This window comes from Pseudonaja textilis, chromosome 2 (assembly GCF_049901715.1).
Source record: "Pseudonaja textilis isolate UNSWEBS1 chromosome 2, rPseTex1.2, whole genome shotgun sequence".
Lineage (NCBI taxonomy): Eukaryota > Metazoa > Chordata > Lepidosauria > Squamata > Elapidae > Pseudonaja > Pseudonaja textilis.
The window spans coordinates 234,980,558-235,124,736 of record NC_141991.1 but is presented as its reverse complement, the minus strand read 5'-3'; the positions used below and the strand labels follow the sequence as shown (position 1 = coordinate 235,124,736).

The window sequence follows — 144,179 nt, the reverse complement described above, 5'->3', positions numbered from 1 at the left end:
TTCTATTTTCTCTTTAATCTATGGGGAAAATGCCCCTGGGATTTTGTCATGACACTCTCTAAGTGGACTTGGGTTAATGTATCTATGATAGCATAGGAAACTCCAAAGGGTATTTATGCTTATATGTTTACATGAATTTGCAGCAAAAGATTTACTATATTTAGTTTCAAATAATAAAGGAGAGCAATTAGCTTCCTGTGAGTTCATCTCAGGATGAAGCAAACATGGATGGAGTGGGTGAGGGAAACCGTGGTGGGATGTTATTAAAAGATAACATTGGGCATCAGAATTCCTTGAAATCAGCTTGCTACAACTTTTGTCCTTCAAATATGTGGGATTTAAATATATATAATTCCAGTTGCAAACCAGGCAAGGAAAAACTGCCTTAAACTTTTACAAAGACTACTTGAACACTTTCTTTAAATTTACTCTTTACAAGACACAAAATATTCAAAGAAAATATTATTTATGAAGTTAAAAATGTTAGATTTTTATCCAAGCCCAGTAACTGTAACTAATAAATAATCAATTTGGAATATAGAATAAATACTACAAAAGAAGAGAACTCATATCTTTCCTGCCATAGAATATCTTCTGAACTTCCCAATCCTTGTCCTTCTTCTAAATTACCAAGTGAGCTTCCAGCCAAATATTGCATAACTCTGTCTTAATGTTTATGTTTACTTTGTTATATAATTTATCTCCTGCCTGAAACCTCATGGGCTCCAAGTGGTTTACAAATATTAACATAGCAATAAGCATAACATTTCCTTTTAAAACCTTCAATAAGATATAGGTACATAGAAGTACCTCTGACTCTATCATCTATCCCCAAAGATCTTCTGAAAAGTCAACTTTTCCAAGCTTCTGGAAGATCATCCTCATGCATTGGTCGAATTCATTTCTTTTTACTACTGGTTCTGTGGGTGTGGCTTGGTGGGCATGGTGTGGCTTGTGGGCATGGCAGGGAAAGGATACTGCAAAATCTCCATTCCCACCCCACTCCAGGGGAAGGATACTATAAAATCACCATTCCCTCCGCACTCCTGGAGAAGGTTTCTGCAAAATCTCCAAACCCTCCACCCCACTAACAGCTCTATTCTCCTATGTAGAGCAACAAAAGAAGGCCCAGCCGATCAGCTGGGACTCAGGAGACAGAATAGATGGGGGCCAGGCCAGTCAGAGGTGGTATTTTCCAGTTCTCTGAACTACTGAAAATTTCCGCTACTGGTTCTCCAGAACTGGTCAGAACCTGCTGAATCCTCTGCTCAAGGGTCAAGCTACTCCACAGGAGGAGACCTGCTATTGAAAACATCCAGCTTTGGAACTCCTTCCATCAAACTCCTTAATAGGTGGGAATCCTTGGAAGGTGTTCTTTAGACATCTGGGTTGGATGCATAGAGACTATTTGGCAAATGCAGTCTCTGCTACCCAGGCCGAGAGTCATGCTCAACATTTTGAATTGCCCTCAAAAAAAGACAATCAGCAGCCAGTGTAGATCCTAATTAGGAGATGACAAGGGAAGATAATCCAAACCTAGCTAAATATTTATTTATTATCATAGCAGAACATTCTCCTGTTCTTATCAGCTAGAATATATTTCAATATTTTGAGTCTGATTTCTTTGCTTATTTCCATACTTCAGTAAGAGATGTTCACTTGATTATGGACTAACCTAGCTAAACAAATGTTTAAAAATAGATTTCACAGCCCAGTGCTAAATAAACTTCATAAGCAAAAAGGACTGCATTTTCAGAAGAAGCCTAGATGGGAAATATAGGGCTTTGTGTTATGAGGGTTTCAAAATGTCCTTCTGAAGTTAGACTGTTGCTCAGTGTCCAAGTACTGATAGGGTTAATAGTATTCTTGTCTGTTTAAACATCTGAGTGGTTGGTTGTGGTCACAGCCAAATTGCAGGTTGATTCTGGGTTTAAATCATATTCAATCATTTAATGATACAGATTGAACTAAATTAAAAACTTTAATTTAACTAAATTTAAAAAATGGCTCTTCTGGATTTACAGTTTGCCTGGGGAAAAAAAACTAACATTAAAGCTAGAAAATATTTTTAAGTTTCTGTGAAGCAAATAACTGGTACTTACAAACTTGATTCAGTAAGAAATTATTGCTTAAATGTGAAGACTGAAACACATTTCAAGAATGCTAATTTGACTTTATTCTGCTGTGATGAGCACACCAAAAAATAATTCTAATATCCGATTAAGTATTTTCTTTTATTATTGTGCTTTCCATCTTCTAGAAAACAAACAGCCACTAAAAATGGGAAACCAATCTGAAAAACAGTCAAACTTTATATCTAATTTTGCCCATAGGATTGATGGAAAAATTGTAGATGGTAAGAGAAGGTCACATTTCATCTAGAACCAGGGGAGAGGGGGAAATGCTAGGGAATGCAAAGTTCTTCCTCTAATAACTTCTAAAACTCCAATGAAGTAGTGGTAAGATATCTTGCTTTATGTATTTATTTATTTGCAATACTAGTATGGCCACCCATCTCAAAGCTAGAACACTAGGTCACTCACAATCTCATTACAAAAAAGAACTCTCTTAGAAAAAATATAAACAATAAAATAAAACCTGACAACCAACTCAAATACCTTTCATGCAACTTATTATTCTCCCATGCTATCTTCCCCATATTCCAACGCTTGGGTAAAAAACTAGCGCTTCATAGCTTTTCTGAAGGTTAAAAATGTGGAACTCTGGGGGGAATGATGTTCCATAGAATTGGGAGTACCAAAGAAAAAGAATGTTTCCCAATTCCTGGAAGATGGCAAAATTTAAGAGAAGGCATCTGATGAGTTAACATTAGCGGGAAATGGGGCACTAAACAACCAAATGGTAACCCAAACCAAGGAAAACACATATCTCACAATTTCTGCATTAATTCTGAAAACTTTTCTTTAGTGGGTTTGATCCTGCCCTAAAACTGAGCCAGACATTTATTGGCTCAGTTGCACAAGAGCAGCTAACGAGGTCCAATGTCATAAGAATTCTGGGTCATGGCTCCATTCCCAGACCAGTCCAAATAGAGTATGCAGAAGAGACCTCAGAAATGCTATGCATCATGATAAAATGTGTTCCTTATTTTGAGCTTTTTCTACAACTGTCTATCTGGAGGAATGAATTGTGGCACTTTTGTACAAATGTGTTCTGTGGTTGATGCTTTGAACAGAAGCATTTATCCTGACTATATATTTATTTTCAAAATGTTTTGAGAAGAGGAACCCATTTAGTTGAATGTGTGTGGGTCTATTTTTAAATTATAGGAATACAAGAAAGCAAACAAAAAGTGTGTGTGTTTGTGTGGAAGGAGGAAGTTACTACTTTCAGATGTTCCTCCACACTTCCATAACTCAAACATTGCTTTGTTTGTTCACAGTGAAATTTTGCAGACACTCTTTACTATAACATGGAACTTGTGGACCCGGTATTTTGGGAGATAAAAATACACAATAACTGAGAATATGCTTGTAGAACAGTTGAGCAGTAACCCTCTTTGAACTTGACTGCTTGCCAAGAAACAGTGGATGCTTTTTCGCCCATCATCTGGAAGATGTTTTTTGAGATAGATTGGAGGCTACTCCCAAGAAGAACACATTTTTCTGCCAGATAATGCTGAAGAATAAGTATGTTAAGCATGACATGAATAAGTATGTTACATAAGGATAAATCTGTTTTGCAGATTCAGTGAGCCAAAAATTGGTCATATCTGAGAGATGTATCTGGAAGTGTTGTCCTGTGTCTTGGGTTGAGTTTCATATCACACCAAGAGTGGCTCAGGATCTAACAAGAAACAGGTCAAGTCTTCGTGTTTGTTCATATAGGTCAAACCTTTAACATATCTTTCTACAACTTTCTCACTTCAGTAGAGTATGGGAATAATGCCATGGTCTTTTAAGAAATACATTCAGCATTCAACAGAAATGGTGCTATGGAAACATCAGGCTTTTTGTTAGTTGCTTGGAGAAACAACAGCTCTTCTAATGAGAGAATACTCCAGCTACTGTTTTCTGATTTATACGTTCAGAGAGTTTGGCATCTCGTTGCCACATTATGACCTTCACTTTATCTAGAATATCTGTGTATATTTATCTATAAAGTATAAATATTCAGCATGATGAACTTATCATAGGACCATGCATTATGACCATTTACAAGAAAGAGTTCTGCAGAGGCATTTATCCATGTCTTTTCAATAACACTTCTCAGGTCTTGCATGTACTCCTTATAAACTCAGGTTTAGAACTCTTTGGATAGATGGTTTTTGAAGAAGCAGAACGTGATGTTGGGAAGTTGTTTCTTGACTGCCTCAATTGGCATTATGCTTGTATCTTTCTAGAAAATTGAAGTGGTGGAAGGTCCAAATATTTGTTTAGTACAGGAAATCCAGAATTAAACTATGAACCATAGGTTTATTGTCCATTTTTTTTCTGAAGCCTTTTGGTAGGGTAAGACCATTACTTCTCTTAGATTTTATTTCATATTGCTCTAATCACAAAACTTTTCTGCCAATGTTCTGTTGAAATATATAACTAAACTGTAGGCTAGTTTGATTTTAGATCAAGACGACAGGTTGACTCTATACAAGAGTTGTTTTAATCTTGCAACCTGTGCATTCAGTTCTGAAAATTTCAAAGAAAGACCTTTTAGTCTTGAAAATATGGTTAGAAATTAAAGATACCCTAATTAATTGCCACTTACTAATATCTTCCTAGTTTGTGTGCAGTTTAATGCACATATAAACCTTATTATTCTTTGTTGTTGGCTTTTTAAAATTATCCCTTGTCTATGGTAAATACTAGACCTCAGGATATAATTTTGTTCAGGAAACCACAAGAAGGTCCTGAAATAATTGGAACAAAGCATGAAGATGAAAAGATAGATGGGGGAATGAGAGGGAAAAATTTATTTTGTGTGAGTCTCTCTCTTTCTCTCTCTTCTCCTTCTTCTTTTTCTTCTTCTTTTCCTTTTTCTTTTCTCTCTCTCTCTCTCTTTCTCCCTCCCTCCCTCCCTCTCTCCCCCTCTCTCTTTCTGTGTGTGTGTGTGTGTGTGTGTGTATGTGTGAGGGAGAAAGAGACACACAGAGAGAGTATCTCTTACAAGTAGTCATTGTAATAACTTCTTGATAAAGACAAATTCTAAAAAGCAAAATAGGCATTTATTGTTGCCACACACACACACAACTGTAGACAATTTGATTTAACCATTAATTTTCATCTCAGCAATCAGAAAAAGAAAACATTTTGCTACAGTAGTTTACAATCATTTACATCCACAGTTTGAAAAGAAGATGGAATTTAATTCCCTCTTCCACCTATATTGTTGTCTTTTAAAAAAATTATTAGATTTCCCCCCTTTTTTGAAAACTCAATGCCAACTGATTCTTTACTTTATTCTCTATTCTATTTTAAACTGTTGGTAAAAGATTTGATTTGTGTTTCTGTTCCGATAATAAGGCCAAGAGAAGCTCTCAGAGCTTCTGTTTTGTTTAGTGTTATCTATTTATGACCAGGTTCTGAAAAAGTCATACATAATCTCATACCTTGGGAATATCGATAAAACTCAGTAATAAAGACATGGCTTTATTATGGTGAACACCATTTTTAAAATTATTATTATTTAAATCTTTGGAAAAAAGTCAAATACTTGAAAATGACCAATAGCAAGAAGGCCACAGTTACAATGGCAACAAGTAGAACTACGCCACCTTTGGTCCGATCTAAGTATAGTACATAAAATTATCTATTGAAATGTCCTACCTGTCAATGAATACTTCAGCTTCAACCATAACAACACTAGAGCACACAATAGATACAAACTCAAGGTAAACTGCACCAAACTTGATTGCAGGAAATACGACTTCAGCAACAGAGTGGTCAGTGTCTGGAATATTCTACTTGACTCTGTGGTTTCTTCCCCAAACTCCAAAAACTTTAACCTTAGATTGTCTACTATTGTCCTCATCCCTTTCCTAAGAGGTCTGTAGGGGTGTGCATAAGCGCACCAATGTGCCTACCATCCCTGTCCTATTGTTTCTTTTTTTCTTATTCATATCCATTTATGTATTTATAACCATGTTTATACTTATACCTGTTATCTAATAATCGCTTGACTAAATAAATAAACAAACAAACAAACAAATAAATAAATAAATAGGTAAAGTACACTGTTGGGAGAGCTGAAAGATAGATCATTTTATTTATTTGATTTGTCAATCGCTTACAAGATAATAAATATAAGAATAAACATGAATATGAATAAAGGAAATAGGTGTGAATAATTGGGGACAATAGGACAGGGACAGTGGGCATGATTGTGCACTTATGCTCGCCCCTCATTATGGAGAAAATCTATGTATGTGGTCTATAAGAGATGAAAATGACTTGATAGCACAATCACTGAAAATTACAATAGATAATGTTGATTGTATTAATCTGTGACTCTCAAAAAGATAACTTCTTGGAAGAAATATCAATACTGGACAAAACAATTTTTCTGCCAAAGATCCATGCCTAAAGCAAGGGACACTTCTATAGAACAAGTCAGTTTTTCATATGCACTGGTCAAAACTCTCCTTAATAACTCAGTATGTTTTTCTGAGTAACCTAATGGTATCAGGTAATTTTATACAATGGATTTGATAATTTGAGGTTAATAATATACAAGGTAATTTATATTAATTTTATAAAGCAGTAAACCAAGCCTGTTGCTTTTGAGATTCTATTGCTCAGTTTGATCTTTAGATTTTTGGACTTAGTAGGGGAGAATAATGTGTGCAGTCATTCTGACTTTCAAGAAAGGATATCTTGCATTGCTAATATTCCATGTGACTCACACGTGAATTTTGCTACTGAAGTGGCAAATTTAGACAGCACATTTTTAAAATTTCCCCTTAATCAAAACTTAGAGAAAATTTGAACATTAAGCTGCCATAAGCTTTGAGCATCTGTTGCCCTTATCCTAATATGGGGAGGATTTCTCTTCTGAGCAGAATAGTTCACCTCCCTTCAGGACCATCACTGAATGTTTTCAATGCTCCTTTAGATCTTCAGAGACCATCATTATTTTTAAACCATGGCCAGAGCCAAAAAACCCACCAACAACCATTTATTGCCCATAAAACGAAGTAACATTAAAGGCTTCTTTGTACCTTTCCTCCATAATTCAAGCACATTCCCTTCATTCAAGTTTTGTTTAATCTTTTCTGTTTTCTCAAGTTTCTCAATATAAAAGCAAAATAGTAAGAGCTGTCATTTGAATTTATTCTGCAAAGATTCTTGGGAGTCAAGTTTCATTAAGACAGTAATTAAACTCACCACATGCTTTAATGAAAGGGCCTTTAATCAAAGTTTTATCATTAGCCATGTATTGCATTTGGTTTGGACATTCTGTTGGCTTGGAGCTGAATTCAGAAGGTGGGTCTCACATAGGATTGCCCAATTCATTTTCAAATTCATTTTGAACACAAAATATGTCATCCATCTTCTGATGTATTTGGACTAGCCACATTTTGCATGTATATTATCACTCCATTTTGGAACTGCTTCTCTAAGTTTGTTTTGACACATCTCCTTTAGGGTTCACCTAAGTTGAAAACTCCCAAATGCCATTCTGGACCCCCACCCTCAAGAAACAGAGCTGAGTTCTCAGCAGTAGAAGCTTGGCAGTACAAATATTATGACAGATTATGCAAAATATATCAATTATTGGAAACATAATTGAGTTAATAATAATTCTGTTTGGGAATTAAGCAAGCGAACTGTTTGGAAGCTATCCTTTCCAGTTAAAATTAATATATTTGTGGCAGTTGGTTTTTTGCAAGAAGCTAATTTTACAGGAAAATTCATAAAAGAACCACTATAAAATGTAGCACAAATTGGGGACAACGTTGTTAAAGATGCAGCTGAATTACTGTCATTAGTTACTGTCTCTAATTACAATGTCTACCATTCTTTGTGGTTTCCCCTAATGATTTAGAGATATTGAGTTGAGCATTAACTGGCCGTCGGGGAGGGGGCACAGATTCCTACTTCTGTTGTAGGAAAATCTGTGACTTTTCATACTTAGACGAGCCACAAATGTAGGCTTTATGCCTTCAGATATGTTAGGCCATACCTTCCATAACTCTCTCACAGCAAGGCAGGACTGGAAATTATGAGAATATAAAACTACTTTAGTCTGGTACTGTGTGCTAATATTACAAAAGCATCACATGAAATAAGAAATGAGATGCCAGTAAATGACGCCATATATGTGTGTTCTTTAAGACCATATGTGTTCTGACCCAGCTTCCCAAACACGACAAACCTTCTGACATGAACTCAAAAGTTTCCTTTATTAGGAATGCCGGCAGCCCCAGCAAAAAAAATTATCTCACAGGCTAACAATTCTTCCCGGCCAGAAGATGAATAGTTGTCTGCCAGACTTATTCATCTCCACCCCCTGCCTTTTATCCCCAGGGTTAGGGTGGGGCCTCATTAGCAGCAGTGGCTCTTCCTTCCCCAGGATTGGCCCACGGCTTTCCACTGCTCTCCCCTTTTTTGCCTTCTGAACAGCCGCGTGTCAAGCACTGGACCCAGCCTTTCCTCCTCTTCTTCATCAGCCATCTCCAGACCTGGGGTCTGTTGACTCTCCATCTGATGGCTGGCGGATGGCTCAGGCTCCACCTCTCTCTGTCTCTCTGTCTCTCTGTCTCTGCCAGCTCCATTCCCTTTCCCCCCGGCAGCTGCCAGGATGCTGATCCTGATTCCCATGGCTGCTCCTCCTTCTCTGATTCAGCTGCTGGAGGGGCTGGCAGCCAACAGGCCACAACAACATGTGGGTTTTTAAACATAAGTCTGTATATCAAGTACTTTGAATGATCTCTGAAATTTGTACAGGTAGACCTCAACGCACAACCAGTCACTTAACCAAACAGTTATGATGAATATCCCCAGACACATTCTTATGACCCCTGAAAACATACCTTCCCACAGTCACGTGGTCATATTTTAGAAGCTCGGCAACTGACTCATCTTTACAACCATTTGCAGCATCCGGTGGTCACGCCACCATAATTTGCATTTTTTTTTGCCGGTTTCCAGAATTTAGTTCTATTTCCATTGGGGAAAATGGAATCACTGCCATGTTCACTTAATGACTGCTGTATTTAAAACAAACGATAATCAATTTGAATCCAATCACATGATGACTCAACTTACAATCACAACAATTTACAACCTGAATTCCAGGGTCAAAATTTTCATAAGTTGAGGGTTGCCTGTATAAAATATAGGGAACTTTTTAAAAAAAATCTTGTTACAATATTTAGCCTGCAAAGACACAGTCGATTTAATAGGAACTCCTTGATGTATTAGAATATTTAAGGAAATTTTTAATTTCTTGCTCTGTCCAATGAACCATAACCATGGGATGAGGTATTACTAAAATGCTGATAATACCCAGTTATATGTCTCCATCCTGGGTGAAGTGGACACTTTTTTGTGGTGCCTGGAGGCTGAAGGGCTCTGGATGGGGAACAAATTTCAACTGAATCCTAGTAAGACAGAGTGGCTGTGGGTGGGTCTTCTGTGTCCAGTTGTTTGTTATCTTTGGTTCTGGATAGGGCTGCACTATTATAAGCAGGATGGGGGTGGTGGTGTTTGTAAAATGAAGGTGTTCAATCTCATAAATTCATTATTCCCAAGTATCAAGGAAGGTATCACCCCAAAGCCTCCAATTTGTATAACAATGGATTTTCCCCATAAATTTTCAGTTTTGATCTGCAAATCCCGATATTTCATAATTTTTTCAATTGTTTTTCCTCAGTCCTACATCAGCTGATACAGCAACATCAATGAAGCAGACTTTCTTCTCTTCAATAACTTTTGTCCAGGTCATGTTATGAACATGATACCTTCTGTTTGGATCTTAAGATCCCACAAGATCTTAACCTGCTCATTTTCAAAAACCTTTTCAGTTTGATGGTCCCAGTAGTTGTTTTTCCTCATTTAAATTCATACTTAAAATATTATTCTTATGAGCTGGACTGTATGGGCACTGATTTAAATCAAGTTAACTCTTCTTTGCTTCAGTGAGGGCAAACTATGCTTGAAAAAAGCTGAAAGAGATTTTTTCCAAGAATTCCAATTTTCCAAGAATCCTGAATGTGTGTGCACTGGTTCCGACTCTAGGGAAACAATGGTATAAAAGAGCATCCAAGAAATGATGTCATTGATCTTTCAGCAATCATAATATATTTTAAAAAGGTCAATACATGCCACATGCATCAGTACATAAAGTGAGGGACCCCCATTCGTATTGTTGTGCCAGTTAGAATTAAGCCAGTAGTTTGTAGTGCAATTACAAAGGAGCAGGTCGCATTGAATCTGCTGTGGCCTCTGCCTGAGCAAACGAAGTTTGGATCAGGTTTCAAATGCACAGCTGTCCTAAAGTTTCCCATGCTGCTTTAATTCTGATAAGCAGGGACAGGGGGTTCATTTTGATTTTGCTTGTTTTAATTAAAAAAACCTTAAGCATTGGAAAATGATGGAAATGGAACAAAAGCAGAAGAAGAGACCGTTGCAAATACACCATTTCTTGGTTGTTGTTGTTTTTGAATGATCACTTTTCATAAAAGATATACCAATATGTGTAACCACAAAGGCTTTTGCTCAAAGTGCAGATGTGATCTATCCTGAACAGCCCAGGTGCAGAAAGACACTGGGAACTAAACAGAAGCTCTAAGGGAACTTGATCCCTCGTTCCTGAAGGCAGGGAAGGAAAGTTTGAATATGTATTTCTCATGCAAAAAACACGATGAAGACAGATCTATGGCTTTCTAGAATAACACTCCTTGATGGCTGTTTAAAGTTTGTGACTTAGACATGCTAATATCCCAGCACAGGCAAGCAATGGTGCCATTAAGGATGGAGTTTTTGTCTCAGTCCTAGGGCTGTTGGATTTAGAAGTAAGCCAAAATTCAAGCTCTTCTCCATGTCTGCTCCTCCCTTAGAGGATGATTGGAAAAATACAGGGAATCCCAATTCCTTTCTTAAGAAAAGGAAAGGCCACATTTTTTCCCAAAATAGTAGGTACAACTGGCTACTTGCCAATGGAGATTCTCAGTCATCCAACTCATAGTTGTCCCAAAGGTACCCTTTTTAAGTGGCAACTGAACTTTCTTTGTTTTTCCTTGAACACATTTCATTTCTTATCTAAGAAGCTTCTTCAATTCAGAGAGTTATAGAGATATATGATATAGATAGATATACGATACATAGATAAATAGATGATAGATAAAGATAGACAATAGATGAACGAGATATTTGAAAACACAACCAAAGAAAAGATCAGAAAAAGAAACTTAAAAAATAACAGTAGAAAATAGAGATTTATAAGCTATATCCAATTGAATAAGGATCTTTGGAGTAACATTAAATTAATACTACATATAAAATGATCATATATCAATTTCAGAGGTGGTATTCAGCAGGTTCTGATTAGTTCTGGAGAACCAGTAACAGAAATTTTGAGTAGTTCAGAGAAATCTCTCTGACTGGAGATTTTACAGTATCATTCCCCTGCCATGTCCACCAAGCCACGTCCACAGAACTAGTAGTAATTTTTTTTGAATCTCACTACTGATCAATTTGACATTGCAAACCCATTATTAAAATCAGATTAGTACAGGCAATACAGGCAATAGAATAACTAATCAGAATGAACAGAATGCACAATTAACAAGAGTTTCTATCTAATTTAAAAGGGCAAGGAAAATTTAGTATTTAAAATCCTTATTATACCCCAACTTTAGACATGACAAACCTCGGTACAGATTATAATCTATAAATGATCTCTGCATTAAATTCAATTAAGACTTATTTTTCAAATATGAAGTTATTTTTGTCACTGATGTGTACTATCAGTTTGGTCTGCCATTTTCTAGAGAAGGAATGATATATGATTTCTAATAGGATACATAAAGTATCTTCACAGATGTTATCATATATAAAGCCAATTCCATATCCTGCTGTAGGGATACAGATGTTTTTTCTTAATCACTACACTCAGACATCTGCTGGAGGGGGAGGGGAGTTCAAAAAGCCCAAAAGGCAACTGTGATTATATAATGTCACATGCCACAAATGTCACAAAGAACAGAGCTTTGATCATGTGCTCAAGGTTACCATGTTGACATTTGGCCTATTTACTATGGATACCATGGTTGAGAATGTGTTGTTGTTAGAAGCTTAAGCAGCATATTAATTGCAGTGGCAGTTTGGGGTGGCAGTTTATTAAGAGTCCCATAGACCTCTTCAACGAAATAATTCAGGATGAAGAAAACTGAATGGAGTGTGAAGACCTTCAAAAGATTTATTTTTTTCAAATTAGGTGAATGGTAACAATATAGTATTTAATTCCTTCCTGTACTTAAGAGATGTTTGTAATGGTGAGACCAAAATTAAAGTAGAATGAAAGAAGTGAGGGAGGGGACAAATCCCAAAATAAGTGAAATAAACTTTTTTTTCTCTTACTTTCAGGAAGTCACTTTCGGGCATCCTACAAACATGTGGATTTCAACTCATTAAATGCTCAGCAATGGAGTTAGATATTTTGAGGATATCAATGTTGAGAATTGTGGCCCAATTATGCCCCAACCCTATTTATGGGAGAATTGAATGTCTAACAAAAAATGTTACAGGAGAACCACTTTCCCCAAGAAAAACTTCCTAACAATAAACACAATATTAAAGCTAACTACCTGGAGAGGTGGAAACTTGAATCTGTTCAAGTAGAGGTTCAATTTATTGAAGATATTTTAATTTGGATTCCTCATTTGACCCGCAGTTGGATTCAATAGCCTCTGGTCCTGGACGAAATTCTATGCTGAAGTCTGTTTTGCAATTTCTCAAATATTTTCTTTTCCTGGCAACGAGATTTCTGTTTTTATATCTACTTCTCAAGATCACTGAGAATGTCTTTCTAATTTTTTCTGATGAAGTTTTGAGCTGTCTTTATGGCCCGAGGTCGCAGAGGACATGTTACCTCTGGAGTACTTATTTTCTATTACAACCATTTCCATCCTTCCCAATCTATCCATTTAAAGTATGGACTTTCATTCCCCAAAATTCCAGCAAGGGCCATGCAGATGGTGGAAGTTGGGATGTTGCCCACATATCTGGAAGGCATACAGGTCAAAGACAGCTGGGTTCTGTTCACTTTCTGTAATTATGTTTTGGAGAAGGAAATTTTCTGTCACTGTTAGACCTCAGTGGGGCCTCATGTCAGGTGAATTATGCCCTTTGGTAGCATGAAAGTTGTAGTGTAATCTTTACATACATTCCATGAACTCAATACTTTGCACGTGAGACACATAAAATTTCTTTCCTGGATGTGTGTATATTTGGATAAAGAGAATTCATACTTTTGGTTTTTGTTAACAGTTGTGCTCTCTGTCTCTCTCCTATCTGTCTCTCTCTCCTATCTGTCTCTGTCTACCTGACTATTTCTATCCTGTGTATCTATCTATCTATCTATCTATCTATCTATCTATCTATCTATCTATCTATCTATCTATCTATCTATCTATCTATCTATCTATCTATCTATCTATCTATCTAATGTTATATCTATTTTCCTTCTAAATGGCCCCAGCTGATGTGTTCTCCAAAGTGATATCTTAACTCTCATTCTGATCCCTCCCACAAAAAAATGTTTTGTTTTCTTTCTTTTCCTTTAATCAAGAGCTCTTGAAAAATTAATATCTCCTAATCTTCCTTTTAAATTAATGTGAAGTTGCCTTGTCTGATAGGTTTCCAAAGGATTCAGTATGGGTGCATTCCAGATGTTGGAATATAATTTATAACCCCAACTATGTTGGCTGGGGATTATGTGAAATGTAGTCTGCCATTTCTGGTCTGTGTCGAGTTCTGCAAAGCTGCTTTCTGCTGTTATGAAGACTTGACGGAGGGCGGAGGAAAGTTGTATCTCATTCAATTCTACCTAGGTGGCAAGAAATCTGTTATATATTTTATGCTCAATAAAAAAAAGCAAACCTCACAAGATTTCTATTTATTACACAAGGACTGCCATCTGTCCTCTATTTAATTAGGGCTGCACTAGTTATATGATGGAGTATTAAATGTGATCTGGCTCAGCTTAAAAAATTCTTTGTATTTACACAAAGCAGAGCAATGTTGCTGAAGAAATGTTAACAACATAGAGAAACTGGGAAGGCCTCAAACAAACAAAGACATCAATAATTAAAACCAAATAGTTTGATGCATGTAGTAGAGAGGAGAAGCAGTGTAGATAGCACAGAATTTTGACCCATTCTAAAATTTTGTGAACTTTAACAAGAATAGCAGGGTATATGGAAATATTGGGAATGTTAACCCTTAACTCCCTTCTTGTCTCACAATTCTGAGTTTTAGCCAAGAGGTGAGAAAACTGTGTTCCAATTATGCTTCATACACACTTTAGAGATCCACTGATTTTCTGGTCAAACTCTCTAGTAAACACCACCACAGATTTATCTTTTTTTAAACTTTTGAAGTTGTAACTTCAGAATTCATGCATTGATTTTGTTTTTATCTTACTTTTCAGACCTTTATTTTGTCTCAGAGAAAGGAGGAGATAGTTTTTCAGGGTTGGAAAGCAGTGATGAGCAATATGCAGGCAATTAAATGCAGTTAGGCTGGACTGATATTCTCTTCTTGGCACTTCTGCCCAAATAGAAATTGTGGCTGTTGTTCGTTTGGCTGATGGAAGAAGCCAGAATTAATGATGTGCTGAAAATCTGCTTTACAGTTCCTCAAATATTTCTTTTCCTGTGAAAAGACACTTCTATCTTTCTATCTTAGTCTTGGGATGTTTAAGATTTTTTTTCTTCAAATCTACCTTGGTGGTGTTTTGATCTTTTTTCTTGGAAGGGTTAGAAGCTACAACTGCTGGTGATTTCTGTATTAACCCTTTCCTTCATGTTGTAGGTTTACTCAGGCCAATCGGAAAAGAGAATGAAAAGAAGCCCTTCACAATTTCTGCTTTTATGGAGACTATATGACTTGTGGAGGAGGTCAGAATAGGTTGCTATTCAGCTCTCTAGGTCAGTGATTGCCAACCAGTGGGCCGGGTCCACAAGAAAATTTTGGTGGTCCACAGAGAAATGTCACCCCCAAAGGACCCTCCCAAAGCAGTTAATCCAGGCTGCATGGAAACACAAGGCTGCGCCGCCCACAGGACCCGTGGGAACACAAGGCTTCTATCGCTTGCATTGCAAACAACACGAGGTAGTGAGGGGAGGGGGGAAAGGATGGAGGGGGGAACTTGCCCCACACACCCCAGATGCCTCACCTGGCCACCAGGCTGCTTCTTTCTTTTTATGCATTTGGCTGCACAAAAAGAAAGCAGCAAAAGTCTTTCTTTCTCTCCCCCAAACTCTGCCAGAAATGAGTCTTTGGGACCCTACAAGGCATCCTGCTCCAAGAGGCTGTGCCATTCTGGCAGAGTTTGGGGGAGAGAAAGAAAGACTTCTGGTGCTTCTGCTGCGTCCCTTGCATAAAGCCAAAAATCAGTCAGTCAATCTCTGCCTCTTCCCCCCCTCCCCCCTCCCTTCCCCAGAACGGAGCTGTAGATGTATCCTATGATCCCAAATAAAGAATTATCAATCGGTAGGAAAATGGGGTGGGGAATTTTCCTGCAGACTTTTTGGGGGATTTTCCCAGGGTCTCTGGTCCGCAGGATTTAAAATCATGAGTTTGGTGGTCCCTGAGGTCCAAAAGGTTGGCAACACTGTTCTAGAATCACATTCTGTTTATTATTGTTGATTAAGAAAATGTATATGGCTAACTTAGTCTCAATGATTCTGAGCAGCTTTACAAAAATAAAATCCTACTCCAAAAACCATTAACCCCTCAGCCGCTGGGGATAACAATCAGATGACCCACTTATGGGCTCCATATCATTTTGGGGTCCCCAGGCCCATTGGCAGAACCACATTTACAGGGCCTTGTGAAAAAAATGTCATAGTGGGGGCCAATCTTATCTTAGAGGTATAATATTCCACAGGAAGGGAGTAACTACAGAGAAGGCCCTTCTTCTTGGTCACACTAGATGACCCCTTTAGGAAAAGGGACTTATAGTATTCCCTGTCTCACCACTTTGGTTGTTGGGGAGATATGAATGGGGAAAGATGGTCCAAGCCATGTAGGATTTTGACAACTAACACCTTAAATTGTACCCAGAAGCAAATTGGCAGCCAATGGAGCTTTTGCAAGATAGCTGACACATGTGAAAATATTGGCTCACAAAAAACCAATTGGGCTGCTGCTTTCTGAACCAAAAAAAATCATATTTTTCAAAGGCAGCCCTATGTAGAGTATATTGCAATAGACAAGAAGGGAGGTTACCAGGACATGGGTAACTGTGAGCAGGGATTGTTGGTCAAGGAAAGGGTGTAATTGATCCACAACTCACCATTGTGCAATAACCTTCCTGGCCACAACTGCCACCTGCTCCTTGAGGAGATAACTATGAATGGATGTAAGGGACTTTCTGGGAAGTAAGAGTGAAATAAATTCTTTATAGGCTCCTTCTTTGTCCAACTGAAAGGGCCATGTGATGGAAATTAAAGTATTGTACTCTGTGTATGTATGTGTACATTCATGAGCGAATCTAACCTGAAGAAAGATGAGTGAATCATGCTTTACAAATGCAGGAGAAAAAATATTTTTTTGCAGAAAGGAACATATAATCCTTGTTAGTTTTGTCTTACTGGATGGAGGGTGGAGGGGAATCCAAAATTATGTGGCCTGTGCATATGTTCCAGGGAAGAAAGTCAGCAAGAAGTTATATTAGATAAGCAATTTGTCAGATACAGAGTCGGAAGAGAAATAAACAAAGAAGGGACACAGAATAAATCTTTACCTCTATCCATACCATACTTCTGTGTGGGGAATCTAAAGAGATCAGGTAGACCCAGTTCGTATTTTCAAGTTCATACCCTTTGCCACACTCTTTCAAGAATTCTTGATGTTCGGATCTTTGATTAAAATATTAGTAATAGAAATTACCATTATGATGCTTTTCAGAGTTCAGCTTACTTTATTTCTGAAGATTCTAAGGAGTCGTCAGAAGTAAAGTAATAAATCCCAAGGATAGAAATTGAATCCAATTTCCTGCTTTTGTAGGAGTGCATTCTTGACAGATAACTGTCTAGCCTCTTTAACAATAAAGGAAACCTACTAGGGTAAAGGAAACCCTATTAGGGTAGAATGTGTGAGGCAGTTCCACTCATGAGCTGTGGATTGTAGTTTCCATAGAAAATCTGTATTCACCAAAGGAGAAACTCAGAGTAATGCAACCAATGGAACACTTTTCCTTTTCTTTTAGTAGCATGCATGCTATTTCATAAAGCAGTTTCAAAGAGATGCTTTGTATACTTCTTCAAATAAATTGGCCTTGAAAACCTGCACAGGCAGAACAATTGTTTCCATTATTTATATCCACCATTGGGGTGTTCTTCATAATGTTCAACTGAGATGTATCTTCATTTAATTAAATCCACAGTTTAATGCTTTGGCCTATAAGGGAACAAATGTTGGCCTTTGGGTATGTGAGCAGTGAATAGAGATCGCTCTTCTCTTCTCAAGGTTTATCTGTCTTGGTGCAGAGTATGGGATTGGACTAAAGAGATCTAGATTCCAATCCCCAGTTGGCCATGGTGCTTACTTTGGCCAGTCACTATCATTCTAACTATTTTATCTTAATTTTTTGTGAGGCAGGGAGAGAACTTTTGAATACTGGATGGAAAGATAATAAGGAAATGCTCTTATAATTATGTTGATAGTGTATTTTATTTCAGAAGTGTAGACGGGGTGTAGGATGGGACTGTAGCTTAATAGCAATAGAAGATCTTGAGTTCAATCTCTTGAGGTATTTCTTTCTGAATTCAAGAAGCAACCCGTCCCCAACTTCCTCATCTCCGCATACCCTTGTAAGTCTCCTTGAACTGGTTGTGAGTTGCTTTCATTCCTTTTAAGTTGGTAAAATCATAGCTGCTTAAGTTTCCCAAGCTTTCAGTTCTGTAAGCACTTTTGTACACTTAATTCTGGGAGACTGGAAGGCTCAAGAGATTTGTAATGGGATATAGCACACTTCCTCCCTGAAGTTGCTGCCTTCTATTTGACCTCATGTTGGTAATGATAAAAACTATTATCAATAATGACTGTGTAGCAGTTTTTACACAGGACTACATGCTCGGTGGTCTCAGTCTTATTCCCTATAGACAGGTAGGCTACGTCATATCATATCATAAAATAGACACAACTATTGAAATTGACTAGTAGTCTCAACAGATGTTGAGGGCTACAGAGGCATAGAATCTACATTTTCTTCTTTGTCATCCATCCAGTAGCTTTATTTATCAAGAAGCACAAAAAAGCTGCTGTCCTCCACTGAAAATCATTCTTTGATATGAATGACAACTCTTTTGTTGTGCTGAAATCTACCTATGGTAGAGAGTTTGCAAAAAGACAAAACAAACAAACAAATAAATAAACCAAAGTCTGTGGGAAAAAAACTCGTATTTTTTTGAAGGGGAGACTTTAACTTTAGCTGTTTAAAAGAGTTTCTCTTGAAGTTGTTTTGGTGGTATCTGAGCTTGGTAGCTAGTATGTTACATGCATCTTGATAATACCTCCTAGTTGCTGTACTTCTCAACTGAAGCAGCCAAATGGGAGATTTTGTTATCTTACCTTGACTAACATAATTGAAAAAGATTTGGTAGAACAAAAAGAATAAAACATTTAATGATTTTTACAAATATATAGCAGATCAACTCATTAAAAAACACAGAAGAAATTCTGCAGCCTGTTTGGTGAATATAATATAATATGTGAGTAGCAAGAAGAAAGATCAGAATCCTATTAAAATGTTATCAAATTATCTGGGAAACAGATCTAGAGATTATACTTTCTGAATAATCTATGGAAAGATAATGGCTCATTTTTCTTAAAATGGGAATTGACCTTATTTTTTTAAAAAAAATATGTTTAAAGAGGAGAGACATCTTTTCTAACATTATTTTGTTTTAAAACAAGTCTTGGCTTGGAGTTCCTCAAGTACTCATATTCTATGCCGCTATATACTACGAAAGATAGACAGATAATTGACAAACAAAGAGAAAATTTATTGAAGTTTGACAAGATGGATCAGTAAATGCAATCTCCAAATTGACCCAACTGAATTTGGTAATATTTGTTTAGGGTTTGCTTCTTTTTCTCTCTTTAAATAAGGAATATAGACAGGGAAACTCTCCTACCAAAATGAGCACTAGTAAAAAAAACAAACAAAAAGCAGGAAATGCCACAATTGAAATGGAAGTTAATGAAGAGAACTACAAAAGGACCACTCCCCTGTCTGATAAACTATTGGCAAAACTATCATATCTTCCATTTTTGATCAAACATTTTAATGTCAAGGCAAGAGATGTCAAACAAATCAAAATCAAATCAGTACAAAGAACTGAATAAGTAGACGGCAAAAATCACATTTTCTAACTGGAACAGTTAGAAAATAATAAAGTGGTCTTTGTCTTAGTGATTGTGTTTCACCTTGAGCGTCTTTTCAAGATAACTGTCAGATATGAGTCATACTTAATAAGCGTGCCAAAGATCTTGTCTCAGTGGAGAAATAAAGCACCGTGAAAGATTTAACATCTTACCTTCTACTGCATGAGCTCTTTCTTACAAACATCTGGTTCTTTTATTATTTCATAGCCTCTGAACCCAGTGCATGACATATTAAAATGTAACATTTTGCCCCTTCTCCTACTTGTGGGATTCAGATTTAACAAGAATCCATTTATAATGTAAAACTAAGGACTTAAGTTAAATTCCTTGGAAATAAGTTTGTAGAGAAGACAAATAAAACTAAGAGGCAAATCCACTAAGTAGTTTGTGGGGAAATAAAACTACATTTTTATCATCTGAGAAGCATCAGTTTGTATGTGAATGTAGGGTTTCTAACACTAAATTAGGACAGTACAGTAAGCAATCTGTGTTTAAATCTTTAAAATCATGTGATGAAGCTATATCTTATCATTGGTATCCATTACATTGGGTGGAGAACCAATAGCCATTATCAGGATTTTTATCTACCTCTTGTTTGAAATTAATGAACTCAATAATACAACAAGGTAAGCACTTAACCAGATCATTAAACCTCAACTTTTGGCCAAAGGAGAGCACAGAAAAATACCATCCACAAGAACCAATACCATCTTATCTCATCAAGAATAGATAATGAATGAGATAATACTCTCAAGATTAGGCTGATTTACAAATCAGTCAGGGCAACCCAAAGGCCTGTACTTGATGAATTCAGTTGACTTTTGAAGGAAAGGTCAATCAGTTAATGAAAGGTCACATAGTTTACATGAATGAATTGGTTAAGAAGATGGAGGAACACCTGACTCAATCCGGTTGACTCAGTCCCAATATGGTGTGGATTAGAGCTCATCTATCTGTGGCCCTCTAAGTTTTATGAATGACAGTTTTCAATAGCCTCTTTCAAAATGCTACTAATTGCAGTTCAACAGCAGCTGGAAAGCCATAGATTCTCTGGTGTAGATATTATGAGGCCATTTGATTAGCAAAATTTTTTTGGATTGTATTTATTGAAGTTATTGCAGTGATGTGGGGCTTGTACACTTTGGAACAGCTCCTGTGCTATACTGACATGCACACATGGACACAATTACTTTCTGCTTCATTTCTCACACCCAATTGAGCCACATTTATCCTGTTCTTTTTTACAAGCAGCACTAATGTAATCATCAGTGAGTTGCTTATATAGTATTTGATATCATCTGTATAGGAAGGAAGCAAGGGCAGATGTCCAAGTAGTGTCCTATTGAACATTTTTCAAGATTCTCTCTATCTGTGCAAAGATTTTCTAGGATATTATAGTGTAGCACCTTCGCAGATGGAAGGAAGAGTTCCATTGAAGGGTGGGAATATGTTTTTTGTAATTCCTATGTTTCTTAATGCAAACTGCTATTTGGTTGATTCACAGTGAATCTTGCTTCTAAAGGAACTCAAAAACTTCTTTCTTTTGCAACTTAAGTACATTATTTGTTTCTCATGTGTAGTTGCTGAATGGCTCTATAGTTTAGAATCTCACCGTTTCATAATGTAACTTCATGACTACATTGTGGAAAGATGGTTATTTGAATAGGTCTATACATTTAATTGTATATATTCATAATGGAAATGCTTTCCCAAAGTACTGCATTGAGAAGGAAAATGCTATTGATCATTTCAATTCCCTTTAAAACTAGCAAATATATCTTCATCTGTAGAACTTTATAGAAATATTTTGATATCAAGTTGCTTAATTATGCAGTAGTGTAAATGCATATGAATTTAGAATTCATATGAAAACTGTAGCTTACTCCAAAAGGCTGAAAAATTACCCAGCCTTTTTAAATAAGAGGGACTGGACAAAAAAGGCAGAACAGATATAAATTTTCTACCTCCCCCATGTCATCCTATGTTCCATGTCAAAATTGAAATGGAAAGAACTGCTTTACAACTGATTCTACAGTGATAGGTATAGGACACACAGAGCTCAATCGTGCAGGGGCTGATTATTCTAGCATCTGATGAAGAAATGTAGTATTGGAATTCTTGTTTTCCTTCCAAACAGAATGCTTTGGGGAGGGAAGGCTGCCTGAGTGATTTTAGTTCAGTGGTTTCAAACCTTTTCAGGCCATTTTGTTAAAAAAAAAGGGGTGGTGATGGAAATCTGCAACTTCGGATCAAAAGGCAAAGTTCTAGTCATAGAATAGGTTTGAACTTTTTCCCTCTTGGTTTCTCATAAAACCCTATCAAATTCTCACTCTTGAAAACACTGCTTTCAATTAACAGGGTGTCTATCTTGTGATCATAATACACAACTCTTCAGAAGACAGTCTACATGCCCAGAATCCTAGCTGATTCACATGTGAGAGCCGAATTATATCATGTGTTAAACCAACTTCTTCTAGAGCAGGGATGTCAAACTGGTGGCCCATGGGCCAGATGCATCACTCACAGGCCAGTGGTGGGATTCAATTTTTTTTACTACTGGTTCTGTGGGCATGGCTTGGTGGGTGTAGCAGGGGAAGGATACTGTAAAATCTCATCAGAGGTGGTATTTGCCGGTTCTCCAGAACTGGTCGGAACTTGCTGAATACCATCTCTGGTGCAGGTCACACCCACCACAACTTCGCAAATGGGTTAAATGTTGCAAAATGTCATGTGACAGCAATGTGACACTGTGAGTTTGACATCTGTGTTCTAGAGATTCTTAACCTTCACAACATTAAGATCTGTGGGTTTCAATTCTAAATATTCCATACATGTTTCCAGTATGCTGGCTGGGCAATTCTGAGAGTTGACACATCTTAAAGTTGTTAAAAGTTGAGAACACTGTTCTAAACTACAGGTAGTCATTGACCTACAGCAGTTTGTTTAATGAATATTCAAAGTTAAAACAGCACTTAAGAAAGTGACTAATGACCAGTGGTGGTATTCAAATTTTTTTGCACCCAGTTCTGTAGGCATGGCTTGGTGGGTGTAGCTTGATGGGCATGGCTGGGGAAGGATACTGCAAAATCTCCATTCCCTCTCCACTTCTGGGGGAAGGATACCGTATAATCCCATTCCCTCCCCACCCCACTAACCTGCTTTCCAGCTCCATTCTCCTGTGCAGGACAACAAAAGAAGACCCAGCCGATCAGCTGGGACTCGGGAGGCAGACAATAGATGGTGGCAGGGCCAGTCAGAGGTGGTATTTGAGGGTTCTCTGAACTACTCAAAATTTCCATTACCGGTTGAAAACCACCTTGGCTTATGACCATTTTTCTCATCTATGACCATTGCAGTATCACATGATTTACATTTAGATGCTTGATAATTGGTTCATCTTTGTGACGATTGCAGTGTACAGGATCATGTGATGACCTTTTGTGACCTTCTGACAAGCAAGGTAAACAGGAAAGCCAGATTCACTTAATAATGATGTTGCTGCTGATTCAGTTTTACAGAGGAATTATTGAGTCTGTCATCTGCACCTCTATAACTGGTTTGGTTTGGTTCTGCAACCCAACAAGACAGACACAGACTTCAGAGAGTAATTAGGACTGCAGAAAAAACAGTTACAAACCAACCTGCCTTCCACCAAGGACCTGTATACTGCACGAGTCAAAAAGAGGGCTGTGAAAATATTTAGAGACCCCTCACATCCCAGACACAAACTGTTTCAACTCCTACCCTCAGAACAATGCTATAGAGCACAGCACACCAGAACAACTAGACAGGTTTCTACAAGAACAGTGTTTTCCTGAATGCCATCACTCTGCTAAACAAATAATTCTCTCAACACTGTCCAACTATTTACTAAGTCTGCACTACTATTACTATTACTGTCATGCCCCTGTTAGAATCTGATTCCAAGGGGGAAGCCGAGCAGTGACAGGGAGTGGGAATGTGGCTCTGGTGGCTGTGGAAGAAACGGAGGAAGGGCAAAGTCTGGCTGGGCAGAGCAGGGGAGAGGTAGAGCAAGGCAGACGAAATTCAGGGGAAGATCCAGGCCCACCCCCTCTTTATCCTAGGGCATGCAGGGAGGAATGGAGAAGGGAGCAACATGAGTTGTGTGGCTTATGGGGGAGGAAAGGGCCCTGATTCCCTTCATTAGCTGCAGCTGGGAACACAGTGTTTAAAAAGGGAGTTTGTATACAGCAACTCGTGGGAAGCAAATCATGAGTTATCTTTTATGGTCGAGGCTTATCTGGGTTCCTGGCGTCTTCCCAACTGTGTGTGTTTTGTTGGCCTTTGAAGTCTGCAATTCCTTATCCTGCCGTGTCCAGTTATTTGCTGCAGTGTGGTTTGTGTGGATTTCTATTTACAGTTTATATGTACTTTGTTTTCGGACTGAATTTCCTTCATTTAAAGATTTCTTGGGAGTTTTTTCTCCAGCTGAAGGTAACTGGACATTGGGGGCAAAGTTGGAGGTATTAAAGGAACTTTTCTTACTTATGTGACTGTGTTGCCTTTGTGCCATGCCCAGGGTCATCACAATTAATATTAAACCTCCCATCTTCCCTTTCACCCATCCCCTCGCACTTATGACTGTATGATTGTAACCTTGTTGCTTGTATCCTCACAATTTATTGACTATTTCCTACTATGATGTGATCGCTTATTGTACCCTATGACTATTAAGTGTTGCATCTTATGATTCTTGACTCTTGATGAATGTATCTTTTCTTTTATGTACACTGAGAGCATTTGCATCAAGACAAATTCCTTGTGTGTCCAATGATACTTGGCCAATAAAGAATTATCTATCTATCTATCTATCTATCTATCTATCTATCTATCTATCTATCTATCTATCTATCTATCTATCTATATGCCAATGTAACAACTATAGTGATTCACTTAACAAATGTGGCAAGAAAAATGGGCCAACAAATTTCTCACTTACCAACATAAATTTTGGGCTCAATTGTGGTTGTAAGTCGAGGACTACCTGTATGGTGAAGAAAAGGCAGGCTCATATAGGTCCATTTGCCAGGTGAAGTGTAGAAGGTAGATATAGACAGATACCATTTGTTGGTGGAAATAACACAGCCAGGTTTTGTGATGATTTGGTTTTTTTTAAAGTTCCATGGACGCTATCAATTTTTTCTACACAATTTCAGTTTAATTTTTTTAAAAGAATCATTTATCACTTCATATTCTGAGGATAATTGAACAAAGAAGAAATCATTTTTCATTCTTAGAAGTGTAGTTATTTTTTAACTTTTATTATTTAAATATACTGTACATGTTCAACCTATTTTTTAAAAAAACAACAACAATAACCACAAAACACACATAACGTGCACATACTTTGTTTAAAATTATGATCAGATTGTCTCAGGTTTATGATGGATACAGAAAGACATTTTACATCTACCCATAAACTCTCTAGCACAAGTCCCTTTAAAATGAGTCATATCAGTGCTTGGATTTGTTTCAAACAATATTTCACATTGAGAAGTTCCCTGTACATGCGCTCAATATTGGAAAAAATATTACTCTGGAAAACTGCAGCAAAGAACTGCTATAGTGGGCACTAAAGCACATTAACTTTGCAGGATTAAAGTTTTTTTTTTTAAAAAAAAGCTCAACCACCAGTGAAATAGCTACAAACTTTTACTTAGAGGACTTCAAAAACTATATAAGACAGACTAAGAATACATTTAGTCATTCCTTGTCGTTTTTTTTTTAATCCAGATTACCTTATTTTCAACCTTTTCAATTATTTTACCTGTTCAAAAGAAGGATGATTCTGAATACAAACTCCCAAGCTCTAAAAATCTGCTTTCGTTAATGTACTGTATTTTCAGCACATGCAATTCTCATTTTAGAGGCAAGCGATTTGAAAGAGATGAAAAAAATTATTTTCCTTTCATAAAAATAGATCAATAGTTCAATTTATTAGGGGCTTTGTTACATTCTGCACAGTAAAAGCAAATTTAAACCAGAAAAAATGGATTCTTTTTCCTTCTCTAATAAACATGAAATACATCTGGAAAGAAAAATAGACATTTTTATAAGGAGAGCAACATTGTTAACCTCCCACTTTGTATATCTTTACATCTGTTCACCTTAACTTTTATGTTTATTAATAAATATTTTTATACCCAATCTTTTTTTTTCCACAAGAAGCTTTTCTACAAATTGTTGAAGTCCTGTAATTATGAATGTTTACACATCTTCCCTTCCCCAAGACCCCAAACCAATGCTAATGGTTCTGTGACATAAGAACCTTGTTTGTAGCACATCGACTCTTCTGGAGAATGGTCATCCAATCCTTTCTTTGTCAACCAAACATTTATTTTTTTGTGGGTGGTCTACCATGTCTTGTCAGTTGCAATTATCACTTTGAAAACAAAACAAAACAACAAAGGTAACACAAGGAAAGCTTTTTCCCTCATAGGACAAGGCTTTCATTATGCAGCCACTATAATGACCATCGTGATCTTCAAATCGAACTACTGGTAGTTTGATATAGAGTAAAGCATTTTTGTTCAACCACAAGAAAAAGTTTTTTAGCCCAGCCTTTCCTAGACTGGTGCAACTCTGTTTTCTGAGAGCTGGTTTTCACTATATCAGGCAGCGAAAGGTGACTTGTGCCAAATACTGTTTTGCCCACGTGACTAGAAGCAGAAGTCAGTCGGCAACGTCTAGTGAAAGCAGAGGGAGGGGAGCTGCGCAAGACAATTATTCCACCATCTCATGTTTCTTGTGGGGTTTGCATAAGGGAACACCCAGGCAAAGCATTTTGTATTTAAGGCTAAGCAACTGCAGTCTGAATATTTTGCAAGGCCAAATACATCCTAGGGTAAATCTCAGGTCTAAATAAGGATGATTGGCACAGGGCAGTCTCCCCCTTCCCTCACCCCACACGATGATCTCTAGGTAGATTGACTTCAATTTTGAGATTTCCCAGCCACAAACAGGGTTTCATGGGATTTGAAACCCACCTTTCCAGAATGCCCTTAGATTGAGGGAAGCTGGCAAATGGGCTGCACAGAACCATTTAAATACAATCCTTTGAATAATATTTGTTTTGTTTTGCTATCCTTCTGCCAATTAAAATAGAGCACACATCAACTGGGCTTCATTTATATTGGCAGAGGGCTAAAGACGTGGCTGAGATGAGAATATCATATAGTACAGGCACTGCCATGCGTATCACAGGAAGTGTAGCTGGACTGTGTTTTATCTTTATTACATTATATATTACGTTTATTACTGATGAATTTTGCTTGTTCTCCAGGTAGTAGACTATTTGAAGTCCTGATGGCTCTAACCGGGGGTTCTTATTAGATCTGACAGTTGTCCTTTCACCCTGCTCCCCAAATCATGTGACCTCACTATGGACATTTGCCAACCAGGCTGCATTTATGCCTGTTTCCAGTCACATTAATGCATTTTACAATGGTTTTGCAGACACTAGCATTTACTTCCAGTTTTTTGCAAAACCGCACCATAGCAACTGCAGTGTTCACTTAACATCTGCAGATTTGCTTAATGACATCCATAAGAAAGGGAATAAAATCAGGTTGGTCACATTTTACGACCATCACAAGTTACGCTCCTGATGGGCAGGCTCCATTATGATCCTAACTTAAGGACTACCTGTACAAATTTTACACCAATCTATATTATACTCTGGAATAATTTCCCCACTGGACAGTTTTAGTTGATTTTTCAGAGAATTGGAGAATGGAAAAGAGTACAATAAAAATCATTAACATGATCGACAGTGTAAATTATGCATTATTTTGAAAAGGACGCTATTTGTAAAGCATCTGTACCAAACTACTATTTCCAAACATTTTAAACCCATTGTTTTTGTGAGAAAAAATATTAAAGTAAAATAACCCTGCAGTATCAATATACTTAGCCCCTTAAAGTATTTTGAATATTAATATTCATTAAACAACAAACTACATTTGCTCTTCACTATAGACACTGCAAAGAAGACCTAAGCATTTCTTCATTTATTTAGTGGGATACACTGTGAAGAGAGTGTTACATGCTGGTTGGATGTACAGTTTCTACTTAACTTGCTCTAACAAAATGAATCTTGTTATGGTTATATTGATCCATAGTTCTCTAATGTTAAAGAGAAAAAAAATAAAACAAACAAATAAAACTCATATAATTTTTTTCAGACTGAAAGAAGTTGATATTATGTTTAACTGAAGACTGCATTATTCAGTGTAAGATATGAAAAAAGAACCCTCCATTAAAATTATGCCCAATATTACACTTTAGAGCAGGGCTGTCAAACTTGATTTCATTGAGGGCTGCCTCAAAGTTGTTTGACCTCAGGGGCCTGGTGTGGGCATGGCAGATTGGGCGTGGCCAGCTCAACGCCACTTGTGTCGGGGGCACTAGTAGTGCCCAAGCACTTTGTCAGTGAAAATGGGCTCCTGAGCTCAATTTTCAGCTGTGATGGCCTCCTGCAACCCTCTGCCAGTGAAAATGGAACTTGAGAGGGCTGCACGCGGCCCTCCCAAGCTCTATTTTCACTGGCAGACACACTGCGGGCCAGTCCTTCGCTGTTTCCAGGGCAGCTCCACAGGCCAGATCTAAGCAACCCAGGGCCTTGAGTTTGACACCCCTGCTTTAGAGCCATTTCTTATATTTTGATAGACGAAGAAAGATGTTGCTTGTAGATTGGCTCTTAAGAGTTATATACACATAAGAAAAATAGAGGCTGCAAACCTCAAATAATTTATACCAGATCCATTCTCATGAATATAGTTAGACTATGCTAAAATGGCCAGGAATGGCTGTATGATCATCACAGTCCATTTTGGGCCTTAAATATTCACTCCAAGATGACAAAGCATTTCCTTCCTTCTGGGACTCACACTGACAAGAGATCACATTGCAGAGCCTATTCTAGATCGTGTGCCCACAATTCACAAGAGTTGGAACTAGAATGACTTATTTGAATATATAATGCAAAAAAGCCTAGCCTCTAAACATTAAAGTAGGAGTGATCAATGTCTCAGCTTAGGAAGCGATGTCTAATTTTTTTTCTCCTAGTGGCCAAGAGATGTAGTGGGTGGACCAAGATTGAAATGATGTCACAGAAGAATTGGACCAAAAGTTGGACTTTTCTTTTGTTTTTGAAATCTCTTCTCCCACTTTTATTGGTGTCCCATGGCTGACAGTTAATGTAGCAGGATTGCTACATTGGTGGTGGTGGTAGAGAAAGTACCAAATTGCAATTCTTTGGTACTTTCTCCCCAAGAAGCTCCAGAAATTGTACAAAAGGAGCATGGAACATAGGTGATTTATGAATTATCTACCCCTGCATTAAAAATGAACAGCAAGTAATGACCAAAATGAAAAGAGATCAGCTACTTGTTTTGATCAATATAATCCCAATTATATTCTTTCAGTCTTTTTACATTTTGTGTGGAAACTTTTTCAGCACCATCAGCTGAGATACTACTTCTCAATTACTTCTTTAAATCAAGGTTCCCAGGAATATAGCTGACAATCAGCAGCCCTAAGTAAAGGTGAATGCTCACATCCGATGTTCAACCAATTCTTTATCTTTAATTAAAGTAATATTCTCATGTGTAATGGTAAGATTTTAGTAGAAACAAGTACAGACATCTTTAACTGATATGTTCAAGAATATTGGACAGCTTTCAATGCTACATAGGAGCAGTATGGATAGCATATGGTTCCAGTCATTGCAGGAAAGTGTACATATTCCTGCAAAGTGATAAAACATTCTGAAACAAAGACATCTCTTCAGGGGTTTATGGAATAGGCTTTTGCATTAGGTTTGATAGCGTAAATAAAATGCAATTTCCTTTCTCTTCTGCAACTCCCTATGCAATATTCAAAACTATCCTGAATTGAACTTTATTTAGATTGAGGATGCAATTTTCAACACCATGTATTTCAGGGCTGTTTTCTGAAACAGACTGCAGTCAAAGGAATGGCTTTTTCTATTTACTTTGTCGGGTGTGGTGATGTAAACAAAATGCTGCTCAGATGTTATCAGCTCAATATACTTAATTCAATGTCTTTCTGAAAAGAAATTGCATTAGTATAAACAGCCTTTCTCACCCTCAGCCACATTAAGATTCAAATTCTGGGGATTAAAGTCCACACATTTTAAAGCAGCTGAAATTAAAAAAAAAAAAAAAAAACACTGGTATAACATGGGGCCATATATAGTTATGCCTCACTTTAAAAAACCGAGAATAATTATGATTCAATTTCAATATTTTTGAGGTCAGGCATTAAATGACATTTGAGAGTCCAAATAAATTCCGCCCATTTCAAAACAGCCATTTCAAACAGCCATTTCAAAAATGACACTTGAGTATCCAAATAAATTCCGCCCATTTCAAAACAGCAGCAAAACTCTGTGGATCAGGGGTCTCCAACCTTGGCAACTTTAAGACTTGTGGTCTTCAACTCTCAGAATTCCTCAGCAAGCAAAGTCCACAAGTCTTAAAGTTGCCAAGGTTGGAGACCCCTGCTGTAGATGATACTTTGTAGGAAGTTTTGGATCTGTGAGAGAAGCAGTAATCAAAGATGTTGATAAGATGCACACAGATCCTGTTACAATTTCCATTCATTTCTGATCCTATCGATTTTAAGTGCAAATCTTAGAAAAACAAGTTTCAAGGGGGGAGGGGAAATGGGGGAAACACAACTGAACACAATCTACAATCCTATGTTTTACTTTTGTGTTGTTCTTCCTGTATTTATGCAAATTTGGGCAAGGATTCAAGGCTTGACTTTGTCAATCTTGCAAAGAATATGGACAGCAAGAAAAGATTATGCAAGAAGAAGCAACTAAGAAAATCCTTCAAACAATCCCCCCCAAATAGAGAAGAAAGATATTTAACATCCTATTAAATAAATAACTTAGGGAGAAATACAAAGGCATGGCGTTAGCATACAAAGAGATGGGGAATCATACTATTAATTTTGTTAGAACAACTTTAATATGCTTATATTTCTTAATCCTATTCATCTCTTTCATATGAGACCGTTCCAAAATCTTTTCTTCTTTCTGCAGATGACCCATGTGCTTACAGTAAATGCTTAACTGTTCATTGGATCATTAGGCTTGAATGAAGTTCTTTTGATTTGAGTTAGTATTCCATAAATAACTTTCCCCAACATCGCCCGCATACATTGTCTCATATCCTTTCAGTTCTATTGGCAAGATAAAAAAAATCATCATCACCATCATAATTTGCTTGCACTGGAAAAAGCTCTGATCCCATTTGATTCAGCTTGTGTCTTGATTATAGGATATGACACGTAACTAATTAGAGGTACTTCATAATTCGACAGAATAGAAAACCTTCCTCCGTTATCCGTCAAATAGAGCAGATGCTCTGTTTTTGCCTTTGCCTTTTGAGAGGAGTACAAGGTATTCCTGACAAAATCTTTGGTTCAGCTGCTATCAGTAGAAGAAGTCCTTCATCTGTGGGTCAACTACCATGGGAAGAAAATGAGCAGTAGTGTTTTTCCGTCTGGTTCTCTGTCCTTTCCTCGTCCCGCCTTTTCCATTCAAAGCCACAAACATTTGCTTTCCATTATTTTTCCAGGAGAATGAGGCATACGTATTGTACCCATTTTCTTCTATCCTCTCCTTCAGTTTGCAATCGTTGTTAAACTCTTTCTGTATGAAAAGAAAAAGAAAACACAGAAAGAAAGAAAAACACAGACAATATCAGAAGGTGAAGAGGTGAAGACCACTAAGTACAATAAAAAGAAATAGATAACTTTGGGGTATGCTTAGAACTGATCTTTTTAAATATATATGGTGGCTATCCTTTCTTGTAGGGTTGTGTCCCTCCATGCAGCATTAAGGCTTGAACCACAGGGTAGATGCCAAAAGCACAGACAGCTAGACATGGTCATCAAAGTATCCAAGCAAACATTTATTTTATAGCCCAATCAAAAGATCCATTGTAAAGGTCAAATATCCTGTTTTCCAGAGTGGCCATTGCCCATAAATGGTAAGTTTCTTTTGCCTCCAAAAAGGGATCTTCAGATCCAACTGTCAAAGCTCACAATAAACATTTCTTGGACGTTTCCTCTTCTTGCTTGTTTGTATCATTCTTTCTTGATAAACAGATAGGACAAATAAGCAGGGCACATGTTAGAATAAGATCATTTGCCTATCCACTGAGTTTCAAAAATTAGTGGTACAGCATACAGACTTATTGTGCTGCTGAATCAGCAGCAGTAGCAGCAACAGCAGCATTTGTGTGCCGAAGAAGTTCAAAGTAAAATGTATGCAAACTCATGGCACATCTGCCTGGAATGTATAGGCATTATTTCACAGATCTAGCTGTTCTAAATGACATACTCAGTATTTAGCTTGCATGTTTTGCAACCTTAGATGTCTGTTAATCACAATTAACATACAGTAGATAGGTGGACTAAGACCTGCAGTGGATGAAAAAACAAAATGGATAGCATTCAGAGAAGGAATAAGAGTGAGGGGTGGGGTGGGGTGAGAGAGAGAAAGAGGGAGAGAGAGAGAGAAGGTGACACGCAAGGTGAACCCCTTGAATAACAAATAAGGATATGCTTTTATTCCTGTAATGAAGACATGCCACTAAGCTTTCTCTCTCTCTTCACATATTTTATGCTCGCTTTTTTGCACGCACAATAAACATACTAAGCCCTGGAGATTCTTAAGCCACCTTTAAAAGCAGACAAGTTAAAACGCTTCAAAAACAATAAAAAACACAGGTGTGATTGCTCTTCCCTAATCATTACTCAATCTGAAGCTCACTTTTATCATAGGGTTTGATATCCATTTTTAGACTCTACAGTACATTCATTAAAATTATACTTTATACTTTTTCAAATAAGTGGGAATCTGGAAGTTAGGAGTAGAAATAGTTATTGATTATGTAAGGAATGCTTTGACATTTTCTATTACAAGATGGAAGAACTGAGAAGGAAAAAACAAGGGTTCTAAAGTCATACAGATAATCTCTACTAGCAATTCTCCAAAATAAGAGAAGTAGCATATAAAAGTGATTGACTTGTGAGGTGACCCAGTGAAGGACAAATCAAATACAACTTTAATTCCTCTGAAACATTAAGCAGTTTTTAAATTATACTTATACTCTTATACTTAAGAGTATAATCCTGGAATTATTTGGTTTCCTACATTCCAGAATCCATAATCTGATTCACAACTATATCTTACAGTTATGCATTAATATATGGAGGATGCAGATCTGGTCAATTTCAACTAAAATTCCATTCCTTGTAACCTTAATTAAAATCTCCCCTTTGTACGTTATTAATTTTTTAAAAAAATAATCAAGTGCTTTCTGTTGATTCAATACGGAAGGGAATCAAATAATAGATATGTGAATCTGATTTGTTTGATTATTTTTTTAAACATTTCCCACAATAATAGACATTTGTAAGCTGTATGAATTGTCTTCAAATCCAAATATTGCATCAATGTTTACATTATATGATATACTACTTTTCATGAGGGTAAGCTTGATAAAAGGATTTTAAAAAATAGAGAAAAGCTGAATGTGTACTTGAATTTTCTTTCAAGGGTTTTGACATTGTTTTTGTTATTAACCTAGACAATCTGTGATCTTTTGTGTCATCTTTTCAGAGATATTTCCTTATCACATTCCTCAATGTCTTCAACGATGACAATGTTTCTAATGTGGTGCCTTACCTGGAAAAGTTGGGTTATATTCAGAGATGTGGGTCTATGATGACTCACCATGGCCAGCTTGCAACAGCCAACTCACTGCAGGACAACTCACTGCAGGACAGCAATTACACTAATATAGAAGAAATAGTCAAATAGAATCATAAAGAAAAGATGCCAAAGGAGGGATAAAATAAAATTGAATTGTTGAATTGTCCCAAAGTGAGTTGTTCCATGGTGAGTTGGCCATAGCAAGTTGTCCCACAGTGAGTTGGCAGTGATGACATTGGCCATGGCAAGTTGACTGTGGCAAGTTGGCCGTGGCAAGTTGGCTACAGCAAGTTGTCCCGTTTTCCAGAGATATACCTACCTGAATGTAGCCTGTGTTGAACTGCGTAGCATAAACATTAGCAGAGGAATTGTTTTATGACATTTTGTATTATGTTATGCACTGTATTATGATAATTTTCTTCATAAACTGTTTTATAAAATTTGCTAAAATTCCATTCCATGGGAATCATGACTGCTGGATTTTGGATACATTCTATAAGTTCATCCACTTAAAGAACCTTGGTTCAAAAATTGCTTCCCTGCTTTGCTCAGTTAAAGGTTACAGATTAGTAGTGATAAAAAGTTAGATAATAACATAACTGAATGTGCACATGATTTATAACTTTGAAACATGGCTGTCAGGGCAGATTTTATTTTTACGGACAGAGTAAAGTTTAAATATGGCTGTTTGGGGACTATTTAATCCAAGAAAAAATGGAAAACATTTTTGGAACTACGGACATTAGTTTTATGCTACTCCAGGTATAAGAAACCTATAAAAATGTTCCATGTTTTCAGCTATAGAGTCCAAGAAGGAAAGGGGTAATAACAGCTTGAAATAATGGAATATAATTAATCGAAGTGCATTTTCTTTGGATGTGGAAGATCTAGGTTTCAATCATGAGCATCTTCCAATCAGCATGAAGAGCATTGCCTGACAGTGGAACTATAATAACATCCTCAGAAGCGTTTGCTCCCTGTTTATATATAATAACTTGCCTTTCAAGCCCTTTAGGTACAGAAGCTCACTCGGTGAATTTGAACTCTCACTCTCTGTAGTTCAAGCAACTTTCCAAGGTTAAGATTATTGACGGATAATGGAGGAAGGAATTGCTACACACACACACACACACACACACACACACACACACACACACACACACACACACACAGAGGCATGCACACACAAGAGTATATAAATAATGTGTGTGTGTATGTATGTATGAAGAAACAGAAACAAACAGAAGAAATTACATACAAGAAAGTAAAATGTACTTACAGATCCATAGACTTTGCCATTCTTATTCATGGCAAGATAATAATTGCTGTTAATAGATTTAACAGCCACCACTCCAATTTCCACAGATGTTATTTCCAATATGCCTACAATACAAGAGCAGATAAAAAAATCAGACAAGTACATATCAAGATCTAAAAATTTGGAGCTAACAAATAAAATATTGAGGGAAACCAAGATAAACTTTTTCTTGTACAATAGAATCAAGAACTACTCAAATCCTTTTAACTTCCAAAACAACCAGGCAATCAGCCCCAGAAACTATTATGGCATGGATTTACATGAACATTGTTTTAATTATTATCTTTCCTTTCCTCTCTCTGCCTTTCAAAGTCCTTAACTAGTGAAACAGCTCAACTCTTCTTAGCACAGATTTTCACTGAAATTTATCAAAAGAGACATCTAAACCACAATATTGTATTAAATTTATAGCATATGTCAATAGAATAGCAGATTCATTGTGATAGGCAGAAACAGTGGTAAGCGCTTTATTCCTTATAGGATATTTAGATAAAATTAAACATCTTGGCTGCACTTTATGTTTTTTTCAAGTATATTTTAGAATATGACTGAGCTAAATCTGATAGTTCAATATCATAAAACTTCTTCTGTTTCATTTTCAGTAAAATATATTTACCTCTTTTCTAGAGTTTCCTCTCTGTGGAGCATGGATGTCTTTGGCTCTTTCTCTATCCCCCTGTCTCTCCAAACTAGGTAAGCAATGTTATTTTTATTTTATGATAATATTAACAACAACTTAACTTTAAAGCTTGGCCAGGAGATATATTTCAAGTGGCTTTTATACCCCCCACTTCTTCTAACATGATAGCATGCTGTATATTTAATGTGTCATGTAATTTACACAATTTTGTTTTGTTGTATTAGCCAGTCATTGACTGCAATAAATGTTATTGCTTCCCCATCTACTGAATGCATCATTATAAGCAGATATCCTGGAAAATTATTGTCCCAGGAGTACATAATACATTTGTGGTTGAGGTTTATATTCACCATTTCGCTGGCACCTGCCAGTCATATTTCATAAAGTAGGTAGAGAGAAATCAAAGAAATGGACTTTTAAGTAATTTTAATTGAATGTAAATCACATTAATTATATTCAATTAAGTGGATTATTCTCCATTCATACTGAAAACTGCAATTCAGTGCCAACTTTTGGAGAGATTCTTCAGGCCCCACCCAAATTTTCTGGAGGCCAAATATAGCTTTGAAGCATCAGATTAACCTGTCCAATCTAAGCACCTATTTACAGGTACATCATTTATTTGGCTCATAAAGGCTGCATCTGTCAAGTGTGGGGAAAATCAGGAGATTCAGGCAGTTCCAATGAGTATAAGGATTTATTGAAAGCTTAAGGTCGTTACGAGAATCTGAACTACTAACAGTCAAGGGAAATTAGCAGGGGTTAAGAAGGAATTCAAAGTGGGATGGACTTAGATCTCTTGTGGGCGTGCAGGGACTCATGACTGATGACGCTTTTGACTCTCTCCCTGGGGCTCAGCCTGGCCATCTCCTGTTTGAATTGTTGTGCATAATAGCTTAATATCCCAAATCAGGGTTTTAGCATTCATTAGAGATAATCTATAGTACATTGGTGATAAAGTTTAAAAAAAGAACATTGTGAGGACTGCTGGATGAATTGCTGTATAGTTGTATAAATGGAGCTGAGGCAAATAGCTGTTTAAGTGGCACAAGTAGGGTCATGGAAAATATATGAAACAAACAAACAATCAAGTCAATATTGCTCTGCCCCCCACAACATAACTGGATCACTGGAAAGTTTATTGACCCAGTTAAATTTAGCTCTAAACAGATCCAGGCTTCGGTTGGGGGAAAATAATTTTTCGCTTTGTCTTTCTTGAAAACTGTTCCTTTGGGGGTAACTAATATTGAACTCTATTGAGATTGATATGAAGTGATGAGCAATGTTGCTTTGGTTTTTCACCCTTTCCCTGGCCATACAGGGGAATGAAAAATGAATACAATGTACAACCACAACTGAGCTCAACATTTGCATGACTAAGCAAGATAATTGTTGAGTAAATTTTGCTCCATTTTATAACCTTTCTTCACACAGTTGTTAAGTGCAGGTGTTAAGTTAGTAACACCCAGTTTTTAAGTGAATCTGACTCCCCATTGATTTTGTGTGTATCAGAGTATATTCAGGAACTGGAATAGTAACAAGGTCAGCCAATGAGAGCTGAATGGAGGGCTGAAACTTAAAGAGAGAATCTGGGTGTGGTTTATCTCTGTTCTGTGCTCAGCTCTAAAGTGAAAGAGAAACTTGCTCGCTTGCCTGTTGAACTAAAGTGAAACTGATGTCTGTTTCTGAGCACCTGTTGCTGTTCTGTTCTAAACCTGTAACATGTTTGCTTCTGTTTGAGTTTGCTCCATGTTGGAGCAATCTACAACTGGTATTGTAAAATTTACTTTATATGTTTATAAAGAAGTTAAATGGAGCCTCAACCATCTGTGTTTACTTTTCTGGCGCTGAATTTACAATGCAATACTCTGAACAGTGTTTCACTAAAGCTGATCATGTGGCATGACCCTGAAATACTGTAACTCTCATAAATACCTGCCAGTTGCCAAGCATTTGAATTTTGATCACATGATCAGAGGGATGCTGCAATGGTTGTAAATGGGAAAAAAGGCCATAAGTCACTTTTTCCGTGCCGCTGTAACTTCCAATTGTCACTAAACAAATGATTGTAAGTTATGGACTACTTGTAGAAATGACTGAAAAGTAGGTGAAACCACACTCAAATCTTTCAGCTGTGCTACAGATTAAAATTGCTCCACCTTGGATTTTGTTTTCTTAATTATTTTTAGTTCTGGTGCAGGAACAGAAAGGAAATGGAGAAGAAAGAGATATTAGATATCAGAAAGACAAGCTGTTGGAGGAAAAATGCCAAAAATGACCATTGCCACTCACACTATTCTCTCTCCAACTGTGTATGCATAATGGGAAATGTAGTGATGAAGAGAATATACAGTATATAATGAGAACGTATACCTTTCACTTAGTAGCATTTGAGTAAAGTCATAATACAACAGTTATAATTGATCCTGAGGTTCAGGATGATCTATATCTAATTTCAGAATATGCAAGTCAAAAGTAGTGCTTTGTCTGTTGTATAAATATGTAAATGTATTGGGACTATTGTTATGGTACAGTATTAATTGTATGCTATTCAGTCATAGTAATTAGTATAGAAATTGATTCTAATATAACTTACTTCTTCAGTTGCATCCATTCAGGGCTTAGTAATATATTACCCCAATATTGTAATACAATGAGAAGCAAAGGAAGTAAACAAAAATCAAACTGATTTTTGTTTTCAGTAACATTTTGTGTAGGTTTCATAATGACAACAGATGTGGGACGCAGTTCTCCTCTCCAATAATAAATCATCCATTTTTGTCAGACATAAACAATTAATGCAATCCACATGAATTGGGCCAGGCAAAACAATTTTCTTTTCCCTTCGGCCACAGGATATGTGAATTCTTTACCATGCCTAGCATCTGATTAGTCTAACATATTTAATAGGCTACAATATAAGTAATAAAACACTCATAAATAATGATCTATTTGCTGCAAAACTTTATTCGTCATCTAATGTGACACTGTCATTTCCAATCAACATTGTGTTTCTTGTTCTCTGCACTATTGGAACCAGCTCTGAGTCTGGGACAATTTTTCCCCCTTTTAAACAATATAATCATTAATGATATAGTACAAGCTTCTCCTATAACAGTTGCTATGCCATCTTCCAACTTGATAACGGCAACAGATGTATCTGGCTCCATCTTTTTCTATTCCCATATTTGCTCTTCAGATGGAAAGAACTGAAAGCTGTTCATGCACATGTGATCTTTTGCTGTTCTATAGTAACTGATACTCAATGACAGATTGTCCCTGAATGTGAAAGTCCCATAATCCACTTAAAGATGCATTGTTCATGAAATTTTCTTCTTTAAGTCTATTTATCTTCTTTAAGTCTAATGAACATTTCCACATTTGGTGACAGTAAACTCCAGGACGTAATCATGTGAAATGTTTTCTTTTGTCAATAATAGTTGACCATTAAATTCTTGGAGAACAGGCAAGATATGGAAGTCAGAATGAAATAAATAGAATCTGCTCTGAGTTTTCTAGTTGGAATCAACTGGAACTATTTTTTTTTCCGGAAAGGATCTCCCACAAAATCAACTGTAAAGCTATTGCTTTCTTCTCCTGGAAATGCCACATTTATGCTGATACTTCAAGGTTCATGAATTGTAGAGTTCATCATATGTTAAATTCATACAGACAACCTGGTGCCATTTGATTTCTGAGTCATTATTCCAGCTTTAAAACAAGGAGGAAAAATAGTCCTGTCCACCTTAATCTATCTTTGTTTAGCAAGAGGGATAAAATGGCCAATTTGATGATTTGCATTGAGAACCTCTGTTGTAATCCAAGCAATACAGTTTTCTTTTCATCAAAGAGTATTTATGTCTTACTGCAGTTTGAACTGGCTCATTTTCCTTTTTGTGATCAATATTCTGCTGCTTGTCAGACAGCAATAGAGAACATAGGCAATTCTTTCATAAGGACATGTTTGTTTGCTGTGGCCTCTGTAGTAATGCCAGACTGAATTAATTCCTTGTTGCATTAACATTTTCATGGAATTGTATTAGTTTATGTGCCAATGCTCTATTTTTTTTATCTTATTTTGCTTATAAGGATTGCAACACTTTACCTAAACTGCAATTCTATTGACTAATAATAATAAATATCATTTTGCAGCCCTAGACATTTGTTCAACTTTTGATCTAGATAACATGTTCAAGTATGAAGCCTGCAAGTGTAGTAGTTCAAATGGATCCAGCAACTTATTTTGTTTTGACCCAATATTTAATCATGGTAGAGCTCCCTAATACAGTATATCAGAATAAAATAATGTTTAGTTGGACTATTTAATCAAATGAATCAATTATATTCATATTTAGGAAGTTCTGATCAGAATTTATATTATGACCCCTTTTGCCCCAGAGTGATAGAATGAAATTTGGATTTTCCTCTCTTATATTTGCCTAAATCAAGCTAGATTTAATAATGAGAATTTTGATTGAACTTGGCTGAATTCTGGATTTTGTTATGTAAAAGATGAATTGAAACTGGTTTTCATATCCTCAGGTGATCTCAACCCCTTAAATTCTTGGGATCTGGTCTCCATTAGTTAATTTGTAATCCCGTAAATCTGTTATCCTGCAAGGGCAGCAAAGTGGCAAAAAAAGTGAAAAAAGTAGTGTTGGGTTGTAGTTCAGAGTTGCAAATTATAAAAATTCCATTGCTAGACTATATCTGATTTCTAGATGAACTGGTAAGAAAGGAATAAACCAGGAAAGCTTATTGGCCCCATGTTTTTTGAGACCATTGCTGACAATTTTTAACACACACAAAGTTGGTTGTCACATTAAACATGCATAAACACACACACACACACACACACACACACACACAGGGCTACATACAGTACATACATTTGTATATATCCCCATATACAGTGGTAGGATTCAAATTATTTTACTACCGGTTCTGTGGGCATGGCTTGGTGGGCGTGGCAGGGGAAGGATACTGTAAAATCTCCAGTCAGAGGTGGTATTTGCCGGTTCTCCGAACTACTCAAAATTTCCGCTACTGGTTCTCCAGAACTGGTCAGAACCTGCTGAATACCACCTCTGCCCATATAATGGCATGTTTTTATTTTGTAAACAAGCATAGGAGGTAGATTGGTGAAAATCTGATGTGTTTTTTCCTATCTTGAAATATTTATCAAAACCAAGAAAAACACAGGGAATATTTAAAATATGTTCCCTCTCTTCAAGTGTAATAGCATAATCTAATATTCCACTATCATAATCTATCATCTCATTTGGTGTCATTTTCCTTATGAATATTTCCAGATGTACAATGGAATAAACAGAAATTTGAAATAATCCTGAACTTGCTTAATTCAAATGATGAGATGTCTGAAATATTTTATGCTGTTTCTAGAAGGCTCTCAACCACAACGACATGTGGGAAGACTAAGAGACTAGCTACCCCTTCTTTCAAATCTCTTCACAGTTTTGAAACAGAAAAGAGCACTTCCTGCTAATCTAAAACTTTGACAGGTTTTTGCATGTTATATGGTTTTCCTCTTTGTACCCTGACCTGAATTTTTAGGATTTATCATAGTTGTGATAAACAAGCAAAATATTCTGATGAACAGCAAAAAAGTGGAAATGGGAGCATATATTTCCCTAGTCCATTATGTTACAATTTTACAAATGTGAACCAAACCTAATCTTTACTGTTTACTCATGAATTAGCTGTTTTGAATACTATTTTGGTGTCTTCTTGTTTGACTAAGTATGTAAATCAGCAAAGAGGAAAAATTTAGTATATGTTTTGACATGAACAAGCATGGTTGCATTGAGATGTTCTTCCTTTATTTTATGAGGGAATGTTTCCATGGATCAAGACTTATAAGAAGATTGAGTTAATTACAAAAAAACACCTTTAATGTTCAAAGTATTCATTTCTGAAAGATGTGTTACCAGATGACTTTACGGTTAACAGCAAACCCAAAAGTGCTTTTTCAAAAGGCCTCTGGACTTTTTTTTCCCCTTAAAGATGTTTCACTTCTCATCTAAGAAGCTTCTTCAGCTCTGACCGAATGGTAGAAGATAAAAGGATACATATTCTTTTCAATCATTTGCTCATTAGCATTCTTTCTGAAAAAGCACTTTTGGAACAACCGTGACCTCTATAATTGAGAATCTTCCTAGACTGTTAACAACAAATTAAAAAATCCAAGAAAACAGCATTGGCGTTTCTCAGTAATAGTACATTCACAGTTCAAGCTTGTACTATCTTGAAATACACATTTTCAGTCCACATATTGTCTTAAGGCAAATACACTATTTTTTCCATCCTTTCTTTAACATCAAAAAATGGCAACAATTATGGCTTGCCCATATCCACTATAAAAGTGGGTTTCTCAGTATTGGAACCATTTCCAACTTATGTAAGTTAGAAACGTTTTAAATATCAATACGAGATATGCCCTGACACCCTGCAAGTGCTTTTTTTTACATATATGTCACTCTGAACCATACTTTCCAAAACAACCAATAGTTAAAGCAATTTTTTTTAATGCAGTGACAAGAATAATTGCCTCATATTTCCTCTGTGATTTTATACATTGTTTCCACACTTCTTTATAATCTTATTAAAGAAGGTGAGAGAAACCAAACATAGAAAATCACAGGCTATGGTCGAAGTCTGGCTAGTTTTTATTAAGACAAATGACCAGTTAGATAATATTAGTTCTTAGTTTCAACTACTTATTGTAACACTATTCATTATCCTCCAGTCTCTAGGTTTCTAGTTTCTAGGTTCTACTATATCACATGACCTAAAATGGACACCTAACATCAAAAACATCATCAAAAAAGCACAACAAAGAATGTTTTCTCTGTGCCAACTCAGAAAGCTCAAACTGCCCAAGGAGCTGCTGATACAGTTCTACAGAGGAATTATTGAGTCTATCATCTGCACCTCTATAACTGTCTGGTTTGGTTCTGCAACCCAACAGGACAGACACAGACTTCAGAGGATAATTAGGACTGCAGAAAGAACAATTATTACCCACCTGCCTTCAATTGAGGACCTGTATACTGCACGAGTCAAAAAGAGGACTATGAAAATATTTACAGACCCCTCACATCCCGGACATAAACTGTTTCAACTCCTTCCACTTGATCCCTTGGCTGGGCTGCTATGTTGGGGGAACAAGCTTGGGTAGATCAATCTGCATTACCCTACAATCATGTGTACTTGGATTAAAAAAGGAGTGAAAGCAGCATGGAGAAGGGGAGAAATTTTGATATAAATGGGAACTCAATGAAGGCCTGATTCTGCTTTAAGAAAACAGAATATGGCCTCAACTATCCAGGCCATACTCAACAGAATATGGCTTCAACTATCAACTCTTACCTTGCCCCACTAGGCAGTGGGGCAAGATAAGAGTTTCTATCAACAGGAACACAGATGACAGGATGGCAATTCTCAGTTCTGTAACTGATTCTAGAGTAGTGCAAAGCACATACCTGAAAAAGGTGTCATTGTCACCTGTTTGCCCACTTGAGATTCCATGGATCTTCTCATTCTCCTGGAGATTTAGATTGAAGCTTGCAGGCGATGTCCTTCTGAAAACATTGTAATTTCTCATCTATTTCATTTATTGACTAAGGCTGGAAATTCAAATCTGTTAGGTGTCACCCTTTTAATTGTCAATAGTTTTGCTGTATCTTTTAAAATAAACTGTTAAGTTTTCAGAATGAGGCATGAGAAACAGGAGACATAACAAAACTTAATTGGAGAATATATTTACTCTTTTGTATTATAAAAAACCCCAAGGAGGATGTATTAAGGCTTAAAATGAACTGAACATTGTATGACTTGTTCACAGTTGCTCTCGTGGGTGTGGGTGTCTTTGAATACATGAGTGAATATTTTCTAAGGGATTTGGACCAGTAACATTCGTTCATCCCATCTGGAATGACTGTTACAGGAAGATTGGACCATAGAACACTGTGACAGGTTGAGAAGAATTTATTTTTGAACCCATTTTCCATCCTTTATTGGGGACGGGGGAGTTCGTTTGGCTTGTTTTATTTTCCTTTCCTTAGTTGTGAAAATATTATTGTGGTATAATTAATGAAATCTGCTTTTGTTAAAAACAATAGTGTATGCCAGTGTCATCACATGAAGAATTATATTCATCTCATGAATATTAGGACATGTGTATACTGCAAAATCAAATCAATTTGAAGCCTGTTTCAAACTGATGGATGTTTCCTTTTCAAATATCTGGAAATTACAGTTTGCTTATGATGCTGTGAATTGTTTGTTAAAGTCCTCTCACTCCCACACAGAACTAGTTTCTCTGGCTTAGTCACCCTTTTTGGTCTTTTGGTTTTGTTTTGTCACCAGTCTAGTAAAGAATATGAGAAAGTGCCACCTGGTGTACAACACTGTATATACTCAAACCAATAATGTCTTAACGTGTTTTTATTTTAATGTTTCTGTGTCAAGTGGCAACTTCAATTGTACTAGAAAGCAAGGTACAACAATGTATCTTCTGTGCCCTATTAAATTGTCCAACTTCTACTATCTTTGGTTTAGTATTTGTAAAATAATTTAGCACTGCCCTTGGAAAGTGGGAAGAGAGCAATGAACGATTAAGGAAAGAGGAAATAGCAATTCAAGTCCTGAAAAAGTAGAACTTGTGAGAAAGAAACTCAAAATAATTCTATCTTGATTTTGCTTGGTGTAAAATATGGCAGATAGAAACTTGGGACAATTTTCAAGATTCTGTTATTCTACCCTACAACAATAAAGAACATTCCTAGAATTCTATTTCTTGATATTACCTAACTCAAAGGGCTAATAGTAGTAAAACTCAGACCAGAAGAGAAAATCTTCTAAAATTTTAGTCAGCTATTTTCAGTCAGAATCAATAATAGAGTGTTAGACAAACTTATAACCTAATTGGGGCTACTTATGTTTCAGCTGCAACTTCTATCCCTTTGTTCCTTGGCTAAGCATAATTCAGCAGATTTGACATAGGTTTTGAATTGAATTGGCATCCTTCAGTCTCAAGAGACTATGGTATTGTGCTATGAAACCAATAACTGCCACTTCCTGTGTTGTTTCAATGCTGTGTGCAAAGTTGGAGTGTCCTCTCCAGAGCATGAGGCCTGGGTAATTTAATATGGAAGATAAACTGTTACCCAAGCAGCAGATCCCCACTCTCCACATCACTGTAATAGTCTAATGGAATGGCAGAGCCGATATGATTAGTTCCAGCTTCATTGCAGGAGTTACCAGATCGTGATTGTACACAGTCACAAACTGCTTCCGGGACTCCAGCTCTGGATTTTGACTCCTGGAGCGAGGTTGGCTCCTGAAGCCCTTTCCAATAATAGATATAGCTACAAGGCAGAGGAGGTTTGAAATCAGAGTTTCTCTTCTCCTAAAAGATGGTTCTACCATTTTATCTGTTGTTGGGGCATAAAGCCCTCTTCCACCTTCAAAACTGTTGACCATCTTCTTCTGTAACTCTGGAAAGGGGTCCTTACAGGTGCTACCAGCCGGGCCAGCTGGATCAAGGTTTTTTAAGGAGGTACTACTATTCCGGCACTCCTCCTCACTCCAGGATGCCCAGCTCAGCTCCATTTGCAGTGTCCATTATCTTCCAACTCTCCTGATATAGATTTATATATGTAGTAAAGGGATCTCTCATCTATATCCATCCATGGCTACCACTAATGTTTCTAACTCTGAAACTCCCTTCTCATCTTAATCCTAAAAGAATTGTAAACATAAGCAAGCTTAACCCACCATTTATATTTTGGTCATTATGCTGCTAATAAATTCCTGAAAACCTCCTTATAAGTCATTCATTTGGTGGTTAATGTAGCTAAATAGAAATTCAGTTAGAGTCGGACCAGAAACTTTCTTTTCCTCCCTTCTTTCAAAGTAACCGTGTGACAAGCACCACTGATAAAGCAGCTGTTGTATTAAGTCAAAAGACAGGCAAAGATTTGAGAAGATACAGGTTTCCCTGCAGCAGAGTTACTTCACGGAGGCCTTGTTATCAGCTCTCTTAGATCACTACATACAGCACTTCGTCAAAATCCCTGTTATCTCTCCAGATAGTCACCTACCAGTTAAATATCCTAGGAACTCTGAAACATTGAGAATGGAGGCCCTTTAGTTGGTTACATTTGCATTAACAATGCTTTGACTGTTTCGCACCAAAATATTGGATGCTGCAAATATCATTCTACACCTCTAAGTGTAAATTAAGATTTCTGCAGGGTGCAACCATCTTTGTCATTTGTGAATTGCTGTAGCTAGAAAAGACCAGAATGTATACTCTTTCCCCAATTTTAATGTCTTACAAAGACACTTTTGCTACCCCCTTTTTTTTTTTTTTGAAAATTCAGTTCTGATGCCTAAAAGACTCTGTTGCCAAAAGAATTATCAAAATTGCTACCAGTCACCAATGAATGAATATGAATATCAGATTCTGGAAAGCTTCAATCAGTTCTGGCTACTGTTACCATATGCTGCTTGTCTAACTGAGCATTTGAGACACAGTTGGGAACTTTGAAATTTTCTATAACCTCAGTTGGCATATTAAATTAAAAGGTAAAGAAATGATTGGAGTGAAATTCTCCATATAGCTATGCAAATATATCTTTCATTATTAGCTTACTGTATAATATTTGCATACAATGCTGGGAAATGTTTAAATTGAAATAGGGATCTGCAAACATGAAGAATATCCTTCATAAATGATATGAAGCTTTCTCTAACTCCACAGCATCATAGTGTGAGAGAAGGTACAATTATAAAATTGCACCTTAATAAAAATGTCATTTGATTTTCAGTTCTGATGTGTTATATCTGTATCTAGGTACCCTGATGGCAAATTTGAATGGTACTTTTTAAACCTCATTCAAAGCAACTCAAGGCTAGTTCTCCTGTATATCTACGGTATATTAACAGTTGCCCATAATTCAAGCATGCCTCATTTTGTGCACTTTTTTACAAGACCCTCCACCAGCAAAAAAATTACAACTCAATGAAGGCTAAGATGATGACTAGCATTTGCTGCAATGAAGTATTTTTTTAATTAAGGTATGTATGTTGTTTATTTAGACAAAATGTTATCCCACACTTAATAGATCATGTATAGTGTAAATATAACTTTTATATGAACTGCAAAACTAAAAATAATTGTGTAATAAAATTTTCTTGATTGTGATATTCACTTTATTGCTGTGGCCTAAGATAAAACCTGCAATATCTCCTAGGTATGCCTGTATTGCATAGATCTGGCACATGTCTTTTACAGTGTTTTTATCTTTGAATACTCAATATTTTCCTCTTTGCCTGGATTATGCAGACTGTTTCTATGGGGAAAGCACTTTAACATTCTCTCCATTGTAATAACAATAAGCACCATTTCCCTAAACATTCTTTCAACACTTCATTTAAAAAAAAAGCAGAAAGCAAAGTCTTAGCTTTTCTGAGAACTCTGGAAAGTGAGCATGGGAAGCCCAATGGTTTTAAAGTTCTTCAGTTCTCAATACACACAAATTGATCCTGAATTGGAGTCAGGTAAGGACTTGCCATTCCGTTCTGTAGAATTGGATGCAAGGATTTATGCACGTATTTTCAAATTTGGCCAATAGTTCAAAGCCCTCTTGTGGATGGCATAGCTTCTTAAAATGTAAAGAAAAACTTCTTCACAAAATAATAAGAGGCAATTAACTCATAGACATAATAGAAACAACTACACCAGATAAAGCTCATTATTTCTGCAAATAGAAAGAACTTAAAATGAAATTGAGGATAAAGATAGAGAAACCCTGGGAGAAGACAAGTCCCCGATACCTACCAGGGATCTCAAAGAACCTGCCCATTTTCGCCATCTATCTCCCTTTGCTTGATGGAGACATCTGAAACTGGCACTCTAAAGATGACAAATGAGTTCAGGCAGACACAACACAGAAGAGGTATTCTCATGTTTTGATTAAGTCTGTTATTTCTATTCCCTCTGTTAAATGTACACTTTTCCCATATCATCATAGATTTTTGGCATAGGTCCCAAGAATTTAACACAGCCTAATTATCGCCTATTAAAGTTTGTTACTTTTCTGACCTCTAGGCTGAAATGAAAATGCATCTGTAATAATGAACAAACATGAAAACAATTATTATTGGTATTATTAGTATAAATTTAGATAAATAAACTTTGAGCTAATCAGCCATTTTCTTTCATTGCTTTGGATAAGGCCATGGCAAATTCATTTGGTAGATTTCAATCAGCCCTTCATGTAGGCCAATAGTACTTTTATTGTAAAGATATAGTAGCAGAATCTTGCAAGTCTGGGTGCATTTCTCCTTTCCCTTGCTTTGTCTTCATGAGAACAAGGGAGTGTCTTGTCTGAGATGTTTTCTCAGGTTACGTTTCTTCCTCAGATTCAGGTTTCTTTTACCTAAGCATTGTCTTGGTAGTGGCTCTTCTCCCTGTATCCGTCCTCCTTTCTTCCTTTTCCAATTTCTAATATGATGTGGTGCATTGGACAATCCTAAAGCATTGTATGCCTTGATGTGGTGTTGCATGATCCTATTCAAGTAAAATTCTACTTCAAACCAAGAGCAAATGAATAGATCAGCCCAGCTCAGATTCCTTACAGCTCACAAAATCACATTTGCTCATTGTAACTGACCTTCAAAAAAGAAAAGGCCCACGAAATGGCTCTCAGCACTACACAATATGGTGGTCACCTTTCTTTCTTTGACATCGACCAAGCTCCCTCCATAACTATTGTGTTTCTAAACATTATTTAAATTAAAAATAAATCAGATGTATATGCTTCCCTAGGAAGCACAGTGCCAATCTCTCACATTACTGTTATTTCCAAAAATGTTTCTGTGCTCAGCATGATCCGCCCCCTCAAAAAGTCTTGATTTTTATCTACTTCTTCATAAAAATGAGACAAAGTTAATCTTTAGATAATTATAGACCTACTGGAGACTGTCACCAGAAAGCCTGCATGAAAGCAAATGCTATGATGGCGTCCACAAAATGATTTCTAAATTCTAATTGTATTCACCAATTCCAAAAGTTTGCCTGCTCCTGGGATAGTTTACATGCCAACATCTGCCTTTCTCTGCACACCCTAAAACACATTTCAGGAATGATTTATTTTTTAACACAGTAGTCATGAAGATCTTTAAGAATGATAGTTTCTTTTAAAAGTTGGCAGCTGCCAATCTTAGTAGGTGCCAACACAGTCAGTCTTTAACACCAGCCAAATGGCAGGATCCCTTCATATATTTGTTCTCTGAGGTATCAGATCACTGAAATTGTTGGTAGTAGTAGCAGCTACTACTACTATTATAGGAGTATAGTATAGGAGAGCAGCCAGGGTCATATCAAGGTATTTTTTGAAAGAAACTGAAATGACTATAATTCAGAATTCCACAGATCATGGCAAACCATCCAAATTTATGAAGGCTTGTTTATGAAAAGAAGGAAAGGTTCTGGAATGGAGAAGATACAATGAGATTTTCCAAATTCATTTACTTTTGGCAGGAAAATGACTATAGGGTCTCCATAAACCACGCAGGACCAACAACTAATTCTTAGGTTTCTTTTTTTCCCCTTTCACTGCCCAACATGTGGCTTATGTTACCAGGCATACAAGCTCCAACCTTTCATCTGAAGCCATGCAAAGGTGAAAGCTTGTCAGGGTCATTCTTTAATTAAGCCTGACTTAAAATTTATCTAAGTTAGACCAACGCAGATAGAAAGTCAGGTTCTGTTAGGTGTGCCACCTTTCACTTTTCCACACATCTGGGAAATATTCAGTTCAAGATCATAACCTTGAGGTTTGGCATTAACTGCCTAGAGAGAACAAAACACTAAGATATCGCCAACAACTTGCCTTTGACTGTGAAAATTGGAAGCATATTCCGGATGTAAACACTGGTGTGCCATTAATATTGCTGGTAATCATTAAAGGCTGGGATTTTTATTATAGGAGAATAAAGCAAAGTTGACATTCTTAGTTCATGTCTGGTTAAAGCAAGGTTTATTCGAAAGTGCATGCATACAAAAGGGTGGAGACTGAAATATGACATTTTCAAATGGCAGGAGAAAGCAACTGCTAGAATTTGGAAAACAAAGGTCATTAAAAATGCAATCCTGAATATGAGAAAAGTAAAATGATGTAAGAAATGAGTGTTTACAGGGAAAAAATACCAGAATGAACACAAGAGAGCACATTGCAATGGAAAGCATTTTGCTAGTTCCTCATTTTTTAAATTATTTTATGGGCTTTACAGATTGCTACAAAGAAAATGGACTCTGAATTGTGCACAATCTGCTCTTCACAGCGCAAAAAAATAATAATCACAAAAATCAAATCAAAACAGAACACATAAAATGGGGCAATGGGGCAACAGCACACCAGAACTCCCATGTTAGTTCCTTGAATTCAGCTCCACAAGTATGGCCTCCCTTCCTTATAGTTATCTGTAGAAAAGTATCTCTAGATGCTGTAAGAACTTCCTGGATGTCAAATACCACCTCCTCTAACGAAAAAATAATTGGAAGTGACAGAGAGAAGCAGAACAAAGGCTGGAAATATCAGAATACAGACCAATGCCTCTTTGAGGATCTGATGGTAGGTAGCCCAGTTAAAGAGTAAATTCGATCGTAACATCTTAATTATATATGAAACAACAGCAATTGGGATCACCCAAAAACCAATAAGCACTTAGATGTATATACCGCTTCACAGTGCTTTCTAGCCCTCTCTAAGCAGTTGGCATAGTCAGCCTCTTGCCCCCAACAATCTGGGTCCTCATTTTACCCACCTCGGAAGGAGGGAAGGCTGAGTCAACCTTCAGCCGGGTGAGATTTGAACTGCCAAATTGCAGTCAGCAGAAGTAGCCTGCAGTACTGCATTCTAATCACTGTGCCGCAGCTCTATCATGAAAATAGCTTCATGTTGCCATGCCAGACATTTATTTTTTGAAAGATGGTTATTGATCAGCAACTTGTAAGTGAGGAAGTTCACAAGTTTTTAGAAGAATGGTATGCCTTTGCCTTCTTTCAAGAGCTAAGAGAGAATGACTGGCCCACAGTCACCCTGCTGGCTTCATGCCTCAGGAAGGGCTTTCATGTTATAGTTTCTATTTCTAGTCCAGAATCTTTAATCATCAGATAGTCTTCAACATATGACCATTCATTTAAAGATGATTCAAAGTTATGACAGTCTCAGAAAAAGTAATTTCCAAACTGTCCTATTGGTTGCTCCGTCCCCATAGTCAGGGGACAGCAATTTGGGCACTGCTTGCATTTATGAGCGGTTGCAATAAGACTGCAATCATGTGATTGCAATTTGGTGACTTTCCCAGTCAGTTTTCTACAAAAAACATTACAGGTAGTCTTCGACTTATGACTACAATTGGGTCCAAAATTTCTATTGAATGAAGTGAGACATTTGTGAAGTGAGATTTGTCCCATTTTACAATGTTTCTTGCCATGGTTGTTAAGTAAATCACTGCAGTTGATAAGTTAGCAACTTGGTTGTTAAGTGAATCTATCTTCCCCATTGACTTTGCTTGTAAGAAGTTTGCAAAATGGGATCCCATGACTCTTGGGACACAGCAGCGGTCATAACTATGAACTAGATGTCCAGCATCTGAATTTTGATCACGGTGTAACTGTGAATGGTCATGAAATGAACTGTTGTAAGTTGAGGACTATCTGTAATTGGGGAAGCTGTATTTACTTAACAACCATGTGATTCGTTTAACAACACGTGATGGTTCACTTTAAGATGGCCCCAACTCATGACAGAAATTCCAGGCCTAATTGTGATTAGTCCTAATGGAGGACTCTCATTTCTCTGCTTCAGAAAGGAGGAAAAAAGTCCTCTTTTCCTCAGGAAACAGATTTTATGAGAGGAGATGGTCCTTTAGGTGCTTGAGCACTCAGTCAAAAGGGCATCTCTGCATTTTGTCTACTGGAAAATCTCTGAGCTAGAAGGTACAATTTACATGTCTCGCAACACTTCGTTGTACTTTTCTGAGATATTGCAGGGAATCAAAAAGAAGTTTCATAGTCCTGGTGAGCTGGGCTAATTGTTTAGCTGTTGGCCCCAAAATGGCACATGCTAACATTGCCCTTTAAAAGCTATCAAGCTGTAGTTTGTGTTGGGCTTGGACATAAACAGGAAATCAATGCGGCAGTTGTAACAAGAGTCAAACATTCCCAAGAGCATGGTACAGAGGGCAGGTTTAACTTGGATCAGAGGTCCACATATGGTTGACACATGGTTATAGTCTATGTGGCCATGAAACAGACTTATTTTTTGAGACTGGATGGCCTTAGGTATCCTGGTCTTGAAAATGGATTGATTTGGAATGGCGACTCTTTATTATTATTTTTAACTGAATCTGCCACCGCTATCTTCACCGCAAGAACACATGGATTTTAGACTATTTTCTACATAAAAAAAATTGTTTTGGAACTTCAGTTCTTCTCCATTAAAAGAGGGCAATCTAGGCCCCATTGTGGAAAACAAGAGATATTTGGAAACTACAATTTAAAAAGCAGTTATTTATGAACTGCCTGTGTGTAGAATTGTGGCCAAGAAAGACAGCAATATTATATTTAATGGATGAGCATTTCTGAAATAGATTTTTTTTCTGCCTCCTCATCCTCCAACAAACAAACTTCAAGACAAATACTTTTATTAGAATGGCAACTGGTTTTACCACAACAGACAACATATAACATCATCAGAAGAAGAAAAGACAAAAGGGACCCAAATTCACATAACTTTTATATAATGTACAAAATTAATTTGCAGCCTCTGAAGATCACGAAGTATATGGAATATTTCAACCACTTTTAAAGATATTTTAATTTGATTTTAGGCATTTGAGAGATGAATTTTGGTGGTATGTGAATGCCACACTGCTGACCTCTAGAATACACAATTTAGAAAAAAAGACTTTAATTCAAGTAGAAATATGTTCCATTGTATTGTAGAAAATTGTGACCAGGTGAGGTGTTCTGGATATTAAAGAATGAGGTAAATATACTTAAAGCAGAGTTTCTCAACCCTGGCAACACACTCCCAATATTCCCCAGCCAGCATAAAGCATGGCTGGCTGAGAATTCTGGGAATTGAAATGGCATATCAAGGTTGAGAAAACCTGCTTTAAAGAAACAATTAATTGGTTGACCTACCAATTCATTATTTTTTATGAAGAACTCAAGGCACAAAATGTATCTAAATTTTATTCCTCCTACTATTTTCCCCACAACAATAGGAAAGTGAGTTGGGCTGAGAGAGAAACTGGTCCAAAGTCACCCAGTTAGCTTTCATGCCTAAGGTAGGATTAGAACTCATAGCCTCCTGGTTTCTAGCTTGAGGTCTTTACCACTAGACCAAACTGGCTCTTTCCTGCAGCTTACTTTTTTAAATAGTTACTTGGGGTCCAGGAATTCTAGTTTCAAATAGGGCTTCATAAAAGTCATCCCAGCTTCTTAGGAACAAACACAGAATAATCACTTTCACTCTCTACATTAAATCTCTGAAGCCTTCATGCCCATAAAGCTAACTGCAAACTCTCAAGCATGAAATGTTATTTGTTTGTGGTGGGGAGGATTATTTTACGCATGGCTCAGAAAAGTCACCATATTAATGAGGGAAAACAGCATCAAAAGGGAGTGGCAGGATTGTTGTGCTCTAGGAAAATTGCCTGTGTCTATCAGGCACAATTCTACTGTTGCCCCTTCTGAAAGAAACTTAAGCCATAGCTATAGCAATACCAATAGCACATAGACTTATATACCGCTTCACAGTGCTTTTACAGCCCTCTCTAAGCGGTTTACAGAGTCAGCATATTGGGTCCTCATTTTACCGACCTCAGAAGGATGGAAGGCTGAGTCAACCTTGAGCCTGGTGAGATTTGAATTGCCAAATTGCAGTCAGCTGGCAGTCAGCAGAAGTAGCCTGCAGTACTGCATTCTAACCACTGTGCTACCACAGCTCTTAATATAGCCCATAGCTCACTGCATAAAGTTTATTTCCATTTCCCCAATTTTATTGTTTTGCTCTGGAACATGTGCAAGAAGGCCAAGACAGAAGACACTCCAGTTGTTCCAGGACATGCTGTTTCAACATAGCCTCGTTGAGTACTGGATATCTGGCATGACTTGAACTGGCAAATCCAGTGATTAGCCTTTGCCCAAATGCTCTGTTATCTTCATGCTGTATAAATCATCCTCCTTCTTCTATGAGAAGGTAGGAAGAGGAAATACACTTCAGGTTGACAAACGCATCTGCATGAAGTGTTTAGTTTCTTAAGTCTTTGATGTGCTTAGCATTTCAGGAAAGCAGTTTCTCTTGTCTTTCTCCCTCATTGAGGCAGAAGTTCAAAGAAGTATGAGGAGGCTAGCTGTAACCAACACTTCCTTATTGCTTTGAACTGTTGCAATAGAAAGTGTCAGAAGTACCTTCACATCAAAGCAAAAGCAGTCTAGTAAATTAATTTTAGCAGGGTAATGATTAGTCTATTTTGTTTAATCTAGGATTCATTCTTCCACCCCTTAGGGTGGGATGTGATGGATAATTATAGCAGTCTAATGTGCAGGTCTATGAGGATGTCTAAATCAATAATACATGTCCTTCTCCACCTAACTTTTGAATGTGGAAAGAACTTTTAAAACATTATAACTGTTTAATTATAGCTATATAAGAACAAAGGAAATTAAGATTCTATGGCTTCTAAAGATTTAAATATTAGGGGAGAGATAAAAGGCTAGATACTATCATTATCAAAACAGTAGCATATCTCTAGTGTTCAGGATTGATCAGAGATAGAACTATAAAGTCCAGTTACTAATATGAAGAACTACTGTTTTTTTAAAAAAGGGTGTGAACCAGAGGTGGCATTCAGCAGGTTCTGACCAGTTCCGGAGAACCAGTAGCGGAAATTTTGAGTAGTTCGGAAAACCAGGAAATGCCACCTTTGACAGGAGATTTTACAGTATCCTTCCCCTGCCACGCCCACCAAGCCATGCCCACAGAACCAGTAGTAAAAAATTTGAATCCTACCACTGAACTATGAAGGAAGCCACAGTCAGATTTTCCTGTTTACAATTAATTCTAAATAGCTCTAGGCAATATTCTTTGTTTCAATGAGAGTGGCCTCTTTTACAACAAGGCAGCAGTATTAATTTATAGGATGGATTTAAGGATTACTGATATAATGTCATATTTATGAGCAATTTTATTACTTGAAAGATCTAGGAAGTTTTATTTGATACTACACAATCATTTACCACTTGGTTCCAAATATTTCAAATGTACTATCTTTATTCATACTGCCAAGAAGAAATTACAATGAAGATAAAAAGAAAGCCACCAGATTTAAATGGTACAACCCATAGAATTTATTACTTTTTACAAGCAAGAAGGGAACAGACAATAATCTATTAAGTTTTCTGAAAATAATATAATTTTCTCTACCAAACCCCAGGGGAAGAAATCCATTATGTTATATCAATATGATATGATTCAAACCAGTATTTTAGAAGTTCTACAAAACTAAAAAGGAAGACTAAATACTAAAAGGCATAAAGTTCAGTTGAGGATACTCTAGATTTGGGAGGAAACTTTAATGAATATCTAATACATGGGCCATGCAAAATGGAGGAAGAAGGATAATGTTACTTAAGTAACTACTGGAAGAACAAGATAAGGTGAAGGACTAGAATCTAAGTATTTGGGATACTTTAGGGATTCATATTAGAGAGCCAAATAAGCTTCATCTAAATGTTTCAGAAAGTTAATCCAAGCAAGGAATGTAGTCATTAATGGAAGCATTGCAGGGATGGTTTATTTATTTCCTCCTTCAGCTTGTATGGCTGTCCAACTCGTGTTGACTCCAGACAGCTTACAAACAAAAACAACCATAACAAACAATACATATCAAGTCAACCAAAACAAACTGACAACTAAAGATGCCTTCTAGAGATGAACTCATTCAACATTTTGGCCCAACACTCAAAGATAGAGTCAAGTCTTCAGGATCTTTTCGAAGACCAGTAGGATTGAGGCCATCTGAATTTTTTTCAGGATGGTGGGGCAGGGGGAAAGAATTCCACACTATAGGCACAGATACAGAGAAGGCTTGTTCGCAATGCTATTGCCCTCGATTTACAACAGTTCATTTAATGACTCTTCAAAATTACAATGGCACTGAAAAAAGTGACTTATGACCGTTTTTCACAGTTGCAACCTTTGGAGCATTCCCATGATCATGTGATCAGAATTTAGATCCTTGGCAACTGCTTCATACTTATGACTGTTGCTATGTCCCAAGGTCATGTGTTCACCTTTTACAAACTTTTGACAAGCAAAATCAATGGGGAAACCAATTCACTTAACAGCTGAGTTACTAACTTTTCAACTGCAGTGATTCACTTAACAACCATGGCAAGATAGGTTGTAAAATGGGGCAAAACTCACTTTACCAATGTTTCACTTACTGTAACCAAAGAAGTGTTGGGCTCAATTTGGATCCTAAATTAGGGACTACCTGTGGTAGTTTTTATTGAATATGGTTATAAACTGAAACACAGGAGAAAAGCAATAGTAAAATCCAGAAAAGGACCAACTGAGTTTTTTTTTTTAAAAAAAATTAAAACTCTAAAGTATGTCATAAAAATGAAGTATTGTCCAAATGGAACCACATCCATGCACATACAATACTTCTAATTTGGAAAGGTTGCTCAAAGCCCCGTTTAAAAACAAAACAAAAAAAGGGAAAAATCTCTTGAAAGGAAAGAGATTTGGCTGCTGCTTCCTATGCTAAGCCCTGTCAATGGCAAAGTGGCTTGAAAGACTAAATATAAGCCAGAAGCTCAACTCAGCTCCAGTCATAACAAATCTTCCCACTTGCAATGAATAATTTTAACTCCCAAGGGAAGGTTTCAGCAAAGCAGCCATGACCAAAAATATATAAATAAATAAATGATTTTTTTTTTAAAAATAGCTCCAAGTCCCATACCTAGCTCTAAGCCTTAGGTTGGCTCAATTCAACAATATTTGATTTGCAATTCTGCAAGCAAATTATGCATAGCTTACCCCAGGCCAAAGAGTCAGCTCTAAAGCAAGAACTGTGATCACAAGTATGCCACACACCATAAGCCAAATGATCATGCGCTGACAGATTAAAGTGCCTCTGCTCTCAAGTGCTTTGGAGCTTTTGACACCTTCTTTATCTGTCAAGGAAATGTGGCCTGCCAGGTACTACATCAACTCCAAAGGGTAACTCAAATGCAATGGACTTCTGGTGTCAAGAGATAAAATGAAGAAATGTATGATATTATGAGTCACAGTGTGTGCAGCCCCAATGCACTCTATAAGGTTATGAGGGACAATTTCTTCTTTAGTAGAGAGAGCCAGACAGAATAGCTTCTACAGTATTACCCAACTCAGTAGGAAACTAGAAGATTTTTTCTAGGAAATGTGTCTCCTTCACATCTAATGGCTTAGTTTATTTCTAAACATTTATCTAAATTGAGCCAGAAGCCACATCTTCACCACATTACTGAACTAGATTGGACTAGAAAACTTCCAAGATCCTTTCCATCTCACTCAGTCTGTGTTCTGTATACATTATAAATCTGAAAGCTAAAGAATGCATGACTTTTTTTTTTATAATCCATACATACTCTTATTACATTTGCTTTTTCTCGGTTTCTAATTCTATAATTTTAAGAATGGATTTTTAGTCATCTCCACAACAATTTGTGAGTATGTTTTAAAAGTGTGTTTGTGTTCCTATGCCCATATGTGTATGTATGCCTTTATGATTTCATCCTAATAGATACATTTTTGTAAGTATTTTGGCTTAATCTTTGTACTTTACAATGCATACTTTGTACACATGTTTTGACTACAAAGCGGCATCACAACATTTGGAGCAAATTTCAAAGGATATTCAAGTTTCACTTCATGCTTTGGTTTGAAATGACAAAATTAGGAAAGTTCACACTAAAATTTAAAGTAAATGTCTCATCCCTTTTGGGCTGAGTTTGTTTGAACTCATAACCCCTCAATCAACTTCTGAAATGAAAAATGGTGGAAGAAAAATAGCCTGCTATGCCAAGTGTCTCGGATGCTAATTCAAATCTTGTAGTCCTATAACTGCTCATTATATGCAGGTGCCAGATTCAATCTCAGTCCTGAATAATTACAAGTTAGAGGAATTGGAAAGTACCCCTGATTATGAAAGTGTACAATATTATGTGAAAAGGATTAGTAGTTGATCACCATAAAAGGATGGTACGGTACTTTTGTTTCCAAATTAGTTTATGTATATATGAAGTCTGGGAGAATAGAGGTTCAGTACTTTTCAGCTACTGAATTGTCAGGAAGGTACTGAATATTGTTGATAGGTTGTCAACGATCAAAGGAAGTGCAATTTCTAATGTAAGCAAATCTAATTCTATTCCTAAAGAACAGGAGCAGGCAACCCTGTGTTTTCCAGATGTTTTATTTTATGTAACGTGCCATAATCCCTTGCCACCTGCCAATTTGAATAGAAGAGCAGTGTATAACTTGAATAAATAAGTAAATAAGTAATGTCTGAACATTTGCAAACAATAGTTGCCTACCTCATTACACATGAAAAATAATGAAGTTCTTGTGTCTGTATTAAAATAGTTATTGGACCAAATGCCAACAAATAATTTGATTATTCAGAAAGTTCTTGACTGCACTGAAATGGACCTACTTACACAAAAACTTAGGGATAAGGAAGACTCAAGACATAGTACAGCTTGGGAAAAATGGTACAAGTGGGTTAAGGATAAAAAAAACAAGGGAATTAAAAGATAAGAATTTGAAAAATGAAGTGGTTAGATTAAGAGCATTTACCAAAAACAGGAACTGAATATTAGTAAAATTGTTTTCAATAAAAGATCACACCATCTTAGTTGATTAGAAACATATATGTTTTATTTTTATGTTTATTTTTTATATAATTGTACATTGATTTTGTTTGTAACAAAAGGTTGTATTCTATGTATTGTATATATTTTCTTTTTAATCTTTAATAAAGTTTATTTTTAATTATAAAAATAAATAAATAAATAAAATAGTCATAGGTACCATAGTTCTGGTACAGTAAAGGTTTTGATTATGTACAGATGAAAAAGTAAAAGAAAGAAAATATTACATATGCATCAGTGATGGGATTCAAATTATTTTACTACCGGTTCTGTGGGCATGGCTTGGTGGGCGTGACAGTGTTTATTGTTAAATCTCCAGTCAGATGTGATATCTGCTGGTTCTCCAAACTACTCAAAATTTCCACTACCGGTTCTCCAGAACTGGTCAGAACCTGCTGAATACCACCTCTGATATGCATCTCTGAAAAAACATTCAGACTACTCTGTTTGTGTAATATGTTGCAATACTTTTGTTTCCCTCAACAGTTGGCACAGAGTTAAATAAAGCATGCTATATAGTGTTTTCATGTTACCAAGAAAAGTCATCTTCATTGTTTCTTATCTTCTGAAGTCCAGTGGACACATTTTTTAAAGTCATTCAAGTTTTGGTATATTTTAAATGTGATTAATAGTTTTATTCTGGTTTTACTTTGTCTTACTGCTCTGTCTGATTAGTTTTATTGATGACTGCTCTTAAGTAAACAATTTTGTGAGGCGTCAGCATTCTTCAGCTGAGTTACATAAATGGAAATTATCCCTGATATTTTTTTCAAAAACCATAAATTGTCGTTATGCTATATGATCTCTGTTGAGTTTGAAAGCATGAATCAACAAAGAAGCCCTACTATTGTTGGCAGATTTGCAGTTGAGACCCACACGTCATAGCATTTATCTTCATGGAATTAGTTTAAATAATGGAAAGATTGAGAGCCAGATAGAGAGCCCATTTGGTCTATCATTAAGGAACACGACTAGAAACTAGGAGGCTGTGAGTTCTAGCCCTACTTTAAGCATGAAAGCTGGTTGGGTGACTTTGGACTAGTCATTCTCTCTCAGCCCACAATGCCAGGCTCAGGTAACAAGCTGGGTCAGTCAATCCCAGTTGCAACCAAATGGACCAATACTTCGTTGATCTGAAAAAAGTGGACTCTGCAGGAAAATTAAGTCCCAGATAACCTATTCTGTCCTATTATCTTCAGACACAATTCATTACAGATTGAGAAAGAACTATAAACTCTGGATGAAGGGGTTAAAGAAGGGTCATTTCACTTACCTGACCTTAAATTATCAGTAAAACTTTAATAGCTAACAGGATCCAAGAGGGCTTTTATTGAGATAAAGATGTGCTCAAAGAAACAAACCTTCTGAATTGTCAATGGCAAGTTCAGGGTCATGTTAAACATGAGACAAACGGTCAGTGTTTTGAATCTAAGAGTTACACATTTTATGGGCCTACATTATTTTGTGAACTAATAAATCAGGATGTATAAACCACAACATTTGGACCCAGTACAGTCCGTAACTCCATTTCTATAGCCTTCAATGCAATCTCAGATTATTCTACTAGATTTTCGTGTTCAACACATCTATTTTTGGCAATGCAGTGGCATAACAGTTTTTCCCAAAAAATTTTTAGTGAAATAATATCCCAAAGTTAAACAAAAGCTATTTTGCACCCTATCACTCTTGAGTTCTACAAAAACCAAATAAGGCAAAAACAAATCACCGGGCCAAATATTTTAAACCTTGCCAACCCTGCATTCTTCCACATCTCTTGAGGTTCTCACTGGTCCCACTACATATTTTTAAACAAAGCAATATCCATGACAAAAAAGGCAAAAAAAAAAAAAAAGGATTCCTACACTTGCACTAAAAAAAACCCCATGAGATTGGTCTTTCTGCCTACAAAAGGCATAAATGACTGTGAGCAAGTACAGATAACACACAATACAAAGTTGTGACAAAGGATCTTCTAGCTATGCTTGCTACCTGCTACTTGAACAGGATTCATGAGTCCAGAATGGCTTCATGGGGCAGTTCAATCCAGTTCAGTACCAGATATGGTACAGTCCTAGAATCAGTGGGCTCCAAAATCCAATGTCATTTAGTTTTGTGTCTAACCCCCACCCCACCCCCCGAGGTCAGAATTTTCCCAACTTGGCTGGCCTTTCACAAAGCATTAAAGTTTTACCATCTAGCCAGGGCTGCTGACTGTATTGGTGATCCTGTTTCATAGTTGATTTGAATGTGAGATGTTGAATGTTCTTTCTCAGCTATGATATGACACAAGCAAAGTACCATTGCACTAGTTTGTTTCGTCTGCCTGCCTCTCTCCCACCCCAAGAGGCTAAGAAACTAAAACATTTTCTTGACTATATGGCTGGATGGTCATCCATGACTCACATGCTATTTTCAACTTGAAGGGATCGCATCCTGGACAAACTTAGCAGGATCAAAAAGCCAAAATAGCCTCATCCTAAGTGAATCCCTGAATAAGTGAATACATAAAAATCAGATTGTAACAATTAAAGACAGCTGTGGATGCTTTCATGGATAGAAGGAATACAGGGGGAAAATTTGTTTGCTTCACTTCTCAAAATGTTTATCACCCTAGGATGTGTGTGTGTGTGTGTGTGTGTGTGTGTGTGTGTGTGTGTGTGACAGAGAGAGAGAGAGAGAGAGAGAGAGAGAGAGAGAGAGATAAACCAACTGTAAGTTTTTAAAAAGGGCCTGAATTTTACAGATTCATACATTCCTAGTTTTCAAATGCAAAATTATGTTTTTTGGAAATTTAGGAACCTGTATTTCCCTTATTTTAAGCCAGCAGTCCATTTTTTTCACAAAGATTCCCAATTCATTTGCCTTTTCCTGAATATATGTACTCTGCTTTAATAAAAAGAATTAATTTTATAATTCTGAGCATCTTTTAAGCTATTGCCTGAGATGCATATTAATTCTTTACTCTGGGGATCAATTAGTTCGGTTGATTCTAAAGAATACAACGCACACCAGAATATGTGCAAGTAACATTCTTCAGTGCCTCTCCTCTTATACTTTGAGGTTGATGTGAAATACAGTATATTGTTATTACTATTTTTTTTTAAAGTAACATGTGGTGCATTCATGTTCTGGCCTTTATATGACTCCCCTCCCCCGCCTTTTAAACATTTACTTGCCAGTATCACTGAGCAAACTGTTCAGACAAGGTTTCACAGCATTTTTTGCTTCAATTTTAAAAGCCAATGAATATCATACCATCATAAGCCAATTTTCCACTTTGCTAAATAGACTGATTAAAGTTGCACTGCTCCGTTCCATACTAAACCTCTATTAAAAGTTTATTGCTTCCCGTGCTCCTGCAACATTAATTAGTTTATGTTTTGAAAGCCTTTAAAAATGTAAAGTGTAAATGCTTGATATAATTAGCCTGATGAGTGGCTATCCCTTGTCAGAAAATCATACATTCTTAAAAGCTTATTAGATAAGTGTTACATGATGCTTAAATGTCAATATATTTAAAGGTGACATTCAGAAAGGGTATAAGGCTATCTTTAAATATATCAAGTACTGTATCATAATTAAAATTTCTTGCACAAACAAATGCTGTGATTCTTTGAATCTTTGTATTGCTAATATATTTATTAATCTACTGGGCCAGTATCTAATACAGAATCTTGAAAGTTCAAGATTTCCTTTCATCACACAGCTATTTCGACCTCGTAAATCCATTCTTATAATATGAAAAACTGAACCAAACAGTACAACAGTAGGAAGAAGAAATATAGTTTTTTTTTTCATTTTTATTAAATACTTAGATTTCTAAGTCATATATTTAAAAGGAGAAAAATAATAATAATTTTTTTCAAAAACTACACTTTATATTATCTCATGTAAATATATTTACTTCATCATGGCTAAAAATACGGACCTATTCAAAGAAAGAAGTAGGGGAGATACCATAGTTAAGTGGAGTACACCCACAAATAAATAATTTGAGTCCTTAATAGACTGGTTTTAGTCCCAGTTTTTTGCAGTCTATTTTTTTCCAGCCCAAGGTCATCTCCATAATCATCTTTGCTAAGAACATTTAGGAATAGCAGAATCAAGTTCTCAAAGTTATTTGGACATTGTTATGTTGTCATTTTATAGTCTTCTTAAGGTCATTCTGTTCCGCAAACCCCTCAGGGCATCATTAGTTATATTAGTATGAAGTGGACATCTGCAGGGGTGGGATTCAAATTTTTTAACAACCAGTTCTGTGGGCGTGGCTGTTAGTGGGTATGGCTTGGTGGTCATGTGTGGTAATATATTTTATTCTGTGGGTCCTTGTATAGCTTTGCATAGATCTAGGGACAAAAAAATGCCTCTGGTGGGGGGGGCATTTCCGCCTGCTATGGGTGTTTTTGTCCTGTTAGGACCTGCGAAGCTTAGAGGACCAGATATGTCGGTGAAAGGTCATAGTATATAGCTGAGCCATTCCCATGGGAATTTCCGCAGATGTATATTCTCATCCTGTTTATTCTCATCCTATATATCCTGTGGAAATAACATCCTGTTGAGGTCACTTGTTTTCTGTATATGCATTTTGTTCTCAATAAAAGCTGGTACCTGGGTCTACTCGGGGCTGGCATCTGCTCAGACGTTTTCCCTGCGTCTCATTTCAAATGTCAGTCCACCACAAGTGGTGACCCCGACGTGATAGTTTGGAAGGCTATACGTTTCGACGTGATAGCTTTGGAAGGCTATACGTTTCCCGCATCCTATACTCATCATCGCGGACGTCGACTGGGCCCTCATCTTCTTCGCTGGACGGAGACAGATTCTTTTCGTAAGTATGGGAGGAGATTTCTCGAAGGCTCAGACAGGGCACATTAGGGAAATGAGAGAAATCACTGGGAATAGGTTTAAGTTTGGAGTTCATAGTAGAGGACATGCAGTAGGAAAGAAAGAAATTGAGGACTTATTACAGTATGTTTGGAAACATATTCCGTGTTATCCAGAGGGAGGTAGTATTAAAGTAGAGTGCTGGAGAAAGATAGGGAAATTTTTGCACGAGGAGCCTCGTGCCCTTCTTCAATTTTGTTAACCTGGAGGGTGGTTATGGATGCATTAGCTACTCATGAACAACCGCTCCTAGCACCCCCGAAGAAGGTTTGCCGCCTTACCATGCGGTACGTATATTGCCACCGACAGCACCTCCAGATAAATCCAGAGGACTGTCAGGCGCTGAAAATACTTTGTCAGAAGAGAAGAGTTTGCCTTTAAGAGTTCAAGTAGATGCAGTTACTGCAGCTATTCAGGAAGCAACAAATAGAGGGGAATTATCAGGAGATGATTTGGTAGAATTTGGAGTAGAGATTCAACTTAATCCAGTAGAAATTGGTGTAGATGCTGCTTTAAATCAACAGCGAGATGGAATGCCAGAAGAGGGATTCGTTCTTCTCCCAGTTAATTTCCAAGCCGTGGGGCTCTCCTGACGGCGAAGGTGGTGAGAAGACCTTTACTAACATCAAACAAGAGAACAATGAACCCTATGAAAATTTCATTAGCAGGTTGAAAGTGGCTATTGAAAGGCAAATTGACAATCAATTTGCCCGGAATGAATTGCTTTTGAAGTTAGCGGTAGATCAGGCTAATGTAGATCGCAAAAAGATCCTTAATCCACTTATTGCGAGTGGAAAGCGAGAGATCTCAGATTTGATAAACGCATGTAGAAAGGTGGGGAGTCAGGCTTTTAACATGGAGACTTTAGCTCTGGCTCTCCAGGCAGGAAATGCTAAAAAGAAACTTTTTCAATTGTGGGAAGCCTGGACATTTTAAAGCGCAATGTTGGGCTCCTGGAGGGGTCAAAGTCAGCAAAAAGAGATCAATGGGACAGAGTGTGACCTAAATCAGTATATCAGATGCTCCTAAAGTTTTTACTGATGGAAAAAAAAAAAAGTTTTGGTGCTTGTGTTTGGAAAGATAAATCTGGAATTTGGCATACAAAAGTGACATCAGAGCAGAAGTCTGCCCAGCAGGCAGAACTTGCTGCTGTAGTTTTGGCTTTTCAAAAAATTTCAAAATCAGGATTTTAATCTAATAGTGAATTCTTTGTACGTATATAACTTGTTACCCTTTGTAGCAGGTTCTTATTTGTCTCCTGGAATATCACCTAATATTCTACGTTTGCTTTTGTTGTTGCAAGGATGTTTGGAGCAGCGTGTGAAAGTGTGTTTTGTTGTCGATATTCGTAGCCATAGTAATTTACCTGGAATTTTATCACAAGGCAATGCCAAAGCTGACAGTGCTGTAACTTCAGTTTTCACTGTCCAGCCATGGGACAGCCATAGTTATTTTCATCAAAATGCTAAAGCGCTGGCACATCAATTTAAGCTTACTGCTGCAGAAGCTGCTGCCATAATTCAACAATGTCCAACTTGTTCAAAGCAAGGCACGGCTATTCCTATGGGAGTCAACCCCAGGGGTTGAAACCTTCAATGATTTGGCAACTGGATGTTACTCAGTATCCATCATTTGCACCTTGGAAGTATATACATGTGACTGTGGATACTTATTCAGGATTTCTAATGGCTACTCCTCAAAGAGGTGAAGCGGTTAAACATGTCATCAATCATTGCATTAAGACATTTTCAGTTGCTGGTACACCTCAAACTTTAAAAACAGACAATGGTGCAGCTTATCGAGCACAGTCTTTGATCAGTTTTGCAAACAGTGGTCCGTGGAACATAAATTTGGGATTCCATACAATTCCACAGGACAGGCTATTGTAGAGCGTTATAATGGCACGCCAAGAACATGTTAGCTAAATTAAATAAAAAAGGAGGGAAGCTCCTGGGGCTTCCGCAATTCAAGATCAATTAAATCTAGCCTTGTATACTTTAAATTTTTTAAATTTGTCTGGTAACCCCTGCGAAAAGTGCGGCCAGCAGGCATTTTTCTTCTCCTTCTACAGATGCAGTGAGGCCTCGAGTGTTGGTGCGATTCCTTCCGGATCCGGCATGGGTTCCCGCTGAGCTGATTACGTGGGGACGTGGTTATGCAGCAGTAGAACATCTTGGTCAAATTCGTTGGGTTCCTGGTCGATGTATTCGGCCTGATCATTCACAGGCGCCTTCGCAGGTGCCAGTGAGGGAGGTTCCTGATTCTCAGGATGGCATTTCTGTGGTTCCTGATTCCGCACTGTGGTTCCTGATTCTCTTGATGCCGGCAGTCCAGGCGTGGCGCCAGTGAAGGCTGGGAAAAGATGACTGCTTATCTGAGAGATTGCCAACTTGTATGCAGCAGGTTCCTTTGGGGAATCAGACTAAATTAATCTGCAAACAGTGGCATCCTTTGACTTTTCCAGCATATTGGTCCTGGCATAAGGGTCAAGACATTCTTTACTCGGGACCTGATAAGGATATTATATCTTCAGCCTGTGCTACAACTCTGATCCTGTTTAATGTTTCTGTTTCAGACTATGGACAATATAGATGTCAATTGGAGTTACCTAAGTTACCTTACACAGACTCTCTTTCCATTCGCCTTATGCCTCCACGGACTCTAATACGGAGGCGGAGAACTGCTATTATCTCAAAACTAGAGACCTTGGTGATAATTTATGGAAAGAAAATTCCCACATCAAGGACATTCGGATGGCAGCTAAGGGTTTAAATGTAACTAATTGTTAGCTTTGTATGCATGTACCCACCTTTTGGAATAGCTATGAACTATAGAGATATTCATATTTTAAATAATTTCACTGTTGCTATGTTCAATAATACTGTTAAGAGCATTAAGATGTTAAATGAAGAAGTGTCTGAAATTCGCCAAATTACTTTACAAAATCGTTATGCTTTAGACATAATATTAGCTGCTAAAGGAGGAGTTTGTGCTTTAATTCATTCACATTGTTGTATTTTCATACATAATTATGAGCCTAACATTACAAAAACTGTTCACGATATGGAAGACCGCATAGCTGAACACGAAGCAGGAAAAGATGGCTTTGATAAGTCACCTTGGGCTTTGCTATGGGATTGGCTTCCTGACAGCTCATGGTTACGTTCATTGCTTCAATTAGTTGTGACAATTGTTATTATACTTATTATGTTATGTTGCTGTATTCAATGTATTCCTAATCTATTTCAAATGTGTACCTCAGCTTTTCAACGTATGGGACCAAGTCGTGAAAGTCGCGAAGGAACTGTGTATTATGCCACTAAAACCCCTATCTTTGAATAAATAAAAAGGAGGGAATGTGGTAATATATTTTATTCTGTGGGTCCTTGTATAGCTTTGCATAGATCTAGGGACTAAAAAATGCCTCTGGTGGGGGCATTTCACCTGCTATGGGTGTTTTTGTCCTGTTAGGACCTGCGAAGCTTAGAGGACCAGATATGTCGGTGAAAGGTCATAGTATATAGCTGAGCCATTCCCATGGGAATTTCCGCAGATGTATATTCTCATCCTGTTTATTCTCATCCTATATATCCTGTGGAAATAACATCCTGTTGAGGTCACTTGTTTTCTGTATATGCATTTTGTTCTCAATAAAAGCTGGTACCTGGGTCTACTCGGGGCTGGCATCTGCTCAGACGTTTTCCCTGCGTCTCATTTCAAATGTCAGTCCACCACAGTCATGTGATTGGCTGGGCGTGGCCGACTCAATATCACTCAAATCGAGGCATGCATCTCCTCGCCTGGCCTCTCATGACTGTGGGGATGCTGCAACAGTGTGAAAAATGTGTGAAAAATGGTCATGTCACTTTTCTCAGTGCCATTGTAACTTTGAAAGGTCACTCCACACAAGCAAAGTACCAGCAAAAAAACTCCAGAGAAGTTCCTGAGACAGGAAGGGGAAAAAAACTCCAGAGAAGTTCCTGAGACAGGAAGTCTAGTCCTGCCAAGAATGTAATAAGGGTTAATGGAGATACAGTTTCTGTAAGCAACACCAGAATGTTTCCTTCCTGCCTTCCTTACAGGATTAGACCAGTAATTTCTTCTAACAACCGGTTCTCCGAACTGCTTAGAATGTTAACAACTGGTTTTAGCGAATAGGTGCGAACTGATAGAATCCCACCCCTGGATATCTGGCAAAAAGACCTTTACTTCTTAAGGCAGTCCCTGGCATTACAGGTAGTCCTTGACTTAAACCATTCATTTAGTGACCATTCAAAGAAGGGGTGGGATGCAAATATTTTTACTACCGGTTCTGGGGGTGTGACTAGGTGGGCATGGCTAGGTGGGTGTGGCCATGTGACTAGGCATGGCTTCTTTTTTTGCATCACCCTCCTTGTGCTCCATTTTTTTTTTTTTTTGCCTCCTGGGCCTCAGGGAAGCCTCCTAGGAGCAAAAACAGCCTCCCAGGAGGCTTCCCTGAGGTCCAGGAGACAAAAAATGGAGTGTGGTGGTGGTGGCGGGCGCATGCCCTTTTTGTTTCCTGGGCCTCAGGCAAGCTTCCTAGGTGAAGCAGTAAGACAGCAAAGGGGATCCCAGCACAGTTGATCATCAGAGGAAAAAAAAAATACTGGTTCGGCCGAAGCAGTAGTGCTTTTTACTACCAGTTCAATTGAACGGTAACATTTTGTTACTACTGATTCACCCAAACCAGGCTAAACAGGTAGAATATCACCACTGATTCAAAGTTACAGTGTCACTGAGAAAAGTGCACTATGACTGCATTTTCACACTTACAACTGTTGCATCATCTGTATGGTCACGTGATCCAAATTCAGGCACTTGGCAAATATCCAGGGTCTTGTAAACTTTCCCAACTGGCTTTCGACAATCAAAGTCAATGAGAGAAGCTAGTCACTAAGTTCGGCATAAACTAAAACTTCAGAGCAAACCTAAGTAATACGGTCTGAAACTTTTCAAGGCATTTGAATGACATAAAAATATTTCTGAGAGCACTAACTATATCTCAGGCAGCGGTAAGATGACCCAAGTTTTTTAAAAAAGACATTTTTTGATTCATTAGACAATAACTTCAATAAATTAGACAACTTCAATAAATCGAACAAAGGCAATATTTAATACTTAAATATTTAGTAATATTTAAGTAATATACATTAGTATTTAAGAAACATGAAAACATTAAAAGAGTAAACTCACCAAATTGACTTTTTAATGATTTTGCAAACATGGAATAAAAGGATGAATATGACTTGATACAAATAGTTTTTTATAAGATGCAAAGCAACTAAAATTTAATTCCAAATTTATTTATTTATTTTTAACAAATTTTATTCAGTTTTTCACATTAAAAACAAAAATCTCTTTTTAGTGGACAAGATATTTCCAGGTCATCACCTTTACATACAAATATGACAGCAATTATACATTCATATATGCATACTTAATTCTATTATTATCTTTTCCATTCCAAATTTTTAGTAAGGAGAGAAATAAACAGATTAATTCTAGCCTCTTTCATTAATCTCAATCGAAACATCTTTTTGTTTCATTTCAATTATTTCAAATATAATCCTTTAATATTTATTTTAAAAATAAAGATAAACAATATGTGTTTGCCTAATAATAATAATAATAATAATAATAATAATAATAATAATAATAAAGTTACCAATGTCTCTCCTTGTTTTTAATAATTTATATTAATTTATTAATTTAGTTGGTTCTTTCGTCGGTCATATTCCCTTTCCATCACTAAAAAAAAAAAAAAACAAGTATGGGTTTCCCCCCTTTTACTGTTTTGAGTGTGACACCCTAATGATTAAAATATACCTTTATTCCCTCATCTTGATTCCCAATAAACCATTATTTTTGAGAAGTTACAATAATAATCATTACATCTTTTCATTTGGATTCCGCAGCATATTTTTCCCCCTTGATTTTTAGTAAGAGTTATTAGTAAGAGTTATCAGTATCTATATTACCCTATTTTCTAAATATTTTTAATTGCAGAAATATTCTTATTACCCCTTGTCACCCTGCAGAATCCCCTTTTTAATTCATCAACCATTATCTCTGAAAAAACAATTTCTTTTCAACATTTTACTATTTCCGTATTTCTTTATTTCATGCACCTGTTTCTTACTGCTTCTCCTCCCCCTCTTTTCCCCATATCTTTTCTCATTCCAGTTTATATCCCTCTCTTTCTTAATATCTTCCTTTCCCCTTTTCTGCTGGGTCTTTCTGCCTTTCCTGACTTCATAGGTATTCCCCGTTTTGATTGCCTTCTTAAATTTAAACTTTTTAGCCTTCCTTCTTTCCCCACTTCTTTGTAGTGTTCTTTGTGTTAATTGTCTATTTAAAATGTCTTCTCCTTGAATCGACTCCTCCTCCTCTGAAGCTCTTTCTTCTTGTTCTTCAATCACCATTTCCATTTTTTCTAACACAGAGCAAAGTGATTCGCCTCTTTCCTGTAGTAATTTTCCTCTCTTTCCTCTCATATTTTTAAGTTCCATATTTAATTCCTGAAGAGATATCATCATTACACACTCTTATATTTTATGATCGTTAAAGTCCACAAAAGAAACACTTTTACTTTCCTTCTTTCTTCTTTCAATTTTCTAAAGTTCTCAATTATTCCAGCCCAGGGTCTTTACCAAAACCATCAATCAATCCCACAGTCAGTCTTTCCTTGCTTTTTTCTTTATTCTGGTTCTGCTTTCACTTTCTAAGATTCTTACTTTGTTTCAATAATTTCTTTAATGTTATATCCACACAAGTTCATTCAGAAGCAGGATGCTTTCCCTTTTGTTTGAGCTCAAGTTTTTGTCAAAAGGTGGCACTCTCCATTATACAAAGTCTTCACCTTTTCCTCCTATTTTTTTATCTAGGGTTTTCCAAACCTCAATATTCCAATTTGTAAACTTTATTATTATTATTATTTGACAATCTTAAGTCCAGCTTTATTTTATGCCTGTTTATTCCCAAACTATTTTAGTCCAATTTAGTTAAATCTTTAGTACCAGCTTCTTCCTTTCCCAGTTCGAAGCCCCGCTTAGCTGTCAAAAATATTTTCTTTTTGTTTTCCCGTCCCTTTGTAATTTCGCTGCTCACTTTTCTTTTCTTAAAAATTCCATGTTACCTTAATCCCGGGGTACTTGTGTTTAGTTGTATTGTCCAGTTGTCCTGGTTCAGATGTTATCCACCTCTTTCTTCCCTCCTGCACAAATCATAATCCAGCTGAGTCCTCCTCCTCGGAGTGGCCATTTTAAACCACCACTGAAGTCGTCTTCGGGGGGAAAAAGACCAAGCCCAGGAGGGGAGATGCGGCTCCCCTCAACCTGGCTTGCAGCTTCCCCTTACTCCGCCACCCCTCCAAGGCAGCTTCAGCCCCTAATCGTAATGATCGGGGCTCTCCAACGAAAGAGCATGGACCATAGCCACAGAGAGTCGCGATCTACAGTCCGTCAATGAGGAGGCTCCGCCTTCTTCCTATTTAATTGCAAATTTATAATAGCAATAGCACTTAGACTTATATACCACTTTGTAGTGTTTTACGGCCTTCTCTAAGCAGTGTGCCTCCAACAATCTGGGTCCTCATTTTATCCATCTCGGAAGGAGGGAAGGCTGAGTCAGCCTTGAGCCTGATGAGATTCAAACTGCCAAACTGCAGGCAACCAGCAGGCAGCAGAATAGCCTGCAGTACTGCACTCTAACCATTGTGCCACCATAGCTCATAATAGATAAACAATTGATATTCTAATGCTTTATCTTAGTTATTTTAGTTATAGTAGTATCTATTCAAAAGACTAAACCAATAATTAGCTCACTTTTTAGTCTGCTGTTGAGAAAATACTACTTATATCATAGTTAAATTTTCTTCCAACTAAACTCACCACTTTGGCTGGATCTCCATATTTTGTAAACGTGCAAACGTTGTGTATTTTTCAGTTTGAATATGTTGAACTTTGGTCCATGTTGGAGATGCATAGCTGATGCAGGGACAAAAACAGTCCTGATACAATTTTTATGATTGCAAAGCTTTACATGCACACCACAAATGAAAAAATAAATTACTATAATGTACCACTTGAGGGCTGTACACAGATATACACATGTATCCTGAGCTTAGGAAACTAAGAAAAAATGTTTTGGAATTCTTTCTCCTGATATAACAACTCTGTAGTTTCTTCCCCAAACCCCAAAAACTTTAACCTTAGACTGTCTATTATTGACTTCATCCCTTTCCTAAGAGGTCTCTAGGGGGCGTGCATAAGCATACCAACGTGCCTACCGCCCCTGTCCTATTGTTTCTTTTATTTATTCATAACTATGTATACACTTATACTTATTATCTTGTAAACAATTGACAAATCAAATAAATAAATAAATAAATATAGTCTGTGGAGCTGCTCAAGTTCCCCTACTCAACTGGATTGTGAGGCATTTAAGTTTGAATAGTATAGTTGTGGTATTCAAAACTTTCCTCATTTAATAAAAAGAGGGAAATACAAACAATATACATTATAAAATGAGATTCACTTCCCTCATTCATTTCAATTCCTAATGGGCTGAAGCTGCCATGTCCTTTTGAGACTGACTTTCAAAGTTTCATCAATAGTCAAGACTGTTTGCTACTTTGACATTAGACCATTTCTACAAATAGAAGACATAAATTGAACTTTACATGCCAAAGTTGAAGATTAATCATTTGATTAGTTGAATTACCCAACTCTCATCTTACACATCACATTAAAATGTTGTATACAGTATATGATTTTTGATGTAGGAGATTTCAGTACAAGGACCGTTGCATAACACAGCACAGTCATGTAAGATTTTGAATGCAGAATTAATACATAAACAAATATAAGACAAACACTAATCAGTCACAATATTTGTACCTTCCTTTTAGATAACATACTTCTAGAATTTGCTGTACTTTCTAATTCACTTCTATCTGTATTTTTAGTTTTTAACATACATTATATTAAAGAATATAATTATTCTTATATTATATTAAAGAAAGTTAAAAAAAAACTTTCATGTTTAGCCCTATTATTTAAAATGCCACTTTTTTCAAGCATTAAGGCAGTACAATTCTATTCCAGAATTACAGTCTAAAAATTTAACATTTCTGGGAAAATCTTAGAACCAAGCAATAGATCTACAAACACCTAAAATCAAGCACAACTATCAGTAGAAGCCAAAATGGGTTTGTCAAAAGCATATCAAGACAAACAAATGTCATTGCATTCTTTGACTAAATTAATGGACCAGGGAAATGCTGTGGACATAATATATTAGGACTTTCATAAGGCACTTGACAAAGTACCTCACAACCTACTTCTTGTAAGAAAGAACAATGTGGGGTACATAGCATCAACACCAAAACAAAAGTAATTGTGTTTTTTTCAAAGCAGTCAGTTCAACCATCTCTGCTAACTTTTTCAGCCGTTCATCCATTGTGGGAATCAACGTGATTTCCATTTTTTTGCATAAAATAATCTTGCTGTCATCAACATCTAAGTTCCAATTTTTCCCCCATTAAACTCCAAAGAAAAGTTTCTGGTTTTATCTTTATATTTGAGAATCTTATTTTTTTTTTTAGTTTTAAAAAGTTTTATTACATATAAAAATCCATTTCTAAATAATAAACAGTGCATTGTCTGCGTACAAATAATTTGAGAGATAATAATCATAATATTTACAATAGTATTCATCACATTGGTATTGGTCTCATAATAACAATGCTACTATACTTCAAAGTGACTTTGATTATGTGTCTGAATGGTCAAACATCTTGCAACTCCAAATCTCGACCACAAATGCTCTGTCCTACACATTGGTAAAAAAAATCAGTACACCAAATACAAACTAGGCGGATATGACCGTGTTGATGATCCTCACTCTGTCAAAGACCTTGGAGTTCTCATATCAAATGACCTAAGCACCAGAGCTCACTGTAACAGCATTGCCAAAAAGGCATTAAGAATACAAAACTTTTGCCAGACCAATACTCGAATACAGCTCATCAGTCTGGAATCCACACTGCACATCAGACATTAATACAATCGAGTGAGTCCAGAAGTATTTCACAAGAAGAGTACTGCACTCCTCTGCTCACAGCAGAATACCCTATATCACCAGGCTTGAGATTTTGGGCTTGGACAACTTTGAATTACGCCGCCTACGGTTAGACTTAAGCGTCGCACACAAAATTATTTGCTACAATGTCCTACCAGTCAATGACTACTTCAGCTTCAACCACAACAATACAAGAGCACACAACAGATACAAACTCAATGTAAACCGCTTCAAACTTGATTGCAGAAAGTTCAACTTCAGCAACAGAGTGGTCAATGCCTGGAATGCACTATCTGACTCTGTTGTTACATCCTCTAACCCCCACTCTTTAAACCTCAAATTATCCACTATTAACCTCACCCCATTCCTAAGAGGTCTATAAGGGGCGTGCATAACCATTGTGCCTACCGTCCCTGTTCTATTGTCCTCATTTATTTGTACCTATTTCCTGTATTCTTACTCATGTTTATATTTTTATCTATTATCTTGTAATGATTGACAAATCAAATAAATAAAATAAAAATAATAATAGTATTTGCTTATCCATTTAAATAAACCTTCCTTATAAAATTAATCCTCCTATATTTTGATATTTCTAACTTCTGTTTTTAATTGGGTAGACATTGATAAAATGAGTCCCATGTTAAAAAAATATTCTGTTTCTTCCCTTTCCTTGGTTTTAAGGGTTAATCTATCCATTTTTGCACATTCTAATATTGTTTTTATTATGTTTTTCTCTATAGGGATCTCTTCACTTTTCCATTGTTGTGTGTACACGTAAAATCAAGTATGTATTCCCTTTATTATATTTTTCCGGTAGGATGCCCAACAAGAATATTTCTTGCTTTAAGTCTAAATGTTACTTTATCATTTTTATCAACCATTTATGTATTTTTGTCCACTTTTTTTTGCCTCTTGGTATGTCCACCACATATGATAATACGAACCTGATGTCGGATTACATTTCCAACATTAACAAATCCTAAACATCTTTGCCAACCTTGTGGGTGAAAAATGCCATCTATAAAACATTTTATAAAGATTTTCTTTATATGCAGTTGACATTAATTTATAATTCCTGTCCCACAATTTCTGCCATTTATCTAACTCTATCGTATAACCAAAAATTTTGTCTCTTTTGCTTGCTCTCCTTCCATTTTAATGCTCAATAGCTAACTACATATATTTTTAAATAGTTTTTCATTTGTCCCTGTTAGTATCTGATCTAGCTCTGTTGGTTCTTTGTATATTTGAGAAGCTTCTCTATTAGGATGTGAATCCTCCTCCAATATTTCTTTGCTTCATCACATATTTATCATAAGTGATCAAAGGTCCATTCTTTACTTTTGCATTTCCAACATTCATTTGAAATAACTTTATACATTTTTGACAACTTGCCTGGTGTTAAATATCAACAATACATCATCTTATAGAAGTTTTCTTTTAAAATATAATTTAGTGTAAATTTTAAACCTTTTGTCCACATATTCTCTCATTGTTCAAACATTATATTATATCCAAAGTTCTTTGCCCACTGAATCATGTAGTGCTTTACATATTCATTTTCCAAATTCAAATTCAATAACTATGTATAAACCTTAGCAATAATATGTTGATCACTACTACAGGTAGCCCTCAATTTTACAATGTCCAATGATGGACAATCTTTTGTTGCCTTAACTGCCCTCTGAACAGGAAAATGGAATAGTAAGAATAAGAATTTTGTTCAAGAACAAAGATAGCCTTTACATTGTTTAGTATAGAGTCCAGAGCATCAGATATTTTGACTTCTATGAAAAGTGGGCTATAGAGTTACTTGGCTTTACAGAAACAGAGGGCCATGAAATCTCATGGGAAAGCAGACACTTCTCTGTACTGCATTCCACAAATAATGTTTTTCGTCCCCCCCATAGAATCTATGTGAGTCTATGCTTTAAGAACCATTAGTGAAGAGATTAGTTTGGATCAGTGGCTGACTTGGATGCAGGCCTATGTAAGAAGAACATTAGATTCATGCTGGATTAGACCAAAGTGTTTTCCATCCTATTTCCTCTGAAGACTGCTGGAAGAGAATTTTGGAACCTGTAATCTTAACACATCTGGGGACACTAGTTTTTGGCAAGATCTAGGAGATAAAGATCTGGTAAATGGGGAGCATACATTGAGGGGTCTCTATAATGAGTAAGTGCAAAATCCTGGAGAGTGAGGTTTTATTAATTCAATGGCCGGGCAACTTCCCAACCACACTGCAGACTAGAGGGGAAAAAGCTAATTTCTTACAGTATAATAATGATCACTAGGTTGCTTCTATAGCTTTCTGAGAGTGTCAGCTGAAGCAGATAGCCCTGGAAACCTTCAGGCATAATTAACTTCTGTAGCCTGTTTATGCAGTTCACCTATAATCCACCATTATATTCTACAGAAGAGGGCAATGGCTCCTTCAATTCAAGATTGCAACATTTCATGGATTAGTCAATGATTAAAGCCAGACACAAAGATGGAATTATGTCCATGTGGTGTACATTATCTGTATACATTGCTTGTAATGGTGAACACTCTACTCATGACATATTTTAAAAGTCAGTTTGCTGAGAATATTCCCTGTTGATATATCTGTCAGGAAAAGTGATGAACAGATAAAATTGCACAGACTGGCCCCAGGAAATATTATATTAGAAGTATCTGTCACAATAGGAAAACACATCTATCAACTTTTTTCTTCTTTACTTCTGAAATAGAAATTTAGGTGGCTATAGATAGAAGGTGAAATGCCAGTGCAGTTTTTATGTTGACAAACCTATTTTCTTCAGCAGAACCAGATTGAGTGAAAGATAATTCTCCCTCCTTTTGTAAATTCTTTCCCCTTCAAAACATTTTCTGGATATGGGCAGACCTTCAGAATCAGATTTTGAAAGTGAGCGGAAATGGGACGAAAAAGTCAATTTGCATGTCTAGAAGCCTGCTCATATGAGATTCAGTTCCACCTTAATCGCTTGGGGAGTGGCCTGAGTTCTTTTGCTTTATAGACTGCAAGAATTGCACAACATGGTAACATGAAGATGTAGTTTTGCTATGGTATATTATTGGTTTATTTACGTACCATAATTTCAACTTTAATCCAAATTAGATTACATGTCATAAATTTCAAATTATCCATAAAACCTTATGATGGAAACAAGATACTAAGCAAGGGAATATTATGGAACTTTCACATATGAACATGGGAGTCCAGTTGCCTAAAAGAAAGCACTTTTGGGACAACCATGACCTGGATGGCAGAGAATCTCCATAGACTAAAAGTGCAATTCTTCACTTAGCATTGGTAACTCAATACAAATATCAAATATACAAATATGTAATTTATATTTTAATTGGATTGAATTAGCAGTGCAGAACAGAGATTGGTAACCAAGAACATCCCAGATATTGCTGAATTCCAACATTTTACCACTTTATCTAGAGACAATATGATCTTTTAGGAATGCTAGGAGAGACACAGTACCATTAGATAAAGTGAGTAATTGCCTCAGCAGCTACAGGGGTTAACAATGGCAGAAAATTTCTTAGTCACTCCTCATTATCTTCTTAGATGTAATCATTGATTTTCAAACTAATAAATATTCAGGAGACTGTTAAACAGCTGGCTGTGATCTCCTCCATTATTAGCAAATTGCTAGGTCACAGACAAGTGTTAGAAAGAAAATCAGAAAGTATACAATGAGTTCAGTTGCTGGAATTCCTGTAACCCCATCTCTTTCATCCTGGTAAATCTTCCTAATGAGAACTCTGAGTATGATCTTGGAAAAGAATAACTTTTGGCAGCGACCTTCCTTCTTCTAGAGACAAAACTTTTCTTAGCCTGAATTATTTGCCTTTGACCATAAGATTTCTGTCTGTTAAGCAAACAGAGGAGGACAGCAAGGAAGAAAGAAGCATCTTCATTTTGGATTGTCAGTAAAATAGCTCAGGTGGTATATTTGCAAATTAAACACGGCATGTTAAAGTGGCCATTTTGTCAGGGCATCGTAATGCTATGTGTAAATGACCTTGGAAGATAGGAGGAAGAACTGCAAACTACAGACAATGGTTAGAAGAGTAGCAACTGAGTCCTCAGAAGGACTAGGGGCATGGAAAACTGTGTCATTCATCAACAGTGAGGAGGGCAGAAATGTACTTTCAGACTTCCAAGATTTTATTAATGTAACTTTACAATAAAGTTAGAACTAGTACTTCTGGGTGTGTTTCTTGACTGTTACTTTGCAAGGCTGACAGCATCAAGCTGAAATGCTCAGAGATGCACAACTTGCTTTGAACAATCTGTATTGCCTGTTAGAAGCCTTTAATTAATTTTTATTATGGCTAGAAACTTTAAAAGCCTACTGGATATCCAAAAAGACTGAATTCCCAGGAGAGTTTGGAATTCTGATATAAGATCTCAGAACACGTTGCCAACCTGTGAGCTTTCAGCAATTAGTTTTCCCAAGGCTCTAATGGATGCCACATTTCTACATTTGATGTGTGTAAATATTTGAGGTGTACAAGTATGTACAGGTGTTTGATGTGCCTAGATTTTAACCTAACCTGATTTTATGACCTTTTTTGTGCTGGTCATTAAGCAAATTACCATGGTCATTAAGTGAATCTGTGATCATTAAGTAAACCCATTGCTTGCTATAGGCAATTTTTACTGATGACAAGAATGCTGGTTTTCAGCAAAAACATAAATCATGTTCACATGGCCATGGATGCCACAAATGGCTGTAAATGCAGCCCAGTTGCTGAATGCCCAGCCCTGTGGGGTTGATCTGCCCATCAGAACTGCGGAACTGGTTCATAAGTACTCTTGGGGGGGGTTCTATCATAACTGATCATAAGTCAAGGACTATCTTTATTAGTCCGTTGGTGATAAATCCATTTCACTTACCATCTATTAGCTTGGGAATGTACTTCCCTTGGCAATGGGAAATTGGGGCTTTTAAAGCAGGGTTGAGAATAAAAAATATTTCGCTTAGTCAGAGTCTTTGCATTATTGAATTATCTGCATCTTCTGCAGACTACCCTGAAATTTGTAGTACAGGTGGTCCTCAACTTACAACAGTTCATTTCGTGACTGTTCAGTTATAACACCATTGAAAAAGTGGCTTTTCACATGACCGTTGTAGCGTCTCCATGGTCACATGATCAAAATTCAGAGGCTTGGCAACTGGTTCATATCTATGATGGTTGCAATTTCCTGGGGTCATGTGATCACCTTTTGGGACCTTCTGACAAGCAAAGTCAATGGGGAAGCTAGATTCACTTAACGACTGTGTTTCTAACTTAATAACTGCAGCGATTCACTTGACAAGTGTGGCAACTAAGGTCGTAAGATGGGGCAAAATTCATTTAACCAAAGTTTCACTTAGCAACAGAAATTTTGGTCTAAATTGTGGTCATAACTCAAGGACTACCTGTTGTCTACTAATGCTTAAGTCACTTACAAATTAATAAATATTTGGGGAGGTTTTGCATCCTGAATGCTATGACAGATTTTTTCCCCTTCCATTCTTGGAGACAGTTCCTGCAATTTTCTTACCAAGATTTCTTTTCAGAAGCATTTTGCCATTGCCTCTTTCCTAGGGTTGAAAGAAAGTGGTTGGCCCAAGGTGGGACTAGAATTCAAATTCTGCAGGTTTCTAGTCTTGAGCCTTAAACTACCATGGACTCTCATTATAGATGATAGATGATAAATGATATAGATAGATAGATAGATAGATAGATAGATAGACAGATAGATTATTAAAGAATAAAATATATGAAGAAATCTGCATACTGACAATAACCGAGTCAATTGGCTGAGTTGGGCATCTATAGAAATTGAATAAATAAATAAACATAGAATCATGCATGATCAGTATCTTTTAGATTTCTTTTTAGATGGCCCTTTAAAAATTAATTTTGTGTTCATTTTTGTATTTTTGTTGATTTCTTTTAAAGCACTATATGTGATTTAATTGTTGATTGAAGATTACTTTTATTGTTCCCTTGTAAATTGCTCTGGCCTTCATTGGAAGGAATAATAATAATGATGCAAAATATATAGATAGACTATTCATATAAAAATCAAAACATTCTGAAGAGCCAACTAAATTATGGAACATACTTATATACCATGTACATTTCTTTTTACTATGTGCCATCCCCTCTCCAAAAAAACCCCCTATTTTTTGATGGACACAAAGCTAAAGAAACATGATTGCAATACTTGAATTTAGAATTGGAACAAAATCATATTTCTAAACTCAGGGTCAGCCTCCCTAGGAGCATTTCACAGACTATCTGGGAAGAAAAAGAGATAAAAGAGATGATTTTATAAACTCATCATTTTTGTAATTATTATACATTATATGCAGATGAATAATGCTTGCTGTTGTTTCATTCAATTGGTCTTTTCCTGCCATAGATTCTGCATGGTTCTCATGCATTTGGAAAGAGGTCTCTCATACACACATTTCTCACCTCCATCATCATCACTGTGAGATGTGCTAAAACTATTCTTCCCATTTTACTGAGGTCCTGACCTGCACATATAGAATTTAATTGACTGTTAAAGCAATTTCCCTAATAGATGGAAAAAATGATACTAAAGGAATGGAATAGAGCTAAATTCTTCAATAGGAACCTTAATCTGTTTTGTGCTTCTCATGGGTAACTTAAAAATTCATCTACATATTACAATATTCCTATTGTGTTTATGATAAAGGCATATGGAACAGTGGTGGGACTCAAATATTTTTGCCACCAGTCCGGGGTGTGTGGCTTGGTGGGCGCGCTTTGTGCATGTGCACACACTTTGCATGTGCGCATGCCAAACACGCATTTTGTACAGGTGCAGAGGCATTCTAACTCACCTCCTGCAAGCCTGCATGATCCCAGTTGCTTCAGCAGCCGCTGCGCACGGCACTATTCTGTGCCACGCAAAGCAGCTGCGCTTCAAATTCAGCAGATAAAGGTGAGTATGGGAGCCCGGGCAGACGGGCGGGCCCAACAGCAGAGCGGTGGAGAGAACTGGTTTGGTCTCCGCTGCACATCGCTGTTATCAGCTCGCCAGTATCGGTAGAATACCACCACTGATATGGAATGCTAATAGTATTGTTAGAGAAATGTAGGTTAGGGATATTGATGTAGGAAGTCTTTTACCCAGATCACAGAATCCTAGGGTTGAAAGAGACATTGAAGGCAGGGGTGGGATTCAAATTTCTTTTTTTTTAGAACAAATTTTATTAATTTTCAAAAACAATACACAAACCAACAAAACATAAAACGTAAGAACATAGAACATCTTTTAAGAAAGCAAATAAAACATCTTATTTAAGTACAGTATGGTTACAAATTATCCCATTTCCATACAAACACAATTTAATATGCATCTTATATATTCAACTTCATATCTTAATTATTTTTTTCCAATTTCTCACTGTTTTTCCCTTTACTTCTATTCAATTTTATTCATTAAACTTATACTTTCATCTATCTTATTTACAATTTCATATGTTCTCATCCAACAATCTTAATTCTCAATAAACAAACAAACAAACAAAACACGTAACATGAAAACATAAAACTTCTTTTTAGAAAGCGGCTTGACCCCGGGTTACATCTTTTTGTACAGACATAAATCAAATTCATGCTCACCTTATATACTATTTCAATCTTATTTAACATTCTATACATTCTATATGTCTTCTCCCTTCTTTTCACTCTCTTAATTCTATTTTATTTAGTTCATCTCAATTTAAATCATTATACTTGTATCTTTTGTCCATTCTTTTTCAATTGTCTATTTATCTTTTCTCTTTAATACAAAATTTTTCCTGTAACCAGTGGTTGAAGTATGATGCCTTTCTATCTTTTCCCCAATTTAACACTTAAAATACTACATAATTTCGATTCTGATTCTGCTTAGTACATTCTAAATAACATTTTTTTAAAAAAAACATAATAAGCTTATAATATAGTAAAAACAATGTTCCATAACAAATTAATTAGTTAAACTCTATTATTAAATCTTAGATATTTTACACATAGATATTAGGTATTATTAAATCTTAGATATTTTACACATTCCCTACAATATTCTATTAACACATATAATATTCCAGTTTTCTAACTCTATTTCAAATACAAATACTACAATACAAACTTGTGTACTTTTGCAGAATCTCTTTAAATCGTATTTTACCCTTTATCTCTAAAAAAACCCTGTTTTTTAGCATCTTGTTTTAAGCCTTTATAACTTCTTTTTCCTTTTTCGCTTCCTTTCTTGTCAAATCTAAACTTTTTACCTCCCCCTCCATCTCTCAATCTCCACCCTTTTAGTCTCCCCTCTCTGTTGTATTTCTCTTTTCTGTTGCTTTCTGACATTATATTGATTTTTCACCTTATTTTTCTCTTTCTTGGTTGTTTTTTTTAATCTTGAATTCTCCATTTTCTTTCTGCCTTTTCCCTTTTCTTGATCAACTAAAATAGTTTGTCCATTAAAGATGGCTTCTCCTTCTTCATCCCAGCTTTCTGATTGCTGCATTTCCTGATAGGTAGAAATCGCCACTTCCAAGAAGTGGAAAGCAGATCCAAAAGAGCTCTTGCCTTCTTGTTCCTCTTCTTTTAGCTTTTTAAATTCCATTTTCAATTCTTCCACAGATAATGCCATTGTTTTATTTTTATTTTTTTTAAACAATCCAAGTGTTTTTAGACTTTCAAAAAATAGTTTGCAAAGTTCCAAAGTCATCAAGCAATCCAAATCAACCCAAACTGTTTCATTTAACACTTTCTTCTTTTAATACTTTCTCTTCCTGGGGTAGAGTTCAATTACACAATTCCAAAATGATTTCTTAGAAGTCTTATTACAGTTTAATCTCTGATCTTATAAACTCCAAGCAGTCTCCTCCAGCAGAATTTTAATATAAATCATTTGCCTCTCCCTTCTCATTTATAGGAAAAAAAATATTTGATTTTAAAATATCAATGTTCAGAAATCTTTAATGTCCCCTTGGCTTTAATTTTCAAAATTAGTTACCTTCTGTTGCCAAAGTGGGTGTTTCCGATTTCCATTGCTATCTCCATAGGGAAGGAGAGTGAAGCAGAAACAAACTTTCCCCTTTCACTGTCATCCGCAGCTTTTTACAATCTTCTTGGGAACAATGTATCCTTTAAAGAGCTAAATTTCCAGGGTGTACAGATGTTACTTATTGTCCCAGTTCAGCCGAAGACTTTCACTTTCTCCACTTCCTCCTGCACAAAACTTGTCCGGCTGAGAGGGTCTTTGTGGAGTCCATTGCTGAGCGCTGCTCCACCGCCTTTGGAAAAGGGAGTTTAGCCAGCTGAGGAAGGGGATTGCGATGTCCCCAGACCCCTGTCTGGATCTCCCCTGTCTTCAGTTATCCCTACAGGATAACTATATCCTCCAGATCCAAATGGATCAGAGGCACTCCAGCAACGAGCGCGGCAGGGATCGCGCACAAATGCGAATTCCTGCTGCCGCTGAAGCCTGGCAAACTGGAACTCACCAGGGATTCAAATTTCTTAAAAACCGGTTCTGTGGCCATGACCTAATTTGTGGGTGTGGCTTGGTGGTCATGTGACTGGCTGGGCATAGCTTATATGTAAATATTGTAAATATATATGTAAAGATTGAATTTTTTATTTTAAAAAAAGAGCAACTTTTACCCCAAATCAGGCAAAACAGGCAGGCAGATTGAGCTGCTTGCAGAATCACAGCTTCACTTCCAGATCTACCTTTCTGCAATCTGCTGCCCGAGTCTGCACTGAAAAATAGAAGCTTCAATTATAAGCTCTGCTCTCAGGCCACTTTTCCCTCCCCCAACCCTCTGAATACCACCCCTGACTGGGCCTCAGGAAAGCCTCCTGGGTGGGGTGGGTGGGGAGGGGAGGGGAGGAGCCAGCCAGTGGTGCGATTTGCCAGTTCTCTGAACTGCGCAGAATTGTAACAACTGGTTCTATAGAACTGGTCCGAACTGGTAGAATCCCACCCCTGATTTGAGGTCTTCTTAGTTCAATTCCCTGCTGTAGATAGGAATCTGCAGATTAACCCAGACATGTGAAGCTATGTTTCTGGCTGAGAATGAAATGAACCTTTTTCATATTTTCTGTGGAAGTACATAGGCTCATCTTAACCACATGCATTCTATAATATGAAGTTGGATACTGTAAGAAGATTGCAGATCTTAGAAACTATTCCAAGGACCTGGGATAGGCAGATGGGTTTGTTTGATAATGTTAAAGGTATTGTCGTAGGATGTCCCAAGTAAAGCTGGCTTTTATAATTGACTAGGGGTGATTTTGTCAATGTTGATCACATTTGAGTGGTGCTTGAGATGTTCGGAAATTGCACCCAGGGTGCCTATTACAATAATTTGTTTTATTATTTACAGATGGCTAGATCTGTAAGGACTATCAGAAGTTCACAGATAGATTACATATGAAGCAATACAGGCAAAATGTATACAGCTAAAAGGCCCACAAACTAATGAAAAATACAAAATAAAGTTAAATTAACCAAACCAAACACAAGCAAGATGGAGCCAAGAGCCAAATGCCCTCTGAAAGAGCAGTATTTTGACCAGCTTCTGGAAAGCAGTTAGGAGTCATCCAAATATCTACTGGAAGAGTATTCCAAAGCACTGGCATAGCCATTGAAAAGCAACCATTTCATTTAAGAAGCACATTGCTAATAATTTTTCCCCGAATAGATCAAACTGGCCTGGCTGATTCTCATGAAAATAAGTAGTTTTGAAAGAATTCTTTCTTTCTAATGATTCTATTCCTGCCTAGATACCTTGCATAATTCCAAGCATTATCCATGCATTCTCGTATTTATACATCTCAAGTACCCCAGAATATTTGTAACATCATGTAGCATAACTATGAGACAATCATTATGATCTGGAAAGCCACATGAAGTACTTACAAATCAGGATTTGAATTCTCAAACGATTTGCCTTCATACCAATAATATTTGGACCAACAATAGTATTTTGGTCTGACTTACGTATAAATCTATTAAGAGAAGGACCATTCCTTTTGTCAGTAGCACCAGAAATTTTCCATGCAGAGATTAATTTCCGCTATATTATTTTTATTTATAAAACTGTAATGCCTTATTCATAAAGGGCAGTGGGTATTTAAAAAATGATCAGGCTCTACATCAGAACTAAGAAAATCATTTATCAATACTTTTCTAGCTTCAAAAAATATTACCTAAACTACAAAAATGCAGACTCTTCATCTTTTATCTTTTGTCACTTTACTTATAGTTCTCTAACTATAAGTTGTAAGTTCGCTAACTTGTCTAGGTTGCTTAAGTCTGACAGTGCTAGATTTGCAGTTGCATAAAAACATGGAAATGGAGATGAGAAAAATATGGGGAAAAGAATCTTATAAATTAATAAGCCCTTTTGCCTTCTCCCACTCCTCCTCCTCCTCCCCCTTTTCCTTGAAATGGGCATAAAGCAAAGACAGAATTTTTTTAAGCTTGGAGTTGGCATGCATACTGCCAGGTATTGACCATTCCTATGTATTTTTGGCAAATATACAGTGAATTCTGAATAATAATTACTTCAAAGCAATAGATTCAAATTCCCTTTTTTCCTTCATCCCATGTGGTGCTGAAATAGCTTTTTCCGATTTGCTGCTCTTTGGACTCAAATTACCATCTGTATCAATATGCATGACCAACAGCTATGTTGGAAGGAATCTGGAAGGAATCAGATTTGGGAAAGTTCTCTTACAGTCTATAGCCTCTCCTCCTGTAGCTAGAAATTTTATTCTTCTATTGTAATATTTCAGGCTCTCCCAATTTCTGTCAAATTGGCAAAATTTATCAGTATCCTTTTTTCCTCCCCCTTCCGATGAAAGTATGTGGGGTAGATGCAAAACTCACAGCATGAACACTTTAATTCATATGGTTTGCCAAGTTTATAGTACAAAGGAAAAATTAAAAAAAGACAGAGAATTTGGCTTGCAAGTTTAAAATCAAGGGCCAAGCCCACCCTCTCAGTTCAAAGCTGGAATATTACTTTGGATTTGTTAACCTGAGTATGCCACACAATGCAGTTTTTTTTTTCTACCCCTGGGGTCCAATTTATACCTGTTTTATCCATTACTGGAGAAAAACAGGAAATGCCGAAAAGAATCATCAAACCACTTGCTACAACATTGATACTAGTGTCAATGTAATAGCCTAAGGAACTGCAATTCAGTGTCCATAACCAAATAAGTAGAAAGCTATGCAATGTCTGTATACATGGAAAATCTCCCCCCGCCCCCAAAACCCTTTATTTTGGAGTCATTTTTGAGTCTCGGCATGCAAAGATTAATTCCTTCCAAATGTTTGATTTTAAAGTAACCCGAGCAATTGTGTCTTAAAAAGTGCAGTATGGAATGAATGTGCCTCCCTTACTCATGAAACACCCGCATGAAATCGGTTGCTCTGAGATATCATGGTTGCTAATTTAAAGAGCTTTTAGAAAGAAATTGTTTGTCAAAGTTTGCTAGCCTCAATCGATCTGGCTGATTTCCAGCCTCAGAGTCAATTACTGATACAGACTGTTCATTTTAATAGTTGGTTTTATAGACGGATTTCTGATCAAGCCAATTATGGACTTTTGTTCAAACAATAAAAATCCAAGAAATTCATTCAATTTAATGTGAGAGCAAATAAGGTGGCACTTTATAATGTGGCTGGGTTTTTTTAAAAATAATTTAATCATTTTGAAAACTAAACCAAATGCAAATCCCCAAGTTTTTTTTTGTTTTGAATAGGATAGACACTAGCCATAATTCATCATGGTTTCTGTCCATCACTCATAGAATTTGCTAGAAGTGACATTCAGCATTCAGTATTCACGTTTTTTCCCAATTATAAATAGACAGAGCTATTCCTTTGGCTTCTTTAGAGTCTGCACTTGCTAGAAAAGAAGGATATAAATAGTCCTTGGCTTATGACAGCAATTGAGTCTGTAACACTTGATCTAGCCGAATACACTAAGACTGAAATACCCAGAATCATGGAATCATGGACCTCACCAACATGTCTCACTACCTACTTTCATTGTGATGAATAAATGTACCAACAAGTCAAAGGATTGCCATCAACCATGGAATCACCACCCTCAGGACCCATAGCCAAGACTGTAATGCAGCATCTAGAAACTATAGCACTCCCACATATACAAGCAAAAGTATGGATGCAATAGGTAGATGACATCATCATAATAAAAAAGAACTAGACAAGACACATGAAACTATCAACAAGTCATTCAAAGTAATAAAATTCAGAAAGTAAGAAGGTAAGAAGAAAGGTAAGGTAAGAAGGTAAGAAGAAAACAACACCCAACCCATCTTGGATATCCTCATCAGTAGGGGAAACAATGGCAAATTAGGAATATAAATCAATTGAAAAACAACCCAGACTAACCAAGTTCTGTGTTATCAAAGTAACAAATACCAATTTTCCAAAGGAACTATGTAAGAACATTATTTAGAGGAATACATTAGAGAAATACAAATATATTGCAACAATCCAGAATGCCAGAAAATGGAAATTGGCTGCCTAAACATCTCACAACAAAATGGATACCCTTAATCAGAAAGTGCCTATTCATTCAATCCACTATAGCGCAACCAATACAAGCTATGGAAAGAGTTAAAGACATCTCAGAAACTTCCAAGAGACAATTATACTTTCAAGGCATCAGAGACAGACTCAACCATTGTTTCAAATTCTGAACCTTCTAGACCAAGCAATTTTTAAAAAGTGTTAGGTTCTAGGATTCCTGAAAACTTGGAAGTCATATTCAAACTGATGATGTATCATCCTTGGGTAATGAAATGTCTGCAAGCAAACATCAAAATTAGGGAGTACCAATAACTCCACAGTTCAACCTTGAGCTAAATACATTTTTATTGGAACAACTATAATTGCTCTGGAACTATTATAGATTCCAAAGAGTTTTGAAGTGATTTTTATTCCAGCTGCCAAATAGATACAGACAACTTAAGGGCAGGTGTTGCCTGATGCTGTCAGCAGATAATTATTTGTCTTTCAAAAGTATTATTTGGTGATAAAGGGCTGTATATGCAATACTTGAAAACCAGATTTGAAGATGCTCTGTGAATCTGCATTCATCTCCACATCTTTAGCACAGGTTTCTATGGGTTTGTAAACATGCATCTCATTCAAACTCAAATACTCTGAACATTTGAATGATAAGGATTATTATTATTTCTTCCCCTGAAGACTGGTCCCAAAAGACTCTCTCTCCATTCACCCACACAATTACTGTCCATTTTGTGACTTAATATATGAAGGCTGCAAGATAATGCATATAAAGGTGGTATGGTGGTGGTAGATAGAATTATTATTATTATCCACCATCACCACCACCATTTTAGCTATTGTCCATCCACTGCAAGATGAAGGCACATGTTGTGGTTCACCGGCAGCAGGTGCAGACAGCTGAGGTCTTGGAGAGCGAGGACTCAGATGAGGGGCCTGTGTGTGATGAAGGGATGGGGCCAGGACCATCAGGGAGCAGAATGCTGCCTTCAGAGATTGTGGAGGCTGGCAGCAGTGAAGAAGAGGTCCCTGAGGAGCCTGTGCCCAGTGTGTGTGCACGCAGGGCTGCTTGAAGGAAAGAGCAGCTGCAGCAGCTCGGGTGACTTGGGAGTAAGGCTGCAAGGTAATGGCCCCTCCTTTAAGAGATAAAAGCCAGCTGAGAAACCAGAGTTCTTTGCAGGAAGCAAAGAAGTTTTTGCACTCAAGACCTGTGGACATTTGGAGTATCTTGATTGGTGTTTGGAGGCTCTTTGTGTTTGAAATATTTCTTAGTAACTTTATCTAGTATTCTTGGCAGTCTTGCACAACTTTGGCAAGGCTCGTTCTTATCAGAGACAATTAGTTTGAAACAGCCTTTTAACCGTGAAGGAATGGAATTCATAAAGAATCATTAAAAGGTTTTGCTGTTACCTCTGTGTAAGGCATCCAGAAAGTATCCATGATATCAATCACTCCGAGACATTCCTCTCCAATTGATTTATTTAGAAACAGATCTGGCATGTCAAAGGCAATTTCCCAAGTGAAATTATTTTCGCACGTTACACAGAATCCACCTTCTCTCCTCCCTTCTCTCCTCCCACTTCTACACTTCATAAATCACAAGATTTAATTAACTGCCACTGGAATTTCTTAATACAACATACAGAATAACCTTGAACTTTTCAACTCCTCCAACTCTCTTAAAAAAAAATATGGCAGCTGAATTTTAAAGCTGACACTCTGTTTCGTGTTTGTTTCCTTGGAACAAGGTTTGGGTCAGAACAACCTCTTCTGTGTCATCCCTGGAGCCACAACATGGCATTTTCAGGGCTGCCACAGCAGAGAGGAAGCGAGCTGTGGGATCGGGAAGTGGGAGGTAGAGATAGCTGGAGGATTATAGCCAAACTAAAATTCTTTCCTCTGAGAACCAAGGACTTTCCCACCAGGTGTGAGGAGGTGGGATATGAGACCAAGTGACCCTTGGACTCTGACCTGACTGGACCACGCAAGGGGCTGCATGGGCAGGGGAAAGAAAATTTTGTTTTTAACTAGGGGAAAAGCCGAGGGGGGGGGTTAGAGTCGGGCTTCTCCAGATGTGCCAATATGACATGCCTAATAAATCTATACTTTGAGGAATATGCCTGCCTTGGAGTTTTGATTCCATTGGGTGCGTTACTTGGACACTGATATTCTGTATGTTTCCAAATATGGTCCTGAGCTTTCTTTTGCCAATTGGGCCCACAATACTTGCTAATGTCATTGATCCATCTTGTTTTAGGTCTCTTATAGATAGAATTAAAGTGCTGCAGGTTTATATTAACTAAGCTTACAATGTTTTTCTTACCACCACGGGAGATTATTATTCATATCAATGGTTCACCTCAGGATACTATTTTATTTATTTATTTTATATTGCCGCCTATTCGCCCAAGGCAACTCTAGGTGGCTTACACAATGTGAAACCATATTTAAAACAAAAAATAATAAATAAAAGTAAAAAACAATAAAAACTAACAAAAAGAATCAAATAAATTAATAATGTACAATAGAAGAAAATCTGGAAAAAATAAAAAAATCACCCCCCAACTCCCACCCCCCACCCCAACGCTATCAGATCACACTAGCAATTTGATGTGCTCCATTCCACTCTGGGTTCCCCAGGCCTGCTGGCAAAACCAGGCTTCGGTACCTTTTGAAAGAGTGCTAGAGTGGGGGCCATTCTAATCTCTGGGGAATGATATTCCAGAGGGAGGGAGCCACCACAGAGAAGGCCCTTCTTCTGGGTCCCACCAGGTATATCTCCCTCAGGGATGGGACCCGCTACATTCCCTGCCTCCCCGCTCTAATGGGTCGGATAGATGAGACAGGCAAGAGATGTTCCCTCAGATAACCCGGACCCAAGCATTGAAGGGCTTTAAAGATGACAACCAGCATCTTGAATTGCACCCGGAAGCAAATCAAATTATTGCTATGTTTTGGGAAATATTTGGACAGAGGTATGAGAATGGCATCAGGCCATCTCTGATTATAAACTTAATGGGCAATGCCTTTATTTTATATATTGTATAACCTGTCAGTCAAATTACTTATATCACTTTTGTAACTCTTAATTTTTTTTTCTTGCTGCTAGTTATTTTAAGTTGTTATTTGGAACAATTTTGGGGTTGACTTAATGGAAGCTGAATCAAATGACGAGGGCAAAAGGTTAGAAATACATCTGGTCTTTCCATTTAACATTTCAACTGATCCATTTTACACTGTGCAGACAATCATTCTGAGGGAAAAAAGAGAACAACAAGGGAGTGAAATGGAAAAAAATCGTAAATGTATATATTTTCCCCTGCTGCAATAATGACACATTCTTTCATTCTTTCTTTCTTTTCTTTTTTTTACATCTGTGACATCTGAGAGACCACAGACATAAAAACATTACAGATTTTGTTTAAGGACTGAAGCCAAAAAAGGAGGTGAAGAAAGAAGGCTGGGCTTGTTGGGGCTAACACGGTTTTGAGGCTTCACCCAAACGGGCATGGCTTTCATTACAGCTAAATGAATTAGGCTGCTTCCTTGACAGAGAAGATATTAACAAGCCACCAAAGGCCCGCTGTGGGATTCTGACACTTTTAGTGGCTTCTGACATACGGTTTGTGAACAACAGCTCTTTTTTTTTTCTTAGCACACCACAGAAAACAAATTATCATTTGTATATGAAATGTGAATACTCTCCCCCACCCCACACCTTTCCTTACTTTCCCCACAAGATAAACTCATATAGGGAAAGAGTATTTGCTGGAGTAGAAGGGCCTTACCAAGGCAAATTTAGGATTCTTTCAAATATTTAAAAGAACCCTAAAACTTTAGGCCTTTGAAATATTAGTATCACCTCACATAATACACAAATATTAGTACCAGCTCACATTATACATGGTGTAATTTTACCAGGTTGGAGGAAAACCTGGTGTGACATGATTCTGTCAATGTTCCTCATGTCATAGAATGTTCCTCATGTCATTTGATTCAGTATCTTTTAGATATTGCAGTTCAGTTACCCTCTACTTCTGCTTGGGTCTTTGCTTAATTTTATACCAGACCATATTTACAAATGTGATGTGGAAACAGTAAGAATGAAATTAAATTCACTATAAGGCTAGTATATAAAGAGCTTTTGTTCTGAGGGTGGGAAATGTTTGTTAGATTCGAAACTGTTCCTTGCCAATCTTGCAATCCAGTGAAATATTGCAGTCAAGTTCTACCCTTAGAAAGAGTGAGCTACCTGCTTCATGCTACACAGGCTGACTGGAAATTGTTTCCCTGTTTTTCTCCTTTAAACTGCTCTAATCACTCCAGCCAAACAAGTCATCCAACACAACTAAGGGTTGGTATCCAGTTTGTTTAAAATGTTGGATGCGGAATAGAGAGACCAGCTCACTGACAGGCATGGAAGTTCATTGAATGATGTTAAGCTGGCGACTTTCTTTCAGCCTAATTTATTCAAATGGTGTTGTTCTTTTGTGGGGAAAATAGGAGAAGGAACAACCTATACACTGCAATGATTTCCTGAAAGATGGGATATAGATTAATAAGTGAAGAAATCCAATGCATTTGAAGGTTATCAAAGGCTGCTAAAGAATAAGCAATAAAAGGGGGCAGCAGAAAAGCCTTCTGGATGCATGAATGTTGCTTTGTTGTTATCATTTTAGAGCTACCTGTTTAGATTGAAGTATCAGCAGAAATTCCACATCCCAGGGTTTTGCATACACATGCAAATTGCCCTTGAGGGAAAGGAATGGCTGTGGAAGGGGGGGGAGGGAGAATCCCATTTGTTTTAAATTGTGTAAACTGGATGTCATAAGTAAAACAAAATGGCATCATAGAGAGGCACTAGGCCAATTATAGCATTAGATGTAACTTAGCAGGATATAACAAATCGTCTTCTCAAGCTCCATAACTCTCCCCAATAATCCCCCCAGAAAAGGAGAGAAGAGTTTATTCATGCATTCAGTCACATTTAGTTCATTAGTCTGATCAGCCCTCCACATCCCTTAATAGTCTACAGATTGTAGTTAATAGCAAGTGAGGTAAACAGCCAAGACCCTTAAGCACATCTGATGAATTCTGTTGCACAACTGGAGCTGTACAAAATAATATTTTGCACAGCACTTCCCTTAAAGCTGAAATGATACTGCATCCCTTTGTGGAATATATGTGCTATCATTGCCGTGACTCACTCTTCATGTTAAAATAAACAATGGAGAGTAATCAATCCAGACATGAAAAATCGGGGAGGGGGAAGTCCACCCCTGCTTGATGACACCCCCATATGACTTCAAATCATGGGAGTGTGCTTGCTATACAGAATCATGTGAGTGTGCTTGCTATACAGAAAAAACACTATGGTGTTCCAGATGCTATTGAACTTCAATACACATCAGCCCAGGACAGTAAGGCATGATGGTGGTTGGAATCACACAACCTCAGCAGTGCCTTTGTTTAAGTAGACTGTCTGTCTGTCTGTCCGTCCGTCTGTCTGTCTGACTATCTGGTCTGGTCTAGTCTGGTCTGCTCTGTCTGTCTGTCCGTATCTATCTATCTATCTATCTATCTATCTATCTATCTATCTATCTATCTATCTATCTATCTATCTATCTATCTATCTATCATCTATCTATTAGCAGTCATTTATCTATATCTACCATCTATTTGTTGCTTACCTATATCAAGGTAACTATATATACATACACACGTGTGTGTGTGTGTGTGTGTGTGTGTGTGTGTGTATTTGTTTTATTATTTCCATTATCCAATTTCTATCCTGCATTATCTTTACTAAAATTCGTTGCAAAGTATTTTTCTTGTTTTTGGTTCATGATTAAGGATGTCACCATTTCCCCCCTTGTTTTCTGAACAAAAAAAAATACAAGTGATGTTTGAATTCATGGCAGCATTAGATGAAATTTGTAGACAAAATTGAACCTTGTCAGGGAATCAAGCCTGCCAAATTTCTATGAATAGGATCATGGATTTTGTGTGTGTGTGTGTATGAACTGTTTCCTTCTGGGGAGTTCTAGAGAAGGATATGCTTATTCTTTTACAACTGTTCTTTTTGTACATTCCTTATAAATAGGCATGTGCAATGGAGCTGCCTCTACTGAAGAAATCTGCAAATCTCAAAACAAAATAGTACCAATTAACATATACTCCCCGTTTCCAAACCTGTGTCCATTTCCTTTCCTTTCCTGGTAACTTGTATATAAATAGCAGATTACAATATAAGCAACAACAATTTATTAAAACTACACGCAGCCTGAGCCTCATAGACTCTAGGCAACTCACAACACTCAAACCAAGAAATTACAATAAAATCCATAAAAAGTGTCATAAAATTGTGCCTGGCCAAAAAAAATTCACAAAATTCCAGAATGGCAGAGGTATCGAAGAGGAAAAGCCATATTCCCTGCAGGATTTCAGATGAAGTTTATTGGGTGCTTCATCACTGGAGAATCAGTTAAGAAAAGATTGACAGCCACCTATCTGAAATGGTATAGGGCAGTGATAGGTAAGCCTTTTGGCTACAGAAAGTGAGTGCACGCCTGCCTGCACCCATAATGCAATGCACATGTGACCCCCTGCCCCTTTGCATGCATGCATGATCCCCCGCGCTGCACACCTCTGTGCACACCATGCCGTGTGCCTCTGAGCATGGGTGTGTGACCCCCATGGGCGACCCGCCTGCGCATGCACAGCAGATACCCAACAATCAGCTGGCTGGCCCACATGCACAATGGATCAGTTCCAGGCGACGGTTTGCATGCTGGCGGAAATGGCTCTGCATGCCACTTCTGGCATGCATGCCATAGGTTTGCAATCATGGGTATAGGGCAGGGATGGAATTCACATTTTTTAAGAAATGGTTCTGTGGGCATGGCTTAGTTGGTAGGCGTGGCTTGGTGGTCATGTGCCTGGGTGGATGTGGCTTAGTGGTCATGTTATTGGCTGGGCGTGGCCAACTCAACATCACTCACATTGAGGCACGCATCTCCTCACCTGGCCTCTCATGACTGTGGGAATGTTGCAACAGTCATAAGTGTGAAAAATTGTCATAAGTCACTTTTTCAGTGCCATTGTAACTTTGAATGGTCACTCCACACAAGCAAAGTACCAGCAAAGGAGGGGAAAAAACTCCAGAAAGTTCCAGAGACAGGAAGTTTAGTCCTGCCAAGAATGTAATAAGGGTTAACGGAGAAGCAGTTTCTGTAAGCAACACCAGAATGTTTCCTTCCTGCCTTCCTTACAGGATTAGGCCAGTAATTCCTTCTAACAACCGGTTCTCTGAAATGCTTAGAATGTTAACAAACGGTTCTACTGGATAGGTGCGGACTGGTAGAAACCCACCCCTGGTATAGGGTCTCTTGCTTGAGCAGGGGATTGGTGAACAAGACCTCAAAGGTCCCTTCAAGTTCTATTCTGATTCTGATTCATTCATTCCAAAGACTCCTTAAGAATATTTCTAAGGATATACATATATAATTAAAATTGATAGTATTACAAGAGCTTTGGTGTTCTTCCAAAATTTCAAGCACAATACTACAACCACAGCTGTAGCTTTAATACCATCAAACTGCATCTGCCTATCCCACGAAGGACTCAATATGTGGTTAAAAATGCCAAATGTCTGGTTGTGTGATGAAATGTAATAGCAATATTTTGACTTCCTCATTATCACGAACTGTAGAATTGCACATCATGATGTCCATATCTGAAAAAAAAACAAAAACCCCTGCTAACCTGTTCTTTAATATTTTTTCTTCTGCAAGCTAGACTAATATTTTTTCTTCTGCAAGCTAGACTGGAAACTGTATCAGAAAAAGCAAGGTGAAACATTTAAAAAAACTAGATGGATCTATCTGTGATTCTAAAAAGAGTTGAGCTTAACCAAGTCATAGATAGGGTAGGTGATAAATATGGCTTATAAACAGGAAATTTTGCAAGCATGGATGCAATTTTTGTAAAATATTTTTAAACTTTTAAAGCCATTCTTAAAAAGTCTCCTTTTAAACTGTTCCTTGTGAAGAAAGCAGTTGAATACAGGAACAATCAAGCATGATCAAACAATATTATAATCCACCAACTATGGCTGGAGAGCTCAACTTACTCACCATGACAAAGAAGAATTGTCAATCATAAAGCCATGCTTTCCTGCTTTTCTCTCCTTTTCCCACTATATTTTTCTTACATTACTATGAAAAAGTATAATTTTGAAAATCTAAATCAGTAACTAAATTTCAGCATGCCTCAAATTTAGCACTGGACTTCTCAAAGAGACACCTTCACGATGGACATCCTTCAGAAAGACCTGAACTGGGTTTATTAGGAATCGATGCCACGCCACAATATTTTGTAGTACAAAGCCTTGTTCAGATATTCTTGTAACTTTTAAATATTGATCTAAAAATATTTGTACTTAGGATGAGGAATACTTACGATAGTGAATACTGCTAACCAACTGAATATGACAAATTGCAGGAATGGAAAAGAATGAAAGCTGAATGTGATGACTTGTATCAAATGTATGGCATATCACTAAGAATAAAACTGATAGAGTTAGATGTCTGTTGTGTTTTCTAACAGATAATCAGAGTTGTAAGGGACCTTGTAGGACTCTTCCAACTCTCCCACCCAAGCAGGAGACCCTACATCATTGCTGACAAATGGCAGTCCAATCTCTTCTTGAAAGTCTCAAGTGATGATGCTCCCACAACTTCTGAGGGCAAGCTGTTTCATTGGTTGATTGTTCTCACTATCAGAAAGTTTCTCTTTATTTCTAGGTTAAATCTCTCCTTGTTCAGTTTCCATTCATTATTCCTTGTCTGGCCTACAGGTGTTAGAGAAAATAGCTTGACCCTTCCTCTCTGTGGTAGCCCTTCAAATATTGGAAGACCACTATCATGTCTCCCCTGGTCCTTCTCTTCACTAGACTAGCCATGCCCACTTCCTGCAACTGTTCTTCATATGTTTTAGTCTCCAGTCCCCTAATCATCCTGGTTGCTCTTCTCTGTACTTTTTCTAGAGTCTCAACACCTTTTTTGTGGTGTGGTGACCAAAACTGGATGCTGTACTCTAGGTGTGGTCTTACTAAGCCTTTATAGAGTGGTATTAGTACCTCACTTGATCTCGATTGTATCCCTCTGTTAATGCAATTTAGGATTGCATTTCTCTTAAAGCATGCTTAAATGTGATTTTTTTTTCTCATTTGGGAAAAAACAATCTGAATTCTACAAAGTTCTTATGCAAAACCTAACTGAATAACAAATCTCCAAATAAAAATATGGTAGAAGTAGTTACAACGTACATTCAGACTCCTGATATCTTTCCTTCTGGACAACAAATAAACATATATCTTCTTTTATTACACTGGATGTAGAATGTTATACCTTTCTTGTAAGATAGGACATCTCCAAAATTATGTAATTCAAATTGGCACATGCTGCATTAATGAAGAGGATATTTTCAGTTGTCTCTACTTCTGCTTTTTGCAAAAACTCTCTCACTACAGTTCCCTTTATGAACCTTTCACCATTGCAAAACACTTCCTGCTCCATAAGCTGAATCAGCTGTGGGCTCTGTCCACAAATATGAATGCGGCAGAAGTCAGAAGCAAAGCCAGCATGGTAAATTTTGTACAAAATCTGGATGCTGCTTTCTGTACTATTCAGTGTGTGGTCTGAGGCATAAAGCCATAGTTTTTTTTCCCCCTCTGGTTGAAATGGATTTTGCATATTCACATTTAGTCTGCACACCACAACCAGAGTCATGGAGAAGAGACTGAATAGGAAAGGAAGGAAGGGGGCCATATAACTTTAATACCAGGGTCCATCAATCCCTTCCCCATTTTTGAATGTCTTTATCAACAGGTCTTCATCAACATGCAGATATTCATGGAATATCCAGCATCTTGAGAATTGGAGAGAACCTGAGTTGATAAATATATAACAGGGAACACATCAAAATGTATGTTTGTTTTATTTCTTCATGAAATAACATGGATTTATGTAATGCATAGCAAAAATAGATAAAGAGAGCCAAAAATTATGCTTAATCAATCATCGTGCATTGTGGTCTGCTGGAAATGACATAAATATCGTCTATCTTTTTTTTTTTTTTTTAGAAAGGAATCTCTATTGATGCCTGTATTGTAAGAGTTGTTCAGGATCAAAATCTGAACTTTTTGGAAAGAACAGAATAAGTCAGAGACAATCTGAGAAATTTGTTTAACTCCTTTCAGAATGGATAAAAGTTTGGTAAACAAATGGATAATAGTTTGGTAAAAGTTTGTTATTATTCCTTCATATTTCAATAGATGGCAGTATTTCAAAGAAAGGAATAGTTCCTTTAGAGTTTAAAGCTCTAAAGCAGTGTTTCTCATCCTTGGCAACATTAAGATAGGCTAGGCTGCCTGGGGAATTCTGGGAGTAGAAGCCCATACATCTTAAAATTGCTAACAATAGAAAACATTACCCCAAAGCCATGAGAAGACTGACTACTTATTCAGCTCAAGCCATTACTTGTAGCAAGTAACCTCCAAGATCTCCCATAATATAATGGAGATGATTGCAAAATAAGCATTTTTTTGTTTGTTCCATGCAAAATTGTCTTTTGCTCCTTTGGTGTTTTATTGGATTAATTTACCTTAGAATACTCTTCTTATTGTAGCAAGAAGTCTGTGGAATAACCAAAAGTCACTAGTAAGCAAATATAGTACCATTCCTGGTTGCTTATTTAGCCTTCCCTTTATTATTTTTGCTTTATTTTGAACACTTTCTATGGTCACAGAATGAACAATTCTGGTGTATCTCTGTTTGGCACATAATTGATCTTCCAAAAAGTTTTATGATGTTCAGCTCTTAAACTAATGAGGTTCTTTGGTTTGCGAGGCTATTCCAAGCAAATGATTTCATTTTTATTTGATTTCTAACTTAGATTTATTAATGAACCTTATTTAACCTTACTACAGTGCCTCTGTGCTGAGCGAAATTTCCCTACTATATTTTATTGTATTCCTCGAGGTAATTATCCAATCAAGATTACCCTCCACCCTTCGCTCTCAGAGGTCTCTCGTTTTTCCATTCCTCTCTGCTGAACAATATTTAGTGCGTTCCTGGGATATTTTGCAGCAAAGACAAATTGCAGGACTAAGGAAAAAAAATCAAAACCAGATCTATTATTTCTCTCATTAATAAAGTGGGTCAATGTGATGGAGTGTTTTATATTTCAGACTGGAATTGACGAGATGTAGTCCAAATGTTCACTTAGACAAGATACTTTCTTCAAATGCTATATTTAAGTTTAATTTAACTCACAGGTTTATAGTATTGCAACAGCAAAATTGGCATGGAGATCATTAGTGCTTGTAGCTCCTTGTAGCTCCAAGGAGGAATAGAATTGTATATTATACATTAAGAAATGCTGAGTGATAAAATGCTGGAAAGGAGGAAGTAGAAAAAAAATAAAGAAAACATTGAAAACAAAAGCTATTAGAAATGTATTGTGAGGATAATGGTAATAACATGAGTTAGGAATTCACTATTGTTCTGCCTGAATGGTACAGTTGGAATTTGGGCAAGATCTGATTCAGGCTAAGTTCAAATCTCGAATTTGCCATTAAATTTATTTTCTCAGATGAAGGGGGAAATTATTATGTTCCTTGCTGGAGGAAAAATGGGTTCTAAATAAACAAGTAAACCAACAAACAAATAATAACTGATACTTATTTGGGCACCAAGAAAAAGGAGAAAAGCAGGTTTTAAGCAATAAAATAAACAAATAAAATAAAATAAACATTTTGAAAAGGCGCAAGAAAGCTTGTGGTAGCATGGGGAGATTTATTATGATGAACATAGGCAACTGTGTTGCACTACTCCATCCTAAATTACAATAATTTTTATAGTTGCAAAGGCTACCAAAAATGAAATGGCCCTGCCTCAAAACATAACAGGGAGCCAGGAACATATATCTATTACCTTATTACCAAAACTCTGGTTGCAATTTTGCCATAGTGTACCATTCTAATTCAGAAAATATCTAAGAAGCGTAAATGCAGATAATCAGAGCTTCTAAGATTGTCTCATTGGTCAATAACTGCGTGATGTGACTCTTCACCCTGGAACTCAAACAAGATTTTTTGTAAATAAATATTTAGAACTGAGGCAGCATTTCACAATCATTAAAATGATGCTTTCAAAAAAATAAACAATGGCAGACTTGAACTGCACTATTTCAGGCATGGAGCAAGAATGACAACTCACACAACTATCCTAAACTCAGAGGTTTATGATTTTGTACCTTTAAGGATTTAAGGATTCCTTAAGCTTTAAGCAAACCAATGTTCTCTCAGTTTCTCTCTCTCCTATATCAGCAGCAGTGGTGGTATTCTACCAGTTCGGGCTGGTTCTGCCATGCTGGTAGCAGCGATGAGCCATGTATACTGAACCAGTTCTCTCCACCACTCTGCTGTTTGGCCCACCCAGGCTCCCATACTCACCTTTATCCTCTGTTTTTGAAGTGCAGCTGCTTTGTGTGGCACAGAAGAGTGCCGCGCGGCAGCTGCCAAAGTAACCGGGAGAGTACAGGCTTGCAGGAGGTGAGTTGGAACACCTCTGTGCCTGTGCAAATGACTCTGCACCTGTGTAAAGTGCACATTTGGCACGCACGCACACAAAGTATGTGCACATGTGCAAAGCATGCCCACCAAGCCACACCCACCGAACCGGTGGTAAAACTTTTTGAATCCCACCACTGATCAGCAGTAAGGAAATAAGGTGGATATTATAATTAAATAATATTAATTTAAACTGTATATAAACTACTTTGATCATTCAAATGATGGGACACCAGTGCATTACTTATAAATACTTATAAATATTCTGATATCCCTGAGCAAATTTCACTAAAGATAACAATTCCCGCAAATCAAACTGGATTTCTAACTATTTAATAGAAGTTTGAACAGTACAGAAGTGGTTTGTCATTACCTTCTTCTGACCTTTTTAAAAACTTCTCAATCTAATATATAGAATTAAGACTTCCTGATGATCTCTCATCAAAACATTAGGCATCCTCAACCCTGACAAGGTTTGCTTAGGGTTGTCACCTATCTAGGTTGAATGCAGAAACTTACAGTCATCCACTGCAGATTTATGTTCTTGAATTCTTCGTTTCAAACATTGTAGAAGCAGAATAGAAAAACTGTTGATGCCTTTGAACTTTACTGTTGAAAAAAAACTCCCAAGAATCCTGCATGGATAGCTAAGAAACCAAAATTGAACATGGAACAATCCAAGCCAGTGTACTCACTTGAGGCACAAATGACCAAATTACCATATATTGTACATATTATATGACAACCTAGCTCTCTGAAGAAATGTTGGTTGGTGGAAGAAAAGAGACAAGGACAACCAACAACAAGATGAATAGATTCAGTTATGCTGGTGACAGGGGCACTATGGACAGGCTTGAAAGGATAGAGTTTTGTTGAGAAAAATCTATCAATGTAGTCATTAAGAGTCAACATCAACTAGATGGCACATAAACCAATCCCTTCCGAATTGAGTAGAAGATAGGACTTTGTGACTTTCAAAATCATTGCAATCTATAATCCTATAATTATTCTATATATTTGTAGCAAAAATTATGAAGCTTACCATCAAACACTAATAATGAAACTCATCATGTTTACAATACCTGAGCAGTACTAGTTTTCTTACACAGAAAAACATTAGCAAAACACACCAAAGCAGGTTTTTTTAAATTTATTTTTTAATTTTAATTATGAGAATACAACATTCTTAAATCTCTTATTTTTAAATCTTCAGACAGCAATCTTAGTGATCCAGTTCAATCTTCACACAGATCTTCTAATCTACAGCCAACGATCTTTAGGCAGACACACACCAAAGCAGTTTGTTCACAACAAAAGCATGTTTATTTCAAGGCAACATTGTTTCAAGTTAATTTTTCAACTTGAGTTTTAATAACTATCTGATTGTTGTGTGATCCTATACTAATGGGGCTTGATTTGAATAGAATTTCCCCCCAAGAATATAACTTAGCAGCTTTATCCAATCCACTGCCCTTCGGATGTAAGAATGTTAGGACACGTATAAATAGAGGGCACCAAACTGGAGAAAGCTCTTTTATGGGATTTTGTTCAAAAGGAACTGATTTAGCATTTGGCCACCAGTTCATATAAACACAGTACATTAATTAATGTAAATAAATCAGCACTCTCCTAAAATGCCCTCTGCTCACTTTACATGATAACAAGAATTGTTTCCCCAGTTTTTTTCCACCTTGAGAATATATTCCATCCCATCTCACTATAGTTAAAGTTACATCAGCTCTAAATTTAATGCCAAAAGAATTTTCATCAAATCAGGAAATGAATATTAACCTGAAGTTTAACATTAGAGTCTAACAAAATGGTGTTGGCATAGACAGAAGTACAGAAAATTAAAAAGAAAAAAATAACCAGGAAAGGAAAGGCTTATAACTTCAAAATTATATTGCAATTCCCTTCCTTTCTCAGGTTCAATTTCTCTATGATAAGGGTGAGGTCCAATTACTTAATGGCTACATATAATGCAAGAATATAATAAACTGCTGGATCAAGACATATTTTAATCCAGCATTTTGTTTCCTCACAGTTGTCAACCAAAGGCCCCCTTAGGGTGCTTGCAACATGGAGACAGAGGTCTACTCCTCATTCTCCATACTTTTCCTGCAACTAGCATTGGAAGCACATTGTGAAACCCAGCCAGGAGGACCAAGGACTCTTCAAACCAAAACACTTAACAAATCTAAACTGATTCCTAGTATTGACTCTCTAGTCCAGGGGTGTCAAACTGGATTTCTTCAAGGGCTGGATCAGCACTGTAGTTCTTCAGGGGCTGGGCAGAGTGGGGCAGATGAGACAGATGCCTCCTGAAGCCCCCTGCTGGCAAAAAAACAGGGCATAGGGGGCATGTGAGCCCCCCCCCCCCATGCCCTGTTTTTGCTTGGACAGCCTCCTGCAGCCTCCTGCAGGCCAAAATTGGGCATGGGGGGGGGGGGCGGGCTCATGTGGTCCCACCATGGTCTGTTTTGGCTGCCAGAGGCACCGCAGGCCAGTCCTTTACTATTTCCACGCCAGCCCAGTAAGCCAGATTTAAGCACCCAGTGGGCCAGATCTGGCCTGCAGGCCTTGAGTTTGACACTCCTGCTCTAGTCAATGGGACTTTTCTTACTGTCCATTGAAATTCCTTAAGTATCCACTTAAAATCACGTGTTTGTGCCTAAAGGGAAGGTTCCAAACTATAACTAAGCAAAGAATTACTGCAAGCAAAAATTAACCGTGAAAATTTACATTTTTCTGACAACACAGTTGTAACATTCTTTCTCAAAGCATAAGGAGAAGCCAATTCTTATTGCAAAGAAGATAAGCAATTAGACAAATCTTATTAATTTTTTTATTTCATAATATGTATGAACCTTTACATTTAAAAAAGATTATTTTTAAAGAGAGGAATTTAATTACAGTATTTTGGACAATGGTACAGATTGTAGCATTGAAACATGGGGAGGAAGTTAAAAGTAGAGAGAAGGGAAGAAAGAAAAGAATTATTGGAATGGCATCGATTTTAAATTATTTAGGCAATTAGTTACTATATGGTGCTACGTCCATAGAACAGTTCTTTAGAAAATGTTTACAAAGATATCAGAATGTTATAATCCTAAATGAAATTTTGAGATACACATTTGCAATGGGGAGGGAGAAGAAGCAAAAGTCTTTTTCTGAATCCGCAAGACCACCCACAACCCAACCTGGAATACTTTAGACGTGTTGGGAACGAACTCCCAGAATTTCCCAGCCAGCCTAGGTCTTTTATCCATTCTATGATCTAGTACTTTCTCTGGGAAGGGGACCTTGGGAGACATTGAGGTGTCTTTGCTGCTCTCTGAACTTGGTTGTTTCCTTGCAGACATTTCATTACCCAAACTAGGTAACATAATCACTGCGGAAACATTTCATGAAGAACAGAAAATGTCTGGAGAAGCTATGCTAAACTTCTTTATCCCAACCATCTGCCGCTACAACTGCCACCTCCAGATTGGCTCTGTTGTACCACACATGTATTATATTTTATTAGACCACACTTTTCTCAATTAATACAAATTCTGGATTTGTACAATGTGTTCCTCTCTATTAAGCTAACAATAGGGATGGATTTGTACAACATGCTGAATCATAAAGTAGATAATCACATTTTAGTGTAATGAAGAGTGAGAAACCAGACACAATTTCAACACATAGCTTTAGGAACATGTTTGGCTCAGATAAGAGAGGTTTAACATGTGGCTTTGGGTTAAACCTTTTAAAAACAATGCAAAACCTATAATCAAAAATCATACTGGGACAGAAAAAGAATTAGTTTGTATACTGTACATTCTTACTTTACCAAGTCTGTTTGAGGTTTTTGGTTCTGGATAGGATTAGGATTAATATAAATTAACTCCACCCTGGCATTGCAAGTCAATGGAATAAATTTTAATGAGCCACCATTTGAGATTTAGTAGGTCGATAGATTCACTTACTAAATATGTGTATTGGTAAAAGATTTATTGAGAAAGAAACCTATTTTCACTGTTACTTTTTTCAATGTGATTCCTTCCAGATGAGTTGGACTGAAAGTCCCGGCAGGCCATGTTTCCCAACACAGCTGGTAGGCACTCAGTCAAGAAAAGCTGTTCTCTATTATCAAATGTTTAAATGAAGTACTTCCTCCTATTTTGGTGAGAGATTAATTACACACATGCATATGCAATGACATATTCATACTGTAAATAGTCAGAAACTTTTAAGTCAATTAAAAATCCATTTGATCAATTGTATCACAAATTGTTTAAATATTTAAATCCTAATATTAACTTTAAGGGAGTAACTGTCCTCCCCAAACAAAACTTAACCTGTGACAATAACAAATACAATTCATCATGGATGAGCCATGGGGGCACAGTGGTGAGAATACAGTACTGCAGGTTACTTCTGCTGACTACTGGCTGCCTGCAGTTTGGCAGTTCGATTCTCACCATCTCAAGGCTGACTCAGACTTCCATCCTTCTGAGGTTGGTAAAATGAAGACTCAGATTGTTGGGGGCAATATACAGCTTAGAGACGGCTGTAAAGCATTATGAAGCGGTACATAAGTCTAAATGCAATTGCTATTTCATTGTTGGATTTAACTGGCCAACTAATTCCAAACCAAATATATGCAGGATTCCTTCTTGTAAAGCAGCATTTTTGGACTGGTCACAGCTGTTGGGGCAATCATTTTGTGAATAGGCAAACTCCCCATAGCAGCCATTTTCTCCAAGGACTCACAGCACACTCTCAATAGTCAGATAGCCACCCCCCCAAAAAAAATTAGGTGATCCCTAGATTATGCTATGCTAAATATATTAATATTTAGTTCTTACCTAAACTTTGCGTATTGTCTACAGTCTACAAGTTACAACTTTTTTCACAATATATTGAATGTCATCCATGACTTGGATTTAAATTGTTGTAAGATGAGGCTGTATAGTAAACTTTCAGGCAATGTACCTTCCCACAATAAACAGCCTAAGAAAACATTTGCGGCTGTAGGATGCCCAATTTTCAAGCAATCTCACTCAGGCCATGCTAGAATTTCATTACCTAGTTCCAGAACTGGATAGGACTATGTCAAACATAGTTACTTTGGCATCTTACAGGCTTCTGTGCTTGGCAGGATAAACTGTAGTTTTCTCTTTCAACTTGGCTTTCTTTTTAAATGCAACACAATTCAGAATGCACAAAGAACTAGATGTAACCTTCTGATATTAATGACAGGATATAGTATTTCAAATATCTGAGTTTAATTTTCGAAAAGTTCAAGCAAATTTTTTACTTGTTGAATTATTTATTTTTTGTTTCTTTTTTTCTTTCCTTAATTAAAGTCCAGTAAAATGGCTACCTCTTAATTTAGAATCATTGTAAAGCATGTGCTGGTTTTCCTTATTTTCATATATTATAAATTACACAGTTTTTCATGCATTTCTCTGTGTCATATTATATAAAATACAAAATATAACATACAAAATAAATAAATAATTTATTTTGTATGTATGTATATATGTATTTATTTATTATTCTGTCATGGTTATGTAGTATATAATGGAGATGGTGACCCTTTGATAATTGTATGAAACGAAATTTCATCAAAATTTCATTTTAATGTTTGTCAATTAGTATACATTTTGAATTAGTATACATTCAAAGTGACAATAAAGTTATTCTATTCTATTGTAATTTAAATATACATCTAAGACTTTAACAGATGAATGTGTCAAACTAGCACTGAAAAGGTGTCTTAAGGTATATATATTTCAGTCTAAAAATTATCTCTAGCTATTTTGCAGAGACCGACTCTTCCCTAATACACAGCAAGTAATATTATTATTTAGCATTCCATGAACTGTCAAGTAGAAAATAGCAATTACTATGCACAAGGATAAGCTTTGACCAAGAATATGCTAGTTAGAGCATAAAAAGCCAGCTGGGTAACTTGGGTCAGTCACTTTGTCGCAGCTTATCCCACCACACAGAATAGTTGTAATGGGGAAAACAGGAGGAGGAAGGAATATTAGATATGTTTACGACTGGAGTTATTTATAAACAAAATAATAAAGGTGGAATAATAAACTCCAGAATCAGAGAAAGCATTTTAGGGAACAATAAAATAGGGGTTCTTGTCTGTGGTGCTATGTGTAGACAAAGCATAAATTCTACAGACAGATCTGTTTGAGCAATATTTCCCATTGGAAAGCATTGACTGCTCCATTTTCAGAACATATACATACATTCCACACAATCTTTTAAATACTACTTCTCCCAAGAACCGATTCTTCCTCATTGCTTTTACTGACTGTTCTCTGGGATACTTGTAATTTTTATGTACCAACAGGTACAATTTGTTCCAAAGCACTAGTTGTACTTATAGAATACTACTAGAAATAATTTGTGGATTTACTCATCTAAACAGGAAAAATTAAGCAATATAGTTTTCTCTCAGCATTGGGAAATTAGACACAAACTATATAGATAACGCAGAATGTTATTGTCTCTTTGCGAGAAGCAATGCCATGCAAAGCTGTAAAGATTGAGAAATAGTAAGAGAAAAAAACCAAAGGAAGGAGATAAAAGAGAAAAGTGTTATGTCCTGAGAACTCTAGGAGTTCTCACTCAGGTCGACTCACTTTGTGTGGGCGTTCTCCCCCCTTTCCTCATTGGTTGGTTCTCCCCAGCAGCCAGCTATAAAAGCAGGCTGCGGGGTCCAACCAGTTGCTGATTGCTGCGAGCCAGTTCCAGGCGTGGCAAGCACGGTCAGCCCTTTATTGTTATAATAAAGTATTGTTGCACTCATGCTCTGGTTCAGCCTCTCTTTTCCTGAACTTAACACTGGCGACGAGGATGGGATGGCTACCAGAAGCACCATGCAACTGCTGAGTCACTAGCCGCTGATCCGCAGCCCAGAGAGAGCGATCGGCCGGCGATAAGAGAAACGCTGATCCGCAGCCAGAGAGAGCGGTCAGCAAACAAAAAGAGCAAACAAAAAGAGCAAACGCTGATCCGCAGCCAGAGAGAGCGGTCAGAATCGAAAGTTAGAAGCGTCTGTAGCCGTTTGTTAGCCCAGCTACAGGGAAAGTGAAGCGCTGCGAGCCGCAGCCGCTCAGTATCAGGCGCGAAATTCAAACGGTTGTCATTTGAATTTCAAACCTAAAAGGTACAGCACAGCGCTGTAGCCAGTCACTGACGCCCACACAGGCGCGAATCCAAACGCCATCAATGGCTAACAGCCAAACGTGGTTAACCCAGAGAGAAAGAGAGGATTGCAAACAGCCTCTCCTGAGCTGAAATCACTTGCCCACCACGGGCACTAAAACACTGTCTGCTGCCCCAGAGAGATTTTTTCCACAGGTTGTTCAACCGGTCCCAGCACCATGAGTTCCAATCCAGTCTTCCCGGCGTTCAAACCAGACGAGGAGAAGTGGGAATCGTATAAGAACCGCTTTAATCATTATATCGATGCAGTTGGCCTGGCAGATGCGGGAGAGCATCGGAAAAATCGTATTTCCTAATCTACTGTGGAGCCACCGTCTACGATACTGCCACGGCACTCGTGGCTCCTCGTGAGTTGAAAAACGCCCGTGGTCTGAGTTACTTGAAATTCTCACTAACCACTATTCCCCCAGGCCCTCACAGATTGCCAGGAGATTCACCTTCCGTATGAGGAAGCAATCGAGCAAAGAGACCATCAATCAATATATGGCCGCTCTCAGAACAGCAGCACTGCATTGTGGGTTTGGAACCTACCTGGAGGACATGCTCCTCGATCAATTAGTCTGCGGGGTCAAGGACCTCCACCTGCAAAGGCGCCTTCTCGCCAAAAAAGACCTCAACCTCGCACAAGCAGTCGAGGAGGCCTTAGCAGCTGAGCTGGCAACAAACTCAGCCACCGAAATCCAGGGCCCAAGTGCCAAGCTGACATCACTTCCAGTCCACTCCGGAGGTGGTAGCAGAGAAACCATCAGTGATGAAAACGAAGTCCACCGCCTCTCCAACGACAGACGGCCGCAGGTAGGAGCCAAACAAGAAAACATCGGTCCACCCAAGCACATCACCCTGTGCCTAGCCTGTGGGGGATCTCATCAGAGGGCCACCTGCAAGTTTAAAGGAGCCACCTGCAATAACTGCCATAAAAGGGACACATCGCGAGAGTCTGCCAAGCCCCCAAAGTGCAGCACATAGACACCCCCTCGCACTCGGGACCACAGAGGTAAGTATTGAACTGTCGCACGCACCACCTTGCCAAGCACACTTGCCACACTGTTAGTAAAATTTCTCTCTCCGTTTCCCTAGAAGGTAAACCGTGCGCATGGAGGTTGACACAGGGTCGGCGCTCTCAATTATCTCGTGGAACACCCTCAAGAGGCTCCAACCAAGCCTATCCACTAGCCGGCTCCAGAGATGCCAGTTTGGCCTGAAGGACTACCAGGGGAAGACCATTCCTGTAATCGGCAGAGGCAAGTTTCTTGTCAGTTTTAGAGCTTTTAAAGGTCACCTACCTCTAGTGGTAGTTAACGGCAATCTACCCACCTTATTGGGGCTCGATTGGTTTCCCCATCTCGCCTAGGGCTAACAGGAGTCCATGCTGTCTCAACCTCAGACACTGACTCCTTATTCGCTGATTACTCAGATGTATTCAGCGAAGAGCTGGGGTGTTATAACGGTACCCCCATCTCATTCTCAGTTGACCCCAAGCAGTCCCAATCAGGCTAAAACCGCGTGAGGGTCCCATTTGCTATTCGGCCAAAACTTGATGCGAATTGGATAAACTGTTAAAACAAGGGGTCATTGAACCAACAGATTTCGCCAAATGGGAGACGCCCATTGTCACACCCCTCAAAAAGACGGTAGCCTGAGAATTTGCTCGGACTACAAGATGACAATCAATAAATTTCTACAAGTTAGCGCTTATCCTGTGCCCGTCATTCAGCACTTATTACACACATTCGAACCAGGCAGCATTTTTGCTAAATTGGACATGTCTCAAGCATATCAGCAGTTCCCTGTAGATAACCAAACAGCGGAACTCCAGACAATTGTCACTCACAGGGTGCCTTCCGATGCAAGCATCTCCAATTTGGCGTAAGTGTTGCCTCTGGTATTTTTCAATCCCTCATGGAGCGGATTTTGCAGGGCCTCCTGGTGTAGTACCCTACTTCGACGACATCTTAGTCTCGGCCAGGGACAGACCCCAACTCTTCCAGAGAGTTCGAGCTGTGTTAGAGAGGTTCAGACAGCATGGCCTCAAGTTGAAAAAAGAAAAATGTGCCATTGCCACTAGACAGGTGGACTTTCTGGGTTATAAAATTGACGCCTCTGGCATTCACCCCCTGGAGTCCAAGGTTAAGGCAATCCACGAGGCACCCACGCCAACCTCCAAAACTGAACTACAGGCGTTCCTGGGGCTATTGAACTTTTACGCATCCTTTTTGCCCCATAAAGCATCAGTAGCTGAACCCCTACACAGATTACTGGATAAAAAGTCACCGTGGCACTGGGGGCACAAAGAAGACCACGCTTTTCACGCCGTCAAATCACTACTCACGTCAGAGGCGGTACTTATTCAATTCGACCCTAACCTCCTTTTAGTACTGGCAGCAGACGCCTCCCCTTTTGGAATTGGGGCGGTACTAAGTCACAGGCTTCCCAATGGCGCCGAGGCTCCCATCGCTTTTTTCTCAAGGATGCTCTCTGCAACGGAGCGCAATTACAGCCAGATCGATAAGGAAGCCCTAGCAGCTGTTGCAGCCATGAAAAATTTCACGAATTCCTTTTTGGCCATTTTTTCGAGCTGGTCACGGACCACAAACCCCTCCTGGGCCTACTAGCCGGGACAAGCAGACCCCTCAAGTCCTCTCCCTAGGATGACAAGGTGGACTCTCTTCCTGGCAGCCTACTCCTACAGACTTATACACCGCCCGGGTAAAACACTGTCCCACGCTGACGCACTCAGTCGCTGCCCCTTGCCGGCCCCGGCTGAAGACCCTGCTCCTCTCGCTATTTTCGAGATCACCCAGTTGGACCTACCCATCACTGCCCTGGACATTGCTGCTAAAACCAAGGCAGACCAAACGCCGCCCAGGTGCTCGACTGGGTGAGGAGGGGGTGGCCGGGTGGCAATATTGATAACAAATTCACACCTTTTAAGACTCGCATGCAGGAGTTGTCCAGTCTGCAGGGCTGTCTACTATGGGGCACTCGAGTGGTCATCCCGGCCTCACTGCGTACCCAAGTTCTGGAAGTGTTGCACGAGGGACATCCTGGCATCGTGAGAATGAAGGCATTAGCACGCAGCTACGTGTGGTGGCCGGGTCTCGACGAGGACATTGTCAATTGGGTAAGTTCCTGCAGCATTTGCCAGGAATCCCGTCCCTGCTCCCCCCATTGCCACCCCTACTAGATGGGAAAGCGCCAGCGCTCCTTGGTCCAGAATTCACATCGACCTGGCCGCCCTCTGCATGGGAAGATGTTCCTAGTGGTCGTGGACGCCTATTCCAAATGGATTGACGTAGCACAGCTATCCACGACCACCACACTAGCAATCACCAACGTGTTAACACGCCTGTTCGTAACGCACGGGCTACCCGACTCCATTGTCTCCGACAATGGCCCACAGTTCGCATCGACTGAGTTCAGCCATTTCGCTGCCAACCTGGGTATCCGCCACATTTTCACAGCCCCATTTCATCCTGCCAGTAACGGATCAGGACCACTAAAGAAGCCCTGGCAAGGTTCAACAAGGATGACTGGCACCACAAACTCTCACGGTTCCTGATGAGCCAGCACTCAACTCCTTGTTCAGTCACCAATAAGTCCCCAGCTGAGCTCCTGATGGGCAGGCGTCTGAGGACTGTATTGGACAGACTACACCCACAATACTGCCCTGACTCTCCCCTCGCTTCCACATCGGGGTTGAGACATTTTATCTTACAGGAGCCAGTTTTCGCGAGGAACTTCGCTGAGACCCCTGTGGATCCCGGGCGAGATCGTAGCTATCACCGGGCCGCGGTCGGATCGGGTCAGACTGGAGGATGGCCGCGTCTGGAGAAGGCACATAGACCAACTGCGTAGACGCCTCAACACCATCGCCAGCAGGGACCCAGAGGCGCAAGACAAGGGGAGGCTTCATCCTCAGCCTCACATCCACATCACGCCCGGCGATCAGTTCACACCTACAGCCGGTCCCGAAGCCGAACACAGACAGCGGCGCCCAGACAGTTGACCAGCCCGATCCAGTCTACAGGAGCACATCCCCAGTGATCAACCCTACGAGCCCCGGGCAGGCCCGAACCGAGGGGCACACTGGTGACACTTTGCCGACTCTGCCTTCCCAGGCAGACCCCGGACGGACAGACGACGTTCCAGAGCTACGCCGTTCCGGGCGCCAACATAAACCTCCTGCCTACCTCAAAGACTATGCATGTTCGCATCTGGGGGGAAGGGGTGTTATGTCCTGAGAACTCTAGGAGTTCTCACTCAGGTCCACTCACTTTGTGTGGGTGTTCTCCCCCCTTTCCTCATTGGTTGGTTCTCCCCAGCAGCCAGCTATAAAAGCAGGCTGCGGGGTCCAACCAGTTGCTGATTGCTGCGAGCCAGTTCCAGGCGTGGCAAGCACGGTCAGCCCTTTATTGTTATAATAAAGTATTGTTGCACTCATGCTCTGGTTCAGCCTCTCTTTTCCCGAACTTAACAAAAAGGAAGGCAAATTTAATTAAATCTAGTTTACATCAACACTCTTTCCTGTATCTCCCCATATTAGTCTATCTTTGTAAACCATCCTTGCTTTTATTCCATCTACACAGTTTTTTATACATTGTTCTTTGTCATTTCATAGCATATGCTCCTACTTGTTGAAACGCAACCCTAAATTCGAAATGCTAATAGGAAAGGATCCCTAGTGTAAAAATTGGGCCCTGGTTATATTTTTGGTATGCGGGCCAAAATGTTTCTGAACAGCCAGCTCTTTCCTGTGCATCAGTAGTGAATACCACATAGGATCTGAGGACAACTGAGGCTGATAACTTTTTGTAACTGCTCCCCTTTGGTATTTTTTAAATTTTGCAGCCTCTGACCATCATTGCCAAAATCTGTTGTTATGAATTCCAGGTAGTTTACTGAACAAAAAGTGTACAGCTGTAGAAAATTAAAGATTCCCTATACAAAAAAATGTAGGAAAAGTCAGAAATCTTTACCCACCAACCATGCATTTGAAGCACTCTGCCACTTAGCTTCATCAGTTTATTCTCAGCCCTGAATTGTTAAGTGTAGTCCGCAGCCATTGGAAATACAACTAATGGAACAGAGGAAGAAAGAAACACCCCAATTCTTGCATTTCCATATGCTAATTTACAGGTTTCTGTTCAAAATAAACTTACATTCTGATGCATGGTTATCACAGAATTTAAACTAAAATAAACACTGCAGCAACCAGAGTTACCAATTGTAGTGTTAATGTCACCAAAAACATTTACTAGTTTCTCCTATAACTATGTCTCCTTCTCAAGATCAACATCCAGTGAAATTGCACTGCACTGAAGCATTGAACAAAGCTTCCTTTTTCAAAAATTACCCCTCATCAGTGCTTCATACATGAAAAGAACTTCAGTGCTATCCAGTGCTATACTCTATGAATGAAAGAATGATGCTCTGACTTGATTATAACACTGTGCAATAGATTGATAACAGTTAAGATGCAGTGGCTTCTCCCAAGAATTAGAACTGCAGTTTGGAGTGGTGCTATAATCTACTTGTGTAAAATCCATAGTGTAAAAACCCTATACACTATGGCTATAGTATTATTTATCCTTTTATTATATCTTATTTCGATCTTCTACTTATTGCACACTTTTAGTATATTATTTTTTCTGTTGTCCCAAAGGTGCTTTTTCAAGAGGCAACTGGAGTTTTTGGATTTTCTTTGAAGACGTTTCTTTTCTCATCAGTGAAACATCTTCAAAGTCCAGTTGCCTCTAGAAAAAGCACCTTTGGGACAATCTGGATGACTGAGAATCTCCATAGATATTTTTTCTGTTATTTTGCAAGTACACTGAAAAACTCCTTGTGTATCTAACCACACTTGGCCAAATAAAGTATTCTATTCTGTTCTGTTGTACTCTACTCTACTCTACTCTACTCTACTCTACTCTACTCTACTCTACTCATTACTCCTACTCTATTCTATTCCTTACACCAAGTGAAGAGTCTGTTTTGTCAGAATGTCTCAGCATAGATTAGAGATGTTGTAGTAATGTACATCCTGCATTATGGATGAATTACATAGCTGTACACCTATACGTATCCATGTTGACTATATCCACTAGGCTTGTGCAAGGCAGCTATGCTTTGTCCTGAGAAGGCCCTTCATTCCATAAAAGTGAGGCAGCTAAAAGTGTCCAGGTTGTCTGTACTGAGCTCAGGTCTTTGCTAGCAGTTCCAACAGCTGGTAGAAGCTCCTGTGCATTGCGAGAAGCTTTTCAGTTAAGGCCTAAGACCCCTGCAAAGTTCAGTTTGCAACTGGGAAATATAACCTGGTCTCAGCATAAAGCAGGCTTAACCTCTATCATGAGAATGCCAGAGAGAAAATATGAAAAACCTTTTACATTTCCACCACTGAAGGTGGCTTATCAGGCACTACCAGAACAGTTCCTGGCTGCTTGTCACTTCCTGGCCATATGCCAGATCATTGTCCCATGAATTTATTCCCAGCTTGTTTCCTCCACTGATTGCAACACAAGCATGGCAAAATAGTATTGGGGAAATCCTATCTATCTGCCACTTAAATCACTTTTGCAAATAAGTCATCATCAGTACAGCATAAAAATTGTTCACCAGTGAATTTACCATATTTCAATTCCCATTGGCTTAATTAGATCTATTTCAATGTGTTCATGCGTGCTAGGAACATGTACAAGTGCCTTGTAAAATCAGCAGCAGCTAAATATGTCCAGTGAGTTCTTCAAAACCTGGTAAGAGCTATGCACTAACATTTTAATATAAGATGTGCTGAAGTACAGGTAGTTCTTGACTTACAACCACAATTGAGCCAAAACATTCTGTCACTAAGTAAGGCAGTGGTTAAGTGAGTTTTGTCCTGTTTTATGACCTTTCTTGCCACAGTTATGTGAATCACTCTTGATAAGCTGGTAACACAATTGAAAAGTGAATCTGGCTTTCCAATTGACTTGATAATCAGAAGATGATCATATGACCCCAAAGACACTGCAACCATCATAGATATGAGCCAGTCACCAAACTTTTGAATTTTGATTTTAAGTGTGAGAACCGGTCATAAGCCACTTTTTCTCAGTGCTGTTGTAACTTCAAAGGTCCCTAAACAAATGGTTGTAAACAAAGGACTACATGTATGCCATTAGTAATGAATTCTATGTGGTTTCCAACTTGGGCATGTAACTGCAATAATCTGCCTGTATTTAAGCAGTTTTTGAATTCGATTATTTTGTAAACTGCTGCTTTTCCCAGTTATAGTCTAGATAGCAGTTGAAAAATACAAAATAAAACCTGACAAATGAACAGTTTAACCCAACGTGTTATTTACTCAGGTGTATCTCAGATTAATTTCAGGCGGATCTAATCCCATGTTGATGGGCATATGGTTGGAACAAAGTCATGCGAAGGGAATTCGTATGATCTCATGAAATGGAGTAATGGGATGGGATAGGATGGACAATCATGCTGAAGAATGGAAGGAGAAATGACAGAAGAGCAAAGATCTGAAATGTCTAATTGATTAGACAGGAGGCTGCTATTTTCCACTAATATATGCTTGCAAAGCAAACATAGTTGTTGAATGCATTCAGCCTTGGCTCATTTCCAAGGCTCTGAGACACGTATGTATTAGGCTTAGAGGTGTAAAATTTCTGGAAATCTGCTGTGTATTGGGGTCAATTAAACAGAACCTTTTTCCTCTGTTGAGGACACCACTGGAGAATAAAATGCAGACATTATGGGAATCCCCATTCTATCTGCAGTAAATACATGCTTATTGAATTATATTTCATTTATAAAGCTAAGACCAAGTTCCTAATCCATTTAAAACAAGTGTAGTGGGGGAGAGACTATTTATGTCTGGAGGCCACATTCCCTTGGGAGCATTTGGCTGGTAGTGAAAAAGATAGAAAAATGCAGTTCTCTCTCTCTCTCTCTCTCTCTCTCTAACCCTTCTTTTTTTCCTCTGTTTTTTCTCTCATTCCTCTCTCTTTCTCACATTGCTAATTGGATCTGGGATGGGGAAAGTCAAAAAAGCAAAATGGTAGCTGCAGCATTGTTATCAGAGTGCCAGATCTTTGTATGTATTGTTTATTTTGAAATGCTTACAACAGGGGAGGATCGTGAATCATAAAATAGTTGCCATCTTGCCTATTTTGAACCTGATCCATCTCTCCAGAATGCTATTGGTTAATGTTAAATTGCTCTTGCTAAAAAGAAACTAGAGCTGGATATGAACTACATTTGAAAAGTCTTCATTGGATTAGGGCAGAGAAATTGGGTGGACAATTTGACTGAATTTCTCTAGGGAAAGAAGATTTTTTTCATTAAAAAGCAACAGGTGGTGGTAACAATACTAGAAAAAACCCAGGGAAGGAATTTCCTTGGGATTTAAAGAGAAGTTTGAGAAGTTAGGGAGTCTGCTGGAGAAATATTTTTTTTAAACAAGTTTTATTCAGTTTTCCATATTTTAACGTCTCTTTTTAGTGAACAGCATGATTACAGGTTTCACATACACATACAAATATGACCATGATTACATATTCAATTTTTATATCCAATTCCTTATCTTAACAGTGCTTTTATACATTTCAATTTTATTGTATTATTCCAAATATTTATCTCATTATTTAATTCATTTATAACTTCATCATCATTATACTTTAGTACTTTTAACTGTCACATTTGTATATTTCATCTTAAATTCTAATTAAAAAAAGATACTTCTTCTAAAAATTGGTTTCCCCCTGAAATCTCAATATAAGTGCGCCACCTCTAAGTTGTAAATTCATTTATTTTCATCCCTTTTAAATCTCGTTAAAATATTTAACATTATTACCTAAAACATTAAACTTAATAATCCCTTTAAAACTACACAGCATATATAAATCAGATTCTGCATGATTTTTCTCCTTTTAAATTTCATTAAATTTCGCCCCCCCCTGCCCAAAGGACATATTAATCTACTCATTCAAACAGTAAAACAATCCTAAGCCCTAAAGTTAATTCCATTTCAGCTCTCCTCCTATATCATTTCATTTATTTCCATATACTTAATACACATATTCCATTAATTATTCCAGTCATATTTAAACCAAAAAAAGCCAACATTCCAATCTTAAAAATATTTCAATATATCTAATATACTTATTCCATTGTTTGTTACAATTATCTCTCTACATAAAGAGGAAGAGCATTAGATTCCATTATCCAAAAAATAACAATTCTGTTTTTCCATCTTGTCAGTCTATATGTCCCTATTTAGTAACTATAAATTTATCTATATTACCCCTCAATACCTTGCAGAATCCCCTTTCTATATAATAATCACCCATTATCTCTGTGTTCAATTAAGGATTTCCCCATTTTTTTACAATTCCCATATTTCTTTGTTTCCAAATCCTGTTTCTTGTCCCTTCTTTCCCCCTGTCTTTTCTCCTTTGTTCTTTCACTCCAGTTTTTATCCCTCTCTCTATTTATAGCTTCCTTTCGCCCTTTGAATTTCTGCTGACTCTTTTTCTCTTTTTTAATTTTTCGGATATTTCCCTTTTTATTTAATTTCTTAAATCTCCTGTATTTATTTCCAACTCTTTTCTTCTTTCTTTCAAGAGTTCTTGGTTCTCAATGATCACTAAAGATGGTCTCTTCTATGATTTGCTCCAACTCCTCTTCTGCCTTTTGTCTTTGTTGTTCATATTCTGCTGTCGCATTTTCAACAAATTTTAAAGCAAAACCCAGTGATTCACCTCATTCTTGTAGTGTTTCTTTCATTTTTCTGAGTTCCATTTTTAATGCCAGAAGAGAAATCGCCATTTTACAACTTTCTAATTTGCAATTTAATCCAAATAGTTTAATCCAAATAATCCAAAAGTTTATTTCCAACGGTCAACTTTTGTTCCTCTCAAGTTTTTAAGTCTCTGCTAATCCAGTGCCAAATTCATGTCAGAATCAGCAACTAATCCAAAAGCAGAATCTTCCTAATTCTTTCTTTGTTACAATGTTTCAATTTTTCAAAGTTCTTGCTTTATTGTATCAATTTCCATGCAATTTCAAGAAACAAGAGTTTTTTAAAAGAAGAACAAGTTGAGTTTAACTGAAATGGCATCTTTATTATGCTAAGTCTTCACCCCCTCTTTCCTTTTTTCTTCTCTATTATTCAGAGCTTTTTAAACCACAATTTTCCAACAAGAAAAAGATCAAATCCAATTGCTATTAAATTTCCTCTTTAACAGTCTATAGTTCAGCTTTATTAGTGCCAATATAAAATCAAAGTATACTTATCCAAGTTGATTATATAGTTCCTTCTCAAGCTTCTACCTTTTGCGGTTTCGAAGCCCCGACACTATCAAAAACAATTAACACCTTTTTTTTTCTCTTTCTCTTCGCCGCTTAGATCCTTTCTTGAAGATTCTTTGAAATGTTAATCCTGGGGGTATTTTCCATTTGATTATATTGTCCCATTCCTTCGCTGTTTGGTTCTTCCTCTCTCTCCTGCACAATCTTATTCCAGTTTAATCTTCCCCTTCAGGGTGGCCATTTTAGACCACCACTTCAGGCGTCTTTGGGAGGGAGCAATTGCCAAGCCAGGGAGGGGATTTGCGACTCCCCTCTACCCAGCTGATGGTCTACCCTTCCTCTGCCACCCCTACGAGGTAGCTTCTGCCCCGAATCCAAAGGATTGGGGCTCTCCGACACTGAAGCACGAACCAAAGCCGTGCATGATTGTGGTCAGCAGTCCGTCTTTGGGGAAGCTCAAAACAGGAAGTCAGGGAGTCTGCTAGAGAAATATTTACACAATGAAATTATAGACATTCACAATGGGATGTCTATATTACAATGAAATTAGTGCAAGAACTCCACATCATAAGAATCTAAAGTTTTCAACACTTTTGAAGAGGAAATTCTTTTTCATCGAAAGAAAGAAAGAAAGAAAGAAAGAAAGAAAGAAAGAAAGAAAGAAAGAAAGAAAGAAAGAAAGAAAACTTGTAGGAAGAAACTGCAAGTGCAGTTGTCTACTTGGCACTCATCTGAAATGACTGGTATAAGGTTTTTGAAATTAAGCTGAGGGTTAATTAATTAGTTAATCACCTTACCTCCCCAATAAAATCTACATGTATTATTTGCACTATATGCTAGTATGAGCAAAAGCCCATTTTGTAAATTATATCACTCTGTCAATTAAAGTGTTATATTTTTCAATGCTATAGTCATCTGAATACATGTTTACTTCCCTCTCCTTATACATACTCTGGAATAACTAGTCACATGTAAACCATCTTTTTAAGCTCATTCAAGTACAGCAGAGTCTAATTAAAGACATTAAAGGGGAATTAAAAATAGTTTACTACAATGCAGCCATTTTTTTTTATCAGTAAAGTTTTGCCTCTTGATCAGAGGACAGGATTTAAAAAAGAAAAACCCTATCAGGCTGAATATGTTTTAAAATCCTTGAAATACAGATAGGCTTACTACACTAATTTGTTTAACAACCATTCGAAGTTACAGTGGCACTGAAAAGAGTGACTGAATCTCACATGACTGTCGCAGCATCGCCACATGATCCAAATTTGTTTCCTTGGCGAAGCCAGTAGGGGAAGCTGGATTCATTTAACAACCATGTGATTCAGTGGTGGGATTCAAACATTTTTACTGCCGGTTATGTGGGTGTGGCTTGGTGGACGTGGCATGGCTTGGTGGGCATGGCAGGGGAAGGACACTGCAAAATATCTATTCCCACCCCACTCCTGGGGGAAGGTTACTGCAAAATCCCCATTGCTTCCTCACCCCACTTCCTCACTCCGTGGCTCTGGAGATATGACAGGGTAATTTGCAGATCCCGATGGGCCGCATGGATGGAAGAGGACAGAATCAAAATGTCGTCCAAGTAGCACTGGATCCTCACCGGAACACAGAGATGCCATCAATGCTGCCAGAACCTTTGTGAAGACCCTTGGAGCCGATGAGAGGCCGAAGGGAAGTGCTTGATACTGGTAATGGGTATTCTGATAACAGAAATGGAGAAACTGGTGATGATGAGGCCAAATTGGGATGTGGAGGTAAGCCTCTGTGAGCTCAATGGAAAGAGAGGAGGTCGCCCTCCCGAACTCTCTCTAAAATAGAATGCAGAGTCTGCATTTTAAATCGCCTGTATTTTACAAATTGGTTGAGAAATTTTAGATCAAAAATGGCTCACCACCCCCAAGAGGCTTTGGGAATGATGAAAAGGCAAGAGTAAAGCCCACGTCCCCATTGAGAGGGGGGAACAGGTTGAATAGCCCTGATTTCAAGAAGGTGCTGAATGGCCTGATTCATGAGGGCTTGCCTGGAAATGTCCCGAGAGACAGGACAGATTTTTCTGGGGGTGGCGTTAGGAAGTCCAACTTTAACCGTGACCTAATAGTGTTGAGCACCCAGGCGTCCATCGTTGACTCCTCCCATTTGCAGGCAAAGAAGGCTAGGTGACCTCTGATGGACGGTGAGAACGAAGGTTTACTTAGAGCAACCCCCTCCCTCTTAAAAGGGCTGTTTACCAGTAGAAGGTTGTTGCCTGCCAGATGCTTCCACACATTGGTCTTGCCGTTGGAAGTACAGCCTCTGAGAGCGGGAGAAGCAAGATGATGTCTCCGCTTGAAAGGCAGGAGGGCGATAATGAGCAGGGCGATAGTCGGCTTTCTTCCCAGAGGAAGAGAGAATTTTACGTTTATCTCTGGTTTCAATGAGATAAGATTCCAGAGCATCGCCAAAAAGCTTATCGCCTGCGAAAGGAACTGAAGCCAGCTTCCATTTTCAGTGTGATTCCGCCTGCCAATTTCGGAGCCATAAAAGTCTTCTTGCTGCTACAGAAGATGCCATGGCCTTGGATGCAAATTTGGCGGAATTGCGAGTGGCATCCACAGTGAATTCTGCTGCTGCGATTATCTTATTAAGGTCTTGGTGAGACCGAAGGTCAGAAGCAGACAATCTAATCAGGAGTTGGCGCAGCCACTGTGTGGATGTCCTTGTGAAAAAGGATGCTGCCGTTGAAACCTGAACAGCCCATGCAGCAACCTGGTGATTGGGCTTGAGGGTCTGTTCGGAACATTTATCATCCAGTTTCAGGATATCTTCTGGCTCTGTGGGAGTGCCAGAAGATGAGAACGAGGCCAGAACTGGAATGTCAACAGAAAGCACTGCCAGGGCATTGTCCAGAGCTGCGCTGACATTGTAGAAACACTTATCCAGAGAAGATGGGCAAGGACCTGTGGAAGGGGAAGTGCACTGTTCCTTGACCATGTCCAGGAACAAAATGGGAGAAGGCAAAACCTCTGCATGGACTACAGGCTTGGAGAAGAGCGAGTCCCCTTGGCTAGAGGGATTTCCTTGTGGCTCAGGAGCCACTTCCTCTGGGGACAGCTTGGCAGTGACCAAAGCCTTGCTGAGTGATGGCCTGAAGAGAGTAGGTTTGAAGACCAATGAAGATGATGTCTGCTCTGGGCGAGAATCCTTTTCCTCTGAAATATTTTGGTCAAAAATCTCGCCCTCTTCACACTCTGAACGAGAAGAGTAACTGTGTTCAGATGGTGAAGTCCTTCCTTCCTCATCAACCTCCTCCCATTCTGGTAGAGAAGAATGGACCCTGAGGTCCTGGGGCCTGTGTAAATCAGGGTGATGAGGCAAGGAACCTATAGATTGAGAAGGGAGAAGGGCTTGAACCCTTTCCAGAGGTCAAAGAATTTGCTTGAAGCCTTCAGCCAATCCCTGCCTAATGGCCAATGAGACAACATCTTGGATATGCCCTGGTCTATGCTCAAAGGTAGAGGCTGAAGTCCGAAGGCCCACTGCTGTGAGATGAAGATGGCTTTAGGACTAGATTAAGGAGAGGTTCAAGACCTGGAGGGAGGGGGAGGAGCATAGGGCCCTGAAGCCTGTTGGTAATAAAGCCCAGATCTGCTTAGATCCTGAGGATCTGATTGTACTGCAAGAGCCTCAGGAGACCAGGATGGAGGATGGAAAGGCTCATAGATAACTTCTCCTCCCCTGGGAGGGCTTGGCTGGGGCCCACAAGTATCACCTGAAACATGCTGTAGTTGCCTTCTGTTGAATAGTTCTGTTGAACTGTCTTTCTAGGGCTGCATGTCTGCGCTTTTCTGCCCTCAACTCAGCCTGAGTTGCCTTCTTAGGGGCTAGAGCCTTAGCTCCCATTTTAGCAGCTACCTCCCTCTGGACTGATTGGGTGCACTGCCTATTGAGCTTAAGAGACTGTTCCACTGGGGGAGGGAGCTCTGCCTGAGCCTTATCTTTCTCCATTTGTAGAATAAAGGCTCTTGCGTTGGAAAGAAACTGTTTAGAAAATTTTTTTATTAAGTCCTTTAGGGTATAAAATGGCCCCCGGGATTACAAATGGCCGCTCACCTCGTGGTGGAAGGCTTCAATCCAAGATGGCTGCTGACTAGGGGAAACAGGCTCTGAGATCGAAGAATCACTCCTTAGGCTATACAGAGCCCCGAGCGAAGTCAGCAAGGGAAAAACGCAGCCGCCGGCCACAAGATCAGCTGGCTTGCGCTCTTACCGGTTTGCCGATCATTTTTATGATCGCTCAAAACCGCAGGTGTGGGGGAGGTCCACAGATGCTGCCCAGCTTGCCTGCACAGAGCTCTATAACGCTGCTCCCAACGTTGCAGGAGAGAGAGCCCTGCTCTCCTAGAAGAGCAGCTGCCCTGGGAGCTGCTTGAAGTGAGGAAAAAGTACTGAAGATCGCTGGTGATTGCTATCTAACAGAACGCTTTCAGAGACACAGCTACTGACTGAAAGGAGCTGAGTCAAAAGCTGGGTTCTCTCCCGGGGGCTGGCTTTTATATCTTAGTACAGACTCAGCTAAATGACATCATAGGAAGGAGTCAACCCATCCTGGGCTCTCAATGCAGCATGGAGGAGAAGACCCTGCCGATCAGCTGGGACTCAGGAGGCAGAGAATAGATGGGGCTGGGCCAGTCAGAGGTGGTATTTACAGGTTCTCTGTACTATTCAAAATTTCCACTACTGGTTCTCCAGAACTCATCAGAACCTGCTCATCAGAACCTGCTGAATACCGCCTCTTAACTACTGCATTCTTTCACTTAACAACAATGGCAAAAAAAGGTTGTAAAATTGGATGCAACTCTACACATCACATCACTTAGTGACAGAAATTCTGGTCTCAGCTGTGGCCATAAATTGAGGATTATTTGTAGAACCTCAATGATATTCTGACTAAAGCTTATACTTTTTTAACTACAGGGATAGAAACTTTTATGGTCACTTCTGTAGCATTACATAAAATACCTCTGCTCATCCAATTTAATAAGTAAGAAATTGTAATATTTTAGTGTTACTATGAAAATATATCACTCTTAATAAAATAAGATGTTACATTATAACATACTTAAGTATGTTAAGTACCTTGGCACTTAAGAATAAGAAAAAAATAAATATAGAAAAGATTATCAGTTCAGGAAAGTAAAACCCCTAATGATATTTTTGTTACATTAGTTTTGAAAAAACCAGAGAAAATTTATAGGCTGAATAAACAATCCTTCTAAAAAATTTTTTTTCTTAAAGTGGAATCAACCTAATTTTACAGGTCTTTCTTTGTACAACCTTCTATCCCTCTTCATCTTTTCCACTTTGGACTCCCAAAAAATAAAATCCTCGTCCTACCCCTTTTCCTAATTTGGAATGTTTCCAGACCTCCACTTTCCCATCCAGATAAGGAGCAGAGACCTATGGGTACTGGGCAGGAAAGGGAAAGATCAGAAATCAATGACATAAGGGGACTTCTTTGAATGCGTTTGTTGGATGAGTGGGTCATGACCTACAAATACATGAGGGAGACCATTACTTTCTTCCAGAGAGGTTTTCTTTAAATGTTACCTGAATGTACATCTTATTTCCCCTCTGAGTCTAATTCAATCAACTTGGGTACATAAAGTTGCTTTTGCAGCAGATTCTTTACATACAACTATGCCTCTATTCATTTGTTATAAGACCATGAGTAAGAGAGAGGACTTATGAATGATGACCAAATAAAGAAAAGGCCATGGTCTTTCTGACACCATGTCTCTTAGCAGGCAATAACAAAATTTGCAGCACATGTCTGGAGCGGCAAAAGGCACTGTCCAGTTGTCCACCTTACAAGGGAAACCACTCTGTATCTTCAGTGATTTATAACTACAATTAGAACAGAATGTTCAAAGGAAGAATGCTGGTGACCCAATTGAAAAGTGAAAAATGGCTATAAAGCCACTTTAAATAAGTGACACATGACACACTATAAATGTTCCCATGTTTTCTCAATCACATCTCAGTAAAAATCAGGACCATATGAAATTAACCAAGCCATTCCATCATAGGAGAAGGAGCTGATTTATGAGAAATGGTTTATATTCTCCACTCACCTATTCTTCAAATTCCATGTAATATATGGAATAGGATTCTTCAAAAAAGATTCGGGGTAGATTTAAATAGAAATAAAACGAACAAATTATTGTGGAGTAACCACAAATGTACATGCTCTAGTAACAACCATTCTGATCTTATTAGATTAAAAAAATGGAACATATAAGTTAGTTGCAACTTTGGACAGAGAACAGAAAGATGGACAATATTTTTGCCACTAAATAGGAATCAAATTACTGAGATCTATGCACCAAATATTTGGGTAAACAATACAGAACATGACCCTATCTAGGCATGCTGAAGTGTGGAACTTAATACTAGGTATAGACTGACTGTAAAATCATTTATGCTTCTCGCCATGTCTATAAAAGGAACTCTAGTTATTTTGGGGTAATACTTTTGTTTACTGCTAATCACAAAAAACCTGCAGCTTTCACGTTGACACAAACGCTGTAAAAATGCATCAAAAGAGAACAGACAGGAGACAAACAAGGATATCAACAGACTATATCAAATGACACCTTCAACAAATGCAGTATTGATTGAAGCATTTATTTGAACTCCGTGAAATCTAACCCAATGTTAATTCTCGTATTTCTAGGTAGCAGCTGACAGCAATTCATTAAATTGATTGCTTCAAAGGTATTACTACTTATAGATAGTCCCCCAGCAAATAGACTTGAGGAACACCAAAGGTTGTTTTACATTACTGATATAAAATATTTATTTGTAAGCTAAAAGAACATATCAGGACAGGCTCATACATATATGGACCCTACATTTCTCACTCACTGATATTTACACCTAAACAAGTGACAAAGCCAGAAAGAAAATATTGTATTTGAAGTTCAATATAAGACATGAATGTCTTAATAATAGCAATAGCACTTAAACCTATATACCGCTTCATAGTGCTTTACAGTACTTGGGGGCATTTGTGTAATGTCAGCATATTGTCCCCAACAATCTCGGTCATTTTACTGACCTCTGTAGGATGAGTCAACCTTGAGCCCTTCAGGACTGAATGGACTCAAGGCAATGGGCAGACTTAGCCTGAAATACTGCATTCTAACCATTGCACCACATAGTAGATATGGGTCATGAACTATTGAGATATGAAGATCATTATTAGATTTAACTAATTAATATGCTTGAGATAGCCAACCCTCTTGATAGTCAAATATAGTAGTCCTGATCAAATCCATATTTTGCAAAACCAGCCACAAAATTGGAAGAAGACTGAAGGATTCAATCTTAAATTCAACCATAAAAAAGGGACAAATTTCCTTTTTTTAAATTATTTTTTTTTTAAAAAAAATCCTTATCTCTGTTTACATTGTTAACAGTATTGTGTCATTAGTAATACATATATTTACATTTATTCATATGCATTAATTTTTATTTCTGGGTTCTACCCATTTATCCCAAACAACATAATATTCCGATTCGCTCTTGCCTTTTAATTCCGCTGTGAGTTTATCCATCTTAACACAGTCCAGTATTTTTGTATCAGGTTCTCTTCGGATGGTATCTTTTTTGTTTTAGGGACAACTTTCAATAGCATCTCAACATCTATCTTTTGTTTCCTCCAACTTTCCTATTCATCGCAGGCAGCTTACTTCAGACAAAAGTAAGTATTTGCTTACTTTTAAATGTACAAAATTACAGCAAACCAGCATTGGAAAAACACATATATGCCAGATGCAACTGGCAATTTTAGAAATGAATGAAAAGGATGTTTCATGTGAAACATCCTTTACGCCACTGTATTTGTTCTTGAAGTTTGAAATACATTTATTATTTTAAAAGAATTGCATTTATTCTTCATGAAAAATGTTGCTCAGCTCCTTTAAGGGATCAGTAGAAATATTTGGTAAATGCTGGTCTATTTTGCTTCCCCAAAGATGTTGCTTGAATCAATGCTTCTTACCTCAGGAGAAAGTTCCACATAATTGAATGGGACTAACTTTCAAAAAAATGTATGAAAAATTGCTGTTTTTCTCTAGGCCAAGCATACATTTTGGAATTGCTTATTGGGGCCTAATTCCCATCAAAGATGAATTTATAATATATGTAAGGGACCATAACCTTAAATCTGTTGAAATACTGTAGGACAAGTAAGCTTCTTTGGCTGTTGTGTCATATTCTTTCTAGGTTGCCAAGGTAATTTTTACCAAATGTTTTCTTAGCCATTTTTAGCAGGTGGCTATAAATCAAATTATGAAGACAAAGGCTCCTTACAATTCTATTTTAATAGATTTATAATAATTCTAGTGATGTGTGTGGAGAATCTATCCTATGGGAATGTAACAGAAAATAACAGGAGATTGTCATGTAGATACGACAGAGTGCAATCCTTCCTGTGTTCATAAATCCCAAATATCCATAGTCAAAAATTGCTAGTTATAAATCCAGGAACAATGCAGACTTCAATGAGAATGTATTTGGTATAATAAAAATCTTCTATACTGAGAAAACTAAATTCTAAAATATATTTCTAAATTGATGGGTAGTATTCAGATTTAGTTTTAATAGACACTTATAGAACCAGTGACTCTTTTGCCACCAGTAACTTATTCAATTGATTTTATTTATTTACTTATTCCATTATTCCATTGATTTTAATTGACCGTCATCCAAACCATCAGATTGCCTTTATATATGATTAAACATGACTGTATATAAATAATCTAATCTGAAGGCATACTGTAATAATAAGATGCTGTTTTGAAGAGATGTTGAGATAAGCAGTGCTTTTATTGCTCTTGGGTTACATTTAAATTTGTCCATCAGACAGTATTAACTTAGTCAACTTTAAGTGATATACTTCTGGGTCGTTGAAGTGTATAATATTGGCAATGTGCCCAAGGAATAGAACACAACTCTGATACAGAAAACTCAGTTGGGCTTCTTACATCAGTATTTTAATCAAGCAAATTACAGATCGATTTGTAATTCAATTCTTTAAATCCCCCAAACCAGTATCTAATATGATCAAAATCAGCCTTGCTAATTACAGCTGTCTTCAGATGTTTCTTAATGGTAATACAATAAGTAAAGCAAAGAATCAAGAGAAAATGTCTCACAATCGGATCCTATGATACCATTGAACAGACACATCTCCTCAGACACATCTTAGCTATATATCATTATTTGATCGATTTCAACCCAGAAACTGAAGATTCTATGAAATATTATTTCTTTCATAGCAGTTATCTCAACTGCAACAAAAAGCTGCTAAAAATTTCCAGTGAAATCAGCATGGCCAAGAACTTCCTTGAAAAATATCTTTATTATTGAACAAAGATATTAAATTGTGCAGCAACAGGGAAGTATTTGTCTGAAGCAGTACTAAAGGCAGAATATAAAACAATGTGCTATAAAGTGCCATTCTAACTTATGATTCCTTGAATTAATCAAACTGTCAGGGGAGGGGTGTTCAACACCCTGAATCATCGCCACATTGGCTGGGTTCAGCCCTTGCTCTATTTACAAACTAGCCAACCACATTTCAGCTCGGTGGGTACTATCCAAATTCTCTGGAAATGAATGTGTCTGGTAAACAGGAAGAGGCACTTCAACAAAGAAGATGAAGAAGAAACAATGGTATTTGGGTGGAAATGGAGAAAGATCTGAACTATAACCATCATACCTCTAGCTAAGAAGTTGCTTTCAGATGTAAAATGATTATTTGAATCATTAAAGCACCTTAAGTTTGGCTTAAAGATGGATAGTGTATATGCCACAGAAAAAGAAAAAGATTAGGCACTTCACTCTTTATGTTTCTCTGTTCCAAATTATTCTCCCCAAATATGGTAGCTGTTAAGACTTCTCACTTGCAAATATTCTATATTAATCTCTTTTCTTGAGCATTTTTTGTTAACCAAACATTGCAGTCCTTAATAATTATGTTGGAACCAAGTTGTTAATTACCTTGCAGCAGCAGTTAGATGGGGTTACAGGGGCAAAGTGAGGGCTAACGAGCCCTTTGCAGTAGCAATCGTACTTAGACTTATACACCGCTTCACGGTGCTTTAGAGCCCCCAGTAAGCAGTTTACAGAATCAGCATATTGCTCCCAACAATCAGGTCCTCATTTTACCGACCTCGGAAGGATGAAAGGCTGAGTCAACCTTGAGCCAGTGAGACTTGAACTCAGGGGTGGGCTGCTGGGGGTTTGCAGGAGTTTGGGAGAACCCCTAGCTAAGATTCTGTGTAGTTCGAGAACCCCCAAATCCCATTGCTGGCTGTCCCTGCCCACCCCACCTATTCTCTCCCAGGAGTCCTCACACGGCCCATTTGGGATGCATATAAGTGCAGGGAGTGCATGGAGGCTCAAGGAGGCCAAAAAAATGGGCCTCCCAGAAGTTTGGTAAAGCCAGAAATGGGCCTGTTCCTGGTTTCCAGAGAGCCTCCGGAGCCCAGGGAGACTGTTTTAGCCCTTCCGGAGGCTTGAGGAAAACCTCCGCAGCCCAGAAAGGGCAAAAATGCCCCCCCCCATGGTGCAGGAGGCCAACTAGACCACGCCCACCCAGCAACCAGGTAGAGAACCCTTTGCTAAAATTTTTGAGGCCCACCCCTGCTTGAACTGCTGGCAATCTGCAGTCTGCAGAAGTAGCCTGCAGTACTGCATTCTAACCACTGCGCCACCACGGCTCATAATACCTCTCACCTGAAAGATCAGTATATAATCCCAAAAGATACCAAAGGTCTCAACATTCTCCTTTTGTAGGTCCATACAAGGAGATCAATTGGCAATTCTTTATAAATTGATTTGAAAGTACAGCCAGTAAGTTTATTTCAGAACAAACATGAGTAGAAACATACTGAAAACTTCCCAGAATCTAGATATCTATGTTCCTTCTGCTTCTCCTCGTCCTTCTCCCTCTGCTCCTTCTCCAGGCAATCTTTAGATATTTATTGAACAGTCCCCTAAGCTGAAGCTGCAGTGCTTACTCTTGACTATTTAGTTTGCATATGTTAGCAGTGAAGGAAGACTTCAGCAGCTGCACCACTGAGGTAAGAAGAAGAGCCAAGTGGTCAAGTTTCAGGGTAAAGCTTTAGCGGGAAAGAAAATAAAACAAAACTCAAGCCATCCTACACATTTCAAGTGACAGATATACTCCAGCAACACTAAATTATGTAAGCCATCCCAGACTTTTGACAGAACCACCATAATTCATCCCACTTTCCCATTATCCTAAGGTAGGGAAAAGGCTGAGGTAATAGCTCTGTGCAATCACATTGGAAAACATCTGCCAAAGTAAACCTTTATGCGGGGCTTGTAAAGTATATATTAAACCTGTTCTGAAAATGAATCTTGTTGAAGCTACTTTAATTAGCAGGGTCTGGGTTATATTTGCTATTGATCCTAAGTCTTTTTCCCTCTTTCTCTGTAGGCTTAAACTAGTATTTGTCCCTCTTGTATCATGCTGGCTGGAAGAACTGTACCAATAAAGAAGAATATTTGTAGCTCAGGGTTGAAATGAGTACACAGTTCTCACTGACTCTCTCTGAGCTTGGTTGTTTCTTTCAGATCATCCCAAAGGTGCTTTTTCAGAAGGCAACTAGACTTCCTTGTTTTTTCTTTGAAGACATTTCACTTCTTTGAAGATGTTCCACTGGTCAACCATCAACTGGATGACTGAGAATCTCTACAGACTTTTAGCTATACAATTTGGGACAAACACCCTTTAAATGTTGCCGGAGTAGGAATGGATTTCCAGAGAAAAAAATGGCAGACTACGGGAACCAGGAGCACTACTCAGGTGACCTAGAGCACATAGATAAACCTCCAAGTGCTTCAACGACCCTCTAAAAGGATGCAAATAACCAGATGTCTTCAAGGAATATAAATCCTTCCATTCCCCACTATCTTGTCAGAGGTGAAGAAACTTCTTGGATGAGAAGTGAAACGTCTTTAAAAGAAAAAAAAACAAGAAAGTCCAGTTGCCTCCTGAAAAAACCCACCTTTGGGACAACCATGACCTGGATGACTGAGAATCTCTACAGATTTTTCCTGCAGATGTTTCATTACCAAACTATGCAACATCATCAATGCTAGTGATATTCAGTGCTAGCATCAGGATGATCAGGACTAGCAGTGATGATGTTACCTAGTTTGGGTAATGAAACATCTGCAAGGTAATAACTAAGCTCAAAGAGCACCTACAGTGAGACTTATGGTCCAATACCACAGTTATCATAAGCCTGAGTGGCAGAAGCCCAATGGGACTGGGCCGATTTTTTCTGAGACACTAAATAGAAAAAATATGTCTACTAATCTTTCATTGAGTATTCCCTCCCCCCTACTTCAATTTTATTAGCACTTACATAGTCATTGCCTTTAAAGTTAACAATCTCTTAACTTAACATGGCTTACAACTCTATGAAGTGGTCCAGACTGATATAACCATTGATACAAAGTCATCCAGTGAGTTCAATAGCTGAATAGGGACTTGGAGTGATGTACATCTTAATCACCACACACACTGCACCTCTGACAACTTGTTGCACTTGAGATTGATTTATCAACAGGGAAATACAATTTAAATAGACACTACTAGAAAATATGGTTTCTTGTAATCAAAATTAACTTGCTTCTGGGTAAATATGTCCAAGTACATTAATCCATAGCATTATCTCAAGATACTTAGCTGCCTAGAACAAGAAGATAGAAGTAACTTTTTAATTCAAAAAGTCTTAAGCAACTAAAAAGAACTTTTCTGTAATAATGTTCAATATGTGCCAATAGATGTTTTTTGGCCTGTGAATATTTGTTCAGAAACTGAAGTTACGAAGGCACTGAATGAATGATTATGACTGGTCCTTGGTGTTATAGCTGTCATAGTGAGGAAAGGAAAAAGAAGTCCTTTTGTGGATTCAAATTTCCCAGCTGGGAGAAATGCAAAATAATTTGGTCAGCTGCATTGAAAGTCAGAATCAGTTTATTAATAGGAAGGCAGGTAAGAAATCTCACAGCGTTCCTAGGATTAATCTAATCTTGTGAGTAGAGAAACCCTTTTTTATACCCTTCAGATCCTTTGATTTTGTAAATGTGAACCCTTGAAGTCTTTGATTTGTGTGTGTGTGTGATGAGTTCCTGTCCTTTGATATTGGGATCTCTTCCTGGGATCTTGGTAGGAGTAATTGTTTTATAGTAGCTGTTTGTTCACTTTGTAGCTGCTTGTTGCATTAGGTTGCAATATCCCGAGCTTCCTATTATGCCTTTGGGTTTGCTTTTCACAAGTTTTTATAGCTTGCCATCTATTTGATTTCTATGGGAAAAGATCTTAGCTAGTTTGTAGGGTTCTTCCTCTGTATCTCATGCCTGTAATGTTCTCCTTCCTTTGTTGTGAAAAGTAAGCTGGCTCCAGCCCTACTTGACAAAGGGTGGGGGCTGATGGAGCTGACCCTGCTTGTGTTTTCACCTCTTCCTTTCTTTTAAAGTTTTCCTAGAAGACAGGGGAATCACAACTTCCAACAATAGCACCCCTGTGATCACATGATTGCAATGCTTGGCATATAGTTTGCATTTACAACTAGTTGAAACATCCTATGAGCGAGTAATTGCCATTTGCAATCTTTCCTGTTGGCTTCCCTAGAAAGTCAGTGCAGAAGCCAGCAGGGAAGGTTGCAAGTTGCTATGGTATGTCTCTCCCAGCCCCTTGATACTCGCACCGCACTAGTCAGTCAAGCACCCCCACCAACCCATGGTGTGCCTCCTTTGTCCTTAGTATCTTTCCATTTATTCAAGGGAATATTTTGATCATTTTTTTCACTGTCTATATCAGAGGGCTCCAAACTTGGCAATTTTAAGACTTTGTGGACTTCAACTCCCAGAATTCTCCAGCCAGCTATTCTGGGAGTTGAAGTCCACTAGTCTTAAAGTTGCCAAGTTTGGGGACCCCTTGTCCATGTAAACTTTACTCTAAGAAATGGTAAGCTTCATAATGTTCTTGGGGACATACTGGGATCCAGGTTCAAATGACAAGTTATGGTGTTGAGAGCCAATTTGCAAGGTGCCGAGTTAGGATTGGGAACAATTTGGTAGGTTGACTTTGGTCATCTCTCTCAGCACAGCCCATAAAATGATGACAGAATCCCAAATAAACCTCCTTAAATTCTTGGAAGAAAGGCAGGATTATAAATGCTAATAATAATTATTATAATAGTTCCTGAAATAAATAGTAACACTGTGCCTTGCCACAGTATATGTGCCCAAATTAACTGCATAGTTCTCCAATGATATTTTTAAGTAAGTTGGATCAATGAGCACCTCTCGCCCTAATTTATTTCACTGACAAGTGTATAGTTAATCCCACATTTCCAAGATTTTGCTGCTTAAGGCAGCAGCCTCATTCTGTCTACCCAAAAGGTTGATCTGGAAACCATTAATTCATTGCATCTTATTAGATAAAGGCCAAGCTGAGGTCATAGTCTCCTCAACAAATGCTAAGATTCCTATCTTGCATTCTGATTTATATTTGCAAAATAATTTCAAGATGGCCTTGAAGTTGAGGGTCAGGTAATTTTCTCATTAGGTGGACAGAGATGGCATCTTAAGAGCATGTCGTGGACATTCTTACAAAAATCCTTTCACCAGAAGGCAAACAGGCAAGGTTGTTCTGTGTTATCTCCTCTTGACTCTATAACAACTAGTTTATTTCACTATTCGGGGCAGGAAAAATATTTCCAAGAAAATCTTAGCCTATACCATTTTTTCCCAAATTTTCTAAGAAAGCATACAGGTCTATTCCAAAGTCTGATGTACTGTGTTCTTGGAAACAAATATGCAGTATGCCACCTTCTTATTTAATCACTTTAATTAAAAGAACCACCTCCAAATTAAGGTCATGTTGAGCAAGGAAAGGTGGCAGGCAAAATATCTATCAGCATATTGGTTCCCTGTGTGGATCATCGTGTGCATCATATTATCTTGTGGTGTATCAAAAAGTTTGACACCGTATAAATTCAATAATTGGGCTCTGCAGTGCTTTAGATCTGAAGGGGAGAAGATGTCCTGGAGTATGTCTGGCTGGCCACATGGCACCTGTCACCAGTTCCTTAAGCCCAGGGTGCATTTCTTTGGAATCATGCTGCAGCTAAATCATTTCTGTAAAGCATACAACAATTTAAAGGACTGCAAATAGTGGTATATGAACATACATACACCCATATGCTCTGAAACATCTTCTCCCTTTCAAATCTAAAGTACTGCAGAGCCCTAAGAAGCAATCCTATCTTGGAAATAAAGTGGCCCTATGATTGCTTCCTACTAGTCTTTTCATAAAGTGTGAAATAATGCTTTTGGCACAGACCAATTCTCCAGATGAGTGATCATTCCCTCATGCCCATGGTAAATGGCTAAAGCCAATGACACAGGGTATCTAGTTGAGCATAAAGAACTTTAGGGCATAAAGAAATTAAAAATTAGATTCTTTGTGCAAGTCAACACAAATAAAGGGGTGGATACCACACTTAGGTCCAGTAATAAATGTCATTCAAATTTGCATCATGCCTGCTGTTTCAAGTTAGTATGGAATGGAATTGAAGGAGCTGGGTATGTTTAGCTTTGAAATAAAAAGTTTAGTTTAGTTTATTGTCATTGCATCTCATACAACAAAATTAAATACCATCTTCATTATGACTATGAAAATAAACACAAACACACATCCTTCACATTCTATACATTGAATTGAAAAGCCCTGATATTGCATTAATATTGCATTATGCAGTAGAATTCAATAGAGTTACTGCCCTGGGGTAGAAGCTGTTTTTCAGCCTAGTTTTTATTACCCTGTACCATCTGCCAGATCTTAAATAGTAGTAGAGTAATGGAATAACAGAGTTGGAAGGGTTCTTGGAGGTCTTCTAGTCCAAACTCCTGACCAAGCAGTAGATCCTATACCATTTCAGACAAGTGGCTATTCAGTCTATTCTAAAAACTTCCAGTGTTGGAACACCACAATGGAGACTGAGGTGGGGATATGACAGTATTCTTCAAATGCCAGAGAGAATGCTGCACTGAAGAACATCAACCATGACATTCTTGAATACAGGACCCAGAACAATGGATCTGAATTTCCAGAAGCCACTTTTAATTGAATGAAAACTTCCTAACAGTAAGTATAACTTGACAGTGGAATCAGCTTCCCAGAGAAGTGTTTATGGTCTCCTTCACTAGATATGTTCAGACAAATGTCAGACAGTCACCTGTTGGGGCTGTTTTAATTTGGATCCTTAAACTGAGCCGATAGTTGGGCTTACTGGCGTAAATGGCCCTTTCCAAAACTCTGTTCTGAAGATTCTGCTTTCACATCAGAGAAAGTCTGTCACTAAGACACCAATTTGATGGAAAATCATCAGTCAATCAATCAAAATGATTCTGTCTCCATTTCACTGCACTTCTTATTTGGGTTACACTGATGTACTCTGTCCACCTAGAATTGCCATGGTACTTTCTTTAGGTGATTCTATTGGAAGGAGTTTAAAACAAAGCTACCTAATGCAGGGCCTTGGAATGTGAGAAAACACAGCATTTGTATCTCAGGATCCTTCCTCACAGATGAGTTGAAGTTCTATCCACTTCTGCAGCGTAAAATATGCTGTTCCATCACTGCTTCCTTTCCTGCCTCTACTTCGATGCCAATCACTGCCAGTCTTCTGATTTCCTTCCAAGGTAAGAAAGTAACAATGCCTATGAGATTTTATATACTCCTGGATGCAGCCTTTTGACAGTGTCATAATAAGAGTGGAGAATTTAATTTTAATACAGATAAAAGTAAAATAGTAACAGTTGATAACAGTACCAACAGAAATTGAACTCACAGGCTTGAGAAGAGATGGAGATGGCAGAAGAAAATGTTGCCCGGGAGAAATTAATACCAAGGTTGGTGGCAAGTGGGGAAATATTCTCAGTCTTGAAATAAATAGGATGGCAGGGTCAACCCAAGGAATCTGTTATCCTTCTCATTCTGGGTATAGAAGACTCCTGGATGACCACGGACTCATTTTGACAGAGTAGGAGCAGAGCTGTGTTAGTCAATGGCAAAAAAATCAGAAGTACCATAGCACCTTCTCCAACTAGCACATTTTTTGAAAAGCTTTCATCATCATCTACAGCTCATTTCACTCTAGTTTGATATAGGATTTAAACTGGGTTGAGAAGTGGGGAGGGGGGAAGCTAGGTTGATTATGCCAAGTGACATGTGAGAGAGGTTCCAAGTATCTTACCCATTAACAAGTGTGATGCGTTAACAACTTTTTGCATATGCTTTTAATAAAATTAAAAAGTGCTACCAGATTCCTAACCCAGGAGACTGAACAGTGGCATCTAAGACCTCTGAGCCAGCATGCCTGGCCCAGGAAATGTTTTAAGGCCACACAACTTTGACATCTAATAAAGGAGACGTCCCAACAATGTCAGTCACAGGACAAGGATGCCAGCTCTCTCAGACTGTTGTCTGAGGCTGCCAACACTAAAGCCAGCCCTGCCCTGTGCTGCTGTCCCCAGTTTACCTCACTGGGTTACTGGAAGGATTACAAAAAAGGAAAACCTCAAGGTTGTCCACTGGAAATTCTTGAGAAAAGGCAGGATGTGGGTAGGAGTAAGCAGGAATCCAAGGCATCAGAAGGGGAAACACCAGCCTCCCTTCCCCACCTCCAGAGGCAATAAAGAAGCTTATTCAAACATTTGTCTAGCAGAGGCTATCTTTCCCAACATGCTATTTATTTATTTAATTTCAGCAGCATGGAGTCACTTAAAAGTATAACGAAACCGGCTGTGATTTACAACAGTTGCTTCTGCTGAGATTGTGCAGGCAAGTGGAGAGAAAGTCTCTCCAGGGCCAAGACAGTTCTACTTGACTTTAAATCTGAATAGACATGAATAAGAGGAAGACGGCTGTGCGCGGTCCCTTACAACGACAGAGGTTTAAAAGGTTCCCACAGAGATGCAGAATCCTTAAGCAGGGACAAACAAGGGGCAGTGATGTAAAACCTGACCGAATGCACAAAACTCCAGGTCAGATGCTTCCAAGCCACACAAACAATGTCCAGTTTAGCCCAGGCAAAAAACTGATGCCAAATGCCTCCAAGCTACCTTGCCCCCAAGCATACCTTCTAAAAAATATATATGAAACACTCCAGGGGGAAAAAATGAGATCTGTGCTGTCCAGCTAACTAAAAGAAAGGACCATTTAAAACCCGCTGTTAAAAATAAATAAATAATGAACGAATAAATAACGCGGAGAACAACCACCTTCCCATTCTTCTTCAAGAGGTTATTTCTTCAATCGAAAACCGGCTACCAAAAGATTCGGTTTATTCGAAGAACAGCGCCGCGCTCCCTAAACGTCAGCTTCTGCACCTTTAAAATCTACTGAACAACAGGCTACCTCCCTCTGCTTTGTGTGTGTGTGTGTGTGTGTGTGTGTGTGTGATTTGTGGAAGGAAACTTTTCGGACAACTTTTCCCAAGAAGCGGGGCATTCCATAGCTTGGAAGCGGGCATTGCCGCCTGTTCCCGGGCTCGGGGAAGGCACTAAAGCAGGAGCGCACGCGGCGGGCAGGTACCAGACCGAGCGCCGAGAAAGGGGTTTGTGTGTCCCTTCTCTCGGAGCTCTCTCTTTCTCTCTCTCTCCCACATCCTCGCCTTACGGTCCCAGTAAGCAGGGAGAAACGGAGCGACGAGAGTGGAGATGACGGTTTCCAAGTAATTAAAACCTGACGCCCTGAAGGTTGTGCGTCCCAGCCAGCAGCGAGGTGCTCAAAACTGGTGGCAAACTCCAAGTGGACGGAGATTGGCGACCGAACAGCCAGATGCGAACTAGGGTACGCTAAGTTTAGTCAAACCATCTGCCGGCTCTCTTCTGTTCAACAACCCAATTTACTTTTCCCAAGGTGAAGTTCCTGCCCGTGAATCCACCGAGACGGTTCGAGAAAACCCGAGATCCAAGCGTGCCAGCCCGAAAGTAAGGAGAAAAAGTCTAGATCTGGGGAAGAATAAGCCAGGAGGGGGAAGGGGGGGAGGAGAAGAAGTGGGTGGGGGGAACCCAGCACCCTTAAGAGGACCAACTACCTTTATTCGGACCAATAGATGCTCCACCTTTCAACTTGTCCAGAATCAATCAGATGAAACAATAATGAATATACCCGAAAGAGAGACGCACAAGGTGCAGAGCTTTTTGAGCATGTGCAAAGGGCCTGCCCCCCACCCACTTCTCCTCCAAGCGGCTCCTTCAGGTGCCCCGCTGGAGCAGGCTCTCGCTTGTCCTGGAGAGCAGAACTGCCCCACCGAGCAGGGAGAAGGTTCCCAGATCCTCGGAGTGGACTTCAGGCAGAAGTTCACTGCCCTCTTCCCGCGAATGACCCGATGGAGTCGCTTAATAACCGAGTTTAACTAAGAAGCGGGGTGGGGGGTTAGTACGGGGTGCCTGGGAAGAAGCCCTCAGGGTCAAGGCAGAGAAGGGCCGCACTTACTGTAGGGGCAGTTGTCCCTCTTGGTGCCGCTCACGTTCCCGTTCTTCTCAATCCGGAGGAAGAACTTGTTGTAGCAATAGAGTTTCCTCTGGCGCACGTCTCCTCGGAGGTGATCGTAGCTCCGCACGTGTCTCCCCGCGCTGGCGGCCGAAGAGGAGGAGGAGGAGGAAGAAGAAGAAGAAGAAGAGGTGGACGAGGCGTTGGTGGCCTTGAGAGGCAGCACGCCGCGCCCGTGCTCATGGCTGGAGGCGGTCAGCGAAGACATCAGGCAGAGCAGCAGCAAGAAGCCCCAGCCGCCGCGGCCGGCGGAGGAAGAGGAGGAAGGCAGGTGGGCAGAGGCGAAGGCACCCTGTATCAGTCTCCATCTGCACATTGTACTGAAGCTCTGGGCGCAGGGAGAGGCCTCATGGAAAGAAACATGCTGGGAGGGTGAGCTCCCGGGCGAGGCGAGCGGACAGCTGGTGGGGAGCCCCTTCGCTCAGAGCCTCCGGAGCGCTGATCTGGCCTGAAGGGAGGGCGCCGACATCCATGCCTCAGGGGGCGAGCTCTCCGGGGAAAAAAAAAAAAAACGGCGGCCTTCCCCCTCCCTTTGCCTCGGGGGAGGGGGGCGCCTGCGGAGCCTTGGACCTTCTTCGCCTCGGGGCGGGGAAGTGTGGAGGGTGTGGAGGGGCGGCGATGGCCGCTCAGGGAAGGCGACTCGGGTTGCCTCACGCTCCCTCTCGGCGAAAAGCGGAGCGAAGACCCGCCGTGTGGAGATAGCAAGTTCGCGGGTTGCGGTGGGGGGGGGGGCGGCGGCGGTTGGGAGCCAAAGGAAACCACGCGCGCGCACGAGGCGGAGGCCACGATCCGGAGGCCGAGCCACGCGCCAAAGCCTGGGCTTAACGGGGCTCGGTCCTGGGGTCTCTCTGTACCATCTTCCCCAGGGAAGGCAGGCGAAGCTGTGGAAAAGAGAAAGAGAGAGAGAGAGATGACAGGCGAGTCAGCAACCAGAGGCAAAGAATGGCTCTCTAATTCGAACCCTTTAAAAAAAAAAACTAAAAAAAAAACAACACCAAATTAAACGGCTTAAAACAGATCCGAATCCACATCCCCCTCCCGCCCCTCCCCCGCCCCCCAGGCTGGCTTCTGCACCTCCTTCTCACCCCAGAAATCTTCGCTCGAGCGCAGGTCTCCTCAGCGAAAAGTCAGCGGGTTAGGACTCCGTCGCCTTTGCCGGCGGTTCGTTTTCCTTCCGTACACTTTTTTTTGTTTTGGGTTTTTTTCTCCCTCTCCGGAATCCTCCCGAGGGCGAGAGGCGAACCTTACAACGACGCTCTATTTCTCTAAGGAAATATTTCTCTATTTCTCTAAGGAAATAGGGACGAGCGACCCAAGGCTTGGACGAGGCTGCTCGCCTTGCTCTCTCTGTGCTTTGGCTTGCCGGCAGGTTGGAGGCTGTATCCTAAACGCTAAAGATTACAAAAGCCGAGAGGTGAGACGTGCCTCTGGTGGTCAAGTTTTATTTGCGGGAGGGGCGGGGGGAGAGAGACTGTCAAAGCGGCGGTGCTGGGACATCTGAAACCCTTTCGCAAGTTGCAGTGAGCAAGCGCCTGCTGGGGGAGGGAGAGACGGGGAGAGAGAGAGAGAGAGAGACCCACACAGAGAGGAAAAACGACTCCCCAAGATCTGTCCCCTTTCTCTCTCTCTCTCTCTCTCTCTCGCGCTCACTCGCTCTCTCTCTCTCTTCCTTCTTTGTAGGAGCCACCGCAGCCGCCGTCTTCTGCTAATTGCTCCCCAAACCGTTCTGGCCACCAGCAAGGCTGGGAGACTCATGCCTTCCTAATTTCCCTGTCTTCCAGGCTCAGCCAATCCCCTCTAGGGAACCCTCCTCCTTTAAAAAAAATAAATAAATCTTGTTTTCTAGAGAAGGATTTTTAGTTTCATATATATATATTATATATATATATATATATATATATTTGGCAGGCAGCAGTTGAGAGCCACCTGGTGCATGTTGCTTGCTGACTCCCCCTCCTGCCTTCTCCCCTTAAAGAAAGAAAGTGGGGGGAGAGTTAAGAACGAGGAAGAACAATATAATGCAGGGCTGGGGGGTGGAGGCGCGGGAGGGGGGGTTGTCCGTCTCGCGAAGAAGAAGTCGAGGTAGCTGGATAGGAGAAAATTTGAAGAGATGGAAAAAAAAAAAAGGAAAGAAGGAGAGGGGAGGTAGCTCACTTTGCCTCCAAGGACTTCTTTTGCCTGCCCTGGCCTCCCTTCTCCCCTTGGCTTTAATTAATCACCATTTCTGGCTTCTGTTGCTGAAATTAAAAGCAAAAACTCAGAGGGGAAAAATCAGACTTTTTCTTTCGAGTTCTCAAGATTTATCACCTTCCAACTCTGCAGAATAAGGTCCCTGCCATGGCCAAATTTCTAATTGCTAACATGGCTCAACTTACTGAATCTCGCCTGCGACTTCAAAAGAAGGAGGGGAGGTAGAGAGTTAGGGGAAGGGAGCTTTATTGGCGTGGCAAAGTTTTGGCCCATAAAAAACCTGCATGTATTTTTTTTTCCTTTTCCTTTTTTTTTCTTTTTAATTAATGCGGTTTCCTTTACCAGAAAGGGGCACATTTTTTTGTGATCTGATTTTTTTCTTCCTTCATTCTGCCTTTTGCTTTTGGCTTATTGTTGTTTTTGGTTTGCACATCTAACATCTATTGTTTTGGAAGGGTGGGTAGTGATTTATTTTCCACAAAAGGTGCTGCTGTTATTCACCCTTCCTAGCAAGTTTGTCATGTTTCTCATGACAGATATACTATGTTTTTCCTGCGATGGCCCCAACGGCTTCCAGCACTTCATACTCTTCCAGAATGGAGGCTGCCAGATTTGTATACCTACCACTTTGTTAAGGGGAAAGACTAGAGACAGTGAGACTGTCCTTTTCCAATGATGATTAAATTACCTTGCAGTAGGTAATTAGGGCCTTTTAACACTTGTACCCCTTCTGAGCAGCCTGTGTTTTTCTGTTATGTCCCCATGATGCCTTCACCTCATTCCACAAGAAAAACTGGTTTAAGCTTCTATCAATGGTCAGACAATAAAATGTGGTAATGAAATATGTAGATTTTTAGAACATAATGAATATATAAAGATGTATTTTTTTATTATATCTATAAAATGGTTATAGGATAGATTTGAGATGGAAATATGAACTGCCATAAAACAATTTAAGTAACATATGGATTATCTTGTAAAACATGAATGAATAATAGTATAGTCGAATGATTGATTAATAATGATAATGTATCTAGGAATATTTGATTGACGATATGAGAACATATATAATGTAATTGTAATTGAAGACTACGAAGTGGAAGCACAAAACAATTTGTAAACCAACCGACACAGTGTATGCATATATATGGAAGATGGTTTGATGTTTTTATGTTGTATTTGTTTATGTTTGTCTTAAAAAAACAATAAAACTTAAAAAGAAAAGAAAGGAAAAACTGGTTTAAGCCAATTGTAGACGTGTTAAGGTAGTATTTCCCCTTTATTCTGATACCATTTAAGCCCAGCCTCAAGGTGTGTAAAATCTCTTGAGTTCTTCATCCATTACCTTGGAAGGAAGCAGATGCCCATAGAGACATGAAACAGGTAGAAGAAGCAGGATAGGAAATGGGAATGAGAACAGCACATTTTTGATACAATCTAGTTTTCTTCAGTTTAAGGATGGGTGCAAACCCTTTAAATGAGTGGTGGGAAAAAAGGCCTTTGGTTGTAGCAGCAGGCCATAAAAATGTGGGTTGGCATTCATCAGCCTAAAATAAATATTGCAAAATGTAAAATGTGGACTTCTTTTTCATGTTCTATGGAAATGCTACAGAGGAAAGAAATAGCTTGTAAATAAAACAAAATTAAAAAACACACAACACAATTGGATTCTATCGTATATAAACAGAGGGCTTCTTGGAATAAAATGTAAGTTAAAGAAAATGCTGATCAATGGAATGCAATGGAAAAACAGCCAGGGCATAATATTGTCTGCATTTGGAATCAATCTATCCTTGACTAGCAGAACATACACACAGAACAAATAGTTCTCAGATTGGATTGATTCATTAGCTTGGGCTTTTGAGTATATTGGTAATGCAGTAGAAAATTAGAAATGATTTTCTCCAATTACAATGTGGACTTGATTACCAAAGACTCATTTCTAAAATTTATGGACTTCAATTCAAAAGGAAACATTTATACAGCCTTCAGAATGAAGAAGAAAAAGGGAAAAAAGAAGACTGCGTTGGAATCCATGGGCTTTATTACATTGTTTACACTCCTTTGAAATAGTTGGTCTTCATCATATATGCAATTTCTGTTCATTTATCAACAACTCCATCTTTATGTCAGCTTTAAGACCACTTCTGTGACTGATGAGATTTAAGTTGCCTATCTAGAGATTCTCTGCTATGTGATCTAATTGAAATGTAATCTGGTAGGCATGGCTTGAATGTCAATGGGTCAGTCATAAGTCACTATTTTCAGTGCCTTTGTAACTTCAAATGATCACTAAATAAATGGTTCTAAGTTGAGGACTGCCTGCATAAAGTGTAAGAAGTAAGTGAAATAGGTGAAATAAGTGAAATAAACAGTAAAGGACAATTAACCAGTGGAACAGCTTGCCTTCAGAAGCTGTGGGTGCTCCATCAATGGAGGCTTTTAAGATGAGACTGGATGTAGTAGCAATAGAGATCCTGCAGAGGGCACACACAGCATTATGCTGTGCCCAATACACACTCTGCATGATCTCACTCCCTGACCCGGGCTGGTAAGTCCAGTACGTGGTACAATGATCTCACCTTACTAACATCGCCACTATTCTTAAGGATTGGTGAGGGGTTTCACCAATCCTAATGCTACTTGTGGAAAACCGTATAAAAAGAATAAACACTGCATGAGTAGTCAGACATCTTGGCACCCTGCACAATGACTGGTCTTTGAAATCCATCAACTGGATAGTTACTGGATGACATTGCATGGGCTCTCCCACTTAATCAGGAGGCTGGACTAAAAGGCCTCCAAGGTCCCTTCCGGTTCTATTCTATTCTAAACATTCCCTTGAATCAGTAGCTTTTGCCTCTCCTTTCTTCTTCTCACCATGGGATCAATAAGTAATTCTGCACCTTCAGTTGCCTTGTAAAGGCATTATTAGCATGGTTTTGGAATTAGGCAATTAATTAGACAGTTATTTGGGAGACACCAGTGGTATTCACAAAATATCTACTTCTAGCAATAATAGCATTTCCTCAGTGTGGTGTACTTCCCCACAATACTGGAATCGCAATTCCCAAAATTCCCAGGCAGAATGGCCAAAGCAATTGATGGGGAGACATTAGGTTGGCTGGGGTCCTAGATTATGCTTTCACCACATTTTAGTCCAGAGGAAAAATTGTCATCACAAAGAAGCTTTGGGATAGATAAGCTAACCAGATGAAGTTCTTTATTGCAGTGTTCATCCACTTCATGAAGATATTTAGATCTAACAATGGGAGACCATGTAGGAGCTATGGATACAGTATTTCCAAAGTTCTTCAGCAACAATCATTCTTTCAGTGCAAAAAGCTCCAGGCAAAAAGCTTCCATTGCCTCTGGCCTGGCCTGGAAAAATATCTGCCTAAAAACTTGAAAAATTACTTTAAGTCAAGTCCTGATAACATTAGCCTAGGTAGATTCATGATTCTCATGAATCATAAGAAGGCAACACCTTAATGATATTCTGTTGCATGTAATTTACTGCAAATGCGTAAATCTGCTTGTGGCCTTCATTTAAATGACAGAATATGTAAGTAGAAAATATCATAAAAGAAACAGGTCCATGTATTCATGACACTTAATTTGCAAGCATTACATTTTATTTGATTTCTTTCTCCAAACTACTGTAGCATTCCTGACTAAGCAAAGGGCTGTCACATGTTGCTTTAGACACTGTCTTTAAATGTGTATTTGCACAGGGAGAGAGAGTTATAATATTTTTCTTTCAAAAAGGAACCACTGACATTATTCTTCGCGTAAAAGAATATTAGCAGAACCAAGCGATCCGTTTGAACTGTTGCCACAGACAAAGCATTTTCCTTTAAAACAAGCTAAATGCTGTCCTATAAAATTCAGTTCGAGCAGGTGAAGAAACATTCATAGACCTCTTTTCTCTCTCTACTGAGCGATGACAAGATGGGCACTTACAAAACAGAGGCCCAATGAAAAGCTGACGTAGCTTTTTAGATTCTATCTCATTCCTTTTTTCTGGCCTCTGTATAGTCTTTTCTTTTAAAGCACAGTTGAATCCCTAAGTACCGTACTATTTTGTATTGTTAGGTTCCCTCTTTGGTTAGTCTGAAAAAGCCTGAGAAAAGTTCCAGAGGAAAGATGCACTATTTAACGGAATTCAATCTGTCCCAATAGATCTGAATCACTAACATAAATGTATGAATGTAGATTATATCTCTGTAATGAGGCCTGAATCATTCTCAGTTACTTCAAAGGACTGAAATTCAACCTTCCTTTTTAGCAGCAACAATCAGACCTTAATGGGTTCCTTTATTAATTGTTCCCCTGCTAGATTTGAAAGAAACCTATCTTCAGACTAAGGCCTAGGCTAGAAGAATACATCAACACTGTGTGTCTTTCTCTCTCCTTTTCTCCTTGTCCAAGGTCTCTTTGAAAATCTGCATGCCGTGCATTTTGCAAACATTTTAAAGGCCTGCTTATTGCCATGAGCTAATAATATAATCTCAAAAGAAAAGAAAGGAATGGCTATTTTAGATCATCAGCTTTTCTATTATTTGCAAGCAAATAATACAAAGCATAATGAATCTACCTAGTAAGTCATATTCCATCATAACAGCTGTATTTGCAAATACTGAAGAGTGTGCTTCTGTGTGTAGGAGGGAAATAGGTATGTTCATGTTCACATGATAATCCTCAGATTGGTACAATACTGATTTTACTGAGTGTATCATCTTTGTACTTCCAATGAAGTTTGAGGTTCCGTGAATTTATATCAGTCTCACAGAATTTTAGCAATTGGAAATACATTGGCCAATACATTATTCAATATTGTATGTATCGACTGCTAACATTTCCAAAATTTTAAATGAGAGTTTTATCTTTCTTTAGATGTAAAAGAAGTTAAAGCATTGATCTTTTAAGCACAATGTATGGTATTACTGAGCTGCCTTTTCCAATCAATCAGAGTAAGAGCTGGAAGGGACTTTGGAGGTCTTCTAGTCGAATCCCTTGCTCAAACAGAGACCCTCTACCACTTCAGACAGGTGGCTGTCCAGTCTCTTCTTAAAAGCCTCAAGTGATGAAGGTCCCACAACTTCTGAAGGCAAGCTGTTCTACTGGTTAGTCGTCCTCGCTGTTAAGAAGTTTCTCCTTAATTCCAGGTTGCTTCTTTCCTCGATTAGTTTCATCCATTGATTCTCATCTTGCCTTCTGGTGCTTTGGAA

At 38.3% G+C, this 144,179-nt stretch overlaps 1 protein-coding gene across 1 annotated transcript; it reads right to left on the bottom strand.

Moving 5' to 3' along the window:
• Nucleotides 1-24,835: 24,835 nt before the first annotated feature.
• On the bottom strand, nt 24,836-137,635 carry FGF10 (fibroblast growth factor 10). The gene is made up of 3 exons (XM_026716348.2): nt 136,702-137,635; nt 34,628-34,731; nt 24,836-31,278 (listed from the first exon to the last, which is right to left on the bottom strand). The coding sequence occupies exons 1-3, from the start codon at nt 137,072-137,074 to the stop codon at nt 31,060-31,062; spliced, it is 696 nt and encodes a 231-aa protein (XP_026572133.2). The 5' UTR covers nt 137,075-137,635; the 3' UTR covers nt 24,836-31,059.
• Between the last annotated feature and the right edge of the window lie 6,544 nt (nt 137,636-144,179).

Coding starts and splice junctions, on each gene's coding strand:
- FGF10 (XM_026716348.2), bottom strand. CDS start 137,074: ATGTGCAGATGGAGACTGATACAGGGTGCCTTCGCCTCTGCCCACCTG. Junction 34,732..136,701: donor GAGGGACAACTGCCCCTACA/GTAAGTGCGGCC, acceptor CTTGTATTGTAG/GCATATTGGAAATAACATCT. Junction 31,279..34,627: donor ATGGCAAAGTCTATGGATCT/GTAAGTACATTT, acceptor CTTTTCATACAG/AAAGAGTTTAACAACGATTG.